We start from the raw sequence: 144,179 nt of genomic DNA on the forward strand, positions 1-144,179 counted from the left end.
TCATATATCATTTATATTGTATTATTTCATGGTGGCATTTTGCCGAATTAGGAGTCGCTTTTGACTTTACTGTACCTTCATGTATTGAATATTTAGAATATTTCAATTCCATTTGTTTGGGTCAGTGTAACAGCGAATGATGAGGAGGAGGTTTTACCTATAAGATTTGAATGTGCAAATGCGCAAGAATACATACTTTCATGTTTCTTTGGAGAACCAAAATTAAGAACATATGTGTATATGCATATTAAACATGTAACATCTGATGTTACATCTCACTCATCTAAAAGCCAAAGATCTTTAATTGAGAATTTGAGAAGTGATATTCTGTCCCTGGCTTTTGAAGTTGGCAGATTCAAAAGAGGAAATCGATGATACGTTGATGATTTGAGAATTTTCCATGCAATGTCCAATAGATCTGAAATATACTTGTGTACAGATGATCAAAAATGAAACAATTGTGAAATACTGTTTTCTAAATGCATTACATGCATTATGTGAGATATTCTTTAAATGTTAAACATTGTTTTCTTCCTTTTAATTTGTTGTAAATGTACGTGCAGCAGTCTGGATTCGGCTTATATGGATTTGTGGCGTCTTGTAAGCTCATGCTGGCTGCTAATAGCATGACATTAATAACAATAATGTATTGATTCATACAAGGTTGTCCCCTGGGTAGAAGACATAGTACATCCAGGGTGTATATCCATGCAGTACATTTCTCTCAGCAATACTTAGTATGATCCATTTTCTAGAGAGCTCTCAGCAGCATCTAAGGATGGTCAACCTCTGTACATCGTCATGTATCCAACAATATTATGAGACAGTACATTAGTTTATTGCTCAGCCAGCAAGTGAGCATGAACAATGCGGAACAATTGAAAGGGGAAAGGGAATCATTCTCCACCGATAAATTGCTGGAAAAGAAAGAATTGTTAGTTTGTGACTGTTTCTGTTTCGTTTGTGTTGCCGGCTTGAACGTCACAAAATGACTCTCAGTCCAGGAAAACGAAAATGAAGTTGGATCTTTGGACACACACGCAGACGTCTGATTGATTGCACATATAGTACTTAACCTGTCACACCACTGGAGAAACTCATAAATGAATAAAAATGCGATTAAAGTGCAAATCTTTAGTTTGCTTTATTTTGAATGTCACTGATATTAAACACAGCTGCTGCGTCTGCTAAGTTGCATCTGTGACATTTGCCGTAGAAATGCCACCTCGAAGCTGCTCGCACACCTTCGACGGGCTTGAAGCGATAAAAAAAACAACAACAATAGAACAACAGCTTGTCAAGGTCTGTTACCATGGAAATGTATTCAACGTCGTTCAAGAGAGAAACTCTCGGTTCATCTTAAATCACCTCTCACTGCCGCTCCATCCTCAACCACACATGATTATATATCCGCTCCACTGATACAACACAACAGCTGTTTGTCTCATTCTCATGGTTGACTTAAAATGGTGGTATTGTATGGAAGTGCCCCCCGCCCAACCCCGCTCCATGCGCGCCAACGTGCAGCAACAGGGACGACAGGGACTGTACTGGAACATGAGAAACCCAGCTAACACTGTTGCCATGACAACCCAGCCAGAGGATAACTGTTTTACAGCACACAACACCACCCACCACCTCGGCTGCTTCAGAAATGTGTTGCTCATCTTTGCTCTGTATGGCTCTATGGTGAGATGCATCGGTAGTCGCTCAGGGTTTCTAATCACTCTGTGATGATGTGATTACTTCCAGTAAAGAGACGTCTTTTCCCCCCATTATAAACCCTAATGAACCCTCCTATTACTGGCTGTGCGCAATACAAGCAGAAATTATTCTAAAATGTCACATCTGCATTGTAAATGTCATTGCCTTTAAGAGGTGTACCCCAAGTCTACATTGTCTCTTTATCCCCCTTTACCACTTTAAGACAAATCTATCGTTTATGATGTCAATATGTTATCAGCGACGATGTCATCCAGCTTCTGGATGATCATAAGGATTTTTAACCTCACCAGCACAAAAATAACCATTTTCTCGTGAAGTTTAAAAGCAAGTGTCCATGCTCCTTTTGGGTGTCTAACGCTGCTTTTACATGATCAGCAGTATAACAGCTCTGCACTGGATGTTCCGCTGCCTTTCTATGGAGAGCGCGGTGCCGACCGACTGGGCGGAAGCACTACCCTCGCGTGGCACACCACTCGAAATTGCGGTTCAAATTATTTCAACTTTAACCTTGATTGTCGCTGACATTTCAAAGCGCAACCAATGAGATAACAGCTGTAAGAAGCGGCACAGGCAAGCAGGGGAAGTAACCATAGACACAAAACTAACTAAGTGTCTTGTGGTGAGCGAAAAGAACATTCTGTCATGTGAAGGCAGTTTAAGGGAGTCAGCAGTTGATTTTATAGCTAATCTAATGCTGTTGCATTTATGAGTTTTATATCAGTTTGTAAATTCTCCTTCTATGTCTTTTTATTATTATAAGTCATGATAGTATAAATATTATGTATGACATCCATTAAGTGTAAATCAGAGTTGCAAGATTGTTCCCCTGTAATTCACTGCAGATTAAATGGTTTCGGTGGCGTCACAACACTAATTAGTGAGCACATTCTTCCTGACAACAAGATAACGTATGGGCTACTGGGAGACATTTTGGGTTAATTGACTCCAAGTGCAAATCAATTATCATTTATCTCACCAGTGTAAATAATCTATTTAAATTTGCTACATCTATCATGAAAATTGTGACTTGTCTTGGAGGCAGACTGTGAGGGGAAATCTTAATGAGCAGAGAACTGGAAACCAAAGAAGCTGCAGGAGACCGACGTGACGTCTTACGCTGAAGGTTTATTAGATCTTGTACAAGGAGAATTGATAATGAAGAGTACAAGCAAATACAGAGATGCAGTCACATCGTCTGCCACCATCAATCCAACCAGCCGCTCTCCCTCGATATTTATCCGAAACAAGGCGTTCCATAAATCACCTAGATGGCTCCTCAAGTTCTAGAAGATGAGCGATGACCTGACCAGAAAAAGAGACGCTCAAGACGTTAGTGTTTGACCTCAGGCCTACTTATATATCCTCTAACATGAGAGGGATAGTCTAGGATCAAACTATGTCGAGAGTCTAAGGTTTGAATATATTTGAATATATGCTAATAGATTATAATTAGTCCAAAAATTACTCAACACAGACCAAAAACAAATGTAGAAATTGTTAATGCATCAGTGTATGCACCAGCTCAGTACTGGTTCAAAGACCGCAGGTCCTATTATCTAACGCCATGAGAATGAAAGTTCTTAATTTGAGATAAAAGGAATAATTTCACATCTCCAGGCTTCTTATTATGAGATAAAATGCATTTTATTGATCCCTAAGGTAAAAAGAGATTGCAATTAATTAGGTTAAACAATTACGTGTGACCTATTTATCAAAGTAATTCCACCAAAGGAAACATTGGGCATTACATGGTGTAATCTTGCTCGGTCAGAGTAAACCTCCCTTTGCTGTTGGGGTTTGCGAGGCACCAACTAATCCCTGTCCATGGCCATCTGAATCAGTGGGATGTAAATGAATCTGATGCTGTGTTGCTGTCTTACTAGCTCAGGTGTTAAAAGGACTGGACAGTGCTGTCCTCTGCCTATCATCCCCTATGACAGACTTCATCAGTATCAGATGTTTTGAAACACAAGACGAGACCTGTCATATCCATGATATTGTATGTGCAACTTTTAATGGGTAAATTAGTCAATAATAATTTGACATAAATTGTCATCTTGAATGCATTCTGGTGACATTAAGTTTCGCTGGCGGACTGACTAAGCAGCCGAACCACAAATGTCACTGAAAAATGGAACCAGTTGGAAGTAGAGAAAAAACGGATCAATAAGAAAACAAATGTCACCACATCAATTACTCATATTAGATTCTTTATTTTAGACCAGATAGAAAAATGAATCAACCTGTCAAATGAATTGACAGGTTGAAATCAGTGTTTCAGCGCTTTATACAGTGATTAAATGTAAAAATGTAGAAATTGTTAATGCAAGGAGTAAGATAATGAAAGTTGTAATCACTCGGTTGCAAAAAAGCTCTTCTGCACCATCATTGCTTTGTAAGTATTTCTTTGTCATTGCTGTATTTTAATGAGCCCACGGTAGGCAGTCAGGCGTTAGTTAATAAAGCTGAAGATGAAGCATTGCCCTGGCTGTGCTATTGATGTCTCCCACGTGAGGTGGCAGATTCAGGCCGTTCTCTGTGTACCTTCTGTCATCATTAGCTTCAGCCCATGGAGGATCCTATCAGAACATCCATTGACATCCAGCAACGTGAAAAGCTGTAGGAAGAGAAAGAGAGGCAGAGCTTGCACCTCTCAGGCTGATTGCTCACATGGGTGAAGATTAATTTTGGTTAACCATCCCTCCGTGCCATGATTGGCTGAACTAATGGCCCATAAGCACACTTGATTACACAACGGTGGTGAGACTGATTGGTGGAATGATAGCATCTCTCCTGGGGAACGTAACTTCAATAAGTCATTTCCACAAAGAATGTTGGTTAGCTTTCTACAGTCAGACAACAACATACATATTCATACTGTTGGTAGATGTAGTTACATTAGTACTGATAATGTTACTCTATCTTGCACAGCTAAAAAGTTCAAAAGCAATAAATGGCAAGAAACCTCCGGCTGCGGTTCCTCTCATAAAGCAGCAAAATGTTTGCCATGTAGCCGTGGGACAATGCTAACCTTTAAGATGTCATTGGTCTTAAAGTAAAGGCTAACACTACACAAAGCTGGACTGATTAAGGTTATGAAAATCTCTTTATTGTGGTGAAAGTCAAACAGCATCATGGGGCTTGTATAGGAAAGGAACTTCTAAATTATTCAGTGGATATTCAGGGAAAGGTACATTTGTATGTGTGTTCAACAGGCAGTATATAAAAGGCAGAAATTATTCTGTCTCATAGGCAAAGGTTTTTTTGCGAAACTATCTTTTTCTTCTTTCAAATTGTGGATATCTAAATTAGAAGTTAAATCCTTCCCCCATTAAAAGAAGGAGGATCAAGAAGACATACATTAGGAAGGCTTAATCTTGCAACACCTTTAAGCTGTAGAGGGACAGTAACTCTCACACACTTTTATCTTCCAAATTCTAAGACTTTACCTACTTGTCTCATTTAATTAAATTTTATAAGATGGTTTCACATTTTAAACTAATCATTTTATGGCTTTTTTTTCACTCCGTTTGCAAAACCTCCCAGGGCCTATCAAATGATATTAAACTGTGGACATAGCTTAAATCTAGACAAAGCTAACATTCATTTGTACATGTACGGTATCTTCTTGTATGCTCACATTTTGTGAAATATGATGACTGCTGGCAATGTGCACTTGGGTTGATAGCAACCTATTATCATAAATACTCTTGCATAACATAACTCTAGCTATAAACTGTCCATAAATCATACAATGTACGTGAGACGCAGTGTGGTTATAGTGTCGCCCCGGGAGTCACCTATCTTGTTAGGAAGGTCTTCTGTATCTTTGTTCTTTGGTTGACATCATGCACAAGACTGATATTTTCTTCTTCTCTTTCATGCAAAAAAAAATTGAGGTTATTTATCAGAAAATGCATTAATAGCAATCACAAAAGGGGATACCTGAATTCCAAGTGCTGTCTACCTGGCAAAACCCCCTCACTATAAAGTATTTTCAGGCTGTCCAGATGTGTCCACTAACCGTGAGCCATCTGATCCAACTTAACACCAGATGGTGAGCAACCCCTCTCCTCTACGCTTGTGTTTAGATCAAGATATGTGAGTGGAGTGTAGGTGGAGTACGTGGGGAGCAGAATGTGATGTTTGCCTGGAGCGAAAAGCGTTTTTTTTTAGAAAGTCAAAGTGCTCTCTTTTCAAGGTACATTCATCCCATGAAGCCAACACATCACATGTGCACATTCTACTAGTGTTATGTATGTAGGTACAAAACATGAAAGTGTACAAATCTGAGATGAACTCAAACAGTGACAGTAAACCCGTTTTCATCTTCCCAAAGGGAAGTCCCTTTGGAATCACAGGACCACATGGCTTCCATCACATGTTGCAGGTTTGACAAGAATCCGGGCAGCAGCACTTATACGTTTAAAGTTCTTGAGGTGTGTGTGTGTGTGTGTGTTTCTCAAAAATCTCAAGAACCGTTTATCCGATCGACTTCACACTTGGCGGGTGTATTGCTGGGGAGTCAAGGATGTGTCAAATTTGATGCAATTTTTGCTGGTGGATATACTTACTTTACAACCAAACTCTTCTTTGCATCACTGGAGTCAACGAGAGATTTTCGACAATCCTGCAAGCCAAAATAGTGGGAGTCAAGCAGTCTCTAATCACCAGCTCACTACACTAGTTTCTATCAAGGAAGAAGAATATCTAATAAAACTGTCACAGAGTTAGTTCATGAAGATTACAACCGCCATAGTGCCAAACATATTGAGAGAAAACCATCTTGTTCTCCAGCTCAGAGATATACCAGTTATGATTGAGATTATTATATATATATATATATATATATATATATATATATATATATATATATATATATATATATATATATATATATATATATATGCCAAGTTGTTCATGTAGAACCCAAATGACATGGCTGGAAGAGTTGCTTATTGATAACGGTTACTGTGACCTATAATTCACGTCACGTTCACATGAACCTATTTATTATTAAAATGTGAAACAATCTTATCCACTAGAAATACACAGGGAAGTCTTTGTGTTTGCTGTACAAAGAACATTCTCTGATCAACTTTACTATTTGATGAACTGTTTAAAGAACGACTGGGAACAAAAAAGTTTGTATTATGATGTAATTTACTTTGAGGTGTGATGGAAAGCGAATACAAAGAACTGGAGAAGAACATGTGGCCTGGTTGGGAGAAAAGAGGAATTATCTTTATGGAGCAGAGGGAAGTCAAGCATCTTCATGGAGATATGAGACATTCATTACCACCCATCAGGAGGAGGGTGGACTAAATAAGGCACCTCATAACTCTACGGCTTTAAACTCTTAATGAGATTTATTCTCCATGGATTGTAACGCTCTACAGAGGCGTAGTCTTGAGTTACTATGGTGGACACGAGGAAAAATTAATATTCATTTCTTGTGTTTTTTTACAGTAACACAACTGACATAGTTATAAATGTCATGAGGGCTGAGAATGCATACATGATCGCCTTATCCTTAAAGAAAATAGGAAATGTTCCAGACTATAAAAATGTGTTCCAGAATATAAAAACATTACTTTTGACCTCTTTACTTAAAATAAGACCTCTATCTTCATCATGTGACACTATTGTAAAACCTAAGGCTTGGAACACCTACACAGGCATTGGAGCTAACACATCTGCGCTTCACTCGTGTTTTAAAAATGGAGCAAAACAAGCTTTGGCCATAGCGCTGACACTTCTTGTGTGTCAAAAAAACACATAGGAGAGTGTGACCCCAGTCGTGGCCAGGCTGAAGAGGGCAACATGGAATCCCAATCATGCAAAGTGAGTTTGTTGTTGAATTTGTTTTTGGTGGTAGCATCACGCTAGCCTGTCAGTCCGTTGATTGCCAACATGTTAGAGGGCCTTGAAGCCCCTGCACACAAGTAGGCCTCGGGCAAGGATTCAAGGATCATGTATTGTTATTCTGGAACACAGTGTTGCACAACCAAATGAATCCATTTAGGCTACACAAGAAAAACAGTAGTGCATTCCTGTAGTGTATTTTTTATAAATGGCATCAAAAGGACTGTAAACAGCAGCATCGTAACATAAAAGATTTGACTCATGAGTGAACTCGCCAGCTAAAGCAGTTCACCCAACCCTAAGAAGTACTCACTATCTTACGTCACCGAGTTTCTGTCCAGACCTATTCTGTGTGGAAGAGTGAATGTCACCTTGTGCTGTGGCTGCAGCTTTAGTTCATTAAGTTTCGTGACATCACGTAACTCCCAGCACAGCTTCACCCAGCCTCAACCTGAGCAGAGGGCTAATCAGCCAGAGTAATTGAAAACACATGTGCGGATGAGCAGAGCCTTTAACGGGAGGGTCAGAGTGATGTCAATCAAGCACAGTCTGCAAACAAGGAGAGGTCTAATCAGGGAAAATAACTAACACAGTTGTGATTGGACGTTGTGTGTATAAGTTCTTCAACTAAACCAATTAACCAAATAATGCTCAGTTTTATGATAAACGACGCAGGCAGTTGGCCACTTAAGTCATGTGACCCAATAATTAGTGATGGGCAAATGAAGCTTTTGTGAAGCACTGAACCACTTCAGCCAATTGTTTTGAAAACGGGTTCATTACTCGAAGCTTCAGGTACAGTGACCTCTACTGGCGAAGTGCAAGGCTGCAGTGGATTTAAAGTATCTTTGCCTTGAAAATTCTTTGACGCACACATCTAAGACTGAATATCATGTTCTATTTAAAAATAAAGATTGATGATTATGTGTACTTGTTATTGAGAAGAGAGTGCTTAAAATGATAGTGGAGTTTGGATAGAGAGAAGGGGTATGATATGCAGCAAATGGCCGCAGGTCAGATTCGAACCCCGGGCCACTGCAGAACACTTTGAATGTAGGTCAACTGGTTCTATGAGCTGCGCCACTGGGGCATGAATATGTGGGATGTACATTATTCTTTCATCAGATCTAAATTTGGTTTCTTTACTTGCTCACAGGGAAGATGATACTGGTGTGCATACACATTGTTTCGCTAGTTGGCTGGCTCCATAATGATCCAATACAAACACAATACCAACAACTCAACAGCAACAACGCATACTACGACAACAACCCACAAATTTGCAGTTATAAAGTGTTGAGGTGCTCAAATTCAAAACTGTCTCAACCTGTCAGAATCTGGGTTTGAAGCACGTATTGAAGCTTCAGTATCGCACTGCCATCACTACCAATAATGACTTTAAGAAATATAGTATTCAATCAAAAACTAATTACATTTGTTTATGAACTTGGTTTTTCGGATGGATTTTCCTTTAAAGATCCCCTTTCCATCATTTCTCATCTTTTAAACTTTTCTGACCATCTAAAGGCTCTGTCACACAGTGCCGTATGGCAGAAACGTACGCTGGCGCATATGAAAATTAGCATATACAACGTATATGAACGTATACAGAGCCTACTGATAGCGTATCACGTACTTATACAAAACGTATCAGAGCGAATGGCCAACGTATTCGACGAATGCCCAACAGATGCATAACGCATTCCTAGCGTATTCCTTCGCCGTGTGGTGGAAACGTATGCCGGCGTATACGGAATATCGGCAATGTTTTTTGAGCATGTTCAAAAACGTTTCACGGCCTCTGCGTTCAACAACATACACCAGCGTATTGCTGATATTCCGTAAACACTGGCATACGTTTCTGTTTCGGCACTGTGTGACATTGAATAACCAGGATTAAAGAAAACAGTTACATCACTTGCTCAGCAACTCAAGCTAAATAAATGACTCACACTGTGAGATAACAAGAGATCAGCCACTTTTATTTAGAAAGAGTCCCAAAAAATAAACAAGTTAGCACACATTCCATATACAAAATGTCAGTGAGAATAGCCTGAATATGCGATGAAATTGATAAGCAACTACAGTATATGTTTCTAGTGTTGATTACAAAAACAACAGTGATAATAATAATACAGTTTACCTCCCGTTGTGTTGCAGTGGAGGACTCTTCATAGGTCAATTTAGAAAATATTAAATAAAATGTGTAATTAAAGGTGCTCGTCTGAATAAGTATTGTAACTTACAAAAACAATAAAACTGTATTTTCTGAATAAGTAACCAATTTTCGTATTTGATGGAAGCGTTGACGCCATAATGAAAAGGGGCTATAATTGTTCATATTCAAACTTTTTATATAAAATATATGTATATATGCATGTATTGTATATATGTTTAACATTGTATTTCCAATTTCAAACAATTAACCTTACAACTTCAACATTAAAATGAAAACGCATGTTTGGCAGTAATGAAATAAACTTATGTAGTATCTGCGGCAACAACATGCAACTGGTGCTACTTTATTGTCAGATCAATGCAAAATACATGGAGACTGGAAAACAAAGCGTAAAGGCTATTGTATTAGCACTGTCATTGCCACCAACTGTACATCTAGTTACAAAAATTACAGAATGTATCATTTACATTCACTGAGATGACAGTGATTGATTATATTAAGACTATATTCATATCTACTGGCACTAGAATTTGGCACTCTTACTTATTTGGCATTTTAAACCACCGTGTACTGTTGATGTTGATGCCTCTTTTTGACGTCACTTCCAAACAGGATGTGATAATACCATACTGTTTTTGTTTTTGCATTGATGGCATGTAAACAGTTCAATTTCCTCTTCAGAGTAGAACAACCCTGGTTCTCGTCAGAAAATATACAAACAACAAAAGCGCTGAAGCAAACAAAGAGACAAAAGTATAAAGCAAAATCGCTGTTCCAACTCTAACAAGAAAAACATAGAAGGATTGATTCCAAATGTCAAGCATTGACATATATTTCATATCAACACCAAATGTCAAAGAATAAAATATACAGGAAAGTTTAGAATAAGAATTAATTACATGATTTCAACATCTCAGCCCCATATGTAATGTATTTGGCTTTAAAAATATGGAACTAGAAGCTGTTTAGTATTTTTTTTTCCTTCTTAATACTCACACATTAAGATGTTTATATGCAACAAGTATGTAAGCAAGTTTATTTAAAAGCTATTTTGTGAAAATACATAAAAATATTTTTTTCAATAAACTTTTTTCTTGATTTTCTTTAAAAAAAAAAAGGACATTTTCACATCTTAATGCAGATGATATCAAGTGTGCTTGAAAATCCTGTTTGGCGGAGGTGGCTACAGAAACATTGTGTTTTTGACGAAATCTTCCCTTGACACACGCACCCCCAAGCTCTTCGCACACACACACACACACACACACACACACACACACACACACACACACACGCAATCACACACACAGTTGAGATGACTGAAACTCGGACTCCCAGAAGCAGTCGTTGCCGTCAATCAAGCCCTCGTTTCCGTCTCATCCAGTCCAGACAGTTAGATAGGAAAGCGTGGTGTCATCAGTTTAGAAAAAAGAGCCTCCTTTTTATATTCCGAGATGTAATTCCACCCAAACAGAGAGAGGTGTTTCATACGGTGAGAAATAGAGACAAGAGAGCAACAATACAAGTCTTTTGTGAGACACAAAATGAAGCCTCCATCTCCTATCTTTCCTTTTTCACCAGACAGACACAAAAAGCGCCAGAACAGAAGGAGGGAGGGAAGGACAGGAAAAAAAAATCGCTCTATTGAAACCATTGTAAGGCACTCAGAAGTTTCTCATTGATCAGGACAGATCTGTCAGGCTGACGTTTAGTCCCATGTCAGGTCTCACGTAAGGGACAGCGTGGACAGCTTTAGGAAACTCTGGAGTCATCACCCGACCATTCTCCCCAGTACTCCCAGTGACGGAAAGTCTTGCTTTGTTCCTCATGGCGTCCCCAAAGGTCATCTAAATACACAAATGTCACGTGTACACGCAGACACAAGCCATCACAAACAATAACACATTCACACCCACAAGAATCCATGAACAAACAAAGAGGCAACATGTTAGGTTAGGGTATCTCCACATCTGTAAGCTTAAAAGATTATAAATGTTGAAAACATGACAATGTAGATGAGAACCAAATATGATCTCCATGGGTAACACAATGCAAGATTCAAATGATCATGTAAAGGCTTATGCATGGTCATTGCAAGCATTATTGTTGAAATGTGTTACTAGGACAGAGGTATTAACAAGCATGGCCATCAACAGTCATACATGAAAATGGTTTCAAATAGCAAGGAAACTTAAATGTACAAACACAGTTTTAGTCTTTAAAAAGGGGGATAGCTCTCTCTCTCTTATTAAATCATAAATCACCAGTACATACGATCCTTTGGCCAACCTCTTCATTCACTAACACTGAAGGATGAAACGGATGGAGCCAAAAAAGCGTGCATTTGGGGGAATTTATGAAAACCTCGTTCCCTACCCCCTAAATTTTTACACTTTCGATCCCATATACGTTGTAACCTTCCTTATAAGTTGCAAAATTCTGTGAATTCTGCGAGGAAGGTGGGTTAATATTCTGTGCATTCTTTGCCACCTTCATTCGTTTCGCCTCGGCTCGGGACTTGTAACAGAACTCAATCAAGGCCACCAGCATGGCCAAACCGAGTCCTCCGACCAGAATGTAGAAGACCCCAGCCACGTTGCTCAGGCTGAGGGCGCTCGTCTTCTCCTGCAAAATGCACACGAGACGGAGGTCAGCGGCAGGGAACGAGTGAAAGGTCGAAAGATTTAAAAATGCACATGAATATAACAATCACGTCAACAACGAAGACTAAATGCACAAATATGCACCACTACATCTAATAATGATAATAATTTTTTTGACAGCCAATAATATCTAAAAAGCACAGAAAATAACAAGACATAACACACAGGTGCTTTTTTTTCATTTGGGGTAAATTTAAAGCAATGTGGTGGGTAAGGTTAGTACTGTAATCATAATGAAATGCAGCAGCAGTTTGTATGCAGTGCATATAAAGTCTATGTGTTGTGGATCTACATCCGAAATTTGTACTGTACAAGGACCATTTACATGGGTTGCCCATTACAAAGGGCTAAGCTGTTACAAACGTGCTCAAAGACCTTTACTTATAGACAGAGACAAGAAGGAAGACAGCTTAGTAATAAACCAATTGGGGTCGAACACATACAGTACAGTGGGTTTTCTTTAGCTTATAAAACACCCATGTATTCATTTAAGGTGGATGCCAAATGGATACATAGGGCTCTACCTTTTCAAAGTGGTGCACAATATATGTGTGTGGAGAAGGGACAACATGACAGCCATAGACAACACAGTTACAGGTACATGTTTTAAAAAGAGTATTTAAGTGACAAGACAGAGGTGAGTATCAATTATCAAGGAAAAGAAACAAGTGCCAACTGAGGAAAGAGAATCACTCAGAACAAAGTGCTTCATTATTTTTTTTGTCACACGGATCATTTCATTAATAATTGATTTCATGAAGCGTAACACTGGAAAAAAGGTAGGTGAAGGAGCGGTTTGCTATTTGATTATTTTTTTTTTAATGGTGGATTTCTCCTAATTTGTGATATTTAAAGTGATAAGAGTGAGAAGTAACTGTGCAATCAGTGTGAACTCCATTAATAAACACACTAAGATCAACACGAGGCCACAAACAAAAATAAAAACACAAGACTCACACACAGTACCACACAGTGAAAGACAGTGATACAAATACAACAGAGAGGACATTTAACACCATTGGACACCCTTTATAGATGGTCCAGAGATTAGCCAATCACTGTCAGATTTCAGTATTCAGTGCTGTGAGCGTTTCCTTTGTGTAGCTGTGTCCAAATTCTTTTTAATCCATTACTATCTCATCAAAGCTTTTTTGTAAGAAAAAAGCTTTGCATTTCATTTGTCTTTGGAAATTGGGGAGCTGGAAAAAGAGGATTTAACGGGTCATTTTGATAAAGGAGTGCACATTTCAAGAATGACATTGCATGCATTACTGTATTATAAAATAATATAAATGGTATTAATCATTAGTAAGTCTGCAGGCATTAGTAAATTACATCTTACCAAGGCATCTCATGCTTTGTTTGTGCATTTGCTTGAAATGATTTATCATTACTTTAAATGGGGTCATTCCCACTAATAATTATGAGTGTGCTTGAATCACATAGAACCTGCAGTGACTAACCTTACTTCCAGAGTCCTTGGCTCCACATTCACCCTTATCGTACCACCATTTGTTTTTCAGCTTGTCTAAGACTCCTTGCTCACTGAGTTTCAATACCGCAAGGTTTACTGGCGTTCTTCACGTGGAAAATAACATAAATAACATTATCAATGTTATTTTATGTTATTATTACATTTACACTGATTAAACTTTTTTTTTCTGTCTTTGATTCTCTTTCTTACATTTCTTTCTCTTCTTTCCGTTGCAGTGGCGATAGACGTTGATGCGCCATTTGGCCTAAGCAAAAGCGAGTTTTGCAGAGCCAAATGTGCATTAACGTATCGCCTGAAGTAAGCAGCAAGGGCAACAGATACACCGCGTGTCCAAGTACAGTGAGCCAATGGGAAGAGGCCAAGCTAGTGAATTCAAGGTACATGTCTTGCACTGTCTTTAGAGACCTGATTGTCAGCTACACAATGTGTACGTGCTGATGATTCACGTTGCTGAGGGTTGCTAGCTGTGCAGCTGATTCAGCAGGTGACTGGCCGGCTGTCAGTGTGGATTGGGATCCTGTGCTGATTTGCTGCTTACTTTTGGGAGTTGCAATGAGTTACCCATCACTTTGCTCACTGGGGCTGACCTTGGAATCACCTCCCCCGCTGCCGCACTCTCCTTTGTCGTACCACCATTTGTTTTTCAATTTGTCCAACAGGCCTTGCTCATTCAGTTTTAGTACTGCGAGGTTAACCGCATTTCTTGAAACGATAAAACATACTTGTAAGACAGGGTGAGCCACTTATCAATTGTCTGTCTATCACTCCCTCATTTTAGAGATTAAAAAAAATAATTTATGTCTAATAGCCCCCCTCCCCTCTCATGGTATTTGGGTAGTTCTATCACAAAATAGCTATCTTATGTAATCAAGATCAAATGTGAGTGTAACATGAATGTTTGTCAAAGGTGGCAGAGCATAGCTGTAACACAACAGAGAGGACAGAGTGCTAAGACTAGGGGGACTAGTGGCTACAGCAACGTACTCACATCCACAACATACATATAACAGTGTCTGGCAAGTGACTCCACTAAAAGAGAGACAGCAGAACAGCAGTAATGGGGAAAACATGGTTAGACCTCATGGAAATATGTCAATAACATGCAACATTTCCTAAGGATATCACCATCTTACCCAACTACCCATTAAAGAATATTTATATACTATATTTGGGGATGGAGGGAGTTTTTAGTGCAGCTGATCCAATTGAGGGGCACACTGAGTAGAAGGCTATTGCTACCTTAACAGATATCTAAATGGCTTCAATAATCAACATTACACAATGCATATTAAATACATATTGAAACCCAAGCAGTGCCACAATTAACAGGCGGTATAGTTTTGTTTTAGTTACTTCCAATTTGTTTCCACAAAGGAAATATTCATTATGTCTTTAATCAAAATGAGTGTACTGCAAGGGTTTAGCAAAACACAGTAAGTAAGTAGACATTTAACTATACATTCCTAAAACATCTTATCATAAATATGCAAACTAATCAATCAAACGAGAGAAGGAGCAGAACAATAAGGCAAAAGTGTTAAGCATATAGAAACATAGAAAAAGACAAGCTAGGACAGTACTAGACAGAAAGACTACAGGAGAGCCATCTAAATTTAGATTAAATTGGTGAAGCAATAAGAAAGGTTCAAATTAAGAGTAATTGGAGTAATAAGAGTCATTTGATATAATTCGTCTCAAAAAACCAGCTGAAATCCAGCCTGGATTAGAGGAATGAGTCTCAATATACTCTGAAAGTCATTAAGAATAATAATTTGGGAAACTATTGCTGCAAATTTGTCAATTACTCGAATATTTAAAAAAATGACTAAACATTTTTTTGCAATTTATCGACTTACAATAAATTGCAATGGTTTTTAAAGAATTTGAAGGGGAATTGGCGTTACCTCATCTCCTTATACAAACCAGAGACAAATAAGCAAAGCTACATCAGGGTAGGTGGGATACTATAACAACATTGGACACATTGTTATACTATTCCACCCACCTTAATGAGGATCCTTTCGGCGTGGCGATCCCGTATCCTTTGGAGTCCAGGTTGCCTCCCACCTTCATGGTGTCGCAGGGTTTCCGCTGCTCGATATACTCATTCATGGTGGACTCCAGCAGGTAGGCGTACTTCCCCTTGGACTTGCGGACCCTCACAACCCCCTCGGCTGTGGTTTTCACAAACACAGAGGGCTCCGCGCTGCGCATGTATGTCCACATTTTGTCAAAGAGGGCAATCTTTGAGCGCTGTTTTTAAAAAAAGACAATGGAAACCTGCTCTTAATACAATCCGGTTATACAAGCTTCCAGACACATTATTTATTCCTACAATACATTGTATGTTATGCTGATATGACTTTAAATGCCTCATAGCATAACGTTCAAAACCACTTCAAGACTGCTTTGCCATGTGCAGATTTGTGGCCTCCAAAACGCATTTTCACCACCTTCCGAAGATATTCCTTCGAGGAAGATTTAATTTCCTGCACAAAGCTGTATTTTCAGCAGAGGAGCATGGTTCACCAAGAAGTAAAATATGTTGTATTTCAGCTAAAAAGGCTAAAACCTAATCCACAGGGGGAATACGAGAGTATCTCTTACCCTAAAGAACTCTTTAGTAGAGCCAGAGTCCAGAGTCCCGTAGGCTATCTCCGTCTGTTTCGCCAGGTCCTCTGCACTTTCAATGGGAGAGACCATCCTCTCGACAGTCAGGAAAGCAGCCAGGTTAGCGGTGTATGAGGAGATGATGATCAAAGTGAAGAACCACCAAACGCCACCAACAATACGCCCAGACAGAGATCTATTGGAAAAAGAGACAAATAAATAATAATTTGTGTGGTAAATGAAACATTTTTCACAAATTAGAAAGATAATACCGGTTGAATTACTACAAAGAAAACTGTGTCTTGATGTTAAAAGATCATTACTTTTATTTTAACAAAATAATTGTTTAAAAGTAAACGAGATGTCCCACAAATGTAGCCACTCAATAATAAATGTCATCTTCATTTGACATAATTGAGACACTTTAATGCACATTAAGTAAAAAACGTTTTCAGTTCAAATGATGCACATTGAATGCACATAAACACAAATGAATCTAGAAACTGCTCTATTCTTACGACTGATATCATCACAGTGGACAATGACTTGTGAAGATGATGCACCCTTTGCAGTGTGCAATAATACTAAATCTTTACTTCATGTAATATGTTGAGGTTCTGTTTAGGGTTTAATAAGATGCCTTTCAAGAAACAAACACGCTCAACACTATTTTAAATAAAAGTAGAACAGCCTTGCTTAATTTGCAGGAATAAACAAACATTATATAATGATATATAACACTGTTTCCTGATTTGGAGTCATGTTGACACCCCTCACATCACCGGGATGAGATGTAGAAGACATGTTGAATCATCGCAAGACTCTAACTTTACTTACAAGTGGCTGCTCTCACAGCTTATTAAATCATTTTATACAAAAGTATGTCTGACAGTGAATTAATGAAGGAGAGCCATTTACTTAACTCCCTTAATGGGATGTGTATGAAAAATATACAAAATAAAAGCATGAACTGCATAAAGTCAAGTTAAAGTCAAGCTATTTTTAAACAAACTCGAAAAAAACACGACAATTGTTGATTTTTCTGACATACCTAGGTGAGATGTCACAGCCTTGGCGCATGAAGGCTCCAAGGGAGAACCACAGGCTGTTGAATATGCCAAACTCGTTAGTCGACTCATTGGTCTGGATCTGCCCGTCCTCATACTCTTCAGTGTGCCACTCATACGGGCTGAAGCGGCTGACGAGGAACAGCACTACGCTGACGCCGATGTAGGCAAAAACGATACACATCCAGATCTCGTAGGCAAGCGGGTCCAGGAAAGAGAAGACTCCTGGTTTGGATTTCTGAGGCTTCTTTATCATGATAGAGATTCCCAGAGACATGAAGGGTTTGGAGAAGTCAATCACTTCCTCTCGTACCAATGTGATGGTCAGAGGAGCCACCGCAATGTCGGCTTTCTATCAAACCAAAGCACAAAACAACCATAATAAGTGGCATGTGGCGTTAATCAAGGACTTAACGTAAAACTCTTTGTTAAAACCAACTCACCCCGTACACTAACTCTCCAACCATCCCGTTCCAGATTTTAGTCTCTGCATCTCTGGCTCCATATTTCCCATCCCCCACTATTTTCAGTTGATATTTGAAGCCGCAGTGCTTCGCTATCTCCGCAGCCAGATCTACACAGTAACCCTCGTAGCGCTCATTGTCTACAAAAAGGTCAGAGTTCTTTTTCAGCATTACATACGGAGCTTCCTGAAGGACAAAGACAAAAAGAGAAAACACTGCTCAGCACAAGAGGTTTGATTACAATGTTAAAAGCAGCTTCAAACACAAGGGTTTCACATCAGGCTGACAGGTCATTGTGAATACTAGAGGACACTGGTCCAAAACAAAGTATACTTGTAGCAAGACATTAGCGGCCCGGTGTTATTCTCAATCTGTAAACAGGATTCATACAGAAGCGGATGTCCTTCAACAGAATTCAGTACACCACTTCTGTAGCTTCTCCTTAATGGATAATGTGATACCTCAATTATATAGATATGATAAGATAAGATAAGAGACAAAAACAGTCTAAATCTAATAATGTTAAAATTCATCCAGTCCTTTGTGCTAGGCATTGGAAATGTGCCACCATATGTTGGATCAGGAGCTGTTTTCCTTACTTAACACCAGAAGAGAGACATTGGAGAAAAAAAGAAGAAGCAGTTTATACTTATTTATGCAATCATGTATTATAATATTTACCAATATGGTGGTGACAATCACTGTTTTGTTTTCCATTCCTGTTGTGTCATTTGCAAAGACATCAGATTTGGTGACAGCCATTTTGTCAGCTTCATTCCAGTATCCAATCTGTTGGGAGGAAACACAATAATATCCATGAAACGTGTGTACGATTAATGTTCAGTGCTACTGTAAGAGTGCTTCTTTACATAATCTGATCAAATTCAAAGCATCCATAAAATAAAAATAAACAAAGAGCAACTTTAGATGCTTACCTTTACAGGACCGTTGGTTTTTAATTCCATTATGTTCACTGAGTAGTTGACTCGCTTGCCGTGTTGATCAAACTGGATGTTTCCCGTCAGGCCATCCACACGCACCTTAGAGACGGAAAATCAAACAGTTACAACATGGCATCTGCAAACCCGCTGACACAGCATGTACACTACGACTGCTCTGTCACATGAAAACAGCTTTAAGATGTATTTTGTACAATGCATCATACTGCGTTCTGATTAAAACGGGCAGTTGGATGTGAGCTAACGTGGAAGGAGACATTTAAGCTTTGGAGAAGTATCTGAACTCCACTTATTGGCCATGAGGCACAAAGGAGATCGGTGTTCTGTTATTCTCTCCTCTTCTACAACGTTAGTGGCATGATCCTAAATTAAATCAAATGAGGTTTCATGCCAAGCTACAAAGCAGCGGAGAGACATGAGAAAACTATCGCTGTCCAGATTGGATCACAGTGTGTGATGAGACTACATACTTTTCATCTCTTCTCTCATTAGTAGACAACTTAAATAACAAAAAGGGCAACGGCAGGAAGGACCAGAAGGAGGCTTAAAGGTACCCTGTGAAGTTTTCTTGTAAACATAGTTGTGTTTAATTGCAGTGCTTCTAACCAAAACACATTGGATGCATTTATGAGGCCAAATAAACATGTTGAATGAATGTTATAGCTCATAAAACGTGTGCATAAAGCATGGGTTCATCCTCTGACATGGTTGATCACGACAAAGTAGCTCCCTGTCCTGTCCCAATGGGCTGGCTTTAAGCAGCTATTCCCCATCTCGCATATGCACATCCAGACTTCCTGTGTGCCAGGCGATGGCACGTCAGTCTCTGTGAAGTACTTGTGTTTTTTGAATCCATTTCCTCACCAACACGAGGATGTGTGTAATGTGTACCTGTTTCAGTGCTCGCTCGATCTCCACTCCCTGAGCCCAGGGAACAGCAGGGTTGGCCAGGACAGTCACCATTGTTGGCCCTCCTGGTGAAGTCGATGCGCTGCTTGTGCAGGTAGCGAAAGGCCTCCGTCATCACCTGAACGGCGTCATAGGTCAACGCCGATGTGTACTAGAGCAGGACAACGGGAAAAGATGTTGGGAATGGGGTTGTTAGAGAGGTCAGAATCCCTCAGGCTAACCCTTAATGTTTACTCCCAAGCCTGATATAGATTATTTTACAGGATGACATGTTCCTTCATTAAATCATTTACATGGACACTGTAGTTTAGTTGGACTTCAACCCTTTGTCTGCTACCATAAATACTCCCAAGAGCTCCAAATCCGCAGCTGAAAAAAGTCCTTAACAATTTTACTCCTGATTGAGTAAATGTTATTGGCTCTGGTCTTTTGGGATTTGTTGACAATAACACAAATCTAGGGTCATTTCAGTGACAGAAGTAAATAAGACCAAGAAATCCTAAAATGTAATGTCATTACACACAGCACGCTCATGTTTACCAGAGCAGCTGGTCAAAGATTGCTTCATACTAAAGGACACCACTAGTGAGAGAATCGAGGACAAAGTTATTTATTGTTACTTGTTATGGGTGGACATATTTCCAAACAACTCCATTTGGGCGAAAAAAATCTAATCTGTGGGGTCTCAATTAGCAAGAATGAGATGCTTTGCTTCAATGCAGATGACTATGTGATGTGTGACTTTGTGACTTCTGCAATAGTTTGAGGCAAACTACATAGGAAGATAAAAAAAAAGGTCTGTGCCTCAAGTCAAACCACGAGTCTTGAACACAACCTCGCCTCATTAATTTTTCAATATAGAATAATTAGTTGACAAAAGAGGCTTTCATTCTGAGGTTTAACCATAAATATACCTATCAAACAAACGAGGATGACCATCATGAGCAGCTTTGAAAAGAAAGTATCCTCTGAAGTTCTAAACACGCGTACACCACGCCTCCTGCTCATTATCCTCGCTGGTATTTAAGCATCTCGTCCTAATTAGAGTGCATATTTTATGTCTGGTGGTCTTTTTTTTTCTTCCTGTTGTATTTATGGTCTGTGCTGTGCTAGTTTGTTTTGCGTTGTAAATGTCAGAGTGATTTTTCACCCAGACTTGAAACACTTGCATCAGCCTGGCTGTGTGGCAATAAAAAAAGATCTTGAACTTTGACAATTTTGCAGACAGAAGGTGGGAGAACATTTTTTGGCGATGGCTGATATTTCAACTGTGAGTAGTTTACAGTGTCTCTTGGAGACAAAGAGTGGGAGGCGAGTTCAGTTCTGAGGGAGCTGATACTATATCAGTTACATCAGAGGGCTAGTATAGGCAGTAAATAGAAACAATTATGTTCTCGATTCAATATCATAACATCCTAATTTCTTTTAAATTGCATGCATATAAAATAATATATTTTGCATTAAACATGCTAGCACTCACTTGCTGAGTAACAGTGCAGAAGGAACATTTACTCAGAGATGTGTTCAATAATGCACACAGTACGTACATGTGGCTGTTTGATTCATATGGAGACAGCATTAGAGCAACTGAGGCGCATTAAGTGCTTACAAAGACATTTTTAACCCCATTTTGCCCCACAGATAAAGAAAAATAAATGTGTCTCCACACGCACGTTAGCATGTTAGCATGTTACTCACCTTTATTTTACTGTCAGCACCAGGATACTCCTTTTCTTCTAGGGCCTCCCATCTCTGGTCAAACTTGGACACCAAAGGATCATCAAAATCAACAATCTGGAAGCCCGACACGTTGGCGCCGCCATACTGAATTTTGGTTAGATCCCCATCGATGAAACCCTGATAACATAAAGTTGAGACCCAGATGTTATCTCTCAAAATGAGGCATCTGAGAAACATATACATTGATCAAACAATCTGGAACAAATGTAGAATTTGTGTAAACTTACCAGATTGGCTATAATGTAGTGGTAGCCTTTGACATGTCTGCCAATTGTGATGATCTGCAGGATAATGAGACACACAAAAGTCTTTTAAACAAGTTCTTCTATACAATTTTGACTTTTGTTATACAGTTTTAAAATGACTTCCCAATGTGATTGCTTTTCAAAATTATTTTGGAGAAATTTCATTGTAATTCCTTAATGGACCACCAGCGTGACAACCAGAGATAGGACAATCATGAATGTGATAACAGTTGCATCCAAACTACACACATCTAACATGATATTTAAACATTATAATTTGTCACTACCAACCCTAACATGGCTGACAGTCCTAGCCTCTATCACTGAATGAAAAAACTGTGTTGTGTTCACAGTCACAAATACTGCGAGACAGAGGGATTCAATTCCAAATAAATGTCCCTTATCAGTCGAGCAGAAGAGCAGAAAATAGCATAAATATCTCAACGATGTACCGTTTCTGTACCTCACATAAATGAGACACCTGAAACTAATCCTGCTGCTTGACTGACACCTCTGTTTGTCAGGGCCGCCGTTGAATAATTTGAATAATAACGTCTTGTATCTCCCACGTAAATGTCTTTGACATGAAGCAAGAAACTTCCACCTGAACGGATTCTGTTTTTCCCAGATAAACAGGCACTGGAGCTGCAGGCATTGATTTTATTCAGCATTCATTTAAACAGATGTTGGCATGCTTTAAATGCTAATCGATAAGCCTCTCTCCTGGGTAGAGGGTGGAGTGAATGTTACCTGTTTGTGTGCATCTGTTTTCCCTTTAATTGCAGCCTAAATTAACAATTAGTGTTATTGTTAGGGTGCCTTTCTACATCTGCTGAGCTGCCGGGTCTATGAGACAATATTGTATCAAAATACACATATTTTGGCTAAATATTACTTTTGTCCTTCAGGAGTAATTCAATGACAATTAGCATTTCCTGCATTGCCTGACAATAATTGTTATTTACACTTCCTGATTCTATTCTCACATAATGAGAGATTTTCATTTTCTGTTCTTCTATGAACAGGTATGTAGCAATTATATCCTTTAATTGTGTAAAAATAAAGCTTTATCTTCTGTTCAGTTTTATGGAATATAGTTAGTGAAAGTTTCTTGTCTGTTGGCTTGTCTAAATTGTGATTGTCTTAGTTGGTGCAGTAGCTTATGATGTTAGCAAACTTTAGGTTCATTGCTTTATAGTTTCACTTTTAGATTGGTCCTAGTACAACCCCAAATAACCCCAGGCACCACTCAGTAGACCATATCAACAGCAACTCCACCAGAGGCCTGTGTTGTCCGCATCGTAAGTACTTGAAATCTATGGAACAAAAACTCTATCTTTAAAAAATAAAAACGATATTAGTGTGTTGTGTGTCAGGGACAAGCTAGGAGGATCGTAAGACAGTAAAAGCAGACATTTAAACTATTCCCTATTCGTTCCATTTTTTGCCCTGATAGTAAAGAGAGGATCGTAAAGAAAAGGTAAGATACTATCTTCCTTGAGTTGCCATTAAATCCTCCCCCAGCCTCACCCAGTGTTTACCACCATCTTAAATCAATTCCAACCCCGAATCCAGAAACCACATAAATGTGGAATTCAAAAGTTAAGAGAAGAACAACTGGACCTGAGAACCACAGCAGTCCTGCCTGCAGACTGCTCCTGTAAGTGCATTATTTGTTCCAACAGCTGAAAACATGGCAGCAACATCCCTCGTTCCTTTATTTGAATCCCTGTGCACCTCACCCGCTTAGAAGTCTGATGTCAGCAGCGAAATACAAAACTGATTCACTTACTGACAGATCAAAGAAATACAACAACACCTAAACCCCTGTGCTAACACTGTAGCAGAGCTGTCTAAACCACATACAAAGCCCCAGCATGCACTGCTCCAGCTCAATACGACCAGCACTACAACCCTGTACTCTACCTGCTCCATGATGTCTTTGACTTTGTCTTGTTCGCAGTCCAGGATCACCCTCCTCTCTTTTTTGTTCTCCAAATCTTGGAACAAAGAGCGGTAGGCCTCGTCCTTCCTCTCGTCTTTCAGGTTTCCCACGTTGATTGCTGTCACCTGCCACTTCCTTTCTGCTGCTGTGTCCAGAACGACCTGCAGCGTTGTGAGGCCTGGTGGGAAATAAAGTGAAATTAAAACATTATTTGTACTGTCTGACGGTGTTATTCAGTACTGAAGAATGTTTGAAGGTTTTATAGATATCCTGCTGACAAATAGGACCAATGTATCACCTTGGGAAGGTAGGAATAAAGAAGATATCTTGCATTGTGTTCCTGCACAGTATCTCTGTCTCTGTGTTACCCTTTCTGCTCAAGATATGCATTGAATTCCTGATTTCCCTGAAACCAACCATCCAGGTAATGGGGTATTTTTGGTTGTATATAGATTCCTGTGGGCTTATTGTAAGGTCATAGCTACAAACAATCTTTAGAAGTAGCCACACAAAAAGGAAAGTCACGATAACAGAGCAAAAACTCAGATGGTAGAAGCAGAAAAATATGAAAATAAGCTTTAATCTCAGACTATTCACTGTCTTATTCAAACCCTGTGAAGGTTTTTACAGAGACTCAGTTGATCTAAAGCGTTCATCAGGATGAGTCACAGGTGTTGTGGCATGAACCTGAGCAGCATGTGGGAGGAAAGTGGGTATAACAATACACTTGACTGCATGAATAGCAAAAAGTTTTGAATAGCTGATTTGTGCTGGGACACAGTTTTTTGTGTGTTTTTCTCCTGAACCTTTGAAACAATTTAGACTCAAGTACCACTTAAGCTTTTCAGCGTATCTCACGGCCTTCAGCAGATGAAGATTTCTCAGTTGTCATGGAGCCATTCAAGCCTTCCAGTATTTCCACCACTTCTCGTTATTCTGAGGATGTTTACTGTTCACAAAGTCAAGAATGAACCTCTCAAGCTCAAGGTGTAAACCAACATCGAGGACGAGTCTATACTTTCAGAATAATGTAAAGTTTGAACAACCTAAAGTTTCATGACGACTGAGCAAAGAGCGTATGCAGAACAAGCGATTGAACAGAACTTCAATGGAGATTGTTTTGACAACGGTTATTTCCAAAGTTAAGAAACAACTTTAAGTTAAGAAACAACCCTAACCCCAAGCCTAAGCCCCAGTACGAGCTGAATCCCTTTCCTCACCCTTCCCTTGGCCTTTAGGGAAGGTGTAGACAACCGTGGGGCTCCATCCATCCCTCCCTCATCCCTCAATGGCTTCCCACTGTTCCCGCTAGAAGCACTCAGTCTAGCTGGAAGCAAGTTGATACACCATCTTTACCCCAAAAACCAATAAAGCAAAAAGATACAGTAAAGAACAGACGCATGTGAGTAATTCAATTACATGGAGCACCTTTCAATCAATGTGAGGCACAGTCTGTTAGAGGCAAAGACTACAGTCTATATTTGTCTCTGTATCAGTATACCTAGTTTCACAGCTGAACCTCTGCTGGAATCGATCCCTGTTCTGCAGTGTGCGGTGGGAGAGCGGTTTGATAAAAAGGTTGAGTGTTTCATTCCGCCTTGCTACAGCGAGGTGAATTACAGATGTAATCAATTTCATGCGACACAGCGGTGCTTTTATGATGGCGGGGTGGAAAAATGGAGGCTTACAGTTTTTGTCTGAATGAACTATACATCATAATAACAGTAGAGTCATTATGCTGTGGTTAAATGTGTCTGTTTTATCAATGCTTATTAAAGGAGATGATTAGGATTGGGAGAGATTTACAGAGAAGATAAAGCAAAGACAAAAGCAAAATGTTAGCGTAAAGGTCGATTCTGCGTTAACGGTGGTTAAGGTTAAAAGATAATTCTACATGATTAAGGTCTTTGAACAGTGTTTGAATGATGCATGTGCATAACGCGGCTCCACATTTTCAGTATGTCGAAACACGATCGTACCTTATTATACTTGCTGATTTTTATATTTTTGAATGGTATTTGCATTATTATGTAGCAGCCCTATTCTAATGTAATACTCATAGCTGGAAGGTTACTCATTTAAGCTGTTACAAAGCTTCTCCGACTCACAGTAAGAGAGTCATGTTTACCCATCGGGTGAAAAAGGTGCCAATACAATTAAATTAAAGCAAAACTGTATATAACAACATATAAACATATATTTGTATTTATCTTCATGACATAATCTACTCACAAAACATGTATTACAAAAAATAAAATGCACCCATGTGCTTCATGTCAAAGCTTTTGTGTTGCTCATTATTTTTTGATAACCACCGAACGTTATATGATCGTCACAGAAACTGTTCAGTTCTGTTTGGCTGGCAGAAGTTCATTAAATCTGGATAACTCCACATCTAAAACACTTCTAAGTTAGGGCACAGCACCCCGTAGCAACATGTTTTTTTCTTCAGTTAAATCCCACTGAGGAAATGGATCTAACCATGAGTGAAAACATCAACAACAGACTATAACAGATAGATTAAGTTAGTAATTTTACCTCCATCCAAAGTACCTTCCAAAAACTCCAAAGCCCTCAGCCCTACACTCACATTTGCTGTATTTAACTATGTGAAATAGACTACGAGGCATTTTCGTTTAACCAGCAGACAAGCTAACGTTAGCTCAACTGCACAGCCATCCAGAAATCCTTCCTCACAGTGAAGCTTCACGCTTTGCACAGCTTCCAACTCTTACTAGTGTTACCAGTGGCTAGCTAGAAGCGCACATAGCATTAACATAAGGCAATTTTGGAGTTATCAAAAGGTTTGATCCTCCTTTCTTTGCTAGCCAAGAGAATATCATGAGAGCTTCAATACAATATTGAAATAGTTAATAAGATTAGTAACTGAAACAAGTGGTTTTGCATTACTGCCCATGGATTAGAATAACAATAGACTGGATTGGACTGAAGATGTATTATCAGTTTTTATAGGTGTCCTTACGACTGGAAATGGACCACTGCTTATACATTACTATTATATGTTATATATTATTATCAGTCTACTCTATCTTTACAAGGAACTTTGTTATAATTAAATAATAAAAACCTTGCTTAGCTGATTTCCTCTGCAGTTCAAAGACTGCTGCATATTATCCTCATCACTTCTCTTTAGTGGTACATGTGATGTCTTGGTTTGCAGCCAACATCATGCCATCTATTCAAACAAGCACGCCGCCTTCAATGCACTGGAGGGTAAGCATGTGATGTGACCTTGCGTTTACCACCAGGTTGCCCTGAATTTAAAAGGTCAGTGGAGAATAAGGAGACGTGAAGTAGTGTGCAAAGTAGCGTTTTGTTATTCAACAATTTGATGATACCATATCGTCTATTTTCCCAGTGAGAAGATTATTTCTTCTCTGCTAGTGATTGCACATGATGCCTCTACTGAGAAAGCTTAACTTCATGCTAATTCATCAACAACATCTTAATGAGTTGATGTATGTGGCTGTATGAGCATATGCATAATATGCTAGAAAACTATTCAAATGAGGCTCATAAATAATGCATGGAGGAAAGCAGTTCAATATCAACAATTGCAGCTTCGTATTAGATATAATCTCTTTGCTTCAAGCTATTGTTTCCTCACTCATCCTCCATGGTAAAGGCTCAACATCCTTCCCCAGGTATACATCTCCACTTTCTGCATTATGCTAATTAAAGCACCACTTGAATGAACTGGTACAGCAGGTGGTAATTTCCTGAGGAAGAAGGAAAAGAGTACTCGTCCTCTCATGGATGGCCATGACTCGATTTAATTTAATATATGGTCCAAACGCCCTAAATATTATGAAAAATATGAATTAAAACAACTAAAACATGTACTTGGATACATACATAGTCAATGCAATGAAGAAAAGTTTTTTTATCATGACCTATGTAGGTAAATAAAGTGTTATCGTCAGTATACAACCATATTACTAGTCAAAAACTCTGCAAAACTCCAGGTTAGGTTCAGTGTTTCTGGCCACAAACAGGAAAACATTAGCATTTATTTAAAGCTGTGTTTCTCACCACCTGATGAATGTAAGCCCAATAGTCACTCTTCCATTTTGCTTTCCACTAACTCCTGAAGGAAATACCTGCCGCCTCTTTAGCTGCTAAATGCTTCCGATGTGCCCGAGTACCAACTGTAGCCATAACCAGCGACTGCAACCACAGGGCAATGGGCTGGCTGTACTTGGCTCTGGGGATGGCCATGTGTTATATGCTGAAACTAATTTAGCCATAACCACAGCAACAAAATGGCTGTCGTCAGAGCAAAAGGCGTGTTCACCCACCCACAAGCTCGACTTCGTAGAGCTGAAGAGAACTGCTTATCACTACTCGCAACCTCTTTCACGTACACATTTGAGCCACCGTTCATTTAAAAACAACGTTAAGGTTAGTCCCTAACTAAGGATAGGCAACTCAACACTTAGTTAAGGTTTGGGAAAGATCAGGGCTACAGAGGGGTTTCCCGCTCACTACTTAAAGGGCACACTACTTCCTGCATTAGGCATTAAACGTGACATTTTGGACGTAAATTGTGAGGTGCAGAATTGAACACGATTCCTAAGCATACTGGCTTCTGTTATAGGAATGGTGAATGGTGATGGCAGTACTAAAATATAAAACATTTAGTGAGAAAATTACATTTTAAAAAGGTCTGCAAAATGTCATTCAGTGAGCCAACAGAATGCAACACCTATCCGCCCACATACAAACATCCGTTAACTTACTTACTGGCAGCAGCTGACAATGGTGTTGGTTCAGCTATTAGTCTCAATGTGTTAATAGAATTCATCATAACCAGAAACTCTACTGCCTCATTTCTCCCGGCTCTCTCTGTGACCCAGTCCGTCACTTACAATCTCTCTCCTTCTCTTTCTCTCTGTCTCTGTCTCTCTCCACATTGCAGTTGCCATGGGAATGAGTGGATCACACTGACCTAATTAGACAGCCATGCAATGATGAAATATGCACAACAGCCCCTTCAGTGCCATCGCGGACGTACAGTAGAGACAACAGGTCAGCGCTAGCACAAGCATGAGGACAATCTAAAACAGCTGATTGGAACCTGCCCTCTGATTTTGGGGAGGGACGGTATTTTGTTTCTGCTGTCTGTCAGCGCGAGGCTCACCGGGAAGATTAGCAATGGATTCTGGGACCAAAGCATGTGGAAAGAGATGAGAGGGAGGGTACAGCACAAGGGACATGATGTAGATAGATCAAGTAAAGACGGAGGGGAAAAGGTGCAGTGAGAGAGTTTAAGCGACGTGAAACAATCCAGAGCAGAAATGCACTAAATCCCCATTAAGCCACACTACACTGTATTTCGCCGACACTACGCACTAACACTATGGATAGAAAGTAGTTATTCCACTTCCTATTACTTTAAGCTACTCAGTGTATGAGTTACATGTTCTGGTAAGCCATTTTTGGGCATTCATCAAGTATCATTAAACACCTTCAAAGTGCTTTTTGAAAGGGAACTCTTTTTATATTGTGTTGAAAATAAAAATAATGTAATATTTTCATTCTTTAAAGAGATAAAAAAAAAAGGGGCTTAAAAAGTTGAACCTGAAAGCCGAACATCCCTATTAGCAGAAAGGAAAGAAAGACTTGATCGTGTTATTCCACTGTAACTGGATACTATTGAGGTCTTAATTCTCCTCTTTAATTGCAGTAACAGTATTCAAATAAAATAGAACTCTATATGTGGAAAAATGTCCTTTTCAGTGCTGGACAGTCTCTCTTACTAGTTACATGACACAGCAAAGCTTGTGTTCTTTAACCTTGTTGCCGTCTTTACACTTTATACATGGCTTTCCATGTTGTGTGATATTCAGACACTAGCTGTGAGTGGAAACAATCTTAAGGCTGACGCAGTATGTGCAGAACCACACAGATGAAAAACGTCTCCTAAATTAAAATGTCCAGACTTGTATCAGTGTTGAATTGAAAAAAATAACTGATGAAAGGGATCAAAGAATACTGACGGAATAGATTTAAATATGAAGTAAGTCTGGATAATACAGTTTGAGGGTGAATCATTTTTCATCTTGCATTAAATCAGTGCAGGATCTGATCCAGGATCAGGTGCACAGGCAGAGCATAGACATTTACTTCTGTATGCAAAATTAATGATTTTACTTTACTTTAATGTGCAGACTGATAATAATTAGTGTAATGATGACACCAAACAATTGATAGACCAGCTGGGTATGTGTGTGTGTGTGTGTGTGTGTGTGTGTGTGTGTGTGTGTGTGTGTGTGTGTGTGTGTGTGTGTGTGTGTGTGTATGGTGTTCTGTCTCCTCTCTAAATGGCACCATTGACCAACGTTTACTGTGTGAATGTGAAGCAGTGCAGAGAGTACATTGAAACAACAACAATAAATTGTTTAATATCAGATGTGCAGGAGTGATTAATCAAGCTTTGAATATGTAAATCACTTGAAGAAGAAGTTTGGTACAGTGTCATTATTTCTGGAAATTGCGCATAAAGAAATTTGAAAACTGACTCCTCAAATCCCAAAGATTATTATAACCCCTTCAAAAAAAGGATTTGTTATAATACCAAAACTGGTTTCACAACCACAAATCTCAATATTTATTACAGATTATACCACATTTGTAAGTTAGCCTTGTTTCAAAATGTATTAATTTAAAATATATACTGCTTCCCAGATCCAAAAAGCTTTTTGTTTTTCTTTTTTGGAGAAGTTCTGAATACTTTCTGTTGCTGCAACTGATGAGTGCAAAAAACAAAATCAGGGAATGCTTCTTTATATACTGTACTTAGATTATAATATAAAATGTTTATAGGAAACCAATAATTTGATAAAAGTGGCTGAGGCGTCCTCAGAAGTATCCCAGAAGGAGCCCAGGTGTGTGGGTTCAGATGTCATAACTTTAGGAGTTTTGCATTTAAAGATTCTTGTCATTTTAAACAACTAGCTGCATAATTACATTTTATTCTGTCTACCACTGTAATGGGAGCACAGTTTCAGATGTGAAGCCAGACTCAACCTTTCTGGTACTCAGTGTTCATTTCAAAACAAATCACGCCTCGATGTAGAACGTGTGTGGAAGACCACAACTGCAGGGCACATCACCTCGACTGTATGTCAAAGATGACTCTGACTGCCTCCCCTCCCGTAGATATTACGTAAAACAGACTCTCGAACACAGGAGGTGTTATAGTTGATTGTATGTGACAAGCTCTTTGTCGAAAACCAAAATGCCCTTTACCTGGATTTACAGCAGGTTGTGTGCTGAAAGAAGCATTTTGAACACAATCTTTGGATTGTATGAGGTTAAACCTTTGCTTTCTTTTTTTTGAAAAAGACATAATCATATTGTTTAGGTAAAGAGCAATGGCCGATTCGTCAAATTCGTAAAAATGCTAAAGCCACATATGAATTCAATTAAACTCTGTCATTCTCTCCAAATCAAAAGGTCATTGCATGATGCAAACATCATACAATCAGATGTGAAAAGATGCTTTCAAAAGAAAAACAACGGTGTCCATGACTTACCTCGATCACTGTCGTACAGGTAGGCAAACTTGTCCCACTTGTAGTACTCGATAAGGCTGAGGAGGGGCCCCTTGATATCGGGTCTCATCTGGATGATGAACTGCTGATTCCCATCTAGAGGGAAGCTGGGCGTGATGAAGGAGACATGGAGCGTCCCACAAAAGGACGTGATGGTGTTGACAGACTTCTTATCGTAGAATCCGAAAATGGCGTACACTCCTCTTGAGAACTGTGAACAGACTGAAACAGAGGAAAGAGGTTTGTTAAGGTGGGTTGCTTGGAGTTTAGCACACATCTTCTAAAATCATCATGTCGAGTGGGTGAAAGGTTAGAAATGATTTTGTCAGAACATACTCAAGACAAACTTGCCATTCACAACAATGTATACATCCAAGCCCTTTATTACAATATTCAGAGCACATAGGGCCACATGGGCTAAATGGATTGCTTTCTATAAACTCTGCCAGGGGAGTGCTTGTATTCAACAGTAAAAGATCCACCGTACACCAGTCGCTCTGTGAAACTTTCATGAGTTGCCCTATGACCTTTTGATACATTGGGAATAAGTGATGTTGAGTATGTCAAGCATTCACCAAAACTGCACATTAATTCTTCATAGTATGGGATACCATCTGTGCTGTACCATGATATGCTGTAATGGCACCGTCTTATGTTTCTTCTCAGGCTTCTCCTATGGGAATATATGACAGGGCAGATGCTACAGTGCACAGCTCCACCATATAGGTAGATTATACATCTTCTTTGGAGGCCATTAGACCTAAATGATCACCTTTGTTAGGATCCTTTTAGGGTAGGCCACCAGCATTTATGATGACTCTGTGTGTTAGCATCCGATTATTTGTATTATGTCCTCATCTTGTTAACTCTGCAAAAATTACCTTTGTTCAATAATTCATGACCCATTCTCAGGTACATACAGTATGTGCTCCAACATTCATTATGCACAGAGCAGAACTGTGCACTGAAGATAAACATGAATACTGAATGTCTCAGTAATCCTGAGGTTGCAGGCTGTTTCTTAAACATTGTACCAGGGTCAGCAGATTGGCATGTTGCTTTTTAATGTGTATTGATCAAATGTAATCAGGCTTATTGACTTGGACATATGTGTCCTCCAATTAATCGAATGAGTCATTTCCTTTTCAACAATATAACTGGGATGACTTGCTGACAAAGGGAATTGGAGTCCATACATCATATATTAGCTAGCGTGGTGTAAGTACTGTAGGCATCCTGCCATTTCTGAAATGACTGTGGCAGCTATTATTGATGCATTGCAACATGCTGGGTTGCATAAAGAGCGACTGCTGTGGTCTTAGCAACATGGGAATGAGGGAATGTTATCAGCAGAGTCACATAGAGGCTTTGCTCATCTGCCTTTATGTTAAGAGCGGAAGTTTTGGAAAGATGTATTCAATGGCTTTAATGTTTCACACATTCACATTTTCTTTACCGCCACTTTCTTGTACTGTTAAGCACCGAACAGCTTCATTAGTAAACTTTGTGTGAAAATTAACAGCAGTTCATTCAAGCTTGTATCTGGCAAATGAATGCAGAAGTCTGCAGTATTGTGTCTTTGTATTTTCTCCGACTGTGTCCCTGCTGAACAAGACAGACTAACTTGGACCATGAAGAGCTTAAACTAAACTGAAACCACCAATTCCATCTGTCTCTAATAGAGTTGTGAAATTGGAAGAGTTTTTTTTTTTTCGGGTACCCATGGTTCCAGAAGTAAAAGTCCCATTTTCTCTCCTCATAGACAAAGGTACAGTAAATGACTGACTGTCTTGGATTGACATGCAACATAATAAATAATACAAAAGACAAAGCAACTGCCTTAGAAAATATTGCTTCTTTGTGTTACGACCTGGTTGTACTTTGGTTTCCTGTTTTATTTTGAAATGTTCATTCCCCCTTGTGTCATGTCTAGTTGTACTTCCTGTCTGCGTGTTTTCCCTCCCTTTCTGATTGTTAATTTGTTCCCCCTGTGTCCATTTACCCTGGCCTTGTGTCTTTGCCTTTCTCCCCCAGCTGTGTCTTGTTCCCTCGTTTGGTGTCTGTGTATATATCCCTGTCTGAGTACGTGTGCCTCGTTGGATCGGTCTCCTCGTGTCTTCAGGTTACGTTTTACCTGTTGTATTTTTATAGCTTGTGCCCGCCGTTGTTTTGTTTTTACCTTTTGTACTTTCGGCTTTGGTTTAATTAAAGCTCGCCTTTTGTTAATACACTTGTCTGCTGAACTACTTTTGGGTCCTCTCCTACACCACATCGTGACACTTTGATTACAAGTAAAATGTACAAGCCTGTGTGTGTAAAAATCGGCACTTTAGTGGTTAAAATGAAGTAAAGCGTGATGATTCTGTTAGCCTACATCATGTAACGACGGTCGGAAACAAAAACACGGTTGTTTGAAAACTGAAAATATCTTCACATTGTTCCCACCACAATGTCGAGGTGTTTTGAATTCGCTACAGCTCTCATTCACACCTTCTTCTCCATAGCAACGGCGGCTGAGGCTCATGGGAATTGTAGTATTTAAAGCCATTGTGCTACCAAGATGATGGGAATAGAGAATTTCAACCTAAAGAGGTCGGCTTAAACCTGATTTTCAACAATCAAGTTTAATTAAAAAAAGAATGAATTGTTGCTGGTTAATACATACTTGGAAGCAGCACTAAATGAAACATTACTTGGAGAGGAAGATGATTGATTTACTCAAGTACGCCAAAGAGATGTTTTGTGAGGCAGTGAGAGTTACTTATTCACTTCAAAATCAGAGTTTCTACTTCAACTGGGGTATTTAAACTATTCACCCCATACTCAAAAAACAGCTTCTTCATCCTTGAGGCTACTTCAACCCTCGCTGTCTTTTACCCCCCAGAGTCCAAAAACATGCAGCGCTCATCCAGAATGGGCCAAAAGGAACGGGGGCAAGGCCAGCTTTCATCCACCGCCAGTATCTTTGTGCTGCCAAACTTCTTTACCGCTCCTTCAACTCAAGCAATTAAATGCTCATCACAGTTGTCTGAGACAGACCGTTAACGGCGGTCCGATCACCTCCGTCAGTCTGCGGCACCGTTCCTAATCTTTTTAGACAGTGGCTGGGGACGTGGCCACAAAGAGATCAGACCTCACTAATCTAATTTCACTTTTGTCTAACTGGGATCTAATAGAACCCAAAGTGTGTTGTCCGTTTAACTGTCGCAATCTAATTAGAAAATGATTCTGTACAATTCAGTGAAGAAGGATGAAACTAGTCCTCAAATGAGAGGTTACATGTTAAACGAGTCATGGCTCTGCCGACTGAACTGAACAAAGCCGGACAAATGAGAACAATGAAAAATGTTCCTTTTAATTTGGTTTCAGGAATACATTTGTTTGAATAGTTATTAGGATAGATTTGACTTCAAATGAAGTGAGAAAAATGTGATAATGAGGAAGTGAGCATCAGGTCAACTCCTATTCAATCTCCATTACTTGTAATTGTTGTAACTTAAACCAACTAGAACAATTTATTTTGACTAATTTGCTTTGTAGAGGTAAGATAAATGATGGTTACAGTGATTGCTCTTCATTTAGCTATGGTGGTCATTCCAAATATTCACATGTATTACCCAATTATACACGTATATCTATAAACAAATGGGCGATAATCTATTATATTATTTTATAAATGTTCCATCTGCTCCATTTATCACCTTGTATATTTGAATATAGTTGTACACACAAACCTTTTAAAGAACATATAAATGATAATATATTGCTGGAGGTTAAACTACTGAGGGGTTTAGAAATGAAATGTTAGAATTAGCTCCAATTCAACCAACTACAAAAGCAGAATACTGCTTACACATACTGTAAAAGTATCTAATAACATGTAATAACGTACGGAAAGGAGCCGTTCTGCCCCTTAACGAGTACTCTAGTGTTGATAGTTTGGTGATTGTTAGATTTGCTGATACTATTGTGCTCTACCTGCACCACTATGTAGAATGGATATTACTACTTTACCTCAAGTAAAGGATTTGAATACTTCCTCCACCACTGACTAGATAAGTCTTTTTCAATTATTGATTTCCCCTGGTTTAAATCAGTTGGGTTAAACATATTATGTCTTTGTGCACTCAAATATTATGTGTCATCCTGCTCTGAAAATGAAAAGACTGATTAAAAGAAAAATGGTTGTTTTAAATCTAACCTTTCCCATCTCACCCAATTTTTAATATGACTAAAGGAAAATGGAAATACTGACGATCGTCTAAGGTGCTCTGTCTACACAAAGCTGTTGGAAAATGTAGAAACTCTGTGCACGGCTCTCACCGATAGACTATCATATATGCATATCCTGTGTTTCACAATGGACTCTTTATCCTCCTGTATTCTCCAGCATAACATCCCAATGAAAAAGAAGCTCAGGTAATTCATGTCATATTTTGCATTACAAAACATGACAATGTTGGGACTTGTATGCCTGGCAAAGCTCACATCTGTTCTTAGAAGAAAAGGAAAGCATCTTATCTCAGTCTTGGCATCACAGAAGAGAAGTAATATATTCTAGCACACCTCACTGTCATCCCCTGAAGCTAATAGAGCAGTAAAGTTTCCTTCTGTCCCTGTGTCACATCCGTCCATTGTCATGTTTCTAAGGCTTTCTTAGCTGGCTCTCTCTCGCTGGTGAGCTTGCTGAGTTTGCCCTGGATTAAAACTCTCTGAGCTCATGCTTAGAGACTGGATTTCCCCATGACTGTGCTGCAGCTTATGCCAGAGCTAACAGTTTGACAACGTGTTACTTTATTACCAAATATGGTAATTCACATCCAGAAGCCTTGCCCTACCCATTCACCCATGCAGTGGCTGATCAGAGGGTATTTCGCCTGCACTGTGTGTGACAGCCAAAGAATGAAGGGCAAGACATCTGCGTGTGCTTGTACAATGAGGAATTCATAAATGTTTAATTAAGGAAGAAAAGCCAGCCACAAACAGCAACGTTTAGAAACAGTGAGAATTGTAGAAAAAGCCATTAAGCCTTTGTCACATTCGACCGCTTTTCAATGAAACCAGGCAGTAATAACCCTCAGAAATCCACTTCCGAACACAGAAAAAAGAAGATTGACTGGGTAAATCTTTTTTTCTAGTGTTGATGAAGTCACCCTAATTAGTCGCCATGAGCAGAATGTTATTCTTGCTCACTGCTGGGTCTGTGAGCTTTGGTATAGACCCTGTGTTCCCTCTCTATCTTTCTGTTCAAAAAGATTAAATGAAAAGAAAATGCAGTTCTCACTTAATCTTGGTATGTGTAAGTAAGATAAACTAACTGTCGACTTGGGGACTTCTAATCCTGACATTGTTCCAGACAACAGTGCATATCGCACGATACACTGTGTGTGCATACCTCTGGTTTGTCTGTGTTTTGTTGTTAGTGTGTGAGCTGGTTGGTCTAAAATGTCATTCTTTTATGTTTGAACCAGTAATGTCAAAGGAAATGTAGCTTTTTGCTGAGGATAATGTGAAACACAAAGTGTGTATGTGAAAGCTGTATATGTAGACCAAGAGCAGGGGCAGACAATCATGTACAAGTACATCAGGAGAATAGCTCTCCTTAAGCGTGGAATACAAAATGGCCATGCGTCGACACTTTGTCTGCATTGGATTATTTGAAAAGAAAATTACTTATTTTATCAAAACTGCTTCGAGAATTACAAGAAGGGAATCTAAAACATCGCACTTTTTTGTGAGGGACTTACTTTCTGCTTCTGACCAACATGCTTGACAGAGCAGCTTTGAACACACATCATTTTAGGCTCCTTTAATGATGACACACACACACACACACACTCACACACACACACACACACACACACACACACACACACACACACACACACACACACACAGGTGAAACTGTTTAAAAGTGAAGAAATCAAGTTGCCGTTGAGAAGTTTTGGGACTTTCAGATTGTTGAGTTGGCAAAAAACTATATTTCAGTTGATAGTGTTATCAGAGGCAGCTTTGAAAGGCAACATTTTAACTTTCAAAAAGGTATTGCAGGGGGGGTCGCAAAATTGTTTGTAGATAAAGCAAAAAATCTTTTTTTTTTGTTGCACATTCACATCCTCCCCACCCCCCGTCGCACATAACTACGACAGCACCCCGCCCTTCATTTGAAGCAGGGGGTCCCTGCTCCATGCTACACCAGTTTGGGGGTCCTTGGCCTGAAAAACGTTGAAGACCCTTGGCTTACACTGTATCAAAAGATGTGTATCAAAAAGACTTCCACAGAGAAATTAAACATTTCCCACAGATATGTATGACATCTCTGTAAAAACTTCACAAATTGTTGGTGCAGTTCCTGTACATTATTTGTGCGACAGATGTTTAGGCGCTCGTCAGACACTCTGTGGTCATTAGAAGGTCCTAATCACCTCATTATCACCACAGCATGTTAAATGTGTCGCAGCAGTGGCTCGAGCTCTGTGTTTCACCTTCCAAGGAGAAGGTGCACCCTGTAAAATATATTTAGCCGTCCCAATTAACTGACCTCATTTCCACCACCATGGCACCAAAGGCATTTCCACCACTGTTGACATTACTGCTCTGTCACTGATCAAACATGTAACTTGAATAAATTAACTGCTGAAAAAAAATGTTGAGTTGAAGACTTTTCTTTTTATCATTGGATCAGCAGTGGACAACACTGTCTGATATTTAATGGAAGACCAACAGAGGACCAGTGCATCAGTAAAATGATGAATCAGTTTAACACACACACACACACACACACACACACACACACACACACACACACACACACACACACACACACACACACAAGCCACCCCACTGTGGTGATGATCATCAGCAGTCCAGTCACAGCTAACAGAAGTGACTGTTAGATATCTCACCCTCTCCAACACTCCTGTTCTCAGCACAGAGAAAAGGCCTCTGGGCTTTGGAGGCTTTTATGTAAAACTGATCTGTCACCAGTTGGCGAGGTGGCTCAAAGCCACCACCTCTTCCGTCAGAGCAACCTCAGCACATTTGTCACTGATATAGTTGCACGGCTAGATTTTGACCTTGTATATCTCCCAAAAAAACTGGACGAACTAGGTGGCTTGTAAGTGCCTTCTAAAACGATCGATATGACTGGTCCAAAAACAACATCTGAGGGATTTCTAAGCGGCCATCTGATGTTTAAAGTATGATTTAGGCAACTATCACTAACTAATCCCTTTCAGCATTGAAGAAAACAATGTGTCTCCTGAGTCTCCAGTGTCAAATTCACATGCTTTCTTTACCCGACCTCTCCAGCCCTCCTTCCTGCTGTAATGCTTTTTACAGCATTGCCATGCTTCTTCTGCCTTTGATACTAAAAGAGCATATATGACATGTTTTGTTGTGGTTTTTTAAATGCAAATGCTGTTGTTTCTTTGGTAACAAGAGTTTTTCTTGGGAAAGGTCGAGATTGAAAGCATTCTCATGTCTAAGTATGTAGCTTAGCATAAAGACGTGGAGTAGGGGAAAACAGCAACTATGGCTCTGTTTAAATTAAACACATCTGCATACCAGCACCTCTGACGCTAATGTATTAACTACTTGTCAACACGAAAACTATTGTGGATTATAATAATCTCCAGAAATGCCAGACGTTCCTTATTAAATACATTATTATGTTTCTACTTCGTCCCTCGGCAGCAGACAACTTTCAAGCATTTAAAAAAAACGTCATGTTTTGGCTCCAACTATTTTAAGGCCTTTCAGAGTCCTCCTGTCAGTTTTACGACTCAAAGATGCTTTTGAAAACCAAAATCATTGCTGTCCTGCTCTTGTAATATCAGACTCTTTCTTCATTGCGTATTTGCGTAGACCTCAGACAGAGATGTTTCTGACTTCAGGCACAACAAAAACTATTTTGACTTTCATCTACTAGTCCGATCTCAATTAAAATACACTGTTTAGCCCTCAGCTAAAATCCTATTCACACCAATCCCAGAGGATTTCTTTAGGTTAAAGGATTATAAAAGAGCGTATATGCTTCACCAAGCACCTGCAACACTTAGGGAAAGCAAAACATTTACCAATAACCTCTAAATGTATGGAGCGTAGGCAGTGTTTTATAACTTCTAAGAGCTTTGTCTGCAGCCGTAACAACATGATGTGGTTTCATTCCCTCTGTAGACTGTTGCCAAGGTAACATATTCCAGCCCTCTCTACACTGCAGAACATATTCACCACGGCTTGTCGTTTCATTTTAGTGCATGTACAACACCTAATAATCCTACGCCTGTGACCACTGTTTGTACATTGTACATACAATATTAGGAGCATTTTTGTATATATGTGTATGTTTATGTGTATATTTATATACATGTGTATGTTATGTGTATATTTATATACATATGTGTATATGTATGTGAGTGTATATATACATACATATGAACATAAACACATACCTATGAAGTGGATATGAATAAGAACATGTATAGTATGTTTTCAGGAAATATTGTTAGCTAATATCATATGGTTGTTTTGTGTGCAAGTGTCTTTTGTGTTATTTGTGGAAGAGTATGGGGATTCTAATACAATGCTAAATGTAGTGTTGAGGCATTAAATGTCATTTTTCTGAACTGAATAAATGTCCAAATTCCAAATGGATTACATTTCTGCTCCACAGCTCCACTAGTTTAAAGACCCTTTTCAAAATTACCATAAATAAAACATGTGAAAGAGTTTTTAAAAACTTTCTTCTGAAAGACAAGGATGTTGCCTGGATGATAGTTCTCAGTCATCCTCTCGAGCAGCCGATACGAAGACTTCTGGGAGGTGTTTCTCTGGGCAAGCGATGCACGCTGGGAGGTGTTTCTGTCTGACTTTGAGCAGCTCCTTCGGCAGCTGGTGTCTAGAAGAACAGTGCAGCTCAGTTCTTATCAACTTCTGACTCCCCCCCCCCTCCTCCCATCTCTCTTCCTACTTCTCTCCATCTCCTTCTCTCTTTCTCCCTCTCTCGCTTTGTTCACTGACCTGTTTCCTGGAGGGTTTCTGACGGCTGTGGATGGAGGATGTAGGTTTCCCAAGAACAGAGTCTGATGAATGTTCTCTCTACTAAAGGCCCGCAATGTGATTGTTGTACCCCCCCCCCCCCCCCCCAATGTTCCAATCGCCCTTTCAGCTCTCTATTGTTGTTATCCAGGCGCTTTTCAATGCTCTACCAGTAGCTCGAGGGGTGGGGTGAGGGGAGCATTGGAAGCTGCCTGAACAGCTCATATATGCCAATTATTTACTAAGTTTGACTGCTGCCTATAGCAGCCGCATCATTTACCCCTAAATAACAATGTACCTGCCAGCATTTCTCCCATTCATTTTCAATCAAAACCATTAGCAACATCACAACAGCTCCACTGATGTTATACATCCAAGTCAGTTTATTAGTCATGATTAGTAGCTATTCAGCCAATGAAAACAGTACATTTTATATATATATATATTGTGTATAATTCTGTGGCTATGGAAGTATTCCCTTTAGAACATCCTCTACAATATTACAATAATTGGTGTAGGATGTTGAAGCTTAATAAAAGTTGTAAAGTATCCTGCGAATAATTGAAAACCCCTGTTGATCCGTCTTGTCTCTTAATCTGCCCCAGTGCAATAAGACTCTTTTAGCGTAACTGCGGTTTCATTTATGGTTTGATGTGTATAAGATGAGAGCAGCTAGCTTTCCTAGTATCTTCTAATGAAGCCAGGAAAACCCTTCACCTTTAAATTAACTTGAATACAGTGACTAAAGGTGTGTGTGTGTGTGTGTGTGTGTGTGTGTGTGTGTGTGTGTGTGTGTGTGTGTGTGTGTGTGTGTTGAGCTCAGAGTAACTAACCAAAACAGTTGTGTTTTAATTCCTGTTTTAAACACTGATCTGGACAGTGACATACACTCACTTATAAACACTGTCTATATCAAAGAAACACTAGTTTTGGTCGAACATGAAATCCTTAAACTTCTGATTAAGCAACAACATAAAGGTTTGACAAAATTAAACTAGTAGCAGTTGTCTGTAAAGTCTAACTTGTAGCTTATTCCCAATAATTATGCAGTGCTTCGATCATATTTTATTTGTTTACTTTAAAAACACAGACTAAGTCTCAGTCCTACATTTAAGATGTGACAAACGAGGCCTGTGTCGTGTTGCTGTGCACGCCAATCCCTCCCAATAAGCCCAAAACAAAATTCTTCAGCCATATTGATTCTGCGAAGTCGGCCGATACATCACACTCAGCTGCTTCGTTCGCATTCCATCTGCCTCCTGTAATAAAACATATTGTATGTCCACTGACCTTTGGCGCTAATAGCAAAGCAGACTTTAGATCTGCTGTTCTATGTTTCTAATGATCTTGGAACCTGCCCAAGCAGAATTAGTTACATCTATAAAAACGCAGCTTCATCCGATATCCGAGGGAGCAGCTGCCATGGCAACCAGACACTGAGTGTTCGCTGAAGATGAATAAGGACCAAATCATAGCGAAGCAATGAGACAATGCACATGCCTCTGTCTTTGATGGCTCCTGTTCAAATTACTGTTTGTACCACGGGTCTTAATATTTAAAAAGTCAAAAGATATGTAGGTGTACAGAACTCTCACATCCCAAACCCATGTTTCATTCTACTTTCTTCTTTGTCATTACAGGGTGGGTGGGGGGTTGGGAAGCAATGAGACGTCCCATCAACATCCCTGGGTCAGTTCAAAATGACACCAGGCTCACTCATCAGCACAATCTCCATTTGACCCCCAACTCATCCCCTCCCCCTTGGCCCTTAGCTCTTCCCTCCATCCCTGACCTACACATAACCATCTATCCATCATCCATTCATTCTAATGCTTAAATTAGTACTTTAACAAGTGACGTGGTTTAGTGAAAATGGATTTCAATTTGGTGAAAAAGGCCGTTTTACTTCTACTTTAACATGTAGGAACTACTGCAGTGATGTGGGCATTTGAAAATAGAGAACATCATCTCGATTATCAAATATTTATTCACATTCTATTAGGCTCTGCTACCATTCTCACATAAAAGCAGGTACTTAATAAATAAGTACTAGCCAGGGACGTGGCAAGCGCAATCCCATAAAGGCTGGGTAAAAGTAGTAGGTAAGGGAGGAATTACTTTTACTCTTACTAGCTCACATGATACATTCAGTACAATGTACATTTATAATGTACATTTATAATGTACATTATAATGTACATTTCTGTCCTTTGAGCTGCTGAAAGACAGGACTCGAAAAATGGCAAAATGGAAGTGACTGGAAAAAGTTGGTCAATCAAACAAACAAAAAAGAATAAAAACCTTTGGCAGATTGGTGAGTAAACATGACTGTTATTGTACATATTGAATTAGTACTGTGGAACTTTATCAAGGCAACACGTAAACATGGACATTGTTCTAATTTTGCATTAACAGCACAGCATCATCTGCAAACTAAAATGTGAACAAATCGGAAAACATGGAGGCTTCTTACTAAAATATTCAAAGACATACTTACAAAACAGGATACATAATAAATAAAGGCTTGTCTCGTATATAGGCAGGGTTCAAATTCTAGGGTTAATAGAGGATACGGCATACTTTCTGAATGTAAGAAAGGAGACGATGAGATGCACACTGACGGTTATTTGCATGAAACATCCTGGAAAAAGACAGCAACCTCTAAAAATGACTTTATTTGTATTACACAGTGCTCCCTTATAATGCTTAAAACACTTTTGACATTTTGTCTTTGTCATGAGTGCCAGTGAAAAGGCCTTGTTGAAAAAAGATAGAGATTACACTAAACTTCAAAAGGAAACGAACGGGGTTGTGAACTTCCGAAGGCCTCAACATTTTCAACAATAAAATGAGCATTAAAAAGCAAGATTGCGGTTGCAGCTGCAGCCCTTTCACTGGTGGGGATTTTTATACAAATCTGACTTTATTTTGACAACCAACCCTGTTGTACAGAAGGCTGCTTTGTGGTGCACAACCAACACAAACAGGAGAACAATGCACATGACGACAACGCCGTCTTTTTGCAAGGCTGAAAGTAAATAGCGTATAGCGCTAGCATATGATAAACTGCATTTGTAGAAGCGTCATTACATTTCTATAAAGTAGAAACAATATGATACAAATCTAAAAATCCCTGTCCATCATCTGAAATCCTACAGGAGAGAATAAAAGGTCAGCATTTAGATGTATTTTATTGAACGTAACGCTGTTACTCTGTTTTCTTTCCGGCCAGCAAATGGTGAAATCAGAAAATGTTAGATAATTTATGCGGCTGCCCCCTTTTTCCCGCTGTTTTATCACAGCAGGGTAAGATGTGGAGCTGCTATGGAAAGTGAGAGTGGTTTTTTTTCATGAGCACCAACAGTCTCTCGTCGAACTTCAGTGTCACTGTGTTAAAATAGAAGATGTCAGTCAGGAAAGGTCCAGTTGCCTCTTGCCTGCTGCAACACAACACTGTCTGCCTGTCTGAGTGTGTACGCAGCTGGATATAGGCTGCTGTGAGTGTGTGTCTGTCCGCGTCTGTTTGTTTGCCCTCTCTTTAAGACACCTGTTCCACACAATGATCTCAACTGCCAGTGGACACGGGTTCTGACCGAGCTGGCCGAAGTCTCTGCCTCGCCATATTTCACTCGTATTTGTTCTCTTATCTCCTTCTAACCGTCCGTGTCATTGTCAATTTAATGGTTTTGTCCTGGCACATATTAACATACTCGCTTGTCCTTGTGGTTGATCCGTCTTTGAATTTGACCTTATCTGAGCATGTGAGTGTGACACTGATGAGTCCACTACATTACATCGTCATTACACGTTAACATTATGATTTTAAATACATGCAACATTTTAAATATTTCGCTTTTTTTAGTCTCTGGGTCTTTTTATGTGCATCCGCTCCTTCCTGTTATTGCTCACTTTGTCTGACTTGATGATTTAGCAATAACTTTGCAAGTTTTGGATTGATTGTTCTCTTTTATTTTTATCTCTGAGAGCAGCAGGGTAATAGACCAAAACAACATAAAGAAACACCCCCGCACAAACCTTCCTGACACAAAGACACGATGAAATTGCTGCACAGCCACCCTAAGAAACAAAAAAAACCAGAAGCAATGTCTGCAAACACCACAGACATTGTTGAGCAGCCCTGCTGCAAACATAAAGACGTGTTTGAAGTGGATCAAAGCTATAAATTAAGTGGGCAAAGTTAAGAGACAGCGTTGCAGAGAGCAGACCTTCAAGGAAATGTATTCATCAGCCCTGCAAGTTGATTTATGGGCTGCTTGGAGGAATGACACTGAAGTTTTCACGGATACATATTCTTAACCAGAAGGTGAAGCAGTGGAGAAAACTGTGGATGTAAGTCAACATTACACAGAATGAGAGCAAGAAAATGTGAAATAATTATGTATGAAGCTGAACAAAGCGCTCTCACTTATCCCTGCACGCTGGCCCTATGTGCATAAATGTACTTTTTGTGAATTAAGTAAAGTATTGATGGATTGATATCCTTATTATTGTGTAGCACATCAGGTAAATAGCTACACTTCCTTCTTGATCGTATCATTAGCTTGAGCCATCCTGACCTTTGTAAAGGACACAGCCACCCTAAAGAGAGTTGTTCTTACATTTACAATACATTTACATTTTGCTCGCCGAGACATAACATTAGAACAACAGAGAGCACGGGGACGTATCTGTGAGCTCACCGCACTATTGCTCTGCTTATCGCACTGTAAAGTCGTTCTGGCTCCGTTCGTCTCTCTCTCTCTGTCTCTCTCTCTCTCTCTCTCTCTCTCTGTCTCTCTCTCTCTCTCTCGTCTCTCTCTCTCTCTCTCTCTCTCTCTTATCTTCGCTCTGTCTCTCTCTCTCCTCATGTCTCGTCTGTCTCTCTCTCTCTCTGTCTCTCTTCTCTCTGTCTCTCTCTCTCTCTGTCTCTCTCTCTCTCTGTCTCTATCTCCTCTCTCTCTCTCTCTCTCTCTCTCTCCTCTCTCTCTCTCTTCTCTCTGTCTGTCTGTCTCTCTCTCTCTCTCTCTCTCTCTCTCTCTCTCTCTCTGTCTGTCTGTCTCTCTCTCTCTCTCTCTCTCTCTCTCTCTCTCTCTCTCTCTCTCTCTCTCTCTCTCTCTCTCTCTCATGTCCTAATAGGTTTGACAATAACACCCTGTAAGACCAGACAAGGCAACCAGATCAAATCTTAATCACCACAATGATTGGAAGGACGTGATCTCTTCAATGCATGCTAATGAGCCTCAGCAGAACATTTTACTCATTCTCATTTAAGTGAACTTCAAGTTCACAGTTGTCAGATTCAAAGACTTATAGAATAGTTCACTTTTTCATATCATGTTATTTATGTAATCATTTACATAACATATACAACAAATAACAAATAATCTTACTTGCTAACTCTGATGATCTGCTTATGTTATTATGTGTCTTTTAGCTGCTGCTGAATCTCCAACTCAACCACGAGCTTTATGGATGCAGTTGTGAAACGATGCTCTTCATCATATCAGTGCAGAGTAGAAGAGTAGATAACAGCGGATCTATAATCATCGTAGCTACCCGGCCTCTCCACGACGCACTTCCTGACTCTCATGATAAATTTAGCTTCTGGAACGCTGACAACCCTACTCCCAAACTTGACTTATTTACAATCTGGAACAGTAAGGGTAAATGGTTGTTGGCGTTGATGCTGCTGTCACTGAACAAGCTTTTAGAGCTTGATAAAAGGCTGCAGAAGAGTTCTTTTTCTTTTTCAAATAAAAAACATATGGGAGGGGACATCTAGATAGAGGGCCAAGTATAATGCTTTAGTTACATCTTTTTTAGGATAAGCATCTGTGTTCTGAGGAGACAATCTCTGGATCTCTATTCGCCAACCAAAGACATGCAAATCAGGAAGTATTGTAGCGCTGGTGCAGAGACACAGCGCTGGTGCAAAGACACAGCGCTGGTGCAGAGTGCTGGTGCCTAAACAAGAGAGAATTATGTGTTCACTGTAACACTTTCAATTATTGAATGAAACCCAATTCCTAGTGACTGAAGTCAGTGTTCTGTGCTCGGCTAGAGGATGGGACTCTCCATCTGGCAATGAAAGCCTATTAGGTGACCCCATATTGCATCAATTCTGCGTCATGCACTGAACCCTAACCTGCTGCTGTTAAATCCTGTTTATGACCAAGTGGCTGTGTTTCATCGTGGCTACACAGGGGGGGTGCATACTAACTGGATACTCATGTGCATAGAAGCTTAAATGCAAACAAAACAACAACCAAATGGAGAAAAATGTATAGAATTGAGCATGAAAATAATCTTAACCATGACTGCAACGGCAGTGCATGGTATTCATCAACAAACAAAGTCGACTCAGTTGTCATCACTTTAAGTTCAATAATGTTGTGTGATGACAACTGATGAAGACTGTCAGATGCAGTTGAGAGCTCTGGAAGACAGCAAGTAAGGGACTTGATTGAAGATTATTATGTCACATAGACACATTGGTATGTATATGTATACATCTGTATGTTCAATCAAAAGGCAATACTTATCGTTTAGATCGTGTTTTGGTGAGTTTGGTGCATTTCTGCGGTGAAACATATTTTAAAAGTGATCCATGAACCCTCTGGTCACTCTCTTAGAGTCAGGAGGAAACACAAGCCTCCAGTGAGATTCTGTGAAGTTCAGCGTTGTTTCGACAGTCCATCTGCTAAATAACTCATCATTTTAATCTTCTATTCTGCCTTAAACATATAGTGTGTGTGTTTAGTGAATTTTGAGATGCACTAGTAGCCGCTGTCGCTGCAGGACAAACAAGCCCCTGACTAGCTTAGGGTCGAAAAATGCTTTTTGAGCAAACCTTCCTCGGAGGCACAGAGCAAAGTAAGTCATTGGATACGAGGCAGGAGGCGACTTCCAGCTGAGAGCCTTTGAATCATGTTGTAACTGATGCTATCTCAGTCTTGTGTTTTTTGAGGACAGAGTGATAAGGGCTTGTTGGAGGCTGTATTCAGGGCAAGCAAAGATCCACAGAGGGTTCTTTAGCCTCATTTTCTGACCGGCCAGCGCCCAGGCCTATTTAATATTTCAACGCTCCCTCTGAAATGGAGGAGAATGCACTTAATTAAGTGTGAACAATAAATTGGCTATAACCAATGCTCCACTGTGCATATATGGACGGTTTAAGCTTTTGATCATTCAGCAAGGTCCCCGAACGTGTGCATCCCCGAGATGCTATGTGCATGTAGATGCGTGAAATTACAGTATGACGTGATTCAACCATGACGAACTAGAACTTTGAAGTGTTAAATCGCCGGCCCGCTGTCAGTGACCTCAAACTGCTCTTCTGCTCTCAGAGGAGGAAGAGTGCTTTGCTTTGAAAGAGGTGGGAGTGAGAAATAAAAGCATGGGCGCATGCTATAGCAAAATGTAAAGTTTAGTTTGGTACTGAAACACGCACACACACACACACACACACACACACACACACACACACACACACACACACACACACACACACACACACACACAGGAGAATAACCAGATGCATATTGAATTTAAAAGCTTTTCACTGCAATAAAGGAAAAGCGTATCCCTACTGTAGATCAACATACACTGCTACTTATCATTAATTGGTGATGCCCCTTTTGGTGTAAATAATTTAACGATCTGCGATGTTACCCAGAATGCCTTTCCTTGTGCTGCAGTTGAGTACGTGGTTTGTCCAATTAGAATAATGCTGTGATGTGTGCCTCAGAAAAAAGGTGTCATATTTTGCACTGCCGATGACGAAGTGCAAACAGTAGCTGCGCTGCGTTCTGGAGAGGATAGTCTGATAATCTAGGTCTAAATTCATGCAAACATATTGACTTTAGAATGCAATGTTTACTTGTGACTCTGCATAACTCTTAGCTTAGAGTTAAATCCAAGAATGACTTTCCTTTTTGTTTCATTTGAATAATAATGTGAGTCCAGAAAAATGCAAAGATTATAGAAAAGACTGAAACACAAGCATCTCTTTGTTCCAGCCCAAAGGTAAACAGGTAGCACACACACACACACACACACACACACACACACACACACACACACACACACACACACACACACACACACACACAGATCTTCAGGACAAAGTAGAAGTAATCTCAATCTCACCCATTCTTGCCATGTCAAACAAACATGTTCTGATGAAGGCTGCCGGGCCGAAACATTAGTGTGTTTGTTTGACATGAAAACTGATGCATTATAGATTATAACATAGCAACCAAAACCTTCTCCGTATTATTAGATTGTTGCTTAGCTGTTAAGCACTAATACAGTTAGGGTTTATAAACCCTTTGTACACCATACTCTACTTGAAAGTTGGAAAATATAACACCATGTAAAATGTTAGAAATCATCCACCATGGATTATGTTTACAGCCGTGTAGTGGTTTAGGGTGCATTAGTCAGTTAACCACATTGGGTCTCGGAGGTGATTCTATTCTAGGAAGTTTGAACAGGAATATTTTTAATTTATTGCTCTGGGAGGCCAGCACAGCGATAAAATTGCACACACACATAGATGCATGCACACACACACACACAGTTACAATGACTCCGCTGGTCTTGGCAGCAGATGCAGGCCTGTTCAGATGAACTGTTATTGATGGAGGAATGTATCATCCTCCCTCCCACTGTCTCTGACACTGCACTGATGAAGTACGCTGCTGCACAAGTACAACCAGAGTGTGATACAGATCCATATGTTCCCAGTTTCATTTAATTATCTTAAATATTGTATCTTATTATATTGGACTGGGAGGAAGATAAAAGGAAGAAAAATACAAAATCAGAACAATAAGGTTTGGTCAGGACTAAAAAATATTTGCTTTGCTTTCGTAGGAAGCGACTACAAGTTCTGGGTCTATTTCAGTTCAATTTGATTCCATGTTTCCCTCATCATTAAAGACAAATGTGCTTTTGTTGGATCCCAAATGAAATCTCACACCTGCCACAGCAACAATAAGCAGCCGCTCATCGGTAAGGGAGCGTGTGAGGAGTCCTGGAGCTCAACAGAAAGCTCGCAAGAACCTATAGTTATGATCTATTAGCTTTTAATATTTCTCCTTTTATTCTCCACTGCGTGCTGTCTCATGAAGTACATCTTGACACAAGGCAAAGTGGTGGTGTTAATGCACTATAATTACACATGGAGGTGGATTGTGAGGCAGGCTGCCATCTACCGGCTTAAAAGCAAACCCCCCCCCCAACACCTCACCTCACCCCTCCTACTTCTAACACCCACTCAAGAAGGTAGATAGAGTTCATACACACACATTACCCAAACAAAAGGTATGCACACGTTCAGCCTGGGTGCTGTGTCGAGGAACAAATAAACTTCATGCTATCAGCCGGCAAAACATTTTTTCACAAATCACATTGCACTCATTCCCCATTCAGGGTCGCTGCAACTGCGTGCAGGTTTTAGTAATTTGCTGTTTAAAGGTTAGCCCAACAACAACTGAACTGAAGCTGAGTTGTTGAAGTGGAAGTGAACCAGCCTCACAGTGTGTCAAACCCACCAGACTGAAAGATCACAAGTGTCAGCTGCTTAGCATAAACCATCAGCTGCAGTTAAATGCGTGCAAACTGAAGTAATAGCGTAAATAATTCACAAGGTTTGTAATACATTGGTTTCCACAAAACTCTCATTTTAAATGATTTGATTAGTAATCAAGTTCATTTCTAGAAGTATATGTGGAAGCCAGCAGTCGTTTGTGCCATAAATTAAGAATAGGAATAAAGAACTGCTTCATGCTGCAGTTTGTGTTTACTTTATGAATTGTTGCATCAGGTTCAGTCCCTCACCTTTCTCCAGCATGTGCAGAATCAAAACACTTTAAGAAATCAGGTAATTAATTACATGCCACGGTCATCTGAAAGACTGGCCTAAAACCCAGAGTAAATAAATTGATTAGGAAAACCAAATGATGTGTTTATAAGAAACTAATTGGCCACACACTTGAGGTAAAAGGAAACACATTGGGGGAAACATACAGGTATTTATATGGTTCATATGTACTATTGATTATGTATAAAAAACAATATTTCCAGAGTCCTTCTTAAGTCTCAGCAAAGATATCTTTGTTCAGAAAATGCTTCTGAGCTTTCAAAGTGAGGACAATGATTTGTATGTTGAACATCGACATGACTCTCGAAGCAACGAGGCTCTCCTAGCAGGAAGCTTTTATATGGTAATGAAATCGATTGGACCGATGCGCGCACCAATCAGAAGCGTTTGATTTATGTTTAAGAGACTGTTGAGAGGAGTAGTCGCTTGGCAACCGCCTGCCTAATGAAATGTACGCGCTGTGGCTATTAAAAATAGCAACATCAAACATCATTTTCTGCCTTTTGTTGCCGTTAGTTCAAAGATGTTTTGAAAGAAAAGCATGATTCAAACGGAAAACTCTCCCGCAGTGTGATCGGATGTGAGAGCCCTGTATTTTCCCAAAGAACTGCCAATCATGTTCCGGCCTCGTGCTGGTGAAATCATCGCATCCTAATGCAAATATGTTTTATAGGAGCCAACAATGGATGAACTTCGCTCCTTCTGAGCAAAGAAAAGACGTGAAATCGGTACACACTGCAAAGAAAATGTCCATCTCAGCAAAGTCCGATGTCGCTTTTTTCTTCTCGAAACCCGAGAGAAAAAACTAATTCATGTCGCGAGATAGATTGCATCTATTTCTTTTAAGTGCCAGTCTTCTTTTTTCGTGGGGAAAAAGGAAGAAAACAAGTCGGATATGTTCATTGGTATCCTGAGGGGTTCGGTACAAACAGGTTGATGTTCATTGAAATCGTTTCTCCACTCAGTCAAAGGGATTTGGTTTTAAAGACTGTTGGATGAAAAGAACGAGGGTCGATATGTTTGCAGCGCAGTGTTGTTTGATCTTTGAATCTGAAGGAATTAAAATGGGATAGATGTGACTGACTGTTACTGTGGAAACCAACTTTCCCCTGCCTACACGATGCTCGTCCATCCTCAACTACCCAGCTCAAAGCCTCGACGTGTTTTCGGACAGAATATTGTTAGAACAGCTCCATCTCCAAAATAGCCGACACATGTATCCAAACTAATATCATAAAAAAACGCACAATGGGAATACAAAATAAAATGGACGACATAAACACTTTTTTTTTTTTTAAAGAGAGGGAAATATGTTTGTCACTTACAGCAGTTGGTTACAGCAAAACTGTTCGCCACTTCCAGATTGTCAATATGGGGCGTCAATCTGAATTCCGAGGTGCCAAACTGAACCATTCCTATCCGAAATGCGCTGTACTCTTGATCCGCGCCCCTTGGGAAGAGTCCCCCTGAAACCGAAATGCAAATATCATCTACACTTGCACAATGTTCTCTGGTAAGAACATTTTCTCAACATTTTATGCACACAATACAAGTCGTTTTTATGTTTGAACTTGTGGATACCTACCAATTTGAACACTGGGCGAGCCTCCAAGCGCGCATCCCCATAAAACCAGCAGAACTATAACGGATAAATTCACTATCTTTTCCATGTCCACAGTTTAGGTGTCCACATCCACCACGGGAGTCTGGTATTCCTCGATTTCGCCGAAGATGTTAGATCCGACACATATTGGAGACCTTCAGCCCTGGGGGAGAAACACTTCAAATCTGCAGCAAAGGACCGTTTTTCTGCAGGTGGCTGGATGTAAGAGGACACCAGCAGTGAAGGAATGGTCGTCTGCAATGTAGGTCTGCTGTCTCTTCTGCCGCTCCTCCTCGTCGCTGCCCTCCTGCCGGCAGCTGATACCTCCTCTAAACGCACAGGGACACTGCGCGTCTCCGCTCGGCGCGCCGGAGATCCTTTCAGCATCACACCCACAAGTGAGGAATTTTAATGAGAAGGCGGACAGAAACGAAAAAAGCCGAGTGGCAACCGCTTAGTGAGAAGAGTGCATTCAGGAGCTAGAATTAAACCTCCAGTCTGTTTCACACATTACGACCTTTCTTTAGGACCTTTAAGGCACATGGGGAACAAGTGTTGATTCAGAACATCATAGGGACACTATGTGCAGGTAGTCCATATGTGTGATGTTGACTTCATGGAGTACATACAGGACATTCATTTACAGAGTCTTTGTTTTTCAGCAGGTCAATCTGCCTGTGTGTCAAAAGGCTTTCCAACCCAACACCAACAACCTCATGTGGAGAGACTAGAGAGTTAATGTTAATCTATAATCCAATAAACAGATTTAAATGTAGTTGCAGTATCATTTTAAAATGATTTCTGCAACAGAGTAGCAAATCTACCGTGTGTATTGTTGATACACCTTGACTCAAATATTTAGTTTGTACATGTCATGCATGTGCTTTATACTCTTACGGTATACAGAGTTTATTGGGGCTGCAGCTAACAATAATTAATGTGGGGTTATTGTCTACATTAAAAATGTCAGCGATGCATTCATACAGTATGTTGAACAGGATGATACAAGCAGCAAATGGACAAACTGAGACCAGAGAATATTTTGGCATGTTTGCTTGAAAATGGAATCAAACAATACACAGATTATCAAAATGAATGTTCTGCCCATCATCTAATTAAATCGTAGTTTAAGATCTGAAGTTGATAATTAGTGAGCAGGCCGGTGAAGGTCACGATCACCTCTCTCTTGCAGGGATCAAACTTATGACCTTAAAAATATAATTTCCACAGTTGCATTGAAGATTTCTGCTTTCATACGTGACTCAATGTACTGAATACCTTTGTCCTACATAACTACTGTAAGAACTGCTTTGTATAACTGACACAGTGTCAGAAGAGCAGCAACAACATATAAAGAAAAGAAAAGACCACCTTCAAATGTTTTTCGGTCACTTGAAAAACAAGTCTCCTCTTTACCACAGTAAAGGCCAACATTTCATACTGAGAAAACTCATCAAGTGCATCAGCTGGAGGCCATCACTCATGCCCTCTAGGAATACACATCAAATGAATCTCCTCTTTAACTTTGATCTAGTGCTTATTTCCACCCTCTGCATACAAATCCAATGCAAATCTATATAGCTGGTTGTAACTGGGTTAAATGGAGGAGAGCTGCCTCAAATCTATCAGGAAACAAATGCCATTCCTGTCCCCTTGTTTTATGAGACACATATCTCAGCCTGCATGGACACATGTATATTAATCATTGGACAATGTGAGATAGAAGTATGGGAGCAAACTAATGAGGCGGAGAGTGAGTCGGAGCTCAGGGTGGTGGCAGTTAGAAGCGGCAGCGTGTGTCAGATTTCAGCACCACGGACAGCACAACACATGTAACATTTAGCTCTATGAGTGCACGTGAGGGTGGGAATCCTGGGTTCATCATAACTTGGGTCCTATTTTCTTGGTTTGGTCCATTGTTTCTGTCGGATAGAAGAAACACGATCATTTTGGCAGAGAATGATGTGTTTTTGTTTGGACTTTGATTATAGCAAGGGGCTGATTGAGAACATTATAAACCCAAATAGATATGTATGTATCATATCTTTATTATTGGCAACTTGACTTCTCATGTTGAATTGTATGCATGCCAGTAGACAAATTGCAAATGTTTGCATGTTCAGGTGAAATATTTTTCACTGACTCTCAAGGTTACGTTAGCAATTAGTTGGAATTAATTAAGTGGAAGTGTGGTAACTGATCACGGACTCTGTTTTCTCTTTAATTAAGAAAAATCTAGTTATTTCCAGGAAAGGTCTTGGAAATCAGTTGAATTGATTTGGAAATGACACGTAAAATACAACGCTACCAAAAATATAGTTTGCCTAAGTTTTGGCTAAACTGTTGTATTTCTTACACTGTCATACTTTGTTTTAGCAATTGTCACCGTGTTCTCAGATGTCAGCCACTAGTTACAACATTATTACACAAACTACAAAAATGAAAGCAGAATGTCCCTCTAACCGCCGGCTCCCGGAGATTAAATGCCAAACTCGACCAGTTGCATCTCACGTGAGCTGCACACCTGCTGCCATTCTCATTGTGAATCCTTCATACCATAAGTCCGCTGCTTGTGTTTCACATACTCATATATGTTCATCTGGTTGACCTTGTCTGGAGGTTCTGCCATGCATGGGTTCACTCACTGCCAGATTGAAATGCAATTTCAGTTTGATTATATCAGCAAATTCCACAATTTACTGAATTTGCAGCCTGCGAGATAGTTTAACTGCCGCGACGCTGAAGAGTGTTTTTAATGAGTTTTTCAGGAGGGAAATGAGAGTAACTCATAATCAAATCATGAACCCGCCGGCTGTGTGGAAATGTTTGTCTTTGAGTCAATTTCCACTAATAAATCACAAGAGTGAGATGGAAATTATTAAATGGTAAAAGGACTGCTTTTATATAGCGCTTTTCCAATCTTTACGATCACTCAAAGCACTTTACAACACATGTCATTCACACAGAGTCAGAGGCTACCATACAAGGTGCACATCAGCTCTTCAGTAGTGTAAAGATTCATACACACACCGTTGGCCATCAAGAGCAATTTGGGGTTCAGTTTCTTGCCCAAGGACACTTTGACATGCTGACTGCAGGACTGGGGATCGAACCACCAATCTTCCAAACAGTGGACGACCACTCTACCTCCCGAGCCACAGCCAGCATTTGTAGCTGCCCACTACAAATGCAAATTAAAACATTTTGTCCTCCTGGAGAATCCAGCACGTTGAGTTTGCTCAGACTTAGTCTGTGACCTTTTGAGAAATGTTTTAAGCACTCAGATTTGTTTGTCCCAGAAATCCTGTGCAACTTCCTCCTAGAAAGTGTTTACATCTCTGGCATTTAGTTGCTGCTCTTATCAGAGAGACTCGCAATGGGAAGCATTTTAGTGTCACACTCGAGGGTTCTGCAACAAGACACTCAGCTTGCGATGGCCAAACACTGGCTGTTGTTGTTGTTGTGGGGATCTGACACGTGACCTTCTGGTAACACAATTCAGTGATTTTAATGATTCCCACGTCATCATTAGCTGCAGTACAGAGAAGCAATGGATAAATGTGTCAGCAATTAATCCCTGGAAGTCTATGTTCTTAATTACTTTCTTCTCTCCTACATTTGTTCATGAAACAATATTTAAACTAAGGGGCCAAGATACTATTCAGTGTGAAGTTTGAATTTGCAGGTTCCATATTGTAATTTGGTCAGAAATGATAAAGAATATGTAGCTGTGTCATCAATTTTCTTCTCTGTGATCTTTATTGTCAGGAAGTTCCACACGACTGCAGCCTGTCCTAGCATGAACTGAGCAGGAAGCAGGAAGCAACTGTATTTCAGATACATCTGCTGTGCTAATACAACTATACAGCAAATCACAAACATACATTTTAAAGATGAACCAGCTGAACTGCATGCCTCAGGAAAAAAACCTGGAAATAAAATCACTGAGGCGACAGTGTTAGCCACAAAGTGTTAGCCACTAAGTGTTAGCCACTAAGACACTGTGTCACCCTCCAGGCTGCAAGTCACAGCAAAGATTATGTTTGATCTACATTATGCAGTGTTGAGAATTCAACATTGTTTATCCCTCAAGACAAATAGAATGATGACTCCAAATTACAATTGGACAAATTTAAGGAGGATAAGAATTATATTACAGGAAATTATGAATAAGGAATAACATTTTTATTACCTCAGGCTGATGCAAAGTGTGCTATTAAAGATGTGAGACCAAAGGACACCTTCAGTACAAACACAATTCATTACGAGGAGCATGTGATATCTGCATTAAGTATTAATACTTGTGCCAATATTATTTTTGCATAAAAAGGTTTTTAGTGATATGCACAAATGTGTTATTCTAAAAACTGCAACTGGAGAAGCGAAAGCAGCACAAACATTAAAACAACATTTTGTTTAATCACTGCGCTTTATTTCGACAAGGCTTTGGTGATTCTTCATGTTGTGTCAATTGATCAGGAAATTGAAAACAGCAGTGCCTCTGAGACTTACAGCTGCTGCTGACGTGACGAGTAAAGCGAAGCGGTGATGTGAATACATAACAGGGTCTTTGGACACAGCGAAGTTGCTAAGCCAAGCATTTACTGCCATTAGAAGAGTTCTGGGGAGTTCAACCTGCAGAGATCGCTCTCAAGGTCAGGAAGAGTGCTGAGACTGGACACTTTGACTGCATCATCTTACGTCAATAGCATTCAATCTGTACCAACGTTGCACCAAGCTCCTCCTCCTCCTCCTCCTTCAATAATTTGACATGAGAGAAATTGCTTCAGCCTCGGATCAGATGAAAGGTTTGAAACTCATTCAATCCTTACATAAGTAATATCAAAGTAATAACTTTAAAGGATGTTATTAAGGGGAAATATTCATGTTTATGTGCACAGAGTTTTAAGAACATCACAGAACTTTTATTCGAAAATAAGATTTTAAAACTAACTCTGGTTCTAGTCGTGTTTACTCACAACATAGCACACAGTTAAACACTGGCATCATTTTCGTGCTCAAACTATGTATGAAAGCATGTGACTGTGCAAATGTGTGTTGTGCTGATAAACGACATTCATTCATCTACAAGCGTAATAGTTTCCAGCTGTCTGCGTCGTGTATTTCCCTCTGTTGCATCAATTTCTTTTCTTGTCCTCTGCCTAATACTAATGATGCATCCTCCCGATCCCCTCTGCTGCTTGATGGTTTTCATGTTTCCAGCTGAGTAGTTGTTGTTTTATGACCCCTATGGTCCATTTTAAATATCTGTTTCAAAACAGGGAAAAACTAAGAATTGAAGACACGTCATTTTAATCTGAGAGAGGCACGTTGTCTAATCTCTATTTCCTCCACTATTAGGGTTTTCAGCCTTGGTGTTATTTCACCTTCACCTTTTCTCCTTTCACCATCTCTTCTTTGGTTTGGGCAGAACTAACTGTGATGACGGAGCCCACAGTCACGGTTATTTTACCGATTGGTTGGGTCTGGCTAGAAATGAGCTCCTCACTACCTTGACTCCTAAAAGGAAATGGCATCCTCCACACTTTTATGAACTTCAAACTTTTCGAGCCAAAAGTCTGCCACCGAACGGCCTCCGTGCCTCTGAGCGAATGGAAAATTGTGGCTGAAAAGATATCCGCCGTGGCATTCGGGAAAATAGCCTATTAATACTCAGGTTTCAGATAAAACCGTGACGATTCCCCCTCGACACTGCACAAATATAATCACTGCACTGACGTTATATTGGATGAGTGGTACAAATGCTCTTTCTTTTGAATATAAATTCAATGTTAACTCTGCATTTGTATATTTGTGTTGTTAGGATAAGGTTGTAAACGCACAACACTGATGTGTGAAAGCCTTGTTCACAGTAAACGAGCTTCCAATAAGCCCTGTGGCCTCTCGTCCCCCCCCCCACTGTTCCTCCTCTAATCATTGCCTGACTGTCATGGTGCTTTTCTTGGTGGCCTGGGCGGCAGCCTGGTGAGAGGTCATGTTGGATTAGAAAGCACCCTGTGTGATATAGGTTACTGCACTGTGCTGCTAGCAGGGTGCAGGGGTGTGGGGGTGGAGGCTGCACACACACAGACACATAAAGCGATAGATGAGTCACACCAGTTGACACCAGTGAAAGGACTGTACTTGATACTGGATTTAATCATTAACTCTTAATATCTATTAGCCGGTGCATTTTGTAATGTTGAGGTGACAGCCTCAGGAATGTGAAACTTGACTTGTTATCACTTCAGCTCTTCTAAAGGATTCTGACGTTATTGATTTAATGCTGAACATATCTTATAATGAATGTACCTTTGAACACCTTTCAGTGCATACATCTGTATTCTAGCATGAAGTGGAAATCAGCCTCATCTTTTCTGCCGGTGCCATGATCACACTTTACACACACAACCTGGCACGACATCTGTTTCCCTCCCAGGAGAGCGTTCTGTCTCCTTTTTACATTAAACAAATATACATGTGGCCATTGGAGGGCACTGCTCTGCATAATCTAAAAATGAGTCTTGGGATGAAAAACACAAACAGACATGTTTTTCATTAATCTGTGAGAACACATGCGTCTCTCGATGATTCATGTTTCATGTGTGATTTTAGAGGCTTTTTCTACTCGAGTGGAGTTTCAGTCTGACTCTCATTCTGCGGCAGGTTTTTTAGTAATGACAGACAAAATCCTTTCACATGTCTGTAACCATGGCAGCCATAGAGAGAAATATTTTGTATTTCTTTCCGGTTTTGTGCTTTTTCCCATGACATTTCGCTCTCCTTAACACGCACACTCCTGCTCCAAATTAGCCTCAAACGTCATTAATTTGACCCTGTTGTCATGACATAAGGCCAGCATCTACCTTGCTTCATTAAGCTGGAGACGGATCTCATACGAGACGTCTCGCAATGATAGTCGGGGGTCATTTTCTGAGCAGGTTTTGCATGAATAATAAATAGCTGGTTTGGCTGGTGATGGTTAATTAGGAGAGGTCAGGAAGAAACATCTGTGTTGTTGTGTGTCGGCGGAACAAAAGGGGGAGACGCTGGAGATGCAGACTTCTCCCGCCTGTTGCAAAACCATTCAGGATTAAAAAACAGGATGTGACAAAACAAAAACCAAACAATGTTAAAGAATTCAAATATGTGTGTTAATCTTTAATCACATCAAATGGTGAAAAGTCATTTGATTATTTTTCTCTGCTTGTAAACTTCACAAAACACATGGTCACAGTTCACTAGTGACCCATTTCCACACGCTACAGGTGGGTGATGGAAAACATTACATGTGTTGGAAAGGTGGCAGTGTCACATAACCATCTGAACAGGAACAGTGTTTCAAATATCCATGTATCTTCTCAAGAGCAACTCATAATAATAATAATAAAATGTAATAAATACTTTATATATATATATGTATTTAAATTGTATCTTCTTTTACATGCATTTCTTTTAAAACATGCAACGTAATTACAATGTTACACGCTTTAACTTATTTAACTAGACTCCCACTTGGAAAAGGAGGGAAAAAAATCAAATAGCTATTTACAAATGCTCTTTTATGGATCTGTGCATCTTCTGCTCGCTTGCTAAGCAATCCATCTCATTGGACTTCACACCGGTTGTATCTGCGATCCTGTATTAGCCTCTCGAGTACCATTATCAATAAACTAAGTGTTCCAATACGAGACGCTAAATATCTACTTTAGGTAAAGAAAGATTCATTTGTAAGATTGTTTTTTTTCGTACACAAATGATGATAGTCGTCTGTTTTCAAGTAAATGTAAATATAATAACAACACTACAGAACAGTTTCATTTTCTTCTCGGCAATTATTTTTGTGTGGGTAAGATTCACATTTCTCTATGAGTGCGTTTACATCATGCGCATCCTGGTTATGATTTGTTTTTGGAGTTTCCCTGTTATCTGTTGTGCATGTAAACATCATATCCTGGTTTCAGAAGATATGCAAACTGGAGTACTTAGATAGAAACCAGAATATCTAAGCATTTAAACGCCTTATCCAAGTTTGTAGGCGATCTTTGTCGGTATAGAACACAGTGGCTGAGGTCAGAACACCTGCTGGCAGTCGATCAGAAACCTGGATAGTGTAATGATCAATGATTAATAAGCAGGATTTTCATGTTCCTTGTAAATGCTAGATCCTGAATACAGTAAAAAACAGGATAAGACTGAAAACCTGGGAACTGTGTGCATGTAAACGCACTCAATGTTCACTTTGGGATTACACTTTTTGTAATCAGATCAACAAAGAACTCGTGGGGGAGAGAAGGGAGTCGACGATACAAAGTCATTTGGAAATAATCACAAGTATACGGACCAATAAACCACGTTGAAGAAGAGGAAGGAGAAAGGAAAGAGGGCGCGGGCGTACAGGTCGACCCTTTTGGCAGCGGAGGGGATGACTGGTTTCGGGGGAGGAGGTCTCTTGTTGTTCTTGGCCATGGCTTTGGCGCGAGCACTGGCGATATCAATGGGCTTCCCGTAGCAGTCAAAGTTTGACAGCTCAAAGTCCCGCGGGAGCGAGCCCACGATGCTGAAGTCGTTGGTCCGCAGGTCGGATTTAGAAGTGCACACCTTCTTGCAGCGAGTCTCCACCACCTGGGTGCAGGAGAACAACAGAATACATTGTTACGATCTGCAGCATTTCATCTGTAATATATAAACCAAGATAAGATTAGACTAATAGTCGGCCCTGAGGCAGTGGAACCACACCAAAGAGGTTCGATACCGACTGAGCACTGAGATGACTTGTGTTTATAACATTCTGCAGAATAGCTTTATCACATCTGTTGCTCCAGTTAAACCTATCTACCGTACCCTGGCAGACAGTAGTAGTACTATGTAGGACTTATGACATACTGCATATCAAATAAAATCAGTAAGTGCTAATCCCCACACGCACAGTCGCACCTGCCGCTCATTATCTTCCTGCTGCCTGCCTTCCTGTTTACGACACCAGCCTTCTCGATGTTTTGGTTTTGTTTGCCTTCGCTGATTCACCACCAAGCTCTGCTCCAGAACCTGACGCCTAGATGTCTTTTTAATTTCAGCTGACACGTGTCTGACTTCTGCTTTTGCACACGAAACATTAATCAAACGTTTCAAGGACTTCATCAGGACATTACGTCATGAGAATCCATGCATTCTGAATTGTTCTTACACTCTGTGAACAATAAATGACAACAACAAAAAAAGCATCTTTACATCAGCTGCAGCTCTTTTTACGGGTAACATGACACCACCCTGCATCTCAGAATAGAACAGAAATGTTGGCATTGATTTGTGCGCTCTCTCTCTCCCCCATGCAGGTATATCTATGTATCAATCTACTGTGTGATGTATAGATGCATGGATAGATATGTACACACACCACCACAACAGATGGCACAGACAGCCCCTGCTGACTCACCACAGCCAACTGATCGTCTATTTGCATATTTTCTATTAATCAGTTTTTCTGTCAAATGTGGACAAAACTGCACACACACCATCACGTAGAAACCGACCAGTACAACTCCACAAAAACGCACAAACACAAAAAGGTTCTTTGTGAGTTTTTCAGCAGCAATGGTGTCTCAGACGCGTCCAGTCCTACCTGCCAGGTTTCCTCTAAACTGTGAGGAACATTTAACTGAGCCTGTTTAGGAGTGTTGGACTCAATTGAAAACAGAGTACACTTTGAAAAGCCCAGTAAAGGAGCTGTTTCATCCTGAAGCTTGGACAGAACTCATGCTGATAAATCAAAACTAAATGTTATTTTAAGAGGAAAAACGTACTTTTGGAGCCAAAATTAGATTTACTTTGAGCTCTACAATGTTGCCAAATATGGTGTCTTGTAGCTCCCCCTACATCCTCTATGTGCCATCACACAAAAGGATGTAGTTTAATGTTGTCCAAAAAATCCCTTTCATCGACTTCCCTGTAGGCTGCGGGGTGAACAGTATCTAATCAGCCTATGGATGCTTACTCACTGAAGTCATTAAGCTCATTAGAGCTTCATTATTTTGATTTGGTTTTGACAAGAAAACTCATTAAACCTCAACGGAATAATGTAATCCTCTCAAACCAAAAGCTGTGCGGACCGACGTAGACTGTGAGGTACATTCATTTCAATTAGGCGCACAATTGAAAGACCCATACAGCATCCCTCATGCCCGATGTGCACGTGAGTGTCGGACTTGAATCGTGACTGAGCTGCGTGTATATTCTTAATGATTGGATGTCCATGTTTTGCATTTAGATTAGATCGCTGCGCCTCACTGTCACAAACCTGCCTGAGGATGTTTGATCCGGAATATGTATTTTGTTTGTCATTGTGCTGTGTGTTGCTGTATGTGGGAGGTTACTCGTGCACATACACACAGAGATACAAACACACACTGCACACTTACACAAAGCAACAGAAAAGCAGCATCAGTGAAATGTCTTGGTGATTAAGTAAATACCCAAGGGGACGTTCTTTATGATTATGGATGTGAATGTAATACGTTCCATATTTAGATCTTATACAGGACTAAACGTTCTCGCTGTGAAACAGGAAGTCGAAGTGTAGTCAGAATTGTAAGCAGCACAACTTCACATAACTAAGGTCGGTGAAAAACATCTTTGAACGCCAAGTTCTTTTAGCTTGGTTTAATAAAAACTTTATTTATGTAACGTTTTCAACACAAAGTGAATATCTGTATATGAATGGATAAAGGATAAGGTCAGTGTTAAAGATTATTACCTAAGTAATGTCATCAAAATATTGATAGTGAGCAATAAATATATATATATATTTTTTTTTTGGGATTGATATAGCTAGTACATTTATTTGAATAAAGTTTTGGCGACACAGTTACAATCGTTATATTTAAACGCTGCACATAAAGTATAATGTTGCATTGGGAGACAGTGTGTCACAACAATCTGCAGACATCTAAATTGCTCTAAATGTAGTAGTGACAGTGTAGATATAAACAAACACACACATATACACACTTTAGTTATCAAACCCGATGCACTGACGTGCAAGGTGCTGACATGAAGCGGCGTCCCTCCGGTCCCGTTCACCGTGTTGTTCTTGGCAGTGGGGCTCTTTCCCGCAGCCTTCTCCTTGGCCGCTATCTTGGCCTTCTCGGCCTCAATGCGCTTCGGGCTGTTAAGCATCACTTGGACCACGGCGTACTCCACCAGCGAGGCGAAACCAAACAGCAGGCAAGCGATAAGCCAGATGTCGATGGCCTTGACGTAGGACACTTTGGGCAGCTCCGAAGCCAGGGAGGTGCACTCAGAGGACAGAGAGAGCACCGAGAGGATGCCTAAGCAAAGAAGAAAGACAATTAACCTTGTCAGTCTGCAAAGTGACAGGAAGGTGGATGTAAAAACTTGAAAGTGTAACTTTTCTACGATTAATACATAAATACATAATACTTCTACACTTCATGTCATCTACCAGCCAGTCAATGACAACTTCTGCTGCAGCTTTTGATATGTCGGCCACAACAATACGCAGCTCCGGTTAATCATATGATAGAGTGTAACCATGACTGTCAACATACACCACTGACACAAGACAGTCCTTCCTGCGTAGCGTAGATGTTTGTTTCCACTGAGGACAAGTATTTGATCCACTTACTGCTGAGAACATATGCATTTTCTCCTCAAAGCATAAAATGCGGAACAAATTAATCTCCCAAAATGCACAAAAGCTGTAATAAAATGCTCACTGAGAACATGACAGCAATTAGAAATTCATGACCGTTCCTTTACCTCCTCTATTAGGACATCTCCAAGAGCTCAGACAGCCTCTAATAGCAGTCATTTAAAATTGTTTTATCTCTGATAGCTAACAGGATTACAGGTTAGACGTTCCCCCTACACAGCAGCAACTCTTTTAGGCTACAGCAGAAGTAATTACAAGCGCTCTCCTCAGATGGTATTGTAACCACCAACGACTAGATTCACTGCCCATTCCCCTCCTGTAATGATTCTTTAGAGAGATAATAAATACAATGCAATGATCGATTGGCTTTGCCTCCAGGCCTCATTATGGCCACTCATCAAGGGAGGGTTCACACAGGGTTCAAGATCTTCTAATCAAACTGTTCTTTCCTCACTGGGAAACAGTGTTTAAAGAGAGCATTGTCATCCTGGAAGCCCACCTATTATCCACGGAGAGAGAGGACACATGAGCGGTGGGTGATACTAAAATAGCTTTGTTTGCCTTGTTCCCCAATGACACACACAGCTGCCTGTAAACAAGAAACCTGCACTATGAATCAGACAGAAAGAACTCGGAAAACATATTTCTGAAATGCAATGATAAGGCCACTTTTTTTACTGTAACATTTGCTCACACTACCTAAGTGGAAAGAAAACACGCTGCACACACATATCTTTCATCATTCTCAGGTAAATGAACACACGTATACACACACACGTACATGCACAGACAGTTAAAGGCTAACACACCCGAGAAGAGCAATAAATGAGTGTAGTCCCACACCTAAATGTTGACTGACCTGGACTGATCCCATTTAGAGAGAAGTCAGAGGAGGCTTCCAGAGGAGTTGGGGTGATGATGGGATGAAAGTGGTGATAAACAACTGGAGGGAGGATGGAGAAAAGGAGGCAGTGGACGACGGGAGTGAGATAACAATGTATTATCTTCTGCCTCTGTGACACTGTGCGTGGGTGACACTGACGTATTAGACACATAGTCCATTATTGAAGAGTAGGAACAGAAACTTTGTCTGAATTGTTAATATTGTTTATCAACTCTACGATGTGCAGTGGCAACTTGCATGCATGGGAAATATATGAATATGCACGACACAAATACATTTATTAAGCTATGGTGAAGAAAATAATCAAAAGGTTAACAATGAAGATGCGATGAGTGCATGTGGTGAGGTCATCACTATCTTCCATTTGGACCAAACAAAGTGTATGAACCTAGTTTGAGAGTATTATGCAGGTGAAACTAAGACTGTGCCAACAACCATAACTGTAAACAAGGAAACACCAGTGATAGCTCATCTGTTTCCCACTTGTGATTTATTCAGTGTGTAAACAAATAGACAACATGAACTCAGAACTAGCAGTACTGATGCATTCTTGTGTCCTCTTGGGGCTCAGACTAACAGGCTAGCTGGACCTTTGTAGGTTAGACAGATTGGGTGCATGTCCTCATGCACCTCAGCACAACCCTTCATTAATTTGGGTTAATGGGGATCAGGTGTTGCCTCGTTGCTGAGTGTCTCCTGGTTCTCAGTCTCCTGAAGAACTCTTGTTACACTGATTAACAGACAGATTCACCAGAAACACACACGAGCTGGTACCTTTTCTATAAGTGAAGCCTTGTACCTGCAGGTTTTAAGCTTAAGTTGAATGCAAAATCCAAAAATGTACTAAATGTTGTTACATTTTGGCAATGGAGATCTGTGCATGTGGCTTTACATTCACAGTTCAACAGAAAACCTATTTATTTTGACATTTTCCACTCAGATGTGGAACTCAAACCTATTTTCCAAATGACTAAAAGATAATAACTTTTCTTACATGGACCAACCAGTGCAGTTATTGCACTTACACAATTAAATTCCCATGTATTTAGACCTACTGTACTAAATGCTGCTTAAAAGCACTGACATACCTAAAGCACCAAGTGGTGGCTCCCATCTGTCAGTAACAGCTGTGTTCAGTGATTCATGACATATAGAACAACACTGGACACTAGATAGATAAAGTCACTCATGATGTCAAAGTGATTGATGATGTCATGAGGGATTAGATTGAGGCCATAATGTCAGTGAACCCTAAAAACATAAATCCTCCAGAGAGTTTGATTTGATCCACTACAGTTCTGTCCTCCCATGGCTTTTTATAAGAGGATCTTTCACATCTTATTACCTCAATAACACCCACCCTTCTTTTTGATCTCATGTCCAAATATGCACTGCACCCTGGTCGAAATGACGCTCGGAATATTTACACATCATGTGTATCGGTAAATGTCAGTGGAAGGTGGTGGAATTGATCAAATAATCCGTACCCAAAGGCACCCTGGCAGCACTCGCATCAGGGTTGATCCAGAAGGACAGCCAAGAGAGGACTACGATGAGCAGCGTGGGGGCGTAAACACCCATCATGTAGAAGCCAACCTGTCGCCGTAGGGTGAAGATAACCTCTACGCAAGTGTAGTACCCTGCATGAGGAAGAAGAATATGGTGAAATATGATTTAAGTAACTTCAGTAAAATGCAAAATGAGAAGCAGGCAGAGTACAGAGGATACCGGCATCATAAACGAGGTAACTGTGTTCCAACAAGACATAGCTCCTTTAAAATAAGATGGATGGATTGTATTCGTTCATTATTAATGCTGGATTTTGGATTTCACGTGGGCAATATGGTCGAAATTCTCAATATCTCTTCGGTAATGGCCTATTATGACTCAGTTTGGTCTAGAAATGTGAACTTCTTGCTCCGGTGTTGAAACAGAGCAGGTGGGTGAAATGGCCCAATACTGACTTGGTCTATTAAATCCGTATCAGGCATTGAGAGGAAAGGCAGCAGCCAGGTTAAGTCCTGTATCTGATCTTGCCTTTGTCTTGGCACAAAGCACAGCTGTGTGCACCATTAGCAATAGAGGAAACAAAAGAGAAGGGAAAGAAAAAGGTCAATGTGCAAAAAGACTTTAACATCATTGCTAACTTTGGTAGAGCTGAGACCAAAAACATTTCCAATTCATACCATGCCTTTTATGTAGGAGACCTAGATCTGTCCTCTGCCGGTTCATATTTTTAGAGGATAGGAACATGTTCCTGTTTTCAGAGGATTATCATTCTTAACGGCAGAGCATATATTTCCATTTATAAAAGATCAATTCTAACTGATCCATCTCTACTGGAAATGTGGTTTTCATTAGTCGGGCTTAAAGCAGGAATATGGAATAAGCATCAATACATTTTCAGACCGCGTTGTGTTTCGCTCCTTTGAGGCTGGGCGGTGGGTCCAATGGGATGGTAGAGTGGATGGGCTGAAGTAATATTTAACTAGCCCGGGGATCTCTGGGTGAGCTTTATAAAGCAAATAAGGGCTGCCTGTGTCGCAGAGCAGGCTCGAACCGGTCGTACACAGAGGAGATCTTTGTGTCTAGCCACGTTGCCATGGAAACCCGTTAAAAGGCTGACTCATTGCCAGCAGTGTGCCTCCCGAGAGCGAGAGCACTGAGGTCATACCAGCTCTGTTGGCTGATAGAGATTTTCCATTTCATTGCGAATGTAATTTTGTACCGACATTGGGCTGAATATGGCAAAGTACCAGGACCTTTTATTTTTTTTAATTATATGAATACTTTAGCTCTGACAACATCCTGGGGAAACAGGCTAGAGCGACATGTTGTACTTTAGTGTGAGCATGTAGCTACCTTCACCCAACATCTTGGAAATATCTATGAAGACACACTAAAGAAGCAAACGAAGGGTTGAGATGGACAGGTGAATACTTTCTGCTGATTGACGTTGGTGGTAACCAAGAACACGTAGTAATGTGAGGAGAAGACAGAGCAACTCAGGGTTAAGTACCTTGCTTAGGGACACAATGGTGGCAGCCCTGGTGTTGAACTCACAACCATCTGGTGTTGTGTATGGAAGCCATACCACTAGACCACTAGGCCACCACCACCCAACTTGATTCAACTCGGATATGTAGCTTTCTCAAAGCAAACACTTGAACTTGTCAGAGAGACGTAACTAATGACGTTATCAATTACTTCCTTCCATTGAGTTGTGCTACAGCCAGGGCTGTGGATCCTGGCTTACACCTGAGTGGGATAGAAACATAATCAATGACCTGTGATTTTACTGCCGTGACAAATCACAGCGTCGGCCACGACAAGGGTCCTTACTTTCAGAGTATTATTACAAGCTGCGCTTTTGTTCTGGCAATTATTAGTTCACTTGGAGAGAGTAACATCGTTGGCATGACTGTGCAAAGAATGGACTTTGCAATAGTGATTCTAGTTGACTGTGTGATCACAAAGCAGTACGTACACATCTCTACTCTTCTTTAAAAGACTTAATCTCCACACGGCAAAATAATCCCAATACTGTTAGTTATTGAGGTGTTACATTTGAATTTCCTTGAACAAGTGGAAGCAGCATGATTGAGGTGTAAAATATGTCACAGGGCTTCACCTTTAGTCAGACAAGAACGTGCAATTGAAGCTGCTGTTCAGGATCTGAGCTGCTAATATTTCATCTTTCAATCAACAGCTCGCAACTAATCTTACTTTGGCAAAAAGACCCAACGTCCTCTCATGAGTTCTTTGACTAGGAACTTATAACACAGCTTGTATGTTGGTTACAGCCAGAAGCATAAAGGCCCACCACTTCACGACTCAAAGTCCAACTACAAACTCCCTTTTAAACAAAGGACAGTGTAGCCTTGAGCCTACACGGAGAAAGATATATTAAACTATGTTGATGGATGGATAAAGGGAACACTAAAAGATGAACGGTAATGAATTTAAAACGTTGTTTAGCTGAAAGACATTGTGGTTGATGGAAATGCTTTAAAAAGTAAGTTTAGGAGGGAGACCTAGCTGCTTTTAGCTAGTACTGACAATTTTGAATGATTACACATCTACTCTTCTTACTAATAAGCATTTCTGCAGCTTCCTGCTTCCTGAAAATATATTAGACAATTGGATTGGTGACAAGGACAGTACCTGTTCCTGAGTAGAATTTGGTGCAGTTCCCATAATCAATATCTTCCTGTCTGATATCAAACTGTGGCAGAGCGATGGCATCCATTTGCACCGGGTCTCCTGTCTGCCACATAAACTGCAGGTCGTCTGTGGTGTAGCCAACTGGATGAAAGAGGCACACAAAAAGGGAATACACATTTACATTGTTGGAACCACACTTGCGGTTACATAAATGCATATATATACATGCAACCACAATATCTGGTTGCACGTTAAGCAAACTCAGAAACAGAAACATACAATCAAATACAAAAATATAATATAAATGCACACAGACGAGCAGCCTCAGCAGGCGGGTTAGCCATTAGGGGGAAATGGCTTGAAGTTATTTTGCTTATTCAAGACTAAACTGCTTTGTAAACAAGATGCAATAACCACAGTCAAGCTCAATTAACTGTGAGACTTTCACAACAGCCTTAAAATATGATGATTTATTCCACTTCTCTCAGTGTTCGCCACGGAAATTGGCTTCTAAACACAAGCAAAGAGCTTTCATTTACCCCAAAAACAACTACTTTATAAAAACAACAAATATATTCCCAACTCATAAATACTGTATCTCCCAAATATTAACGAGCAGCAATCACATTTACGGAGCAGATATGTGATTGGTGGTTTAAGCTGGTATTATTCACTCACAGCTTTCAAGTTGCATCTTACACCTTTGTGTGTCCATCGGGAACAATGCCAGATCCAGCGGACAGGAAAGGGTGACGGACAACCTGGAGGAAGAAAATCGTTCAGTTTTTTCGACTCACACTCACACATACTGTAAGCCTTGTTTGCATGACTCTAGTATTACCTTGAGATCTCATAGGTTCACAACAAATGTCTTCAATGTTTAACGATTCGTTAGGATTATCTGTGGAGACGATTGAAACCCAACACAGCAGAGAGGAGCTGTTTCCCAAACTAAACAGTCTCCTTATCTTTTCAATATTTCACTCTTGCAGTCTGCAGCTTCAAATGATTCCCAGAAATAACAAGATAATAATCAGGGAATCGTTGCTTATATGGGAAACAAATCTTCCGTTAATGATTGAGAAGCACACAGGACTAAAACAATCATTGAAGATGTGCAGGGCATTAAGACGAACACAACTGATCAATTATTACATTACCACATCAATGCCTCCAGGTAAGAGTCCTCTGCAACTAGGCCTTAAATCATACGATGTGTTTGCGTTCACACACATTTAAAGCTACATTACGCAAGCTTTGCACGGAGCCTGATGATGTCATTGAATTGCCATTTTGTTTAATTTGGCAGTTCATTCAATCCGCCTGACGACATGTTCACGTTAGCTAATTGTTCTTGTTTTCTTTACCTTAACCAATCAGTAACAAGTAGGGCGTATCTATTCTACGACATCTTTTTTTCAGTTGAAATAGAAGCTATGGTGAAAAAAAAAACGTGTTGATTAAGGAGTTATTATTTCTGTAAGAGTACTTACACAACTCGTATGGCCGTGTTTGTCTCATCCACATTTGATGCCATTTTTCTTGAATGCAGCCTTATTGCACCAACTAAGCTGATTTACTGATTGTTTCTTAGGAAATAAGCATCAACGGCCACCACACCAGACCATAGACTGTACCAGACCACCAATCGCTTGACGCGTCTAAAGCGTGGGTTCCAATTAAAAGTTACGGAAACTTTTATGGCTCCAAATGGATGAATTTCTGAAAAATGGGAAGTTCAATCAAAGAGATTCTGATATGAAGGCAGTAAACTTCACACACTAAAATGAGCCAAGAGAATGAAAGTTTATATTCATCATTTCCTGTGGGTGAAGACCTCTCTGTACCCAACAGTATATCATTTGAGCAAAAGTTCACTGAGAGATATACGGTGACATTATTTAAAAAAGTTTCAAGACCAGAATTTCTTATGAAGTTGAAAGCTAGCTAAAGGTCATGTGACATTTTCCTGTAACAACAATTGGAGCATATTTAATTCTTATTTTCAATATTTAATGCCTTTCAATTTGCCAATCACACATAACATGGACGACGTTACCTCATGCTGATGAGGACGTCTCCATTACGGAAAATGAAGAGGAGAAGGTTATCCTGGGTAACTTCATGAAAGTTTGCGCTCTTCTCGTTAGCGAAGAACAGGTCAGGTTTCCAGAGACATTTGAACATCGTGGGATCAACGGTGAGAGAGTCAGACTTGAAGTCCTGCGGTAGCTTCAGCCTCGGGTCGTTCCAGCGCTGCCGCAGGAAGATGTTGACTCTGTAATCCTGTGAGGTATAACAACAGACAAACGTATCACGTGAGCACTAGTGGACACACTTTTAAAATGCTTTTAAAGGGAATAAAGATCTCTCTGAATGATTTGTTCACATTTTCCATTCTGGTTTTAAAAAGAGGATTCTCAGATAGACGGCAAACTTTAATAACGGCGGTGGCAGATAAAGAATAAGAAAAAATGTGCGCATTTTCCTGTTAGCACCTTTCCCCACAATGCCCTTCAAGATAATTATAACTGTTCTAGGATACAGCAGTTTCACCTTATTGACAGGTTATATTTTCTTCTTCTTTTAAGTCGTTGACAAGCAGTGTTTTCTCAGAGCCGACGTCTCAACACACCACTTCAACGTGCAGAGTGACATTTTACAGCTGCAGCGAAAACACTCCTGACATCTGCTTTTAAAGCAGTCAACACACAAAAAAAGACGCTCCAAGGGTCAAATGTTATCAATACAGAAGCATGTGATACAGCAAATGGCTCATTAGAGAGCCTATTAGTGAAATGTCCACATTGTTGTTGCTGGGAAAGTGAGGCTTTTTTTTGTGTGCTTGCTTTGATGGCGTGCTTCAAGCTGTTGTGGGACCAGGTGTTAGGAAGGACTATTACTGCTGAGTGTGAAGACGGATGACATGTCAAATAAACCTGCCAAAATACCAGCTGTACAAGTGTGTGTGGGTGTGTGTGTGTGTGTGTGTGTGTGTTCCTGGGTAAGAATTTACCGACCTACTTCCATCTATTCATTGTTCCCAATTTTTAAAATATCGGTTCACTTTTTTTTTTTAATGCAGCAGCTTATGTTGAGTCTGCTAAAAGCCAACATTTATCAATGCTTTATGGTCTGCACTCAGGCGTTTTCAGATTTAAAATGGTGCACTTGTTCTCATATAATGAGAACATAGTATATCATAGGCATTCATTAAATCAGCAGCAGAGCCAATAATTCACATGGGATTTTTTTTGACAAACCAGCAAAGTTTCACAAGGATTAAATGAGAAATACTGCAAAACAAATATGAGTATAAGTAAGGTGTTGACTTCCCTTTGGACAATCACTGTAGAGTAGAAATGAAGTCAATTAGATCCAAGGAATGCATCCCTTTGAACCCCGCGTATTAAACATTGGATAAGTTCAAACATGGCTGTGCATTCAGTCATTCCAATGACATCTGCTCACAAAACTCATCATCTCTGACCTCCATGTCTGTTACACATGTGTGTTAAATTCTTTCTCTGGTTGAGTCTTATTAACTGCTGGTCCAGGTAAAGGACACGCAAATAATATACCTATACGGCTGTTGGTGGTCTTTAAAGATGCAAACAATGGACCCAATGGGTCAAATTGTTAGTTGTGTGTAAGCAGTTGTAGATGCTGTTGTTTCCTCTGTCTGTTTGGATCACATGTCCCGCAATCCAACTTTGGCCACTATGACAGAAATCATCTCTGGGGGCTTGCTTTAAACTCAGTGATCCTCTGACTTCATGTTGTTCAGCCCCTGTGGGACACATGGTCACAATAAGCTCCCTGTGTTGGATCCGATGCCAGGCAACATGTTGAGTCTCACCCTAAGTTGAGTTTATCTTGGCTGCAGTTGTGCAAAGTTTCATTTTCTGGTCTTTCAGGTGTTCTTCCATGTTTTCTTTTGCCTCTCTGCAAAACCTCTGGGATGCCACCTGCCTCCATTTACAACACATGGCTCGCAGTTGCCACGGTGATTCTCCCTTTCAAGCTTTTATTTTGGAATTGCACAGGTTAATATTTCTGATGAAATATGTGTTGTGTGTTTGCTGCCAAATATTTCAGTAAAGCCAGATTGAGTGAGAAGGGAAGATTGTGATTTCTTAAATGCATGTTAACTTTCTCCTTGCAAAATATATTCCAACTGGAAATATAGCCAGGTTTGACAGTGAGAGACAGCCAGCTGACCTAAATGTGGTTTTATAGTGCATCTGTTCCTAATGAAAGTACATTGGTTATGATATTTCTTTTGTTTCAGCACTTTGTTACCTTTATCTCCAGTAAAGTATTCTGCTACATACACTGAAGTACAAATATTACAAACAAGAGTCAGACTCTTTCTTTCCTTTTTTCCTTTCTGGTAAGCGAGGACACATTTCACAATAAAAGCATTTCTCTGGAGCAAACCAGCACACACACTAACTTGTTTTTCTTCACATATTTATACTATCTGTATATACAAATACAATTTCTAAATGCAGGAGGTGTTTTCACCCTTCATACACAGATTATTTTCCTGGCAAAAAAACATATATGTTGTATGATTGATCTACGTATTGTGTTGTGATACACGCTGATGCACAATGTCTCTGATACAAGAAACCAAATGAAAGGTTTCCTTCCTCTCGGTTGTATATGGATTATAAACACTCAGCTAACACCATTTTATACACAGGGGTCTTAGGATGGTTTATAAATGCAGCTGTAACTCAGAATGTGCTTTTATTTTCTGCCAGTAAACATTTTTAGGAGAAGAAGAAGAAGAAGAAGAAGAAGAAGTGGTCAAACCAACTGTCATTTCTATACAACCTTATTTTAGACTCCAATGTCCTCAAGGGACGGCACAAATAGCTTCTGCTGGCTCTTCTCTTTCAATTCCCACACCTTCGCCTTTTTAAAAACCAGACAAGGAAACACATCTCCCCTCAGGCTCACTAGCAAGGTGCCTGCACTGCATTAGATTGTGAAGAAATTTAACACAACCTCTCGGTGTAATCAACGAGGAAAACTCAACATCACATGAGTCAACCTCTCCTGATGAATACAATCATAAAGTGGAAAATAGATATGTTAACTACGGTGGAGTGGCCTCGGGAGGTGTAAATGATGAGAAAGGGTTTCCTGAGATCAGATACCACACAGAGTGATACATTGAGGGGGAGAGGTGAACAGCTGTCACTTCTTTCTCCTCCTGGATTTGTTTTGAACCTGGCTCACTTTCATTTTCTGTCTGTCTTTCAATAGGGAGGGAAGAGGAAGACAGAATTGCCATCTGGGAGTCCCTCATCTCTCTTCGTCTGTCTTAGTCTTGGGTCTTACTTGTTCCGTCTCGATCCGATCCTTCCCCTGGCTTCTCTTTCTTTCAATGCTTTCCCTTCACCTGCTTCTCTCCTACTTTGTCCTTCCAGACGACATAATGTATTCTCCCTTCCTCTTCCTCTTATTGTTCTTCCTCCAACCTTCCCCTGCTCAATTTCCTCAATCCTGTCTGTTGTCTTTCTTCTTTATCATCTTCTGTCTGGTTCTCTGTTCCTTTTCAATTCACTTTTGTCTTCTTCCCTTTTAAATTCCCTTACAGCCCTTCTGTCTGATATCTGTCACTTTCTGTCTCCTTTGCATTTTCTTCCTCAGTCTCTCCCTTCTCCTTCCTTCTCCTCATCATTCTCCTTTTCTCTTCCCCTCTTTCTTTTGTTTCCTATTGTTTTTCTCTTCTTCCACCATCCGTGCACCCCCACTCATACACTTTTAGTTTTATGTATTTCCTATTTTCAGCATTGGTCTGGAATTGGACCTGGTGTGAAACTCTGCACTGGAACATTATACAAGCGGACACACTATACTGATCTGCAGCCAAAAGAAATATTTCCAGAGCATATTTTCATGCAGCTCCAATTCCAATATATAAGATCTAAGGCTTTGTTCAGAGTGTCGCTTCTCATGAAATGAAGTTGGAGAACATTGATGACTGCTTTGGACTGAGACACAGTCCAGACGTGCGAAGGTCTAGACATAGAACTCTATATGTTCCTGGGAAGACTGGGGTTGGCAGTATTTGTACCTGAGCTGCTTCCTCTTCCTCTGCTTCCTTTGGAGCTGAGTCCAAAGGTGTGTCTGCTAAACATGCACGCGTCTTTACGGCGTGTATGCTTTGTTATCATTTTATGTTTAGCCGTTTTGTTTGGAGAGCATGTCTTCTCTATCTGGCATAAATGCCATTGACCAAAACAGTGTCAGTATATTCACATTGTGAGTGAAGATAAATTTGCTCAGCAGCTCTGCAATTGACAAGAAGTTTGACAGCTTTGGTAAACACATCAGATTATGTCTTTATTTCAGTTGTTAGTTCAGTTGTGTTGGTTGAAAAAAGTTAATTTTATCCTCTGGTATGTGGAATCAAAAACAGTTTGACAAAAACCGAATGTTTTAATCATTTTGGTAGTATTCTGACGTTGCATTATAACTACATTGATGACTACATTGCTTCATTTAGGCCCAAGAAGTGCCTGCATGATTTGTGAACCACAGGCTTGTCTGATTACTTTATTACTGCGTTCAATTATTCTGTGAGAATTCTTGTCTTCATTTGGAATAAATCTCTCCAGATTACAACCTGTAAAACCGCGCTGTATAAAGGAGTTCATGAGACAGAATTAAGTCAAACTGTGGATTCTGTCACACTGCGCTGCATTCATTTCAATTACCGTGTCACATTATAGAACATATTTACTGAGACACTTAATGTTTATTGGCTCCTCCCAGCAGCTTTAAAGGTGTAACGAGCCAGCTGCATTTACATTACCTCCTGTGTAATGTCGGTCAGTCAGTGGGTAAGAATACCACAATTCCACCAAACAGCTGAAACTCTGAGAGCCGGTCAGAAAACACTGCTATAATCTTCTGATCCATCTGTGTTTACTGGGGCACTAATGTTAACCGGGGGCTGTAGTCCGTGTAATGTTACGTTAGTTTGTTTATTAGACTAAATCTAAAGTGGCAGAAACGAGAAAACGAGCTGCATATTTGGGTCAGCCAGGAGAGCAGCCCGCCGGGGGAGGAGAGAGGTCGGCTGAGCTGGCACTCAGCAGCCGCCTCCGTCAGACGGAGCCCCAGTCAGCGGCCAGAGGGACTTGAGCTCAGCCAGATCAAGCCTGCAGTTCCCCCGTGTTGTGGCTGAACTTGAGCTAACTGCTAACTGAAGCTACGCCGTTTCCCGGGGCTGTCGACAGCTATACACTCGAAGAAACAGCCTCCTGGCAGCCGTGAGGACGAGGCGAGGGTGCGGGTGGTTTTCTCGTTTCTGCCACTTTGAATGTAACCTTAAACTATGAAACAGGCATGGAACATGTAATATTTACAAGCGAGTCAGGAACAATGCATCCATGATCAGGCAGCTGTGCTTCTTCTCCCTCTGGTGTGAGGTCAGACTGGAGCTACAGTGACTCACTATCGCCTCTAGAGGAACAAGTGGTATTACAAGACTGGACGGAGCGGCGCTAGTTAGTTAGCATGCTAATTGTAATAGATATCTCTGCAACACAACACATAGACGTCTTTGACACAACGTCAACACTGTTACCTCTCCACATTCTATTGATAATGTTAGTTAATAGCTTTAATGTTTTGAATTCTGGTACATCTTACACATTGAACCTTTAAATTAAAACACACCACACCATTAGAAACCTTCAGGAATGTTCCCTTTATTGTTTCCTAAGTGATCAAGAGTCGACTCAGCGTCGTCCTTGAGCTTAATCTGCTCACTAGGATTCATCCTGCACTTTCTTTATCAGCAATTAAGCCATGAGATAAATGAGGCATGAACACCCAAGTCTTGATAATGATTTACTGCTAAACGGTCTGATACTGTCCAGAAAAACATGCTCATGCATCCTTCTTAAAACGTGTAGGATGAAGCAGTTTTGAGCTCTGATCCACTGCATCTGATTGGCAGAAGTATTGATCATCAATACTGTCAGACTGAAGGGGGATTGAATTCTTACCATGGTCGTTTCTTGGATGGAGCCAAAACTGTTGATGAAAATGTTCACTCTGTCTTCCACTGGAATTCCTGGATTTAGAAATAGGAAAGAAGAGATTGTATTATCCAGGCTGTATTTTACTTGAGAGCGATGTACCTCGGTACTTGAAGCTCACACTAAGTGTCAGTATGCTTGTAAAACCCTGCAGGTCTTTGTTTCTACATATTTTTACCTGGTTTATCATCAGGATTTGTGAAAAACATTATCGACATTACAAAGTAATGGAGGAAACCTCTCATCCTCTCTGCTACGCTAACGCTGTAAACATATATACTGGCATCTCTCGCCACTTTGCCTTTAGCATAAGCTAATACAATCCTTGGTGAATGCAGACTGCTCACCCTCCTTTGAATAAATGATTTCCTTTGAGGTGTTTACTGGAGGCTCAGGAGTTTCATAGAATAAATTATATCATGAAATCCACAGAATTAAAGTGCAAACTGAGGTGGCATACAGCTCTCAACTTCCCTTCATTATTGCAACCAAGCAAACTGACAAATATTCAACAAACCCTTCTGGTGTTAGCTTAACATTCTCTATAGGGTCTAAAAAAACAGCTCAGCATTTTATAGGCCTGGGCAAAGTAATGCACAAGGCACAGTTTAGGATGTAATTTCAGAGATTATGACATGGATGTTAATGGACGGATAGCTTTTAGCCCACCCTGAAATCAAGAGCAGATGTTTGGCTGCTGGACCAGTCCCAGGCATTCAGAGAGGCAGCTGATTCTGTTCACAATGCATCAAACATAAGAGTCCCACATTCAGCTTCTGCTGCCAAGTGCCAGAGAATGGAAACTACCTGAAGACTGGTAAGACCATCAGTCAGACGCAGAGGTCGTCAATCACCCCTTTGTTATTTTCATGGCTGTCTCTGTGAGACTGAAACCTGGTACAGTGTGACATTTACAATACACTGTACACACTGTAAAGATGGATACGTGGTGGACAGTAAAGAATGAACAAACATTGGCAGATTCTTCAGGCAGAGTATTTAAATATAGTATACAAACTTGACACTATATGTATTTGTTTTTAAATTTTATTTCCCTGTTTGAGTCAATCAACACAACCAGAGCACATCGGTTTATTGTAACAGTGTTGTAGTACATGTTAAATATGCAAGTGTATGCAGGACAGGAAATTCATTTTCATGAATGTCTAATACACCATTTATGCAGATACTTGTTCCTGCTCCAAGTTTATGGAAGAAATATGGAGGTGCATATTCATAATATAGTTTCTTTAATTAACTTGACAGCACTGTAGCAAAAATGTAAATTAAGAATAGACAGAGACAGATGAAGAGGAAAGGAGACTTGCCTTTGAAGTTAGGCCTTATTCTGGGATCATAGGTGAGCAGTAACCTGTTCAAGATGTTACTGGTTGTATTTTCAGGGACTCGTGCCAGATCCTCAGATGACAGCTCTCTGCAAAAGAGACAGAGAGGGAACTGCAGGCACGATTACATTAGCAGGTCAAATTCCTGGCAGATGAACAATGCTGTAAGCACAGCACACCCTTTTCTACTCCGTGTACTCTTAACCCGAGAGATCTAGCAGTTAGGGATTAAATTAACTTCTAACATTTGGACGGTGCAGGCAATGCTGGCATGATCATAGATAGGGGACAACCAATCTAGGACAATTATATAACTATTTATAAATACAAATATGACATAACTAAGAGTCTACAGCCATGCCGGTAGACATCTTTGTGAAGCTGTACTTGGGTTTAGCTGTGTTTTGAGCTAAATGCTAACATGCTCATATTTAGTACGTATGTTTATTATTTTAGGGTGTTTTCATGCTAACGTTTGTACAGCAGAGGGTTGATTGTCTAAGGAAATTGTTGTGGCTTCAGGGCAACAACTTAAAACTTGTAATATCTTCAAGGACCTTGTGTAACAACCTCAGAGACAGGGAAGGAAGACTCAAATGCACGACACCAGAGACAGATGTAAAGTGTAAAATAAAATACTTTACTTGCAAAAGGTAGCACAAACACAAAACACTCACAAGAACAAAAATTCCACAATACTGCTGATACACTGGTTCATGACACAGAGACATAACAAGACAAACTGGCACAAGACAAGGGGATACAGGACTATTTATACATGAGGTGAGTGGGCACAGGTGGAAACAATCAGGGGCGGGGCAGACGCTGACGATGGCGGGAAACCACACAAAGGCAGGAAGTAAAGGGATCTGGAATAAGGAACAAGAGGTAAGTACAGAATAAAACAGGAAGTGCAATGACAGACAGTGACTGACAAGACTGGACATAAGACACGATGACTTGACGAATGACAAGACGTGATTAAACCACCAAGTAAGAATAAACATGAACTAACAAACAAATCTGACAAGGAAATAAAACACAATAATAACTACAACATGAAAACTTTAACAAACTCGACGAGACATGACACCTTGGCGTCCCTCAGAGGCCATCCTTACCATGATGTTACTTTGGGAGCAATGAAATTCAGGTGGCGGATGGCGTTACCACAGTTTTACAAGCGGGTTCGAGAATTACGATGGCATTCGGGTAATGTGAAAATGCGAAAGGCCTTAACTCGAGCCAGTGTTTGGTTTGTCCAATCTGAGCTACTGTGAAAAACATGGAAGAGGACCTGCTCCCTATGTAGATATAAAGGGCTCATTATAAGGTGACTGAAAACACAAAGATTCTTAGTTCCAGGTGATTGTACACGAATGAAAACATAGTTATGAATATTATTTTCCATTTCTGGTTATAGATCCCCCAAAATAATACAAACTGGTCCAAGTCGATGAGTAATGCTGGTATGGGTTTCAGGGAGTACACATGACAGTGTAGTGTTTCTGTGTATTTACACTTTTTATTCAAACCAAAATGAGAGTTTCCCTTTGAACCATCCTGCAAAATACCAACAAAAAACAGCTGTTTACTTACAATTATCACCATAACATAAAGGGGTAACTTTCAAAGACGTTTCGCCAAACATCATTTGTTGTCTGAGGTTGACTGATGAAAAACAAGGGACAGAAAGAGGGAAAGGAGAGAACAGGATCTGGCGGGATAGAAAGGAGAAAAAGAAAGCCTCCTTGTGGGTGGCAATGATTCTCCTGCCAAAGAATTTCCCCTTCTCAAAGCACTTTACATATCATTATGTAAACCTTATCATGCACTGAGGATGAGTTAAAGTGCTCCACAGGAATGCGGTGCAGTGTGTGTATGTTCTGCGGTTCCTCTGATCAAAGTGAAACACATAATTCCCATCCACTAAACCTCTTTTTTTCTCTCTTTTAACAGACCCTTCTGACAACCTCAAGCACAACAGCTAAACTGGAACCAAGTGGTTCCCTTGATCCACAAAGGCATCCGCAGCACTAAACTCGAAATATGTCATACAGCTTACACTTGCCAATACTGGGACTACATCAAACAGTTTCTCCCTTATTTCTAGAACTTTCATTGTCGAGCCATTTGTTACCATTTAAGGAAGTAAGGGGTGCAGCTCTGCACAGCATAGAGACAATGGACAGTGCAAAAGGCATGCTAGGCTATATTGATGTTCATTTGTTTAATAATACACATAAAATTCACTTTTTAGTTTATCCATGACCTGATTTCCTATTTATATAAGACTTTGTTAAACAGTTACATATGTTACCAGACAGGAAAGAGTAAAATAAGGTAGCATCAGTTTACACCTTGCATTAAAATGCAAGTTTTGGGTGATCGGATTGTAATTGGATAATGCTTGACCACATAGAAGTAAAGGTGGAAATGCACCCAAAATGCATTGAAGACAGATTGTTATCTGATCGGCAAAATCCCCTCCAGAGGTGGTCAGGGACGCATCGCGACCACGCTACACACAAGTATAAATCGAATTGCTTTTTCAATCCACACACAACGACTCCATGGGCGGAAATGCGGCCGATCAAATCTCAATCAGATCCTAATCGTATCTCAATCACATCTCAATGTGGACACTGAAGACATATTAACACCAGGTGTATATGTAATCAGGTTAAATCATGTCCAAACACAATCTAGATGCATTTTAATGCTAGGTGTAAAGAGGGTCAGTGTGGAACAAACCTCCACACTTTTGATGTATTTGGTGTTTATTTCTGAGATGCCCATTGTTCCTAGTGTTGTTCTGCAGTGAAAGAATCTGGTCAAACACGGCCATAAAGAATGGAACGTAGGATCCATCAGGTGTAAAATGGACAAAGGTGTGCTTTAACTGAACGCTTAACTATCAATATGGGCACCTCAAAAGGTCACTAAAGGGCGACTTACAGCCCATGGTGTTGTTTATCCCATACTTACGATGGACAGAAAACCTGCTTCCCTTTTTTCTTTCCCTTCCTTGTTCCTTTTTCTTTGGCAGATCCTCCCTCTAGACAAAGAGAGAGGACCAGGAGAAAGATGGCGAGCTTCTTGATGCCCATTCTGGTGAGAGATGAGTCTGTGGAAGAGAAAAATAAACATTTTGAGAAGAGGGCACAGCATTTAAATTACTCAGGCTTAAAACTGTGCAATTAAAAAGAAAACCTGAACTGAATTGTATTCTCGTCACATTCAACAATTCTCAGCAATCATTTGCACATGCGACAGAAGACAGTTGTTGCTTAAGCTTTGCCCTCGGTGGGAGTATTAAGATTCGGTGTGCTTTATTTTCTGAACGCTGTGAGTGTGTCTTTGCTGTCCTGACAGGATGCATTCCCATCTTCTCTGGATGCATGTCACATACAGTAATTGTCTGAAATGTAAATGTATCAATCTGAAATCAAGTAGTGCACGTTCAAGCATCAACACACCTGAATAACAACAAATAATTTCCTCTACTTCAGTCTAGAACCTGCAGAAAGATGGCTTAATAATGCTGTTTCTGCCTGCAACTTCTCTTTTCTATCTCCACAGTTGTTTATCACATTCTTTATGAAGTATATAATTAGTTTTGATCTATGATAGCGATGGTGGTATGGTTCAATCCTTTCTCACACAACACATACACAATGTAGGAGATAATATGGGCCTGTGTATTTACCATACATTAAGTTAGAAAATCCAAAACCAGGTCTAACAGAACTATACATGTACAGATGCACACTTCTACGTACAGGCATTACACTTTTGTTTTTCTTGATAGGGGCCATTAATCACCTAGCAGCCATAGTGCCTGTGCGATTCATTCCCCATTAGGGAAGAGGTGCCCTTTCCTTGCATAGGAACAGTAAGACCAACAGCTCAGCCAACAGCTCACCCCCCATCCTGCCAGCGAGACTGTACATTCACCGAAGCAGTTTATTGTCTAGACAGATAAACTCTCTCTCGCCGCCGTGGCCCAGTAACTCTCTGAATGTTCCTCGCCTGCTCATTGATCATCATCTTCTCCAGTGGAAAATGGTTTCCAGGAATATTCCTGTAAAGAATGTGGGGTTGTTTGGTGTCTCCATTGAGGAGAAGAAAGTGGCCAACATACATCAACACTGACCCACACATATCAGATGGCAGCAGCTGGAGTGAAGGGAAATGTCTAACTTGGCAGCCAACCACATTTCTTATGTGACCTCAATTCCTATGTCCCATTTTGCTTCTAGCATTTCTCTACATGACAACTCCCATCTCTAAACATTATCCCTGACGCCACAACAGCACATTATGGCTCTGTTTCCCAACTGTTTTGGCTTGTAACGCATTAACCAAGCAATGTCCCATTATAACTGTTACAGTATGTCACAGTTTACTTGTGTATTTAAGACATGAGCAGATTAACCAAGGAATCGCTTCCTTTCTCACATCTTTTAAATTGTAATCGTTTTCCTAAAACTCTTCCGTAATTCATGAGCACTCATGACCTCTAACATTTATTTGCGGCGTCAGTAATTTGTTATGATAATATCAACTAATAACAATATACTCTGCTTTATTACCCAAATAAATCAAAGTGTAATCAGACGCTGTGTTCTGTATTTGTGGCTAAATTGGAGCACACCAATACACACCAATGATAAACTGAATCCTGTGCAGAGAAATGTGAGTTCAGCAGAGACCGGGTCCATAAATTGACCTTGGTACCGCCTGAGTCAACTGTGCCACCACTGAAGAACATTACCCTTGGTGTTTTTTACTGCTGGCAAAAAACAGCAGAGGCTTTGTCATAAAGTGGCTGAGAGTGACTCAAGCAGCCTCACATGGTCTGCCCCAAGGGTCCAAGGTCACAGAGTACTTCTGCTCTGCCCACATTACTTCCACACGCTGTGCATTTATAGATTCTGGACCATAAACATGTTGTTCTATGAAAAACAATTCATTTAAGAAGATGAGGACATTTAGGTAAATTATTATTATTATTATTTAGAAGCTGTTAGCAGTAATACAATAAAGCTTTGTTGTGTGGTTTAAATATCAGTGTACCACACTTCATTCACACTTTAACCCAGGATAGGCCTGTGCTCTGCTTATCAACATACTGATACGCAACCAATACACAACACCCAGTATGAGACGACCGGGGCACTCTCTACCTGTGGCTGCTCGTCGCTTTGGGTCTCTTTGGAACAAGAGAAAAGTAAGTAACAGAGACTGACTCATGCCCACAGCCTGAGCATCAGAAGAGCAGAGGGACGCGCGTGAGAAAAACACAGCAAGCCGCGACCACCATGACGGGGATGGGGGGGGGGGGGGGGGGTATGGATGCAGGAAAAAGATGCCAGTGCATATGAGCGCGAGCATGGGATTACACAACACACGAGCGCACGTTCCGAACATGAATAACACGAAAGTCGTATATAATAAATCACGCTCCCACTTACCGTGTGGCTTTCTCACCTGTCAATCCTTTAGAAAACTAGAGTAAGTGACGCTGACGGTGCAAACAGCCGTTAACAGAGCCTTCCAGACCAGTCGCTGTCTTTCTTTCCCATGCTGTAGTTCTGCTCGCTCCACTGAAGCAATTTGTTTAATTGATTTTGTTGGAAAAGTTGCATCTCGGCAAATTGCCAATTTTTGTTATTTATCACCGCGCTCGGTTTGTTGTTATTTTGGAATCAATGTGTATATGGCTGCTGCCCTTTCGCCTCAGCCCGGGAAGCCCAAGATGGAGGCTTGCGTGGTACCTGTCATGCAACATGCGCAGTAGCGGCTGCACGGAGCCGGAGAGCATCATCAGTCCTCCCATCAGCACCACGGACAGCCGCTCTCCGCCTCCACATCCACCGCCGCTGCTAAACGCTGAGACGTGACGTGGAGACCAGAACAAAGAAGAAGAAATGCTCTCATTCACGTGATGCAAACGCCTCACTGTTTATGGCAGCGGCCGTGTGGTATTTAGAGGCAGATGGATGTGAACAGTGAAGGCTAAATAGACCATAAAGCAGAGACCGACGGGCAAATGATGGATGCTATACAGTTCAGGCCCAGGCATATAATAGGCTGAGGGCTTCTATTGATATTTATTATTATGAATTATGTGGTATTCAAAGACCTCACTCGCTGTGCATGGACTCATTTATATGTAATTCAATTATAGAAAAGCGAATGAGAAAAATGACTTGGAAAAGGTAATAAAGGACCAATCTGTATCTTGACATCCATACATCTATGTTACTGTAACTGGAATTGTAGACCCATTTTACTGATGTGCTTGAACTGGCAAATATTGCTGTTATACAAACTCAACACAAGGAATAAATGGACACTAAAGCCATTCAAGTGACAAACTGCATCTGCTGATGGAGATAGTGTGACAGGTGTGAACTCTAGAGCCGCTTCTACATTGACCTTGTTGTAAACTGCCTGTTCCTCGGGTCAATAACTCACTTTTAGCTGTTAGCTACAGCGTCAGTATGTCCGTTAAAATACACATCCCTCAATTTGGGACTCACGGCGGGTTGAAGTGTGATGTCTTTTCCATCGTGATGTTTATGTCCGGCCTGTGCTCGTGACTGAATTGAAGAACAGATAACTGACGATCATGTTAAATTAGAAGCTTGAAATATACAAAAGATCAAACAGTTACAAGCTCACCAAATGGTATCACTTAATATGGTTGTATCATCGACTTTATGAGTTATAGGGATTTAATGAAGCATGTATGGGACTTTTATGCGACACGAGATTGATGTTCCTGTGGGGAGCTTTGTGCTGGTGGGGAGGGAAATCTCAAAATGTCTTTCAGCTCCAGAAATTAAAGGCTGAGAACTAACAAAAAACGTATATACTATAGTACTCATTGTGAGGTGTGTGTATTAGGCTTAGATGAGCTTAATGTAATGTTGACAACTGCTAATAAAATGAGTTTCCTCCCTGAGAACTGCCAAATACTGTAGATTAAATCTTCGTAAACTCATTTAGATGGATTACCCTGCTCGCTACCTCACCTAAAGAAACTTAATTAAAAAAAAGGGTTTGTGTTAACATGGTATGATAACATTTAGGGGAACTAAATAAAGGAGAAGAATGAAAGTTTATTACATTGGGGTTGATAGAAGTAACTTGTAAAATTGTATCTGGATTTGATTGTGGTTATAATTGTTCTTTATAAAAAACTTTTACGTCATTTCTTTCAGTCATTTTATGAGTTTAGTTGAAACACATTAAAATATTTAGTTTCTCTCAGTGAAAATAAAATCCATCGCGAAACCGGTTTTTCCCACAATTTTTCAATCCATATCTCATTCATCACTTTGTGTCAAACAACTTGGGAGGCCTTGATCCCTGTAGTATAATTTTGACTGACAAGTCTTTCCATTTGCATACACAAATTCATCAGCACCATATGCACAGAGATTAATGATTTATATCACGGGGCACGGGTCTGGTGTTGTGATCAAGAGGCTTGCAGTGGAGCACAAGGATCCTTTTGTGTGTCGTCTAAAGAAGGTTCACTGGCTGGCGACGAGCCATGTGTCTGACGGACAGCCGCGTGGCATTCCAGAAATATGTCAGGCTGGATCGAACCGATCTATTGTGGTATTATATCTGGCACGCAGAGCACATTTCTACTCCTACTGTAGCTCAGAAGAGTTATACGTGTTGTCACGTTCTTATTCAAAAGAAAATAAAGGTTTTGACAGAGGGAGACTCACGCAAGTGCTGCTGCTAAACATCTTTGTTCACTGTGCGCTGCTGAGTAACATGTTTTCAATTCACAATTGATGGGCGGTGCTTAAAACTGAACGCAGAGAAGATTAATGGACATCACTTCAGATCAGGGACAAGATAAATGGTTTGGAAGACGAAGAAGTAGGTGTCATGAGCGACTGAGACTTTAATGTAAATCATGAAGGATGACGATAAAATGAAAAGCTGCAGATGGGATTGTAATATCTTGAACTGTGTGAAAAGTGGATTTGAAGTTTGATGGTGACATTATACATTGTTGCGAGTAAAGACATAAAAAGAAAATACTAAATAGTGAGTGTATGGTTATTAGTTGTAAATCGTATTGTACTTCTCAAGGGAACTTATATAAGTTTGTTTTCTGTTAACTTCTTACCAAAACACCCAGAATATAATAGTTCTTGAACCTTTCTTATTAAAGACCTGATCCTGGTATCTTCTGAAAGGGATTTATTTGACCTTTAACTACATTGACATCAAAAATGAAACAAGTCATACTGAAATTAATTTACAAAGTCACTTATCTTCTTTAATTAATCGTACTGTTCTGCTTTGTTTTGACTCCTGTTGCACAACAATCAGCTGTTGTTGCAGTGACACGTTGGTCTTAAAACAGTAAACATTCCCATGTTCAGGTATTGGCATCTTCCTACTTGTTGTTTTCTCCCTTTAGTTATTGATATGCATGGTGCTTTCCTCTAAAGCCATATTATAGATGCTGCAACTAAAGCTCCTTAATGTAAGACAGATGTGCAACAACGATAACCAGTGCATGCTATCCAAACTGCACAATATCAGTGTGCATGCGTTGTAAATTCAAGAGGTAAGAGTAGATGCACGGTGTTGTTCTCCAGTACAATACTGTATTGATTAAGTTTGGCAGTGTAGATTTGACCCCTGGGTCTTTAATTAAGTCGGTTGCCACAATGTGAACTGAGTGTTCCCCGTCAGCAGATGTTCAGTAATTGCAAAACTCACCAAGATCACGACGGAGGCCTCAAGACAGAAAGATGTTCAACAGAAAAGCTTCTTCGCAGTATTGTTGGTTCTCAAGGTGCAAGAGGTTCTTCCCAGATGCTAAAAATGTTTAAGTGTTACACTGAATGAAAATATGATATATGATATATATATATATATATATGATAGGTGTTTAATTCCTAAAATATTATAATACAACACCTCTTGATATTTGTTTTCCCGTCGTCAATATTTATAGTATTCCAACATCACAATAAAACTCATAAATTTAAATGAGGTATCTTGTTTTCCTCCCAGTTTATCACACTGCAGACTAACTCCTGTCTCAGTGTCAGAGCATCCAGGAGCAATAACAAATAGAGTCAGACAGCATCCCAAAACTAACAAGTGAATCTAAATTGAATTCACTTCAGGTTCTGCTGTGAAAACGTGGCTGCTGATAAATGTAGCAGACAAGAATATCCGTGTTGTGGTGTAATTAACGGGTAAAGCAACAACACTGACGTGCAACACTCTCCAGTCTGTACAGGCCCACTGGGGCCACGTGTAGAAGCACTACTGTGCAGTAAGAACTGAGTTAGCAGTCCCACAGTGCTTCTGATAACATACCTTATCACATGAAATGTGTTATACATTGTAAATGGATGATTTGTAAAGTAATATCTTGAAGTAAATGATCTCAATGAGGTGATTTAATTCAACTTTAAGTGAACTAACTTCCACCCAGGAGCAACATAACCAATGTAAAGGCCACAGCAGAATAATAAAGTGTCCATATTATCAGCCACCAATAAAAAAACTATTGCAGGTTATTGCTTAATATTAATCCCTTGTTTTCTCGCCCTATTACAGAAGCAGCAGGTTCTCGTCCTGATGATTGTTCGGGGTTTCTGAGTCAGAGTCAACTGATTTTCTATCAATGACACTGAAAACAACAGTATAACTGTCTGTACTGTATCAATGACGGGTGTCTTTAGAGGTGGAGGCTCCAGTTCCTCCACAACGCTGAACCCAATTATGTATTTGAGTCACATGATGACATGCTTTCCTTTAGGACAGACTGGAGTCAAAACAAACGTTTTGTCCAGAATTGAGACATTTTCCACTTTCATCAGTGGCATCAGAAAGTGTTCAAGGGGCAAATGTATGAGTGTAGCGCTGAGGGGCACCACCAGGGGGCTCTGGTTTCAAAGCCAAGTGCAGCCAGGGGCAATAAATCACCCTGACGCCACACTTTTCACATCTCAAACTGAAGCACAAGACTTTAATATTCATACAGCTTAAGAACCCACTGATATAAAAGTGTGTCCACACGCTGAAGGACACCGCACCCTTTGGGCATTAGCACAACCTTCTATCTGTGTTTCAATGATAAGAACTCATCAGGCATAACAATGGATGTAAAAGACTTGGATTTGTTATAACTTATCCAGAAAATGTGAGTCATTACTTTCTAAATTCCTCTGCTGGCACATTTCCCACGACTCCTCGCAGGACCACACAGCAAAAAGCTCCTGCTGCTGCTGCTGCAGGAGGTTTTACCATATAAATGAAGTCATCTCAAAGGCCTTTTTCTTCCAAATGTAATGAGCTGCGATCTAGATGAAGTGAACACGTTCGCTCCCTTGTGTTTTACTTAATTTCACCTGGAACAAAGCTGGTGTTTCGCAGACACTATGACAGATGCGTTGTGTAACACGGACTGATTGCGAACGGGCATTTGTTTGTTTGACAGTATGTGTCCCGAAAAGGCAAGCGAGTCTAATGGGATTTAGCTGCGAGCTGACGACCGTGAGTTCCCTATTGTATACATTTCCATCGCCAGTGTGTTCGGTGGACACAGAGCCCTCCTGGCTGGCATGTCTCTGTATGTTAGCCGTGACCCAAAAGGTCTGCCTTGTTTCTAATTTCCTCTGTTTATTATATTTCTTTGTATCAAAGCCTCCACGTTTCCCAAGACCACCGTGGAAGCGGCAATCAAATGTGGACAACGAGACAAAATACCCAGCTTTTACAGACAAAACCTCAAGGGGTGAATGAGTGTGTATGAATGTGTGTGCGAAAGAGAGAGGGATTCCACATTTTGAAGTGCTGACATCTGCTGCAGGCCCTTGCAGGGCTGGAATGTGATACTCTCCTTTACACAAAGGGCCTTGGCCCTTGCAGCAGGCACAAGAAGACCTCTATATGCCCCTCTCCATGGGGGCAACACACGTATGAAATGACTGTATCAATGCCCCATGCCTTCTTTTCCCAGCCATTAACTTTGATTAAAACCACAAAACCTTCCTTCATACCTTGATGCGGGGGAGATGGCTGCTCTGCACTCTCTTTGAGGTGGTGGTTTCTGAGCTATGTGAGTCTGGGGGTAAATTGCTGCAGCATTGCATCATGTGTCTGGCTCAATGGGTTCAATATGTCTCCAGCTCTCCTTTGATTGTTGTGTCTGCGCTGCAGCAGTCTTACCATACAGTGGGGGGATACACGGGTGGGTTTTTGGCAACAATAGATGGGAGGAACCACATGAAACGCAGTTGATGAGGTACAACAGTGTGCCGGGGAGAAAGGAAATTGGGAACAGGAGGGAGTATTGTTCCAAGCGGTGTCTCTGCTTTGATATGACAAATTGAGAAGCTCTTAAACATTTCCTTCCACAGAAACATTTAGGAATAAGAATGCAAAATGACGTGTTGAAGAGTGTTGTGTGGGTACACATTTATCTTTCATCTCTCTACGGGGAAAATAAATCAAGGCTTTAAACAATCACTCCATGGTTACAACAAGCATACTTAGGCATATTTCCTTATGGAAAGTTTCCTCTTGAATGATGAAGCTCCTGATGTGAATATGCACTGTTGACTTGATTGCTTAACCATGTATATGTTATGCATTTGATGGACCATGATGCACTGGGCAAAATATGTAAGTGGGCCACAATGATGTAGCCATTAGAAAGAATAGGAACAAAGATATTTATGAGTAATGTGAATTTTTGTCTTTCCCCAAATAGGCCAAATCGTTACAACTGAGCTTCATTTTTCACTGACATTAATCCAAATCATCTGGAAAAATACTCACATCATATAATATACTAGTTTGTATTGTGGGAGACACTGTGTATAGTGAATTATTCTACATGTAATAACATATCTGTTAAAAGGTTATTCTGAAAAAAAAAAGCAGAATGAGACAAAGAACACCGATAGTATTATATTTAACTTTATTCAGACGTGCTCCAAAAACATCCACTCATAATCATTTAATCTGGTATTTGAGTGTTAAAGTTATGTTTCTATGAAACAGTGTGCACAGTTATGATCTTGTATCAGCTGCTTTACTCTCAGTTATCTAAAGATGCTGAAACTACTGGAAACATGTGAAACTGTTTGCAGCAAGTGAAACTGCATTTGACAATATGATTGAAAGTGGGTGAAACACCTCATTGAACGAGGCAGCAACGGAATAGTTAACATGCCGGGGAGTTTCCTCGGCTGGGAAGTTGTACTTTATGTATAGCACCTGTTGTGCCGTCAGTCTCCAAAAACCCAACCCCGGCCGTGCAGCGATATTTTATCTCAGTCTCCACCAAGTTATGACTCGAGACTTTGCCAGACAACACATCTCGTCTCGGTGTTGCGAATGGTTTCTGGGTACAGACTATCAGGTTGCTGCACTCCCTCGCTGTCTCTGTGTGTGAGCTCGTGCTGTAATGCGTGAAGATCAGCGGGGATTTATTCAGACTGAGTCTAGAACGCACAGTGGACGCGCACTTTAGCCAACATGCATCTGTGCTTTTCTAATGATCTCGTACCATAGATGACATGCCTGCATACGGACGCTTTTTCAGCTAATTCCAGGATTATAATTACTTAAAGCCGACCTTTGTTCAACTCAGTATCCAACTTTTCTCTGAGCCAACAGGTGCGCACTTGCATTACGCAGGAACGGCAAGGTCTGCAAGCTCTGGAGGAGAATTTTTCGTGATTTAGGAAGATATACATTTCAATTTTTTCCAGAAGGACTGATGATTAAGATTATGTGGATTCTACTCTGCATGTATCCTCTCCAAATGTGTCCAAAACAGCACTGGTGTCCTGTAAACGACGCATGTGTGTGGTGATACAAACCATCCCATCAACAGCGCTTTGTGATCGCCAACCACCACTCATCCAAATGATCCTTCCATTATTATTCCTTCTTGCATCGCTTCTCCAACAATATGGCTCGGAAGCTGAATCAAGTCATGTCAGCAAATTTCACCCTCCAAGTGTAAAGGAGCAAAACGGTGAGTTTTAATTGTTGTTTGTGACACTTAGAAAAGTTATGAAAATGACGTGAACTTGGGTATTTCTTCACACACATAGCGACATTCGTATTCTTACTGGGTTTAAAGCCATTCTTTTTAAAATGCACATCTTGCTTGAGTTTAAACTGCAATGAATGAGAGTGTTTCATTCAGTTCAAACAGCATTATCCAGGATAGGAAGTGCAAAATTACCTTTTACCTTTAAAGTGTACCAGTGTATGTTTAAGGGGGAAAACCCTCTGAAATTCCTTGTCCCCCGGGGGAAGTTTTCCCTGTGATCATGAAAAAGGCTCCATTCATGCAGCAGTAGCTCCGGGCGATGTAATTTGCTTACCCTCAGAACTGCACTAAGCTGCACTATCAAATTCAGAAATCCAGTTCTGCCAATGTTTAATGTCACCTCCACGTTAGGCTGCAGTTGATGGTGTATCTACCTTGAGTTGCATTAAGTACATCATTTGCAATTTGGCAATTACGTTATTTGTTGTTTTTGAGCGTGTGTGCGCGCGTGTGTGGGTGCAAGCGTGTTTAGTGGGGAGCATAGAGGCTTTCAAACTTTAATTAAAAAAAATTATGTTTTATTTTGATACACTTACGTGGGTTGTTTTCTCATGCTGATTATTTACTTTTACCCACAAAACACTGATTCCGATCTATTATTATTCTCTATTAATGGTTGTTAAGGAAGCCTATATTATACTAATAGTATACATGCTTTCTAGATCAGCTGAAAACTACTTGTTGGTTGCTATTCTGCTCAAGACACTTGCTTTGTCTTGAATATTTAAGAAGATCCATCAGTTGGACTGTTCTACCACTTTATAAATTCATATTGTTAACCAATGGATTTTGGCCCAGATGTCCTACAACCAGTATTGTAGTTCAATCCATCAGATGGGTCTTCCTGTTTAATTAGAGTGTGCTAAAATGACAAAGTGATGTGCAGAAGGATTGGAAACACACACAAAAACTGTTCTTATAGGTAATCATAAGTAAAGCATGTATTTAGTATTAAATAAATAGTCAAACATTAGTATTGGACAGATATATTGACAGAGATTTATACTACAACATAAAGAGACAACAGAACCTCACAGGGTGCAGATGCTGCTCCAGTCAAACTTCATTCATTACTCAGCCTTCTGTAGCCAGTGGGTTTGACTGGCCTTGTGTGAGGACATGCAGCGCTGACTTCACTACAGTTACAGTCAAGGCTGGGAAATCAGAGCCTCCCGCCGGGATCTCCAGGTTTAATCAGGACTGCTGAGAAAGGAAAACAACTGTGAGGAGAGAGGGGAGGGGGAGAGGGATGGAGGAGGAGGTGGAGGGGGGAAGTGTGGGGTGGAGAAATGTTAAACTGTCAAAGAACTCTTTGAAACAGCGGTCACACATTGGCTTTAGGGCGAAGCTGGCCAGGCCGTCTGTAACCTTTGACTGGAGTGTCTGAGCGCTCACCGTTCTGGCGTGCTTGATTGCTGATACTCTGCAAGACAATTTGATATCGATCTGAGTGAAAGGAGGGAACCAGACCTGTCTGGCATGTTTAGTAATAGTTGCCGAGAGAGTTATGGTCCCCAGTTGTATTAAACTTGACAACCGGCTGCTGATGACTCCATAAGATATCAAAGCGGGCTGTCTCCCAGTGTGGGCCGGTGCTGTGTGAAGTAACCATCTGTCACAATAAATGATTTGGACAAAAGTCTCAAAAAGCCGAACAGCATGGGCATGAACTCTGAAATGTAAATGTTGTGTGTTGTGGTCACAAATACTGTGAACACTTCCTTCCTCCACCACTAAAGGGTTACGTTACAATAACATGCATCGCACATTTCACTGTCATGTGTTTGCCACATGGCTATAAGGTTTCACGGTTATTAAGAAAATAAATAGCTAGAAATGACATCTGCAGTTTCTCTACAGAAACGCTTTGTTTGGTAATAAAGTTGAAAGCAAATGCTTGTACTCGTCCACCCCGAACACCACCGCAAGTTATTCGCTTCCTTCTCTCATGACTGTTTTACAGATGATGGTATTTGCATTTTAGGATATCAAGATATTTTGTTAATCATGACTGGTAAAAGGCGAATGCAATATTCATTTACAAGCCTAAAGAATACATTTATATACAACTACTTTGCATTGGCAAATGTAGTTTGTAAGAAACCTAGATTAAGATTTAGTTTGGGTTAAATATTGAAAAAGTCAGTGATTGACCTTTTCAATAGTTGACCAAAACTACAATCTTTGTCTAATCTTCAGAAAGCGTTTTAAGTGATGCAGGACATTAACCACAGAATGTTTCTTCCTAGAGGCATTTGTAAAAGCAAAATAGTAACATGTCATTTGTAGGAAATATAGTTTTGATTTGTTGCAGGATTTATAGTCTGTGTATTTAATATGGAGGCATTTTTAGAGCGAATTCAATCCTTGTTGTTCTCCCGTCCAGGCAAATAGACTCAGGCATATCACAATAAAGCTGTAGCTGCACCTTGTCTTCAGGTTTATTAACTCATGGCATATATAAGCTTGCTTCATTACACTGCGACGGCCTTTGTTCATGCTACAGTGTTTACAAACCCTTCTTCCATTAGGGTGTGATTTGCTGGCAGATGTAGCAGTTGTATAACAATCCACATCCAGCTGAAGGTGCATCTTAGGATGCACCTTTTCATATCATTCCTAGTTACATCCCCACCTAGCCCACCTAAGCACAGACCAGGGTTTTATTAGAAAAATCTGGCTGCAAATATTAGTAGGAGATGCGGATTACCTGCAGATATGCGCACATATCCCTCCTGAGCGCCATTGGAGGAAGGTATGCAACGTGGTAGACCTGCCAATGATCACAGAGGCTGCAGTTGCGCTAGAGATTACGAGATTAGGGGGAGAACTGGGGTTATAAGGGTCGCAGGTCCACGGGCACCATGTGCAGCTTTCCATGTATACATACATGTAAGGTTGAAGATACAGAGGTGCATTGTGCATTCATTGGATTATGATGCGGACAAACAAGCCGTTTATAGTGGGGACTTAAAAACAGGAAAGAGAGTGGGTGGCCTCTCAGGTGTACGTGAAGCCTGCATCAGCCGATCATTCATAGAGAACAGTTGTTAATAGCACACTTAAGAAAGTAGTGGAGTGGGATTAGTTATTTAGGTCATTCAGAGGTTCCACAACTAAAAGTCCTGTTCAGACGATGTTCTGTGACTGACAGCTGAAGCACTTCTTGGTCTTGTGTAAGCAAAACACGCTCTCGCTTGAAGATTAGAAACTGCTTCAGATAACATCGGGTTCTTTCATCTCAAACGTACAGGTACACCTCTGCATACTGTACATGAAAACTTTAGGGGAAAAGTCAACTACAACTCCCAAGATGCTTCCTGGTAAAATCCATCTAATCACAGAGCTTAATATTCTGTTGGGTGTTCCTCTAACGTCGAGCTGGAGTTAAATATTCTGTTTCATAGAAACCTGATAATGCATTCAAGCTGTTTAAATTAATTCTGTTTCAGATTTTGGGTCAATCTCAGATCAGTCGGTAACCATTGCAATGACAGAGCAATCTGAATATCTTCCCTTTCCAAATGGTAGCTGAAGCTCGTGGGTATTGTTTTATTTAGAGCCATCCTGCACACCACAAGAAGAAACAAAGTTAAAATAATTATACATTCTGATGGCTGTAACATAAAACTAGTACATTATTAAATTACTCAGGAGACTATGATGCATTGAGGATGTATAGGGGGATGCAATTCAAAGAAAAACTTGTACAGTGATCAAAATAAAGCGAGTCCTTTGACACTATAAAGTTATTTTCTTACACACAGAGTCAGAATCATATACGGGTTTCTCGCCTTCTCGGCCAATTTTTAACAAATCTGTCCCGACGAGAGCAAACAAAGTGATTTATATACGAACCTGCAAACCTCTTCCACTGGCAGCTACAAGTGTGGCCAGCTGGCATTCACGTTTCCACTATGTTGTTTTAAGTGGTTTCCATAGTGCTTAACTTTATGTTTTAATGTGAAATTACGATACGCCTCTTAAACCAGTGAAACAAAACTAGCCGGCCTTGGAATCTGCGTGCATTCTTTAATACAGGTCAGATGTTTCCTGCTTCCCTGGGAAAGTTTGTTACCAGTGAGAAGAGGTTGTACTTTGATGGATATGCTTGAATGAATGAATGCAGCACTCTGCAGTTTATCATTGTAGTGGGCAGTGCAATAACAGCCTCTGCGCTTGACTGAATTAAAACCATCAGAGGAAATGGACGGGTCGAGTTCAATGAACTCCGCGGGAAAGAGGGAAAGTGTAAAGCCACATATATAAAACGAGGGTTGTCAGGATGGTTTCTTATTTTCTCAATGGAGCCAACATCCTTCTTTAAAGTGACTAAACACATCCCATGTAAACATTATGTGGAAGTAAGAAAAGTTTCCAGGATTGCAGCAGGAGAAACCCACTGAATACAGACAGGTCTATGTCTACTGCAGGGAGGAGTTTTTCCCCTCAACATCTCACTCCAGAGTGGAGGACCTTGGATAACAGTGTCTATGTTTTCCCTGTCAGCACTATTTGAATGTAGAGTGCTGCATTTGGCAAGCAAAGCATGCCACCGCCTGCCTGCTGTTTGTCATTTCAGGCGGCGACAGCACCGTCTCCCCCCACCTTCTCAAGCAGCCAAGGGAGTTTTCGAGGGATATGGGTCACGGGTTTAAACTGTGCTGGAAAAAAACAACAACTGTCTGTGTGCTGAATCAGTGTTAGTGAAGTGTTCTGTGCTTAGAGTCAATGCTCTGGCCATTGATGGTCGAATGAAATAAAACAGGAATTCCTTGGCGTCTGAAAAGTGGATGAGCATGATGCTTAGAACCTGCAATAATTGATTTCTTTGCCACTTGATAACAAAAAGTTATAAATCATTACCTTATAAAGTTGCTACGGTGAAATCGTTTAGCACATCCAGCAGCAATGGTTCATCCTTTAAGCTCTGTTTTTGGTCTCTACCAACTCCTGAGAGAAATATCTCTTTAATTCCCTAATGCTTCAATTCCTTTAATTCCCTAACGCTAACTTTGCACGGCACTGCTAAGTGCAGAGCAGATAGCATACAATGGGTTTATATGTTTTCCACTGAAAACAGATGCCTGCTGTGTCTGAGAATGAGGTTGGTGAGAACCCATTGTTAATATAAAATATATTTATGAGGCCAGCTTTAAAGTGATAGTCAAATCAACCATTTTGAAATAAGAAATAGTCATCCCCTGCAGATTTGAAAATTGGCTGCTTAAAGTGTTTTGGCTGATGTCAGCTTGGAGTCACATCAGTTACAATGGATTCCAATGGTGCCAGTGGTGTTGGGAAAAACATAACATCTTCTAAAGCAACTACTCCTGCAGCATCATACATGTCCTCCATTGTCCATCTGTCATACTACTATAGGCTACTAGTATCATTTATCAATCATGCTAATTTGAGTGTTGATCTGCAATGATGAAAGGTTAAACCCATGTAGCCCCGTTAAAGGGTTATAGAACCAGAGCTATAAAACATAATCGTTTCTATTGTTAGCTTGTGTGGAGATGCACAGCTATGCTAAAACACACTTATAGTAAAGGTTGAAGGACAAGATGATATATCATAAACAATTAGACCCAGTATCTATAAAAATACTTTGTAAAAAATGTATTAGCACTGTAACAACTTGATTAAACAAAAGTATAGACGTGTTTGTTTATGTGTTAAATTGTTCCTCGTGCCAAAGAAAAGTTCACTTTTAGCTTTGTTTCACTTATTAGTGAAATATCACCATGAAGTACACACCGGTAATTAATCTAGCAAACATACACATAGAGTAAAGTAAAAAGGGTGGAATATATAACATCAACAGTTAAAACTACAGTTAGCATGTTGTGCTAGAAACACGTTAGCCTCAAACAGCCACTATAATGTCTACTTTGGTTGGCAGTAAACGGATCACGTAACAAATTACTAAACAGCTGTAACAAAAGAGTAACGCTCTGACAAGGATATTTAAACAGTAGATAAAATATGTTTTTGTTTGGTTCATTAAACTGCTGTAGAACGGTGTCAGCAGGGTTGCCAGTATCAGAAGTTCAGTGGGTGTACTTGCAGCTCCCAGGTGTGTCTGAACCTACCTGAATAGAAATCAGGGTGTTGGTGAGGAAACACATTCATGCTCAGCAAACACTGCCTGGATAAATACCGTAATGTCTTTAAATAATATCTTTGATGTGGCTACGAGTTCTTATCGGTGCAGTTCTGTAGTGGTCTCATTGTCCCGCCTCCATCGGCAGCCCTCCAATAGGAAACCCACTTTCTGAAATACTAACGGTTTGCAGAGAAGGATTGTCACTGGGTTACACCATCAGCTTGGCAATATCATCTCAAATGTTTGGCTTTGTCGATGTTTCTTTGCAAATGCTTCTCCTGAAAGACACAATTTGGTTGGTAATTGTAAAGATTTGATATTACTACTTTCCCTTACAAGCAAAACAAATACAGATAGCGCTTCTGTCATGTTTCCTCCTTATCTACGCCGTGAGATTACTTGAATCGAAAAGCAATTTAGCTTCCTTAGCGGAAGGACTTGGTGAATGTTATCAGCTGTTTCTGCACAATGACTGAAGTAGCTATAGTCTGACCAGCTGGCACTGAGCAAAGCAGTTCCACATGAAGCACAGCAGATAAAACAAAACCAAAAAGAAAATGTGCAATTGTGAGTCAAGTGCCTCTGAGAGCTCCCAGAGCAAAGAAATGTACAATTTATAAACCTGGACTTCTAAACACGGGAGTGTTAATAGTCCCAATGCTAACATTGATTCTGCGGGGCAGAGGGAAGTGTAGTCTAAACATGAAGGGTGGAGTATGTCCGCCTAAAGTCAAGATTACAAATACCTGTCATTCACTGCGAGTTCGCATTGTTTCCTCGGCTCCCTTTTTCTTTTCTTTTACTGGTCTGATTGTCGTCCTGACCTGCTGTTTTACTGCCCTCACTGGCATAGAGCTGTCGTGGGTCAATAACACATCTAAAGTACAAAGGAAGGTGTGCTTACTTTTGCAGCAGCTCTGAAGGTATTTAGGGTCATAAAACTTAACTAAAAACAGATCAGACTGGCATGTCTGAGAAATACAGTAGAGTCACACCTAACCCGACCAGAGTATCCTTCAAAGCATATTCAGCGTAACACATCACGTGTCTGTGGTTTTATGTACTTAATTGCTCCACATTAAGGGGTGCATTAGAGCTTGAGTAACACAATAATTTATGTGCATTTTGCGTTGAACACTGAGCAAGTCAAGGCAAGCAAATGTATGTATCTTTAAGCTCTATATGATGGTATGAAGAAAATAGGAGTTGTGAAAGATTGTTTGATCTACTGTAAATGCTGGCAATGATTATCATTCTCTAAAACAGACGCTTTCGTTGATACAGCATGGATCAGACGCTGGGAGGGTTTGAGAATGTGCCAGCATGTCACTGTTTTTACACAGAGCTCAGTCGTCCTGTGAGGATCGGTTGTTTTATGGCAACTGGAATTCCACTGTGCTGAAAAACTCTTGGCAGCGAGATGAGTTGACCTTGGTGATCGTCTCTGGAGGGCGTGTCTGCATAGCTTGGCAGATGTCATCACCTCCTATCAGAGAGGTATTTCAAAGTGTCCTGTAATGACTCTACTCTTCAATTCACTGAGTGTCATGGCCGACACCTTGCAGTCGACTGACAGGGAGCTTGACCCAGATCAAGTGCAGAGGAATTCAACAGCTGTGTCTTTTATGATACAATAAGAGTTCATTGGTAACACTTTACAAAAGCGGGAGAGTTCCTGAAACAAGCACTATATAAGTTAATTAATAACAAACTGCGAGATACTATGTTAAGGAACCAGTATCGATCTACAATCTTAATGAATCACTGCCCGATAAGCTCTATATCAACCAACCAATTAGTCCTCATTGTGTGCATATTAGTTACTAATTGTGCTCCATTGAGTTCCTATTTGCAAAAACTTTAACTTGCACTACACACATTGTGAAAAGTAAACCACAACAACCAACAACCACATTGTCTCAGACGTCATATATGTAAACAAACTTAACTGGTCTCCCTTCCTCATCATACGAAGACTTCCTCACGTGTGAATCCGAGCTACTGGAATTATCCGATGCAGCAGAGACATTTCACGCTTATCAAGCACCTAGATAATTTTAGAACGCAGCGATGAGAGTTACTGATGCTCGAGAAGCCTCACAGAGTTTAGAATACACTCTGGACACCTCAGTGCAGATATGATGTGCAGTTTGAGCAGTTGAAAGGAGAATACAATGAAGATGTGACTGTAGTTACAGCTTTATACTCACTACAAAGTATGATCGTGCAAATGAAAAGTGTGAGCTGATGCTTGCAGAATGCATCAGGGTACATTTAATGCTCGTTGGAATGGGCTCAGTTAAACCTAATTAGCTTAATCAATAACACAATGAACGTCGATACATATTGTAAACACCATCTTGTGTACTGAAGGGACTCTCAGTGTACTGCGGCTCAGGTTTTGTGCTCAATGTACAGATGGTTACACACACACACACACACGCACGCACGCACGCACGCACGCACGCACGCACACACACACACACACACACACACACACACACACATATAACAGGTACACACACCAACACAGCAGGTACACTTCCTTGTCGGGTCAAATGTTGGTTAATTTCTCGCTGCATATATTGACACGTATTGTTTTGGACTGTTGCAATTACATCCCTTATTGAAATTTCACACCTTATGTGTGATTTAATTCATGTTACATGACAGGTTGTCAAATAAACAACCTGTCAATAATAGTAACTTGCAGTAACATTTCGATTATTGTACATTATATTTTTAACCTTCAACCAATAAGGTCTTGCTCATACACACCTAGTTTATCGTATTTTGTATTTTTTAAGTCAGTACCTTATTTATTTACTTTTGTCATTAAGGAAATTGTGCACCAGCGGTGAAAAGGAAAAAAGCTCAACACATATTAACCTTTCGATCGGCCCTCATTAAGTAGTTTTATAGACCCGATACTAAAGTAAATCCCTTGTTGTTGAACACTTGTTTGGCTCATTTTGTTTGGCACAGTAAACTAAACAGAATTTCCTCTTTTCTCCATGTATTACTCATGTAGCATGTGATGCATCATCACTCAAAGAATCATCCTTCCAAAACTTTATATGGAGACATTTCTCCTGCGTTCAGTATTTATTACCTAAAATACCATAACTCATAAGTCATGCATGCCCATGGAAATTAAAACCACCACTGTGTCTTCTTTATACGCCATCGGAGGAGAGTGAGAAAAGAACCAGAAACTATTACATGAATATCCCAGCTCTAATGCATTTAGGCGTGGGGTGGAGGGGGGTAAATAAAAAACACACCTGTCCCGACATCATCGGCATAGCGCTGGATTATGTCACCTAGCACATGGTGAGATGTGATATACGATGCTATGCCAGTGGTATACAGAGACGGTAACCCAATCACACATACTATTTTGAGAATGTATGGCTTTTCCCAAAGCACAAATAGGTTTTCGGTGCAGACTGGATACGCTCTGCCTAGGCATGCTTACGCTCAGATCCCCATGGGAGGGTATCCATTTCTACGGCCCGAATGGAATGAAAATGCACATTAGCTATTAGGTATTTTGACTGACAGGAATGATTTTGCCAACTGTGTGTGTGTGTGTGTGTGTGTGTGTGTGTGTGTGTGTGTGTGTGTGTGTGCATGTTTGTGTGTTGCTCACGGATCTCCAGCAATATCCATTTCATAAGAGTGAAATTACCTCTTTCTCATGACCGCTCCTCGATTGTACAGGCTTGTCCGCGGTGCTGGAAAAGGTTTTGTATTACTTTGGTAACTTCTACTGCTGGTGATCTGGAATTATACTCTCCTGTAACACTCACTTTAAAAGGGCAGTTGATACCAAGATTAATAGAGGACGTACTTTAATACCGTTCAATGATTTTTCCAAATAGTTTTTTAAGGGCAGGGGTATACATAACATCCTGACACTTGGCTATGCCTTTTTCTATTCAACTCCCAAGTGTTCATTGAGGAAACTCTTCTGGTTAATGTGATGCAACATGCAATCGGTCATTTTGTTGCAGCGAGAAAAGCCGATGTTCTTGTACGATGGAAAAACTAACTTGGCAACACTGACTGATTTACTGGAAGAATGCACTTTATTCATTCAACATCCCACTTCTGGAACACGTTGACTCTTCCAGTGAGTGAGTTAGAGATGATCAGTTATTTTGCACACATTGTTCTCGTGTTACTTGGACATCTAAGCTACACTCTGTGCCAGTGTGTGTAATGAGTAGCTGATTTATTTCTGCACACAATGCTTGGAAATGGGTCCAGAATCTGATTCTGGTTGTGGTTGGGTACAGAGGTGTGGAGAGGAAACGGCTCAATGCCCAGATGTTGCGTGGCTCAGTACCAGTTGAGGAATACAACATATGACAAATTCAGTCAAGTGGTGAAAACACTTAAAAAGGATCTGAAATCTCACACACAGGAACTAGATGGTGTGATCGGAGGATGCCAAATAAGCTTAGAGCTGGAAGTAATGAGCCAATTGGATGATGCCCATTACAAAGCATCACATCAGCCATTATGTTGTAATTTAGGAAGTTCTGGGCATACTGTAATTTACCAGGAGGAAGGATGCATTTTGACTACACTGTTTATTAAATGGTGAATCTTAATCCCAGAGTGGTTTGGTGAGCGAATAGGCATTTCTCACGGTCGACTGCAAAAGCACAGGTGGAACTCATAACCTTAATTATGGTGACAAGAGAAGATTTTCAGTGTGAGAAAGGTCTATTCAGTGTTGTTGGTGACACAACATAATGTTACAGCTGGAGACAAATGTCTGGAAATCCTAAATGAAAGTCTTAAAATGTCAAATAAAATGATTTAAGGCTTTAATCTTGAACGTGTATTAAAGGTAGTGTGCTTGGCGTGAGTTTGTGTTTCTGAGTTTGTGGGCTGCTCAGATTAAATAAATAATAGAGATATGCAGATTCTATAAATGGACTGACCAGAAATATTCACTCCATTTTCTTCTTCACACAGGAGTTTGTGTGATAACATCTTGAAAGGAAACCTTCTGAATGTGTAATGCTGAGAAGTAGAAGAATAAGACAGGTTACCAACCAGTTAGTAGAAGAGGTGTTGAGGGCCCCCCCTCTCTCCCGCCCTTTTCTTTTCTCTGTTCCCTCCATATCTTACATCTGTTCAGCTGCCTCTAATTAGGGCTTTTTACAGACGACAGCATTAAAATGGCCCCGGAACCACGCCAACTAATGAGAGTACATTGACAAGGCAGATCTTTCATGCACAACTCAGTTTGTCAAAATCTATCTTTCATTTTCTGCCTTGACAGCCAAAGTTTGTTCAACACTTTGTTTGCCTTCACACCTGTTGACAGGCCTTAGCTGAGATTTAAAGCAGGTCACTGAGTTTCTTTTGGCTTAGTTTGCGGCATTGGATGCTCGTGGTGATGGATTTTCTCAGGCAGATCATTGACATGTTTGCATGCAAGCTGTGGACATGAAGCCAATATTTCTATTATGCTGAATAGAGTCAATTCATCACTTTTACTGATACAGATGAGAACCAAAAACCCAGATTAATTCACATCAAATATATGGAATTATAATAATGAGACCATAATACAATTTGAATTCACAATAATGTGGTCTTACATCTACCATGTACAACCATAAAATGCCCTAAAAATGATTGATAGTGAAAAGAATCAAACAAATGATGAAACTTAAAAGACCAAAATAATCAAATCAAATATGTAGGAGATTGTTGCTTTTGGGGTAAACTACATAAAACAAGGCTATTGTCCGCATCCACTGCCAAATGTGGGCTATTATTCTTATTTAAGGGCTGCGGCTGTAATAACCCTTTTCTTCATCCAGTGTTGTTATTAGAAGGTGTAATATGAACATGTCATGTATTCACAAGAGATATGAGTCATCTTAACTCAAGTGCTTATAATTGACCCAAATAACTACTTTGCTCTTATTGAGTTCTCATCAGGTCAACATGTATGTTAATAGCCCTGATTAGAACATTTTTCAGAGCTGATATTTTGGCTCGTCATAGCAGGAACAGGTGTGATTGATAACATTGAAACCACCTGCGGAGCCATCGTTAATGGAGTTAGTTTTACCTGAGCTTTCCCTGCTGTGACCAGCAAACACCAGGTGATTCCTTAATTTTAAGATTACTTGTTTAGTGGTTAGCATCTTGTACATCTTGTACATTAAGACGACTTTGGAGATACTCACTAGCTAACTTCCAACACCGCAAGCGTCTGTGCTAAGCTAACACTTCTGTGCTAAGCTAACACGTCTGTGCTAAGCTAACACGTCTGTGCTAAGCTAACACGTCTGTGCTAAGCTAACACGTCCTGGACTACCGCAGAATAGTTGCTAATTGTGTCTGTTTGCATGTAAGTTCTACAAGTGACTCCTTTCATTTGATCCATTGTTAATATCAATATTTATTAGAGCTGCTTCCGGATACAAGACTTATTACTTTAATTGACAGCTCAGTCTTGGTGGTCTAATATGAAGCAGACTTTCCTGATCATTCACCCAACAATTCATTCATCAGTAATACATTTGTGATTTATGAGAAACTAACTCTGCAGTTCCTCATATTCAGGCTACTTCCTGGTTGCTGCCAAGGCCACAGCTCCGGATTGCTTAGTTCAGGAATTGGACTTGTGAAGTTTAAGTAGTAGAAGTATTTACCCAGATGTATATTCCTTCAAGCGCTGCAGGGAAAGGCTTGTGTTTTCTAACCATTTATCTCCGGAGGTAATTACACGGCTGTTGTTCCTTAAGTGCAGCTTCATTAATATTCATTGCATCCAACAGTAAAATACGGCTTTAAGTGGCCGGCTGTGTTCTTCCATTTTTTTGTTTGTGTTTTTCCGATAACAATTGCATCAAACAGCGGGTTTATGTTTGGAGGCAAAGACATGGATGATTGAAAGGCTTTTTTATGAGTCGTCAGGGAGGAGTGCTGGGAGGCCTTTTGTCAAGCGGTGGACAGTCACAGGCTTAATGACCTGTGTAGACTAATAAAAGGCCAAGTGCTTAGCGTATCCATATATTTGTCATTTCTCAAAACTATTTCAAAAACAAGCAGATAAAAAATGAGACCCTGTAAGTATGGTGACATCAGTCTCCAGCGGACATTACTCACGTTGATGTGTGGGTGTGGTTGCGTGTAAAGGTGGTCGAAGGTGTAACAAGGGGTTACTTGCAGTTCAGGAACTTAAAGAGATTTAATTAAATCCTCACACTGATGGTTCGATGGGTTACAATTACATTTAGAGAGCAATTGATTAGACAACATACCACTGGCTTTAGGTGTGAGTAAATCTTAATCACTTAACGTTTTTAATTACAGCTGCAGGTGTTTCAGTTAGCAGCTGAGGTGAAGCACAGAAGGTCACTGAATCCACAGCTTCATCTGGAGTTCAATATGCAAAATCAAGGAGTAACATGCCTCCTCATATTTGATAAAATAATCAATACATTCAATCCCTTCTTTCAGCCAGCCCTAACCAATCAATAAGGAGTGTACAATCCATCCCATCGACTCAATTTAAGTTAAAGTGACAGCTGCGGTAGAGGTTGCTATGAGCGTTTAACATTTTTCACATTGATCAAAGAAATGTGTCCATATGTGCACAATAACTGCAACAATCTTAACCACGCTGGCGACCATTTTGCTATGGTATTTTTCATGGATGTTGGTAGGTATCTAAAGAAACTAGCTGTGTAAAGAGATGACGTCCTCACTCTTAATCCCTCTTAATCTCTGATTGGTCCATTGTTTTCGGGGGAAATAGCCATCAATGCCAGACGTAAAGAAATCGCAGATTTGAAAACAAATCTAAAATGTGGAAGGCACTTTAAAGTTCTGGAATTTGGTTTAAATGTCACGCTGCTTACATCATGAACCAATGTTACCCTGCTAGCGTTTGTGGTTTTGTCCGATGGAATCTCATTTGAAGCTTTTACACATTTTACACATCTGTGGCTTTTATCAAGTGTAACTTCAAAGGGTGCAAAGTTCCCGTTAATCACAAAAATTCAAAGCAGCCAACTGTAAGAACTGCAGGGGTCAAAGCCATACCGCTGATGCAATAATTCAATGTCCGTATAGCGGTTGCATTTGATAACATTGTGCAGATCAGTGAGAGTTAAGAGGCAGAGGGAGAGAAGGACATGAAGCGATTCATCAAAAGATTTCACAGGTCGTAACTTTGCTTCCTAAAACTTGTATACACTCCAGTGTATTTCTTTAAACGGTGCCGCTGTAGTGTTTGTAATTTGAATCCTTTGGAAACCCTTGGAATGAATAGATCCATAGAGAGCTGCTCTATGAGCAACATCGCAATTATACAATAATTGTATTCCCCTCTTATGGGAATTAACTTGCAGACACTAAGTCACTGCACTTGCCTGCAGACGTTTCCCCCTCAGAAACATCAATTTTCCAATTTTCTAATCCTCAAATTGCTACTCATGTCAACTCTGAAGCTCCAGGTACAAACTTGCTGGCTTTAGTAAAGTCAGCCCTTTGGCTAGTTGTTATGTTGGGATGTATGCACAGACATTGTTCCCTGGAGTTTGGAGGCTTTGCTTTTGGTTTTGGCATTGATGGTGGAAAGTGGACTGGGTGGTGACTAGATTATTAGCAATGGAAGCTTTTGTGCAGTTTGAATCCTGTGAAAAAACTTGGGCAGTGAATTAAATACACTCGTAACCTCTTTCAACAACTGCCGTCAAAGTGCTTTTGACCAAAGCAAGAAAGCGTGTCTGTAGTGGGGAGCAACAGGCCTGTATCTGTGTGAGCCAGAGGTCCCTTGGTAAATAGAGGTTGAAAGGAATATACTTTCATTAGCCTGAGTTCTGCACTGCAACGCTTCTTCTCTAGACAGCTGGGCTAAAAGGTTACGAAGGCTCGGAGGGGTGGCCGTAATTAGAGATCTGGGGCAACCCGCTTCAAGAAATCGATCCGTATCTGGAAGCAGAGCCGGAGACCAGATCATTTTATTCTTAAACTGACACAATTACAATGTTATTTTCCTTGTCTCTTTGTCTGCAGCTTTGGATTAATCATTCAATTTGCCACAGCTGGAAATCTCATCAGACCTTTGAAGGCTTCACCCAGATTTGCTTGCATTGCACGGAGCTTCTTAAAGGGTTGTTCACAGGTTATGTTTGCCGTATAAATTGTTAGATTTTTTTGGAATTCCAGACAGCTGTTGTGATTAGACGGATATAACTTTGTGGCTTCAATGCTCACATTTGTTTTAAGAGCTAGCAAATTAATTACAGCGAGCACTGGGAGGTCTATGTTACTTGGATTTTCACGATTTAAGACTAAAGATTAAGATTAAAGTAATGGGATAAGGAGAGGAAGATGTGTGAAGACAGATTTACTCAGTGTGTGAACTTGGCCGTTATCCAAGTTGCAGCCTTAGATTCAAGCGCAGATATGTGCGGTCCTAGATCACTTTAGAATTCATTAGTTGGAAACCTTATTGACCTCTTCCAAACTAATCATTGCAGATTTGAGTGCGTTCGTCTTGGAGCCAGGGAGCTACAGTGTGTATTGTGATCAGCTATCAATCCTCTCAGCTACGTTCCTTTGCGAAACGTGCATTTCTGATCAGTCGTAATCGCAGTGTCTGGATCTGGTATGGCAAAGCTGTTTTGCAATCTGGCTCGCCACAGATCAAACTGTAATTTTCTCCAACCATCCAGCTGTCCAGCTCACAGATGTGACTACAAAGCAGCCCGGAGCTCCCGTCCACAGCTGTGGAGTGAAGTTTAAAAAAGATGTGGTTCATCTGTCAACGCCTGGTTCCCAGCCAGAAGGGGAGGTTAGTCTCGTATCCCAGTGTTTGTGAGAAACGTATTGCCGCCTTTCAACTTTTGTGCTAAAACTATTATTCTAGCCACTTCACAATATTTAACTTTGATATTGATTCTGAGTTTGACAACTGACGGGGAAATGGAGGTTGGTATGTGGCACCCTACAGCAGCCTTGATTGTCATTTGAAGAGAGAAACAGAAACTTACAGGTCGGGACCTATACATGTCAGACAAACATAAATATATATTTGTGCATATAAGATTATTTCTCTTGCTTTTTGAATAATTTAGCAACTGCTGTGGTTCTTTGTTTGGTTCCAGTTTTCTTGGTTATTGCTGTCGAGTTTCTGCACTGTATCTCCTTGAGATCGTCAGTGGCATTGTGACGTCTTCGTCCCTGAAATGTTCTATTGTTGCCCCACCTTTCTTTGATGTACTTTATGTTATGAATAACCTAATAAATCAAACATTTTATGTCTGATTTTGGTGCTGATGTTATGTCTAAATCCAGACTCGGGTGCTCAGACGCAGAATACGAGAGGGTCAACACAAATAGACGGCCGTAGTGAAAGGACTGACACTCAATCTTCCTTTTGCTGGATGCCAAACACAAGTGTGGGCACTAATTAGAGGCTCCAAGAAATCATTCAGAGGCTGGGAAGCATTGTAACCTGAGGAGAAGCTGTTGTGTGGTGACGAGTTTCAGTCACTGTGCTGAACGGGGCCAAAGCCTGAGGGGGTGAAAGACTCGAGTTTAGCTTTGGTGTGTCTGCTTTTCACACAACGTCACATTTGCTTGCACACTACTGTGCTTTCACTACCATTAACAGCCTGCAGCTGTGGCTTTACAAAACCTTATCGCAATTTGTAATCATTTCTCAGATAACACTTTGTGCATTGCATCAAGGGTGCGTTTCATAGCAGTTATGGAAGTTAAATCCTGCATGTGCTCGGGGGCTTCTCATGTTATTCAACTCTGGCTATTTTTAATGGAAGAATTAACTGGATGTTGGTTTGTGTTGGTTTATTGTTTTCTCTAGCAACTGAGAGCCACGTTATATTTATCATATTATAAATATCAGAACATCTTTAAATGAGGTGGGATTAGTTTGAACTGATTTTCACCTGAATTATTCCTACATATCCAAAAGTTAATGTGTCCTGCAGAGCACACGCACACGCACACTAGTGGTATCAGGTTAGGTCATTTGATAGAGGTGCAGATGTTTTGCCTCTGCAGCAGGTGCCAACAGATGTCGCTCCTGCCCACTTGTCCAAGTTGACCTCAGAGTTAAAGAAAGACCACCCTTTAGTCAGGCAACCTCTGAGTGCAGCACCCCTGCTGCAAATGATCTGTCCTGCTAAAGTGTTCCTGAGCAGGTCATTACCCCCCCGCCCCCTTCAGGCTCACTGGTCTGGCCTCCCTGTAGATAGAGGGGCGTACAAATGGAGCATTTCATTGCAGAGATCCATAAAGTATCACATTATTTTACTCTGACACAGCAAAACCAAAGGGGTTCAATGCTTTCAGTGCTGGGACTGATTACATTTCTTGTGACCTTTGACCCTCACACTTAAAGGGCTTTCACGGGTCATATTTGTCCACCTGTTGTCGACAGAAATGGAAGTTTAAGAGGTTTAAAAAGTGAAGTCGACAGGTGAGAGAGTGGTACACTTATAAGCAAATGCAAGATTATTAGTGTAATGTTTTGCATTTTTCCCCTCTTCATGATGTCTGAGAGCCATGCGACTGTTTGTCTTAATGGATCTTCACAAGTCTCAGTAAGCTTCATGTCAGGATCTTATCTCCTCCATGACCAGTGATGTCACTCATGGGCCTCGTCAAACACAGACACAGACTCTTCTCCTCCGTCATACAAACCTGGGTTTCTCTTTTGAGGTGAAAAGGTTGTTTTTTTTATTGCCCGAACAATGAATGCTGAAATTTCTTTTAAAAACACAAGTAAAATGTGTTGACTGGATAGCACACTGTGACTACATTGCAGCAGTTGTGGGTGAGAGGACAGTTAGTATTGGTGAGCCCCCTAGAGGTTTTGGGCCCAACTGCATTTGCACACTCTGCACGTCTAATAGCTGTGCCGGAGCTTTCATGACACGCATGGCATAATATGAAACACCAGAATATCATTTAAATGAAATATACTGATTATAAATTAATTTGCTCAAGGGCACTTCAGCAGTTTGCAGTTGTTGATGGACACAGTGATCAATATTATCTGTGAAGCTCTGCCATAAGCCTCTAACACTGGGCCAGTCTTGTGTGGAGATAAGAAAGATTATGAAGCTTTGAATCTTCCTGTCAATCAAACTGTATTGATTTAATATAAATCTTCAAATATTGAAAGAGCTTTATTCACACTTACGGCTATTGAAATACACACTACGTACACACACATATGTATACACAATGTGCACAGTACATGCATATGATAAATATAAAGACCGCTCAAATTGCATCAAACAGGGCAAGTGGAGATGTTAGTGAATTACACTACATGCATTCAACACTGATTATATTGTTGAGACAAGTGTCTGTTTGGCTGTTATCTTTCTGCCCTTATTTCAGCGACCTCTGCAGGGAATTTGGGTGTCAGACCTGTCACACCTGCTTCCTCTTCGGCACAACTCACAGGAGCATGTGCCAGGCAGATTAAATCGCTGCAGAAGGGTCCCACGCAGCCAAATTATTTCTTAATGGTATGAAAGATTCCCATGGCGTGTTACTGCCCCTTTTTTGCCCGACTGACTGTAAACCCAAAAGCAATAAATATTCTAAGCAGGGAAGGGAATTTACTGCACCTGTAGTAACCACTGCACCGTCTTAATAAGCAACAGATGTTGGAGTGATTGCATCGAGCCTGAAATGCATGCATTGAAAAAGAGGGAATTCTTCGGTTGGTACAGTTTCATCACCTGAGCAAATGTGCTTCAACTCTGTTGCTCAGGGCTTCGCATTCATTTTGATCTACAGGTAAGAGGGCTGAAATTAAAAACAATCTGGATTTAGTGTTACAGTGACTCGGCTGCCGATTACCGGACAGGAAATAGCTGTCGTGAATGGTTATACATGATGCATGAGGCTGCTGGGAGAACACCGTGTAGTACTGGACCAATCTTTAGCCCATAATGTGTGAAAATAACATTGTATCCTTATTAGTGAGCATATAAAATAACCCCCATGGCAGTGCAATCCATAACAATTTGATTTGGCCCTTGTGGTATGAGAAGTTTAACACATTTTAGGTCTTTTTAATTCTTTTCCAGAACCAATTGAAGTGGCAGTTCCCCTTTAAAAGTATCTCGTCTGACCTCATATTTGAAGCAGGCAGATATATTTATTGCTTTCTCAGGGTTGAATAGTGGTAGGCCAGAAGTTCTCCAGAAGAAAGGCATAGTTATGTCTACTATATCATGCAGTATGACCACCACATAAACTCCAAAGCTAAGGGCCGATGTAGTGAGACACTGTAATGATATCCTGTGAGGAAAAATGAATTTAGTGAGCCTAACAGAAGCCAGAATGAATGTTTCTCATTCCTCCCCCTCCTTTTTTCACGAGAAACATGCAGCAGTCTGGACAAAGGGGCAGCTCTCATTAGTTAATCTGTGCTTAAAGGCATGTAACATGTATTAATGCTTCTGCACATGTGTCTATGCATGGGCTTTTCAAGGGGGTGGGGGTTTGTTTGTGTATAGATGTACCTTATTGATCCCAAATTAGGAAATTATTGTGTTTACAAGTTATCAAGGGCTTGGCACAGGTGTAAACATACACAGTAAATATATCCTGGATAGTCATTGTGCAGTCTTCTGTGTTTATTCATGTATAATTCTCTTTTATCCTATGTTTTGCTATTATCATCCGTAGTAGTAGTAGCAGCAGTAGTAGTGGCAGCAGCAGTAGTAGTAGTAGTAGTAGTAGTAGTAGTAGTAGTAGTAGTAGTAGTAGTAGTAGTAGTAGTAGTAGTAGTAGTAGCAGTAGTGGCAGTGGAAGTAGCAGTAGCAGTAGTAGTAGTAGTAGTAGTAGTAGTAGTAGTAGCAGTAGTAGTAGCAGCAGTAGTAGTAGCAGCAGCAGCAGTAGTAGTAGTAGCAGTAGTAGTAGCGGTAGGCTATTAGTAGTAGTAGCAGCAGTAGTAGTAGTAGCAGTAGGCTAGTAGTAGCAGTGGTAGTAGCAGTAGTGGTAGTATTAGTAACTATTACTACTAGTAGTAATAGTAGCAGTAGTAGTAGCAGTGGTAGTAGTGGTAGTAGCAGTAGTATTAGTAACTATTACTACTAGTAATAATAGTAGCAGTAGTAGTAGTAGCAGTAGTAGTAGGCTAGTAGCAGTAGTAATAATATTAGCCTAGTAGTAGTAGGCCTAGTGGCAGCAGTAGCAGTAGTAGTGGCATCAGTAGTAGCAGTAGTAGTAGCAGTAGCAGTAGTAGTAGCAGTAGTAGTAGCAGTAGCAGTAGTACCAGTAGTAGTGGTAGTAGTAGTAGTAGTAGTGGTAGTAGTAGTAGTAGTAGTAGTAGTAGTAGTAGTAGTAGTAGTAGTAGTAGTAGTAGCAGTAGTAGTAGTAGCAGTAGTAGTAGTAGTAGCAGTAGTAGCAGTAGTAGTGGTAGTAGTAGTAGTAGCAGTAGTAGTAGTAGTAGCAGTAGTAGTAGTAGTAGCAGTAGTAGCAGTAGTAGTAGTAGTAGTAGTAGTAGTAGTAGTAGTAGTAGTAGTAGTAGTAGTAGTAGTAGTAGTAGTAGTAGTTGCACATGGTTCTCTGCATATGCGCTCCAGTTTTGATTTGGCAGGGGAAAGGTTAATGTTTAACAGCATGAACAGTTCACCCACTAACGTGTGAACAAAGCACAATGGCTGCACTGTATAGGCTCCTATTTATTCAGAGTCACTTCCTCCCTTAATAGCCGGCTCTACTTTCCTCACAGAGGAAGAAAGTAGGTCAAGGAAAAGTCATGTTTGAGGTAATTCACTCTTGGGGACTGCTGCTCTGATCATTAGATGACATTGGTTAACCCCAAGAGTGAGGTCATTTTCAAGTCAAAGTTACACCCAGAATCCGGCCCGACCGGTAGCGTGTCTCCGCACTTGACAGTGTTTGGAGGGTAAATCAGAGAGGGAAGATATCAATGGGAAAAAGAGAGAAGCATATAGTTTTAAAAAAAACATAAAGAAAAAAAGCTTCAGGGAAAAAGGAAGGAGGTTGGTGTGTGACCTTGTAGATCTTGATTAAATATTGGTTTGCTGATGTTCTCTGAAGGAGCACTCTCTTAAGGAGTTTCTGCTTTGATGCAAGTGAACAAAAGATCCATAGCAAAGAATCCCTCGGATAGTTCATTCTTGAGCTTCATGCACGAAGACCTGAACCGAAGAGGAATGCAAAAACATTGTTCCCCCACCTACTGCAATTACTTGTGATGAGTGCGTAAGGATTAGACAGGATATTTGCAGACTTTTTGGATTAAGCATGATTTCATCCATGCAGATCTCTAGAATACCTTTTCATCAGGATCTAATGCTTTCATGTCCAGACCTTTTTTGCTTCCCCCCCCCCCCCACTTTCTCTGCAACAGCAAGCTCAGATTTTCCTTTCACATTCTCGTCTTAATTTACAGTCTTAATAAAGTTTGCATTCCAGTCATCATTTAACAGATTCTCAACACAAAGAAAGCCCTTAAAAGCCTTTTAGAAGCAGACATCTATTTGCGCAAATATGCAAATAGATTTTTGTTGTTTTTTATATTATTACCACATGTACACCTACCTTGCAATACAGTACATCTGGACTCATGTATTAAAGAATCACTTTTTTTCTAATTATTCATCATGCACTTTATGAGCCTGTGTGTTGGCGCTCACAGTAATGGGGATGTAATTAAAAACATGTCATTGTGATGGAGGGCCAAGCTTTAATAGCATGAAAGTTATCGGCTTGTTTCCTCCTGAGCCAGCAAATGGATATAAAAACAGCCAATCAAACCCAGTGCGATGCAGTTACTTCAACCAAAGACTAAAAGAGTAATCAGGCATTTGTTTCAGTCGCTTCTACAAAGAAATCCTCAAGCACAACATATTGCGTTGAGGAGGCGTTTTATCAAATGCTACAGATAAATGTATTATCAAAACGTTTGATTTGCCTGTTAAAGGTGGCCCTTGTTTGGTACGCAGTTTGTACCTGAGGCCAAACTCTTCTCACAGTTATGAAAGAGCCCGTTCATTGAGAAGTCGTGCCTGGGCTTTGTTTTGCTTTGCATCTGGCACACTGTCATTCAATCTGTTCACACCTGGCACACCACCAAACCCAAATGAAAACATCAAAGTGATATCTACAATCTGAAGTAATTGTTTAAAAAAAAATAAAAGTGTCAATGTTGTTATATCTACTTACTCTAGCCAGGCCAGAGAAACTGGATGTCATCGAGTTACATCTTGATAAAAATGCTTTAAAAAAAATTCAATTACAGAAGGTTTGGATGCCTTTCTAATAACAACAAAACACAAAGTTAAAAGGAAACTGTCCATTCTGAAAAGCAAATAGATAATAGATAATAATTGACTCATGCATTAGTTTAACAGTTGACGTCCACCTAACACCTCAGCAACCAACCGGGCACAGCAGGCCTGTAAAGCTGTGTATTTTCCACATGTTGAAGTAGCTTTACTTAAATTAAAAGCATTTAAAGAAATTGGAAGGCGGTATCTTATTTTAAATTTGCTTTCCAAATCCTGTTCTAGCCGATCTGTCCTGTTTCTAACCAGCCAATGGTTACGTTACGTAAGACACATCCTAAAAGCCTTTTCCTCCTGGTTTGAAAATATGTATAACAATAAACAATAAAGCATAAATCTAACTTCTTGCTTGTGCAAGTATAAAAGCTAAACATCCAAACAACAAGGACAAACTATCTGTACACTACAATAAAACACAACTGATAGAAATCTGCCAGACAGTTGACATTTCAGCCTGTTTTTGTTTGATATTTAGGACACTTTGGGCGTCATGCAGAAAGCGATATAGAACAAATTCCCTCCTATTTTTGTTCTTGTTTTGTTATTACACCATCGATTTCTGGGATTCACCAATGTTAACTTTTTTTTAAAATGTTAATATCTCTCTCTTAAGATAAGAAAAAAGCATCTTGTTTTCGTCCAATGCAAAGAAACATAAGATTTCTCTAGTGTTTAGGGCGCGTTACTTACAGCATGCTAATAATAAACAATCTCTTAACAGAACATTAGAAGAGAATACAAGAGAAATTTAAGAGAAAATTGCTGCATGAGGAGAATCCTCTGTATAGCACATACAGCGCCCTGTAAGAATGGAAAAGTTGTAGGTGTAGCAGCAGGGGGCTGACCTTCAATTCTCTTTGAATTGTGACTTTAAATGATGGTGAAAGACAGACAGTGCCCTGCTAAAGTTGGTTTAACTCACTTTCTCTCAGTAACCCCTCCTTCAGACACACTTGTTGTCCTTGGAGCCGTACTAAGAAACTCAGAGTTGCTGTGGAACTGTTATTTGACATTAAACAGGGTGAGGACATGGCACAAACTCAACCTGTCTGTGTTTGTGTTTCTATTGCAAGCAAATAACCTCAGAATGAATCATCCTCCGGGTCTGAATCACATCCTTAAATCAAATTTATGGCAAAAATAAAAAAGTAATCAAGCTCAAAATGTTTTCCAAATATAAATGTGTCTAACAAGTTGCGCTAGGGAAATGGTTACTCATCCGTTTAATGCACTAACAAACTTCCAGCAACATACTCCATCTCATGAGTGCATTAAACTCCTGCTGGGCCGTCTGACTTCTAGACGCATTGGATGGGTTTATGAATACTGAACGTTCATCAGTGGTACAAAAATAAATGCTGCTTTAACAAATTGATGATAGGTTGGGGATGGGATGCATTTATCAATGTAATCCCTGAGACAGGAACACAGAGCACAACATGTTTACACTAATAACGGTGAGCCCGTGTTGAAGTATATTGTTGTGACAATTATGTGAAACATGGTTTACCGGAGTGTTGACAAGTGCTACATATGGAATTTTAATACCTACTGTAAAATGTAATGACCGTGCAGGGCCTGTTGGCCTCGGTAGTGCATTTATCATTCGCATAGCCTTAGAGCACAGCAATCTTTTATAAGGGCAAACATATAAAGATTGTACCTATTTGAAGCTAAAATGTAGTTGTATCCTCATGATTGTTTGCACTTAATGGACAGAAGCAGTCAGCTAAATGAACTGTAATGTAATGTAGTATGAAGACACGCTGCTCTCTCAAGTGCAGCTACAGCAATACAACATTCTGTGAGTTTTAGCTGTACATTCAATATATGGCTCCATGGAAAGGGTTAGCCTAGCTTAGCACAACGTTTGGAGGCAGGGGGATACAATTCACGTGTAGAAATAGAAAGCGAGACATTTTAGTGAAGGAAATGAGCAGTTAACTTACATATGGAAGCCATTTCTTCACCAACAGAAGTTACAAGATATATAATGTAAATAAATGAGACTTATGCTGTTTCCTCCTAAGTCCAGTGCTTGTGCTAAGCTACACTAAACATTGTATTGAAGAGTGTTTCAGACTGTGTTACCATGCTGATGAAGGTGATTGTTCATGACAAGATATAACAAACGGCTACTTTGTATTGATTTTGCTTTAAAACATAACAAACAATATCTTTCTTCTCATGCACTGAAAACAAGTCCTGCAATGTGCACGGCTTCAGGGTGTTGTCATTGCGATAGTTGTGAGGCTCAGGTGGAAGTATCCCGGCGGTTTCTCTCCTGATGGGGCCCCCGGGGGGACGGAGTGACAAGCTTCCTCACTGTGATTAAATCGTGCAGCCTCGGGTCCCACTGGGCCGTAATGGCTAAATGAGAGGAGCTCGGTGAAACTCATCCGGCAGCGTTCCCTTTGAAATACTCTGCAATAAACTAATGTTTTAGACACAAATTATTGTGTTCAGATTTTGGCCATTCTTGCAATTCAACTTAACTAGTTTGATTTGTTGCTGTCAGACTGTCCATTCCACTCTGCTTTAACTTCACACACACACACACACGCACACGCACACACACACACACACACACACACGCACACCGGATCTACCTTTTCCACCTCTTGTGTTTATCAGAGCAGAGCCGTGAGTCTGACTCAGCTGCAGAGCCAGCCTTCTTTTCAAGAGGTCGAAGACTGTGTTTGCCTCCTCAGTGATTTCTGTCATGCGATCAATACCAATTGAAATGACATCAATAATGACAAATAACCTTCATGTTCCTTTAGAATTGAGCAAAAGCTTTATCTCTGCAGCAGATGTAGGGCTGTTTTTCTTATGTGTGGGTCTATTTTCTTGCCTGTGTGTGTTGAGGTTGAAGACACATCCCGATGAAACAACCCCTCTCTATACATGATGTGTGTAATGTAACACGCAGGTGTGGATCACGTGTCTGAGTAGTGCATCAAGCATAATGCATCACATCCCTTTGCAAGGTGTTTGACATGTTTATGTTTCAGATAATGTTTTCTCCAAACCACGCACACAGCTTCATCTGAACCAATCAAACTGCTACAGTGCTAAATATGTAAATCTCAAAACACAATCTGATTTCTGTTTAAGGAGTGCACGAGTCCCATCAGGAGAAGATCATAACAGTGTCCGGAGAGGGAATGCTCCACAGCCCAGACTTCCCACACACTTATCCCAGGAGCACCGTATTGGTCTGGAGACTAGTGGCGACCAATAACATGAAGATCCAACTCAGCTTTGATGAGAAGTTTGGTCTGGAGGACCCTGAGGATGGAATATGCAAGTAAGAACATGAAGTAGTAGATTCATACTAGTATCTCTAGATGGAAATGTATATGTTTTGTCTTTTATAAAGCAATGTCCTGCCGGTCATCCCGTCAGTGTTTCTCTAAACTAACATCCTGATCGATAGCAGTAGACTTTTTCATTTATATCTGGGAATTGGACAAAGTCGTTTTAATAATGTATTATAATATATATTTTTAAATGTTCCTATCCTTTCCTATGTTCCTGTCCTCTAACTAACTTTCTAGTCCAATGTAACGTGTGCAGGGTGCTTCACACTGATTCAACAAAAACCTGCACATGACCTACATGACATGACAAAACCTACATGTGTATTCTTTAAATGGTTTATAGATGTGATGTCAAAGGTTCAGAATAAGCAGCTTCTTTATTGTCTAAATGAAAGTGTTCTCTGTGACGCTTGATGCAAAGACACGTTTCAGCAGTCAGCACAGTTTTTCATTAAAAGTTTCCTCTGCTTGGCCAGCTCTCATCCAATGGGGGCTCCCCCAGCTGGCATGCCGGATACATGTTGGGCCGGGTTAAAGTTGTCTGTGTCCTCCATCTTTAAAGATTTAGAGCCAGAGTGTGGCCATTTGTGAAATTGCCTTTGGTCTGCCGTGGCAGCTCGTGAATATTGAAAACCCATCAGTGGAGTGATTTGTTTCACCCGGGACACCCTGATGACGTGGTTCAGAACCGGCACATTTACCGTGCTGGATTCGATATTTTTAGCTGCGCACGTGATTGTTCAGAAGACACACCCTCTGGCTGGCAACACCCGGACACACACACGCAGTACATCCTCGGCTTTATTGAGGAGCCCACTTTCAATTACTGCCTGGCTTTGCCTCTGTTGCCATTCAATTTTAAACGGGGATCCCGAGCCCCCACGATCGATTTCCCCTCAGTGCATTATGCTCAGTGCTTGCTGTCAATATATCACAACTGACTGGTTAGCATGGAGGAGCCCAATCACTGCAAGGTGGAGAAGACCCAGGGGAAGGTGACCTCACTACTCATTCCTGGAGAGCCCCCTAAAGGAGGACAAGGGGAATGACAGTCAAAGGTTTATGTTGGACTAGAGGAAAATGTGTCTTTTGAGAATTCTACTAGACATATGAGGAAAGTAAAAGATGTGAATCAGTTTACTTCTGTTCCAGTGAGAGTTCCTGAGCATTTACTTCCATTTATTAATGTAGTGTTTGTGATTCTGACTCAGATTTAAGGTTATAATTCTGGTTTGCAGCTGATTTAATTGTCTGTTGCTGTTAATTGTGCTGCCATCCAGGATTAAAGCCCCTGTTTAACAATGTACTTCCTGTATCCTTCCTGAAAACAAACAGTATATAAGTGCAGGTAATTCGAGCCCCCCACACCTCTGTGCACGTTGACGAATGAGGTTAGTATTTCTGTCTAAACCCCATGAGGGAAAGTTCACGGTGGGGCAGGGTGCAGAGTGAAAACGTTTGTGCCGTCCTCACTGTACAAGACTGCACTAGTCGGCGTCCCAGGGGAGAGAGGCGAGAGACAACAACAACATCCTTTTCCAGGGTCATGCATGTCGTTCCCACTCTCACATTTCTTACTCCTTCCCCCAGACTGAGGCCCAACAGGTTTTGATCAGATCCCAAGATACACACTCTTGGCAGGGTTGTTAGACAGATGAATGCAGCATGCAATCATAAGCAGAAACAGACACAAGTTCACAAGTCTCTTTTCTCTCACCCTCTCTCCTTCTTTCTCTCTCAAATACACACACACAGACACACACTGTCGCAGATTCACACACTCCCGCACACTAGCCCCTGGCCTGGTGTGCATGTCTACTTTATCTTTCACGTGTTAAAACATTTTAAAATAATGTCCCCTTAGAACACTCCACTGTAACGGCTCTTAGCCTTGTGCCACTGCACAATGAGATGAAAAATCATAATCTGTTGTCCAGTGATTCCCAGCAATGGCAGGGGATAAAACAAACAACAGTAGGAGACGTGTTCGGCTTTTGGTAGAGAGCCTGGAGCGAGAAGCCTTCGCTCAGATGAGAGGGAGGCTGTGTAGTCGACTTGCTCATCTGCTATGCTGTTTGTCTGTGGCACGATGAAAAGCATTCTTACCAAATCCACTGGAGGAGAGGCATGTTGGAGAGGGATTGGTCTTCCCGGTTGGCATGGCAGCAGAGTCGTGCTTCACGGGCTCACAGGCAGGACTGTTCTCGCGAAGGGATTCACGCTCTCTGTCTTTTAGTCTGAAAGGAGAGGACTGAAAAACAGCGTTCGTGTTGCTAATCTGCGTCATGTCGGTGCTAGATATTGCATCTATTAATAATATACAAGGGGGAAACTGTAGGAGAAAGCTTTGTGAATATTAAACACAGTTTCCTTGCAGTGTGCAGGAAGGTAATCCTATCTGCTAGTACTGTATACAATTCCTTTGTTGTTCTGATCCTGTTCACTGTGACTGTACATACAGTTTGGTATGTATGTCAGTGCATTTGTAAATCTGAGAAACCGCTGTTGGACATGGTGATTCTGAACACATGGCGATGTGTAATGATCAGGGCGTCCTGCATTATTGATGAGCCATCTGTCAGAGCTCTGGAGCTGTCTGAGGAAAGAGGAAAGCGTCTCTCTTCACTGACCTCCACTGAGAAGGCAGAGAGAAGCTAAACTGATATTTCATCCCGTTCCAAAACCATTTCATGCCAGTCTGCTTTGCATTTATGTAAATGAATGTTTTACAGTTGGTGCAGTTGACTCGCATTTGTACATATCCACTGAAGATATGGTTTTGCAAAAGAACACTTTCAGTTTTAACTTCCCCCCCAATATGTTTGTTTGTGCAGAGTAAAAACTTCCTGTGTAACCTTTCCAAGTCAAATGCAGCAGAGTCAGTAAATGTATCGACCCCCCCCCCTCTCCCTTCTCCCCCATCCCATTCAGTTTATTTAACATCACAGAAAATCCATATTTAGTCTTTCTCATGTCTCTCGTGTTGTTTTATTGAAACCAGCTTGAACTGAATCTGTCAAGCCAGTGCAAAATGCAAACAATGTCCGTCAAATCCAAATATCCGAATTGGCAGCACTGAATGAGAGGTTAGCGTGCCTGTTGACGCAAATGGCAAAGTGATTAATCCCAGACTGTGAAGAGTCAGTGAAACAAGGCTGTATTGAATGAAGTGCAGCCACTGGTTACACACACAGGTATAAATAATAAAGGCTGAACTCCTGAACTGCGTGTCTTAAGTGCTGAGGTTGGGCGTTGTTAGCCTTGGCACACCAAAGGAGTCTGGAGCATGGCCATGTTCTTCTGCCCTTCATAATGTTTACTGGTATTGTGGGTTGGAAGGGTGAGGAGAGAAACTGTCATGTGACTGCAGGGTCGGAAAGTTGGATCTGCACAACAAACAAAAATGGTGCTTTTGATAATGTTCTTCTCAAATGAAATCCATATCAGTATTTTCACTAACTCGTTAAACCCATAACATCATGTTAAAACTAAGTATTATTTAACAACTGCATGGGGATTTCTTAGATGCAATGTTTGATTTACAACCACCAATAGCGTCTGCAGTTTTCAGCGATTATTCATTTTACAGATGTGTGATTTCAACTCTGTCCAGTTACACGGGTTATTTATGTGGGTGTTGAAGAAGCTGCCCGGGAAGCAGACAAATCTGTGAGCTCATCGCATTTGTGATTGGTCTGGCGATGTCAGGCGATCGAAGCTGAGCTGCAGTGTCGGTGAAAGTAGAAAAGAAAAATAGAATTATGACACAAAACAGAAATCATGTAAATTTGATGATTTACAAAGTGAGTTTTGAGCAGAGTTCAGGTAAAGAGAGCTGCAGTCTCCCACAGTGAACATAGTGCAAAGTACAGCACAGTATTATTAGCTCAAGGTTTAATTAAAAACTATATTTCAATGACAACATATAGCATCTGTGTAATAGTCCTGTCAAAAGGCTGCATCTGCCATAACAGCTGCACAGTAAGAACAGCACCACCTGAGATGTGTCCTCCACACACTGGCTCTCTTCACTTCATTGTTATTCATTTAATTCAGGCAGTAAATAAGAGACTACTCTCTTGTAACCTTTTGTTTTTTTCTAAATGAGGTCAAACCTTTATTTCCCTGGGCAGTTTTATTGATATTAACAATCTCAGCTTCAGACGGGGCACGGCAGAGCTGAGGAGACAGCGCCATGGCTGCACATTAAAGGTGCCGGAGAGCTTACAACAAGCAACAATACAATTAAAGTGAACTATCATGCATGTGGAGAGGTCTCAATCTAACACATGAGCTCAAGCAAAACCCAGTAGTGGGTGGAAGTTGTGGTGTAATTTAGACTAAGAGCATTTTGTGATCATGGAACGCAGTAGGTTCAATAACTTGTTATATCTTCTGTTCTTGCTTTTCACAATAAAAGCCCTAGATGTACTGCATCCCTGCTTACCAGATGGAACTTAAACTCACTGAGCTTTTCGCTCGAGGCAACTCAACAATATCTTACCCTGGTCCCTCGAGATACTTTATAAGTGCGTCAAACATCTCGGGACGGGAAGTGCATTGCCGCCTCGCCAGTTAAAAACACAACAATGCACAATCAACTTGTGATCAGATCACAAAAGATGCATGACAATGCCGGTTGTAAACGGGGTCTTAGAAACTCAAATAATCAGTTTCTGCACTTTGTGTGTCTCACTCTACCAGATACGACTTTGTGGAGATAGAGGATCCGACTGAGAAAACCGTCCTGGGTCGCTGGTGTGGGTCACAGTCGGCACCAGCTAGTCACACTTCCAAAGGCAGTCAGATCAGGATCCGCTTCATCTCTGATGAGTACTTCCCCTCTGAGCCCGGATTCTGCATCCGCTACTCCCTTCTGCCTGTGGTACGTACAGTGTCAATAAGTCAGGAGATTGAAAATGTGCATTGTAAGTTATTGAGCGCTTAGCTGCCATAGCATTTCTTTTTGCCAACTTCAGGGAGGTCACATAGCAGTAAGTAATGCCTCTCCTTGCGAGCGCAATTAAAAATAATGTGCTTGTTGTGACATAACATGGTGACTTAACTTGCAATCATCTCTTTCTGCTTATGTGTACCAGAGGTTTAAAGCATCGTTGCGGAGAAATGATATAACATCTGGCACCTGTACCATACTTTCCTGTGTTATGATAGTGCACACAAGTCAGGGCAGCATACACTTACACACAGACAAAACTACATGTCCACAATGTTCTGCAGCGACTGTGGCGAGTACAGTATATAGTGTTACACAGCACACAACAAATAACAATCTATAAACTCCAAATGGTTTCAAACTCATGTCATTTTCTCATTTTCTGGCGCTCGTATTGTCTCCATTTTTAAATGAACGGTTATGTTCTATATATAAAGCGATAAGCCCTTTGAACCTCCACTGTACCTTTTTAGATCCAGTCTGACAGACGAGGTGTCTCAATGTCACTGATGGTGTTGCTCGAGATGGAGAAAATAAAGTGGCTTCACATTCACAGAGAGGTTCTCTGACCCTCAGGGGGGTGGGGGGATTCATTCAAGCCCCTGAAATGAAAGTAGGAATTAAGAGATGGAAGTGCTTTTTGTCTCGTTGTCTCTTCATGTTTTATCATCACATACAGTTGTTCAAAAGTAATGCCCCCTTTCATGTGTTCACAGAGATGCATATGTTATTGTACTCTATACTTAGCACTTAAATATCTTTCTGCTAACAAAACAACATATCCTTCTTTCTGCTCTAACATGTACAGAGCATAAGCTGAAACTCACCCAGTGCAGCAACAGCTTTGCTGAAGACGTGAAGAGCTCAAGCAACAATTTCAGCAAAACCAGCCCCCCCCCAATATTACTTCTTTTATGAGAACAAAAAGGACAAAGAGAGACGTCTTCTTCCTTTAGGGCCTCGTGACCTCTTACTCGACATCAGTCAGACATTAGCCCGATAATGAGACTGAATTGTCATTTTGTTTCACATCATTCACTCAGGGTGACATTGTGTTCATGTTGGGAGGAGGGGCGGGGGGGGGGGGGGGGTTAGTTTGTTCTGGTTTGAATGTACAGCTGCTCCCATCCATACTTGTCGCCATTTATATGTATGAGTGAGGCTATGTACGATTGCTTAACACACTGAAGATGTGATTCAGGAGGTCAAGAATCAGCTAGACTAGCTTGACATTTCCTTATCAGACAAAAACATCAGTTCATTGGCTGCATGCTTTGAATTTTAATGAGTGAGATAAAGCACTTCTGCCTCCAACAAATGTTTGCATAACTGTGAAGAATGCATGAAAAGAAACAGCTTCTGTGCCCGTGTGCTGGCCATCCTGATCCATCCTCTCCTCTATTCCTCGTTCTCTTTCCCTGTCTTGTTTCTGTCCCCGGTCTTGAGACCACACACACACACACACACACACACACACACACACACACACACACACACACACACACGCACACACATAGAGACAATCCATTCGTCCCCGCTGCCTTCACTGACAAAAGCCCAGAGATAAACCGAAGAGACGACTGCCATGTTTTAACCTGTCATGTTTTTAGTTCTGTTCACTTGCTCTAAGTAAACATCTCTGCTCCTCATTAATCCCGAATGGCCTGCAGCACTGTGAAACCTGACAAGCACAAATAGGCAACTGAGGTCACTGATGGCACTTTGTATTCTGTCTGTAACTTTCTGTTCTGCTTCAAAGGCTTTTCACTTCTCTTAGTCTTCATGCACGTTATTATTTACGTTCTTTCTTCACCCTTAAAACCAAACACGACTGACACGCTGGAAACATACTGAGTGTCAAAGCTGTATGTCTCTGAAGACAGATGCGTTGAAAGAGAAAAGTGCTTTGTGTACCGGTGACTTGCTTTGTTGAGTTACTACAAACCACAACAAGTCACTGAAAACAAGGTTTGCTCAGCAAGTCTTCGTGTTAGGAATGAATTGCATCAAAGTGTATATTTACCACTAATATACTGCAGTAGTTTATGATGTTAGAGGCACAAGCGAGGTCTTTATTTAACTAATGGAGACGGAATTAGTCCAATAAGACACTTATTACAAGGAGTTTATCCAATTACGAAACCCCTGAAGACGAGTGAAGTGTTATCTAAAGAGAGATTCACTGCTGTTCTTTCTATCTGAGCAGCAGTCTACACTATACTAAAGTCTTTAGTGACATGTTTACACGTTTTAAACATTATTCGTCCTAATTATTAAGTTGGAAATGTCTCGATAATAGTGTTGATTCGATGCCTGAGTTTGAGCATCGTCAAGTAAAAGTCAATATTGTGCAGATAAATTGCAAACGCGTATAAAGACTATGGATCTGCCATACAATATCAACACAATACTTATTACATTTTAACTTGTTTTTCTACAAAACAAATGTCTTTATTGAAGAAAAGAAGTCCACACGCAGCTCTGTACAGACGTTTGCCTCAATGAAGTCTGAAGTTGGCAAATTATAAATCAGAAACTAATTTTATTTAGGAATAAGTACTAAAATAAATACAAATATTGAGGTTTGAAACCCAACCTTATTGTATGCTGTATTTTGTAGCTTAAAGAAAATCTGATAACTCTAAAATACTTTAAAGTAAAATGACTAAACTGTGGATGTTTTGGATTTGAAATGTCAAATTTGATTATTCTCCAGCAGAATGAAACTCTTCTACTGTGGTGTTCAAATGTCCGCCACTAAGTTTACGATGGAATAAGAGACCGGGGTTTATCTTTCATATTCCAACTCTAGAAGGTGCGGAAACCATGAAGGTGTGGGGGCGGTGGGGTTGGTGGGGGGGGGGGGGGGGGGAGGAAGCGTTGGCCTCTGCACGTTCAGTCTGGCTTCCCTTTGAACGCTCCTCTGACAGAGACGGAGCACGCTACAACAGCAGCACTCTGTTTCCTCTGTGGTCAACCAGCAGCTCCTGGAACCCCGTGCCACGCAGGGGCCAGCACTTTAGTTTATATTTAAACAAGCAATAATTCCTCCCCACCACTTCCAAAGGTGGGGGGACAAAATAAGACCCGGTCTGTAATTCACAGAAAGAGATTTTAGGGAAAGTGAGAAAGAGGTTGTTAAAACATAGAAGAGAAGGAGTCTGTTGGAGGGAGCGTGAGAGGTGTTGAGTGGCGGAGCAAACAAAACATGCATCATTGTCTCTGTGAGGTCCCAACGAAGAATCAAACCCTGCTGCTACCGAGGCACGGACATCCCTCCACCAGCTTGGTTTGTTTTAATGGAGTGAAGAGAGTTGAATAAGGGTGGAGGGAGAAAGGGAGTAAAGAAAATACATCATGATTAAAGCAGATGACTGGCAGGAGGCTCACTGTTGGCATGATGACATCGAGGTCTGTTTTTACACCAACCTCAATTACAGCGTGTGGCATACAGTGAGAGAAGAAAACGCTGTCTTCAACGCACACTTCTTGCTGCTTACTCAAAGCTCTCTTGCGCAAGGAAGCGGTTTGCAAGTGGGTATGAAAGAGAAGATATTGTTTTCCAGAGCTCTCCCAAGATGCTATTTCAGAAGTCTCATCTCAACATAGTTAGCTGAACCTGTCATTTTAGTTACCAGAAATAGGAGCGTGCGGTTGGTGCTGCATGAGAACAAAGAGATGCTGGAAATGAAGTAACTGTACAACTTGAAAACAAGGTTGTTTCCTGAGGGGCAGGGGTGCAGAGAGTTTGGCACAGATAAGAGGTACATTACAAGCTTTTACACTTTGACTCCGTCTTAGGTCACGAGAAGAATACAACACATTCAGCCTTTTAGCATTTAGAAAGCTGCGTGTGCTCTTTTCAAAAGTGATTTATTTTCACTTTACCTTGTAATCCCGTTACATATCCTACTTCTGCCTGTGCATATATATATATATATATATATATATATATATATATATAAATATATATAGCCTATGTATGTGCTTATATTGCAATGTTCATAATTGAAAATATGTTGGATAATTGGTTCAAGCCTGCCGTGGTCTGCTGGCTCAGCTATTTGTTTTTCATAAAATATTGATGTCAACTGCAACAAACAGAAAGCTAATTTTATTAAGGATTGGATTCAAGAGATTCTTTCCACTGTCTTGTCAGCTTTTAGGAAATAAGCAGTTCTGCACATGCCTTTAGTTTCATAATGTCAGACTCCTAGATGCAAAGGAAATAGCTACAATAGGACCTGTACTGACCCGGTGCCTCAGAAGACAAGATGCATCTGTCATGTCCAATCAGAATCCTGTCTATTCCAAGGCGTTGCTAAATGTTGTTCCACTCAATCTGTTCTTTAAACTGCCGTATTAATGCAAAAATGCTTTTGAGCTGTGTTGTTAAAAACCACCCATCATATATCTAAACATGTCAAATCAGAGATCTAGAATAATAAATGTATTTTAGTTCAAATGATGCCAATACTGGAAGTGCTCATGCATGAAGTGCTCAAAGTTGGTGGTCCATTTAAGCACTTTGTTTGTGAATTTCTTAAACGGGAGCTCTCATCTGCTACTTATGGCTTTATTCACACCATCTTGATGCGTCTCTGAAGAATTGCTCGGCTTCTTTATCTGAAGCCGAGCTTGCCGTGCGCCGCTAATTGGGGGAGTGTTGCACCATCGACATTCACAAGCTGTTAATGGCTTCCAGTCCACGCTGTACGCCGCTGCCAACGCTCAACTAATAAGAATGACAGCTTTCCTCTGTTGTCTGGGAAATACAGCTCTGCTCAGAGAATGAACTCTTCAATGTACTCTTACCATATATGACCAGCTCTGTGTCTGTTTATCACAGAAGGTGCCAAATAAACCAAAGATATGTTCAGTGGCGAAGAAGGCAGCCTCGTTAGAGTGAGTCAAATCTGTGGCAGGAACACAGCTGCGCATCAGCTGTATTTTTGCAGCCTGTGGTGCAGCCATGTCAAACCACTGGCATCTTCTTTTAAAAATCTATTCCTAAGGGATTTAGAGATTGACTGTATTACATGGATTATGCTGTCAATAAATCTTATGGTTGTTTTCTGTCCTACACCTTTTATTCAGAGTAAAAACACCCAGTACACTTGCTTTTCTGTAGTCAGGCTGAAACAATGACTATATATCTCTGGTGGTTTGTATAAATAAACACTTTTAAATGAAATAGTATAAACCACTTGGTGGGTAACTTTTGTCCAGGTGATCCAAGTTTTTAGCGTAAGTATTAAAAAATAATTAAACCACACATGCTTAAGTGAAAGTTAGTGCCATGGCCTCTGACTTAAAGCAAACTTTTCCTTTTCGAACCCACACGTCTCTCTGCATTCCTTTCTAATTCAGCCCTATAAGTCATCAAAAGGACGATACAGCTTCCTGGAATCATTTCTTCTTTTCAAACATTTCTGCCGCTCCAAAAGCTTAAAGACACAGCTGCCAGCAGTTGATGTTTTCAATGCTCTACAAGCTTTTTCTAAGTGTCACAATGTTGCCTTCTACCTGTCAGTCACGTAAGATTAGAGAGACCAGCAAGCTGACACGTTGGACAAACGCAACATCGCTTGGCTGAAAGGTTTAACAGATTAGTCTCTTCTTTCGTGGGAAGACCAACACCCAAAGGTATCAATCTTCTCTGTGCCTGCACGCTGCAGCCTGAAGGGCTGGGAGTTTGAAACAAAAATACTGCGCCCACGGGAGCTAAAGGGACAAATGTTATTATGCAAAGTGAGCAGAGGAGGTAACATTTGACAACTTAATAAATGATAGCAGTAAATCACATTAGCCTCTCATCTTCAGTGCATGGAATTATTTTTCGGATATCACTTGCACCCCGTTGGAGTTCATGATTTTAAGTTACATCCCTGCCTTCAATGCAGGATAACACATTTTAACGGAGGCAGGTACACAGCCAATATTCCCCCAGTGTCTGCTGCAGTTGACAGTTTGGATTATATCAACAAGATTGAAGTCCAATCAGTTCCCAGAATCAGTTGGCAAATTAATGCTTTGGCCAGTGTGGCAACGATTGGCATAATATTAGTTTGTCTGTAATCTTCAGAAGCTTAAATCACAACTTCTCCACACATTACCAGGTCTAACGCATGAAGCTTAAATTGGGTCCCAGCTGGCCTGGACGGTCATGGCTTCTGTTGAACTCAACTCAAGTCCAAACCACTGCAGCATTTAATGAGCCTGAACCCAATTTAAACACGTTTTTTTTTGTTTTACCCTGACCTCAAATGTACCCTTGCAGAGTCAAACTCCCTTTCTTTTTATACCTTAACAGTTTTTCACATTGTAGAAATAAAGCACATCCTGTCACTGCTGACAAAGTTGTTCCTGTTCTGGTATTCTTAACCGAGAGCAAACTCACAAGCTCTTAAATCTGTCTGTAAGAGGCAGAAGGTGCAGTGAAGTGGCTTTTGGCATTAAAGCTACAGTGTGTGTCTTTATATTATTCTGGCAGAGAAAAAATATGACTTTCTTAGTGTACAGATCCATTAAAAGTTAAAGCCTATGAAAGCATTGCATAGATAAATAGCCTACTGTGTTTACTGAATAAATGACCTTTCTTTTCCATCGCTCTCCATCTCATCTCCTGGTTCTCCCGCAGAGCGTAACAGAACCGGAATTCCCTGCAGTTCTCCCTCCAGCCCAACAGGGTATTGAGGAGTTGTCAGAGGCTGTGGCGGGGCTTGGCAGCGTGGAAGAGGTCATGAAGTACCTGGAGCCGGAGCGATGGCAGCTGGATGTGGAGGAGTTGTACAAACCTACATGGCATGTGCTGGGGAAATCTTTCATCCATAATAAGAAAGCCAGAGGTAGGACACTTAGAGACGTGCACCTTTTTATAATGAAATCCAAAAGCTGCAAATACAATATAATAGTTAACAATTGCAAACATGTCCGATGCACAGGAAATGATTCTGATCATGTCCTCTCTATATCTTTTGAGGAGGAGCTGATCTCAATCTGTTGAGGGAGGAAGTTCGACTGTACAGCTGCACTCCACGCAACTTCTCTGTGTCCCTGCGTGAGGAGCTGAAGAGGACGGATGCCATTTTCTGGCCAAGCTGCCTCCTGGTGAAGCGCTGTGGTGGAAACTGCGCCTGCTGCTCTCACCGCTGCTTCGACTGCCAGTGTGTTCCCGCCAGGGTAACAAAGAAATACCACGAGGTAAATATCAATTTGATCATGAAATACCAGGAACATGGAACATTTTGGAGAATGTTGAGACATTTGTCGTTGGATTATTAAATGAATGCCAGTTCAAAATCAAACATTTCAAAGGTTAAATTATGAAATTACTAGCAGGCAGAAAACTAAGATTGGATATGTTGTCTGAACCCTCTGAGTGGTTTAACATTTACTCTTGAATTGGCTGTGAATCTGTGGCCTTTCATAGTTCCAGCCTTCAACCAGTATTTCCAACAGCATAATGTAAAAGACTGATTGACCTCACATTTGTTGAATTTGGTGATTTCTGAACTGTCATATCGTGCCACACTCAGGCCAACTTCACATTTTTACTATACTCATAGCAACAACACTCTATGAAAAGCAATCTTGACATTACGTTGCAAAATACTATGTTACTTTTATTTCTTTGTCAGTTGCATAATTGGCTTTAGAATACATTTAATCACATTCAAATTGAAAGGCAGAAATGTGATGGGATTAAGACACTGGTATTATAAAACTGTCCTTTTAGGCCTTCAGTTAAATCCTTCACTCTTACTAAAACCAAGTGCATAGCTACACAAACTGGTTTCACTTCTAAATAATGTACCAACCGATGCTTTAAAGGAGGTGTTTGATGTCTGGCTGTTAACTAAAGTGTCCTCCTCTTTGACAGGTTCTACTGTTGAAACATCGGAGCGGTGTCAGAGGCCTGCAGAAGTCTATGACTGATGTCCTCTTGGAGCACCATGAGGAGTGTGCCTGTGTGTGTAAAGATGACTGGGACTGACCTCAGACGTGTAATAGCTGCCACTGGAATCGCACAGGACGCTAGAAATGAACCTCTGTAGCTGATGCAACGTTCTGTATCTCATCCACTTCCACGGGGAGCTAAACAAGATTGTCCCTTTATCCTGTTGTCCTTTCGCTAATTGGATGAAACAGAACAGACTGGAATCGAATAAGTCTTCTGAATGGATTTGACTGCTGTGGAATACCAATAGTGTGCTCTGAGTGCATTTTAGAGAGACAAACAAATTCACTGGAGCAGATCTGGACTATTACCTATGTGCTCTGAAGACTGTTTTTTCAGAGATTAGAACATTGAGGCGCTTTTGCCTCTTCTTGAGGTCTCTTTTAAAGTTCAGCCAGTGTGGGCTGATAGTGTCATGGAAAATGGGAGCTTCTTTGTTCAAGTGCTTTTTTTATGTCTATATGTGAGCTGGCTCCAGCTGCCTTACTCCCTCCGCTCCTCTATTATTACCATCGAGACAAAGAAAGGTGCTTTTTTCATGATCAAGTTTCCTTTGCTCCCCTCTTGTTTCACAACATATTTAATCTGCAGCCGCTGAAATGCCTTGCTAATGAGACTGTATTATGTGTAAATATTTAATTTACATTTTCTCTCTGTACTATCGTGCCTTTTCTACCAAAGATTCTCAAGGAGAAGATAAAAGTTGCACATGTAGAATCAAGCTGGGTGTTGTTTATTACAATTCTTCATTCGACCCATCTCAGCAATCTCAAACCTGCTTGCTTCAGGAATTCCTAGCGCCAAGCAATTATTGCTACATTTGAGATTGTTCATATTCAATATTTATTTGTTTAATGAAAGGGAAATTTAGGTCCACAATGTTTTGTTTGCTACATATGTCACATTACAGTAGTATAAGCCTTCAGTTTTCATTCTTAGTAATTTTACATTGCCATTGTGTTATGGATGCGGTTCATTTTCTGTATGCCAAAGTTATTTATCTCTACTTTTCAATAACTGTTTGTGTATTTCATTGTACTGAACATCAAAAATAAATTCTTCCATTTCTAATTGGAGGTACTGTACTTGGGACTGGTTAGAAAACAATAAAAAACAATATGCAAACGGTTGTATTTAGTCCTGAGGAAAATATCAATCAATGCTGGACAAACTCCCCAGGCATGGTGGTGGTATGGTATGTTTAGAAAATACTATATGTAGTTTCCGGTATGATATTAGTACGAGTAAGTGAGAGAGAAACTCTGATCATTGGTAAATATAGTAGGTTGAGAAGTTATTTTCAAAGTAAAGATGCCAAATGTATATCATTGCACAATTCAAATAAGGTGAAAAGCATTGAAGAAATGTGATTCAAGAACCAACATATCCAGTACAACATTTCCTCTAAAGCAAAATAACATAGTTAGTCCTAAATTCATTGAATGGATGAGCAGTGGAGGAGGAAAAGGTCATATGCATGTTGCTTTGAATTATTAATCTGATTTTCTTTAACACAATCCAGGGGGGTTTCATAACAGTAAATAATTTTGACTTTAAAGCATTCCTAAATGCAGTTTACAAGTACTTCAAATAACACACTTAAAGAGAACTTGGGTTCAATTTACCCATACAAAAAAGAGAATAGTTGAAACAAAATGATTAACAACCCTCTCTAAACATCTAAAGCATCGTCATTTAAATAGCATTGCATGTGCAAGCCAGCTGTAAAAAGCAAATGAGGAGCTACAGTAGATGAGCCTAACACAATTATCGTTATCAAGGCTTTATTTCTACTAATGATTATCTGCAGTACATAATTTGGGCCACCAAACCAAGGTTTATTGTGAACTTTTAACATGGTATCATCTGCATAGAAATGTAACAAAAATGTATGATGTTTCTAAATTGGCATATGCAACTTAATTAATTATCCAGGTTTGTTTTGATGGGACTATTCAATGCTGCAATTGTGTACTAAAATCTGTACAAAGGGCCAAGTGAGGTGTCCAAGTACCCCTCTTGTGTGACCATATAGTGCAAAAACTAATCTATCCTAAATACCAATCTTGAACCACTTGAGTCTGATTTAGCATAACTGCATAGGTACACAGATAACCATAAACCTTCAGCTCATTAATTACAATAAGCTAAGTAATAAAACCACCATATAACTTTAATATTTGAATACCTTAAAACCTAAAGAGGAAGCATCTTCCTCAGGCCTTATGTTTGAATTATTTATTTCACGAGCTCCTTATCAGACAGTGAGCAGCGTTGTTAATGCTCCCTCGGCCATCAGGTCACCCAGGAGGAGGTTCTCATTTGTCCATCTCACGCTGCTGTCCTGGCCAATTATTCTGATCTAATGTGTGCCCTGGCAGGCATCTACGGTGATGCCAGATGCTACTGCATAAACCCGCCGGCTCCCAGTTACCAGTGTGGTTTTTATAATATTAAATAGACCGCCTTCCTTAGTCAGTGCAGTGTTTCTTTTCAGAGGAAACCTCACTGCACTGGCACAAGATGTGACACACAGCATGGGCAGTTGGTCTGGTTCTTAGTTTGTTTGTGTATGCATGTGTGTGGATGTGTGCAACTACAATCCACCACATGACGCTTCTACCCTTCACCCACATGCCCCTCTGCTCATTGCTTCCTTCACTGGGAAACCAAAGCAGCCTGAGTCAGGCTAGACCGCAGCAGTGCAATTTAAGTGTCTCTACTTAACGCAAGAAACACATTTTTTATTCATTTTGTCTCCGAGGAAAACCAAACTCTTAACCTGTGCCCAACTTAGAAGTGTTGCTCAACGTGGGTTGAACAGACAAAGAAAAGAGCAGTGCGTGTATAAATTTAAACGTTTCTAACAGGAAATCCAAGCTGCACTGTCACTGTGCAGTACATTTCACAAGGCGGTGCAGACACTACACCAGTGATTGCTAAACACCGCAGATGTTACACCAAATAACATGTTTTTTAATGATTTTGGAGTTTTACACTTGCTCTGAGTAAAGTTTGGGGCACAATAACAGTCTCAATCTGCCTCCTCTACACATGAATCATCTCTACAACAATCGCACCACACTCAGCTCCAACTTCTCCTCCTACAAAGACTTATTTAATGAAATCACATGACTAATCTCTTATAAATTACAGGTTTGACCTTCCCTCCGGAATCCGAAAAATTGAAAAGATTGAGCCTCCTACACCTCTATACACATCGTTTGAGAAAATAATAAATCCAAACTCAGCACAGTCCTTCAAAGAAGAGTTATCCCTGACATGTTTGCGTCAATGGAAAGTGTGGAGGTTGCATCGTTTTTATCTTCTCTAGACTTTTTACTGCTCAAAGAAATTCAGTCGTCTGAGTTGGTGCTAAAAACATGGTCAAAGTTAATGGACTAATGTTTCCCTAGCGTCAGATACCGGCAATCTTACATTTGTTTCTGTTTTGTTTTGTTGTGTTTTTCTTGTGAAGCATAAATGTTCTATGCAACAACTGCATTTCGTTGTGTAACCCTGTGTCATTAAATTATCCCTGGATCCTTGTATTCGTTGCCTGGGTGCACAGACTGTGTGGGTGTCTCCAAGAGCACCTGTTCTTGTATGTGCAGCAGCGCAAAGTACTAAACGGCTGGGTGAAGGTGAGTATAAATCGGAGGGTGATAAATACACAATAGAAAGACTTTCAACAGGGAATTTGTATTGTTGTCAAAGGTGTGTTTTTATGATAAAAGCACGACGATGAAACATGTTTAGGGAGCCGTTTGCATAAATGCATCAATCTGACAATATTTCAGTTTTAATTCTACTGTATCTCACGTCATGAATGGTTATATCATAAAGTCAAATGTGACACAACAGTCTAGAACAGTTTGGATTGAAGTTGGCTCACTTTCTTTGTTTCTGCTTGTTTTGCAGAATATTTAGAATAAACTCCATCTGTCACACGAGTCTGTTCCCAGGAGCTTAACAACCTTCTGGCCTTGTCTCAAATCTCAACCACAAGCACTTCAGCCAGCGACAACTGTGGTCTTGCACTTTCCACTTATCTCTGTCATTTCCCATCACTGCAAACTATTCCTAGACTACACTATTGTATAGGCACTACTTTCAGATATATGAATTTAAATGTACCTTGGAAGAAAGCTGACATTTCAATCCGACAATCAATTATTGTGACATTCGTATAACTTTATAACAACCCCGACATAATTACGTTCCCATACAACTAAACAGTTCTCAGTTACGTTTTAAGGGAAAAGTATTTACTGCAGGATTATGGTAGCGCTTTTAAACTTGTGGGTAACATTGTAAATTATTACAAAACCAACAAAACTACTTAGTTATGTTCAGGCAACAAAACCTATTTTTTAGATTTAGTAAAAGATCAATGTTTGGCTTAAAATAAGTACGATTGTAACGTTATTGAACTTTGACTTTTGGATTTACATGGGACAGGAACACCAGGCCTCCTGTGTTTGTGCCCATACACCCCGATCTCCTCGCCCGTAAGTGCACTTCTGTGGATTTAAATTAGAAACATATATATAATGCGTCAAAAACAGACGTAATCCGGGAGCATATACGTTTCACTTGAAACATAATTGACAATTCAGTTTCGTTGTATGGGAGCATAATTCTTAGGAGACCTGGGTGCTTTGTATCCATTCTCCAAGTAATTTCCCTGAAGTGGTTTGCAAGTGCTGTTCGCATGCCCCCAATAAAACCATGGGTCACACCTCGCTGCGAGCACATAGTTAGCTGTGCCTGTATGTAGAATGCTAATAAGGCCAAGAAGACATTTTAGGAACAATAAAGCATAGGCTTTTCTTTCCCCATGCCTGCAAAAAAAAATATATTCAGCGTGAAACTTCATCACCTATCTTGCCGAAAGAAAGTAGATGTGATCCTGAAAAGAATGTGTTACAGGCCTGTCCTATTTTCCAAATTCACTGCAGCCTTTGCACAGCTCTCACGTTTGCAACGCTCCATCTCCTATAACTGGCAAATGACTATAAATTTCAACATGGAGTCCGGGAATCGATCGCGACTTGAGATCGTTAATAACAGCGCTGGGTCTTTGAGCACTGACTGATGGGGATATATGGCAGCCCCTTCCAGATGACATCTCCAGCATCCCTAATTGGTTCACAGTATATAGAGGGAAAGGCCAAATTGACGGGTGCATGTTATGTTTTGATAATTATAGGGTGCTGCAGTAGCGGTTTTCGGAAAACCGGCTGTTGTTGCTGGGAATGTAAGGTCCTCGACTTCACTGTAGTATTAATCATGGGTCAGGAAATGCTTTCGAAAGCAGCCCAGCACAGGAGCGCTGCATGTTATATATACTGTAGGTTGAATCATTTGACAGATGTCTCCCATTTCAGCCTTCTTCTCCTCATTACGCCGAACATTTAACCACAGCACGTTACCACGCCGAGATGAAAGTCTCTACTCTGAACTTTATAATACACTCTGCATTAAACATCCTGCCATAAATCAAATACGTAAGTGTACAGTATATACAACAATTTCACCAAACTGAGAAACCACAGGCAACAAAGAGTGCTATACTTGAATGTGGTAAAACTACTAGAAAGTTCAACACTTTTTAAAAGTCATCAGGTGCAAATTGCAAGTCTGGCAAGTTCCTCTGCTCAATTGTATCGTGTCTCTCTCAAATCGCTTAGCAAATGCCATCAGACTCAGACTGTATCCCCGAGCACATCAGGCAAGTGATAGTGTGAGAGCTACATTCATGAGATAGCATATCTCCTACAATACACGCACACAACATGGTGGCGGTGTTGTAGATATACCGGGGGTCTGGTACTGACAAGCTCTGACAAGCCTCTCACAGCTGACGCTATTACTCACAGACGTCCGATCTCGCCGACGGCCATAAGGGAAATGCATCCTTAATAGAATGCAAGGTCAAAAGTTACGGAGTCCTGTGTCATGCACTTTAATTGGCTGTGTGTTTGGTTAACCCTGGAGGAACACTTTGTGGGTCCCTGATGATGAATTCAAACTAAGGAGAAGGCACACTGTTTTTAATCAACCTGAAATTGAGGGCCTGCAAAAGAGAAGTTATGTAATCCGATAATTATTGCTCATTGATTACTCTTTTGGAATTTGACACTGTCCTGACATGTTGTGAGCGCAGAGGTGACACATGCGTGATCCAAAGAGCCCGAGGTGGTAAAGGTCACATGGTGTCTCAGGGGTCTGTGGGTATTCTGCCAGGGGACCTGGATCCAGACAATCCACTCGTTTCTCCCTGACAGAACTGATAAGTGTTTTCTGTAAAACAAAAATACAGTTTAATATTTTTTATGATACATTTTACTATTAAATGACTCGCATTGATGCAGCTCAAATGGTATAGAAGTTCATGTAAAGCACCTTCTGTTAGAGTTGTATTTTGCCACATGAGAACAGTAGCGGCTGATTAGGTGATGCTAATCAAAACAATGCAAAGGGTACGGCTGATTTCGAAGTCAATTGTCAACTCTATCCTCCGTGTGTGAGCATCAGACAGAATCTTTCAGCTCTGCTCTAATTGGTACAATTTGAGAGTAGATTGACTCTCAATCACGCATGCTTGTTCTGCTTTGTGATGGTGATTTAACAATGTGTGACGACGATCTGTTAGATTATAACGTTGCACAATTAAAATATCTGGGAGCTTTTAATGTAGTGTTTGGATCTTGCCTTGTACCTGTAAAAGTATTTTGCATGTGCATACTCTACAACCTGTTTATCTTCTGCTTTAGAAGTGGGGTTTTTTAGAAGTTGCATGTTAAACATACAACAGAGAGCTGGATTTGACTAACTTTTGTGATCAAGTTTAAATTTCACTTTTAAAACACTCTTTACTTTCATTTAAAAAAATGAAACCATTAGTTTCATGTTCAGATATACATTCTGCCAAGTGTCACCTCTTAGGCAGCCTCAGTGACTGCCTCCTTTACTCAGCTAGTCCGTACATGATCCTTAGAGAGAGCGCTCACGCCTGCACCATGTTAGCTTTTACATCAGAGCATTAGCTAAACACAAGGGCCCTCTGTCACTCGCTCGACAGAGATTGATGGCTTCTAATGCCACCTTATGTTTCTTTCTGTGGGTGAAAGGGTGACAAGGTATCATAATGTAAACACGACAGTTGTAGGTAGTGTGACTTTAGAGGTGTGTAAGAGTATCTATATCTGCACTGCATGGAAGACCTCTTGATTTCTATCATGTTAACAAATATGAGGGATAAAGGATATAATCATACGCACAATATCATAATATTTCTAACTTTTATTCAAGCCAGTTTCGTATTTTACAAAGCATAAAAGTGAGTAGTAGAACTAATCGTCCCTGTTATCTACAAAGTTCTCAGAAGTGACAAAATGCCCTAAAGTTACAACTTTGGCATAAAATTCATTAGATAAAAAGATGGCACACAAAGTTAAATTAAGAGGAACTGTTTCTAATTGTATCTGCTTGTGAAATTGTGATTTTGAAACAAAGGTAAAGCATGTAGTTTAATCTGTAACATATAGTGGAGACCTCTTTTAGGTAAAAGATGCACAGCCTACAGGATTGTGTGAAAGGTTTCGGTTTAAAGTTTGCTTTGCATTTCCAGAGCTGAGCATCCGATCATGGATCACGCACAGAGGTCGCGGGAGACTCTGATGAATTATTTTCTTTTCTCCACGCCTGGACTTGCCCCATTGCCTCACTTGTAGTCGCACGCACAAATGGGCCGAGTCAAATGGTTTACGCATCCTGTTTTCCCTTTTCAACACTGTTTGAAATGAGGGTCACAGACCACATGTGAGGTGCAACACAGGTCCCAGTCAGCAGTCCTCTAAATGTCCCATTCATGTCGAGGCCCGGCTGAGCCAGTTCTTGAAAATCTACTCGACTGATGTGGTGACTGGTAAAAAAAAAAAAAAAAAAGCACAACGGACGGGGTCAGTAAACGCTCCGGTGGCGAAGGTGTACACATTTAGGAAACCAGCCTCGGCTGATGACACGGGGCGTCTTCTTTCCTGCAGACTTTCCAGTCATTCAACTTCTGGAAAATCTCAACACAACATCTAAACACAGCATCGCTCATAATTATACGAAGCACCGGTGAACACCCAACATCAGTGCTGATAGCATCGGCAGTAATCTTAAGCAAATGTTTTTCTTTTACTTAAATCAGTGGAGCTCACTCACAAATTAAAGGCAGACCTTATATCCTGTTTTATTTAATGAGACACACACCAAAGGAGAGCTCTGAATAAGTCAGCCTCTCTGTGTTTCCTCTGCCTGTTAACAATGTGGACAAGTATTTCAAATGAAGTGAGCGAAGCTAAAAGAAAACTCCCATCCCATAACCGTACAAACAGACTGATCGGTCTCCATTGAAGGAAGAAAGGGCAATGTTTGAACATACCATCGTTTCTGAAACATAATGGTGGGCATCGTGTACTTTGAAGGGAGACCAAAAACAACATTATGCCAAGTGTTTGTCTCTCCTGCCAATCTCTTAAACTAACTCAACCTCCTTCTAGTTTTTACATTTTCAAACTCAGTACTACCACCACTTTTCTTTTTCTTGCTTGCTTACATTTTTCCCGGTTCAGTTTATGTTCTGTGGTAGCGTTTTGATCCACAAATGCCCGGTCTGATCCTGAGGGGTGCACTTGACTTTGATCACCAGCTGTGTTCCTCTAAGTAGTTGTCAGGGGAGAGGACTTTGGTACATACAGTATCTTCAGATGTGATTATTTGAAGGCTGTGAGGAGTGTGTTGGGTAAACTAATTCACCTCACACTCTTCTTTCATGTTCCTATAAAAGGCAAAGTGATTGATGTTTGAGTCTTTGACTATCTTAATTGGTGTAGAAGATTTTTTTTACTGGTTTATCCTTTAGCTTCAGTTACCAAACACAAGGTGTGTGGAAGCTGTACTTATCTATTGTAACAAACTTTAAAGTCAGATCAGTTTAGAGACATATGATTCATTTAAAATGATTTAAAAAGAGACAGTCTGACGTCAAATAGACTAAAAATAAACTTTTTCCAACTTGTGATGCCAGAAAGCATCCGTGTCATGACACACCATGCACGATTGCTGATACTGACCTTATTGGATATTGGCTATGATATAACATATCCATATTATAATATTTAGTATTCCTGCAAAACAGTTATCCAGCAGGCAGCGGGCAAACGTAGCAGGTTAAAAGTGGATGTATAATATTAACTTACTCCTTCCAGTGGATTTTTCAATACAGTGTGAGATTGATGAACTGATTACCTTTCTAATGTGTAAATATGAGTCAGTGTGGTTATGACTGTATTCTCCAAATTGAGGCGAAACAAAGCTGCCTTGCAATAGAAACAGGCCTTATCGAGCTGTTATGATGTCTTCGCTCTAGAAATGCAGATTTTGGAAGATCTAGTCCTTTAACTTGGACACAGCTATCGTACAAGTGAACACTCTTTACATTAAATGAGACTTCTGAGTGTGTTGCTGTTGTTCTAAGTTTGCAATCCCTCCGTGATACTGGGTGTTAAAAATCCACCATGTTCTGAGGTTAAAGTGCTCCCACAATAAACACATAATTAGATTAATAGATATAGTGATTACTGAAATCTGAAAATCAAAAGATGCCATAACTTAGTCTTGTATTTTAAAGTTTAGAAACTTTCAATGAAATATGAACTAAGAATCTCTTCTTGCATTTCACTGCAGTTCATATTACAATCACTGAAACAGGATCCTTTCAGTAAATTGAAGCTGTCCTTTGTTGCAGGTGATCTTCCATTTTCCAAGGAAGACATTTGTCACAACCTGTTGCGTCATCATCCTGGCTTTTAGTTTTTCTGTTTCCTGTTTTACTTTGTAAGAACACTCACCTTTCACTTCCTGTCTTTGTGTGTTTTCCCGCCTTTTGTGATTAGTTTGCCCCGCCCTGATTGGATCCTCCTGTGTCTCATCACCTGCTGCCCTTGTGTCTTTGCCTCCAGCTGTGTCCTGTTGTTGTGATTAATACACCTGTGTGTCCCGTTGCTCCTTGTTGGTTTGTTGCCTATGTTGTCGTCGTCGGTCCTTCTGTGTTTATCCCTGCGTTGATCCTGGTGTTCCCTCGTGCCAACCTGGTTTGTCCTATATTCTGTTACCTCAGCTTTGTTTATCAAAGCTCGCTTTTTGTTTGCAACGTGCCTGCTGTGTGTCCTGCGCTCGGGTCCTCTTTTTAACGGCACCGTGACATATTGAGAGATTTGCAATCAGGATTTTAATACATATTGTAGAAGAATAACCTTTGATGTCTAAATGACAAAATTCAGCGCTCCAATATAAAAGTTTATCTTGGTTTTCCAGTTATTTTCTCTTGTGACTGGCATTTAGTTCACTGCATGTTTTTTATGCTGTATCAACTGCGGTAGTTTTCCTAATAAAAATGTCTTTGAAGTCGGATTCAGATAAGATCAAACATTCTAATATAAAACTTGTACAGAATTATTAAATGCAGAACTTATAAAAAATAAAAAAGATTCACCCGCTCTTTGTCTGAAAAGGCATCAAAGCCTTCCAATTCCCCCAGGTATTGGCTTGAATAGGTTAGTAGCATGATGGGACTTGTGCTTCAGTGATGCCTGACAAGTCAGTTTCTCAGTAATGACGTTCTAATACTCAACAAGACCTTGAGGTTAATGAATGCCACAAAAACAAACTGGCAATATGTTCAACTTCTTTTCTGGAGCAACACAACCTTGTTTCTGTCTGCTGAGCCACCCTGCGACTCATAGAGACATTCAATAAGGGATCAACAATGTCATCAAGTTCTGAATAATAGCAATGCAAATACAAAATGGATTTCTTCTAACAGAAGTCTGTATTTCCATTTTCCAGCGTCATAGTTGTTAAATAGATTCTTAAAAGTGGTAAAAGAAGTACTTTGCCACTTGGCATTGGCAAATCCTTTAAACAGAGTCTTGGCCTTCTATAATTTATATTGACTGTTCAAAGAACAAGTACTGACTTCACTTTACATTTAACTATGATTTTTGCCCAGCTTGCACACTGTACATGCACAGCACTACGTGAAGTTGACGGGGCGTAGAGGCTGTTTTCATCCAAAAGCACAGAGTGCCAAGTAACTGCAGTTTAAATGAGGCTGCTTTTATTGGCTCCTTAGTGCTTGGCTCATGGATAGTTTAGCTTGAGCAGGCATAGCCCGCAGTGTCTTAAATAGCTTGTGAGGTCCTGACTTTGCTTTCAACTTCACTAGTGAGTGAGTCGCTGTGTAATTATTTTAACCGCCAAACAATTATTTACCTTCCATCTAATTGATAAAAGCTTCACCTCCACATGTGTTTGGGTTTTTTACAACACTTTGTGATGCACAAAGTGCTACTAGCTCATACCAATGAACCCTCGTAATAGTTTATACTGAATACTACTGTGGCAAATGTGATGGGACTTTTCATTTAAGAAGACCCAGGCTCGGCTACCTCATTTACAACTTAATGCATCTGTGGTAGAAGCCTGTATTTAACGAGAAAGGGTTGCGTAAGTCAGATGCTGTTGCTTAATGCATAAAAGATGTGAGCTCTGCATTTACCACGCAGCACTTAGGGTACAGAAAGCCCCCTGTAGACATTTCTAATGTGATGTTGCCCAAAGGCAAAGATTCAAATCAAATCTTTTCACCTTGTCAATGCATGACGCCCGGGACCGTCTGATGATTATCTAGGATGAAGGCTGATGAGGTCTCTGTACACTTTGTGGATATGTCAGATGGGACAAAGCCAATACCTGCGGCCATAGCATTTTTGCATGTGAGGTTTACATCGCAGAACTATCAGCCTATGTCTCGTTTGCTGATCCTGACTAGTTTTAACATTCAAACGGTCGCCATCACTATTACAGAGGCGCTCGATCATGCCACATGAAACAGTTTTATTTGAACAGAAACAAAGATATAACGGAGAAAAGTACATGACAAGCACAGTATTATTCATGTTTTATAAATGTAATATATGCATTTCATTTGTGGTTACAAATCTAACCCACATATAACAAAAACAAACCTGTTTCCCCTGAAACAATTTATTACATTTGTACATGGTGCTCACAGGCCATTACTGTTCCACATGTTGGTGTAATGTAATAATGGTGCAATGATAATGTAATTCATTTACAGTTAGTGTTTAACCTGGAATGTAAATGCCTAACACACACGCCAGCAAAACCACATTCTAAATGGAAACAATTGAGTTTTAGGATATGAAAATATATGCTTCAATACTTAATTCCTCATAAATGTCTAACATCTGCTTTGAAATATCTTCAAATCCATCCCGAAAAACTAATGTGAAATGCATTTAGGAAAAGGAATTAACTGTAATAGTGGTATACTGTATCGCCTAATGTCTGAAACCAACGTCAAATATTATCGGTGGGTGAAGGAAAAACACTTAAAATGTTTGAGTGTAATCATAAAATTCACAACGTAGAAAGGTGCTGTGGGGAATTATAAATACTGAATATAGAGAAATTAAGAATAATAGACTACCACATCCTTATTCAATAATAGACTTCAGATTTGATTTAAAGGAGACATTGTGCTCCACTGTTTGCAAATGTGTCCAAGAATGTTGCTTCTGTCAATCACACAAAACTGGCGGAGAAGTTGCTTCCCATGAGGTTTAACTGTTCTACTTATAGCTGACACTTTTCCTTTTATGTACAAACTGTGGATGATTGCAGATGAAGCCCCTGAGATGTTGGAAAAGGTGTCCCACAGGGATCAATAATGGGTCCCCTGCTATTTATTCTTTATTGAACTTGATCTTGTGGTCATGTTTAACAAATTGATGGTACACTTTAAATTAAAATTGTATTCTTGCATTTGAGCAGAGCTTGTTTCTATCTTAAAATAGATATATGCTCATGCTGCTGACAGACAACTGGATCAGGATCAGCAAAACTATCGCACTCACAATTGTGAGTCATGTATTACATAAACTGTGACAGTCATCTCCAGCATCAAGAACACATCAAATATTTAGAAATAAGACCTGGCTATCCAAGTTGACGGAAGTGAATTTGAATGTCTTACAAGGTGTTTGTTTAATGAGACTTATTGCATGAATAAAATAACTGAACTACTGAAGCAGTAGGAAAAATAACACAAAACAACTACCAGCACAACACAAGACTGACCACACACTACTCACACAAGATAAACCAACCAATATCTAGTGCAGACATGTCATCTCTGCCCTCTTCAATAGGCCCTGAGTTCAGCTCCAAACAGTGAGAGAAGGTGAAACAAGATGCTCCAAAAATGTGATGTTGGGGTCATGTGCTGCCTTGTGGGGAAACAGAAGTATGTTGCAGGTAAAGGTTTCCTAAAATAACCCAATAAAAGAGAGTTTCTGACTATCCCAGTGGAGACAGGAGGTGTGTGTGTGTGTGTGTGTGTGTGTGTGTGTGTGTGTCTGTGTCTCTGTGTGTGTGTGTGTGTGTGTGTGTGTGTGTGTGTGTGTGTGGTCCCCCTATTTAGTGTTCAAAACTATAAACTGATGTGTGTATTGACATGTTGAATAACAAAACACATTTGTGAAAATACAATTGTTGATGAATTCTGCACATTAATAAACTCTTAAACATGTCTTTATAGTTGCACACACACACGCACACACACACACACACACATAACCATATGTTAATGTATATAATGCTTATAAATGCTAAATGGGGGGATGAAAAGTGTATCCATAATAGTGTTACCAATTAGCTAATCCTAGATTAATTTTAAGTGAGTCTGTGAGTCATATTTGTAAATCTGATTAAAACCCTTGCAATTTATTCTGCAGTTGGATTTTAAGGTGGCGCCCACTGTTATAGATTATTAGACTTTCTTTTTCATAGCCAACAGCATCAGGAGGATTTTCCTGTAGTTAATCTACTGTTGTTTGGTTGATTGTTTAACTGTTTTGCATTGAAAAGGAAATCCTGTATGTGGTGAAACTACAGACTGATGAGAGACCAGAGTTGATACAAAAATGAACTCTGTGGGAGGAAGCATGCAGACATTGGTGGTCTGCCACTGCTGGCACCAACTCAGAGAGTTTCCACTGGAGATGCCAAATGCAGGCGGTGCCAGGAGAGAGATGGATCAAGGCGACGGGCTGTGGTATTCCCATGTCTCTGATCACAGAAGGTACACTCT

At 40.4% G+C, this 144,179-nt stretch overlaps 3 protein-coding genes and 1 long non-coding RNA gene across 7 annotated transcripts; 1 reads left to right on the forward strand and 3 right to left on the reverse strand.

The window, feature by feature from the left end:
- Nucleotides 1-3,965: 3,965 nt before the first annotated feature.
- Nucleotides 3,966-8,052, reverse strand: LOC115014257 (uncharacterized). The gene is made up of 4 exons (XR_003832881.1): nt 7,904-8,052; nt 6,300-6,355; nt 5,526-5,601; nt 3,966-4,342 (listed from the first exon to the last, which is right to left on the reverse strand). It is a non-coding gene; the product is annotated as an uncharacterized LOC115014257 (long non-coding RNA).
- Nucleotides 8,053-9,551: 1,499 nt separating this feature from the next.
- gria2b (glutamate receptor, ionotropic, AMPA 2b) lies at nt 9,552-52,306 on the reverse strand. The gene is given in 17 exon segments (XM_029440971.1): nt 9,552-11,616; nt 12,260-12,394; nt 14,515-14,629; nt 15,933-16,180; nt 16,535-16,733; nt 17,589-17,956; nt 18,048-18,254; nt 18,750-18,857; nt 19,004-19,108; nt 19,919-19,978; nt 19,980-20,087; nt 21,635-21,793; nt 21,904-21,957; nt 23,848-24,044; nt 31,426-31,665; nt 51,694-51,834; nt 51,954-52,306. Coding segments are annotated over 17 exon segments (2,694 nt in total). The 5' UTR covers nt 52,039-52,306; the 3' UTR covers nt 9,552-11,451.
- Nucleotides 52,307-59,119: 6,813 nt separating this feature from the next.
- glrbb (glycine receptor, beta b) lies at nt 59,120-83,989 on the reverse strand. Of its 3 annotated transcripts, none has more exons than XM_029442008.1 (10): nt 83,616-83,989; nt 81,111-81,249; nt 78,105-78,211; nt 76,744-76,811; nt 70,770-70,996; nt 69,389-69,471; nt 68,711-68,851; nt 66,034-66,186; nt 62,979-63,298; nt 59,120-60,596 (listed from the first exon to the last, which is right to left on the reverse strand). In XM_029442008.1, exons 2-10 carry the CDS (start codon nt 81,230-81,232, stop codon nt 60,300-60,302), a joined length of 1,518 nt encoding a protein of 505 aa, XP_029297868.1. In that variant the 5' UTR covers nt 81,233-81,249; nt 83,616-83,989; the 3' UTR covers nt 59,120-60,299. The 3 variants fall into 3 exon arrangements, with proteins under 3 accessions (XP_029297868.1, XP_029297867.1, XP_029297869.1); XM_029442007.1 differs by having other exon boundaries at nt 83,600-83,989; XM_029442009.1 differs by lacking the exon at nt 83,616-83,989 and having other exon boundaries at nt 60,300-60,596; nt 63,006-63,298; nt 81,111-81,232.
- A 6,556-nt stretch (nt 83,990-90,545) lies between these two features.
- On the forward strand, nt 90,546-131,019 carry pdgfc (platelet derived growth factor c). 2 transcript variants are annotated; one of them, XM_029441703.1, is made up of 6 exons: nt 90,546-91,170; nt 116,830-117,022; nt 121,740-121,920; nt 128,630-128,837; nt 128,972-129,192; nt 129,872-131,019. In XM_029441703.1, exons 1-6 carry the CDS (start codon nt 90,993-90,995, stop codon nt 129,983-129,985), a joined length of 1,095 nt encoding a protein of 364 aa, XP_029297563.1. In that variant the 5' UTR covers nt 90,546-90,992; the 3' UTR covers nt 129,986-131,019. The 2 variants fall into 2 exon arrangements, with proteins under 2 accessions (XP_029297563.1, XP_029297564.1); XM_029441704.1 differs by having other exon boundaries at nt 128,975-129,192.
- Nucleotides 131,020-144,179: the final 13,160 nt, after the last annotated feature.

The sequence above is a fragment of the Cottoperca gobio genome, chromosome 10 (assembly GCF_900634415.1).
Source record: "Cottoperca gobio chromosome 10, fCotGob3.1, whole genome shotgun sequence".
Lineage (NCBI taxonomy): Eukaryota > Metazoa > Chordata > Actinopteri > Perciformes > Bovichtidae > Cottoperca > Cottoperca gobio.

Bases quoted from the DNA above. Each gene is read 5' to 3' on its own strand.
- glrbb (XM_029442008.1), bottom strand. From the start codon at position 81,232: ATGGGCATCAAGAAGCTCGCCATCTTTCTCCTGGTCCTCTCTCTTTGT. The intron at 76,812-78,104 runs GCAAGTCTCCTT...TTCTAAATCCAG, and splicing joins AATAAGGCCTAACTTCAAAG to GAATTCCAGTGGAAGACAGA. The intron at 68,852-69,388 runs GTGAGTGAATAA...TCTTTCATCCAG, and splicing joins TAAGATGCAACTTGAAAGCT to TTGGCTACACCACAGACGAC.
- pdgfc (XM_029441703.1), top strand. From the start codon at position 90,993: ATGTGTGTGGTGATACAAACCATCCCATCAACAGCGCTTTGTGATCGC. The intron at 91,171-116,829 runs GTGAGTTTTAAT...TTTCTGTTTAAG, and splicing joins AAGTGTAAAGGAGCAAAACG to GAGTGCACGAGTCCCATCAG. The intron at 129,193-129,871 runs GTAAATATCAAT...CCTCTTTGACAG, and splicing joins TAACAAAGAAATACCACGAG to GTTCTACTGTTGAAACATCG.